The 133,493-nt window shown below is 38.0% G+C and overlaps 8 protein-coding genes, 1 long non-coding RNA gene and 2 pseudogenes across 10 annotated transcripts; 10 read left to right on the top strand and 1 right to left on the bottom strand.

The window, feature by feature from the left end:
- Window positions 1-1,894: 1,894 nt before the first annotated feature.
- Window positions 1,895-21,488, top strand: LOC132130645 (olfactomedin-like protein 2A). The gene is made up of 8 exons (XM_059542419.1): window positions 1,895-2,043; window positions 5,957-6,217; window positions 7,659-7,766; window positions 8,653-8,841; window positions 14,388-14,643; window positions 18,902-19,171; window positions 19,499-19,684; window positions 20,512-21,488. Exons 1-8 carry the CDS (start codon window positions 1,975-1,977, stop codon window positions 21,123-21,125), a joined length of 1,953 nt encoding a protein of 650 aa, XP_059398402.1. The 5' UTR covers window positions 1,895-1,974; the 3' UTR covers window positions 21,126-21,488.
- A 28,316-nt stretch (window positions 21,489-49,804) lies between these two features.
- LOC132130549 (uncharacterized) lies at window positions 49,805-54,872 on the top strand. Its single transcript, XR_009428732.1, has 3 exons — window positions 49,805-49,949; window positions 51,184-51,267; window positions 54,748-54,872. It is a non-coding gene; the product is annotated as an uncharacterized LOC132130549 (long non-coding RNA).
- A 2,152-nt stretch (window positions 54,873-57,024) lies between these two features.
- Window positions 57,025-59,860, top strand: LOC132130548 (proteinase-activated receptor 1-like). The gene has a single exon (XM_059542285.1). The coding sequence runs from the start codon at window positions 57,046-57,048 to the stop codon at window positions 58,246-58,248; it is 1,203 nt and encodes a 400-aa protein (XP_059398268.1). The 5' UTR covers window positions 57,025-57,045; the 3' UTR covers window positions 58,249-59,860.
- A 2,251-nt stretch (window positions 59,861-62,111) lies between these two features.
- Window positions 62,112-66,448, top strand: LOC132130269 (proteinase-activated receptor 1-like; annotated as a pseudogene).
- Window positions 66,449-70,878: 4,430 nt separating this feature from the next.
- On the top strand, window positions 70,879-92,645 carry LOC132130770 (proteinase-activated receptor 1-like). 2 transcript variants are annotated; one of them, XM_059542572.1, is made up of 4 exons: window positions 70,879-71,087; window positions 73,341-73,436; window positions 73,562-73,637; window positions 91,572-92,645. In XM_059542572.1, exons 1-4 carry the CDS (start codon window positions 71,024-71,026, stop codon window positions 92,593-92,595), a joined length of 1,260 nt encoding a protein of 419 aa, XP_059398555.1. In that variant the 5' UTR covers window positions 70,879-71,023; the 3' UTR covers window positions 92,596-92,645. The 2 variants fall into 2 exon arrangements, with proteins under 2 accessions (XP_059398555.1, XP_059398554.1); XM_059542571.1 differs by having other exon boundaries at window positions 70,879-71,091; window positions 73,345-73,436.
- LOC132130772 (proteinase-activated receptor 1-like) lies at window positions 73,644-74,672 on the top strand. The gene has a single exon (XM_059542573.1). The coding sequence runs from the start codon at window positions 73,678-73,680 to the stop codon at window positions 74,644-74,646; it is 969 nt and encodes a 322-aa protein (XP_059398556.1). The 5' UTR covers window positions 73,644-73,677; the 3' UTR covers window positions 74,647-74,672.
- Window positions 92,646-97,417: 4,772 nt separating the features above from the next.
- Window positions 97,418-100,008, top strand: LOC132130268 (proteinase-activated receptor 1-like; annotated as a pseudogene).
- A 6,513-nt stretch (window positions 100,009-106,521) lies between these two features.
- Window positions 106,522-108,894, top strand: LOC132130639 (proteinase-activated receptor 2-like). Its single transcript, XM_059542411.1, has 2 exons — window positions 106,522-106,691; window positions 107,239-108,894. Exons 1-2 carry the CDS (start codon window positions 106,553-106,555, stop codon window positions 108,303-108,305), a joined length of 1,206 nt encoding a protein of 401 aa, XP_059398394.1. The 5' UTR covers window positions 106,522-106,552; the 3' UTR covers window positions 108,306-108,894.
- A 1,330-nt stretch (window positions 108,895-110,224) lies between these two features.
- On the top strand, window positions 110,225-112,974 carry f2rl1.2 (coagulation factor II (thrombin) receptor-like 1, tandem duplicate 2). The gene is made up of 2 exons (XM_059541825.1): window positions 110,225-110,563; window positions 110,670-112,974. The coding sequence occupies exons 1-2, from the start codon at window positions 110,494-110,496 to the stop codon at window positions 111,773-111,775; spliced, it is 1,176 nt and encodes a 391-aa protein (XP_059397808.1). The 5' UTR covers window positions 110,225-110,493; the 3' UTR covers window positions 111,776-112,974.
- Window positions 112,975-119,425: 6,451 nt separating this feature from the next.
- Window positions 119,426-120,661, bottom strand: LOC132130204 (cholesterol 25-hydroxylase-like protein 2). Its single transcript, XM_059541900.1, has one exon. The coding sequence runs from the start codon at window positions 120,443-120,445 to the stop codon at window positions 119,573-119,575; it is 873 nt and encodes a 290-aa protein (XP_059397883.1). The 5' UTR covers window positions 120,446-120,661; the 3' UTR covers window positions 119,426-119,572.
- Window positions 120,662-127,062: 6,401 nt separating this feature from the next.
- On the top strand, window positions 127,063-131,531 carry LOC132130406 (protein S100-Z). Its single transcript, XM_059542109.1, has 3 exons — window positions 127,063-127,252; window positions 127,598-127,754; window positions 131,100-131,531. Exons 2-3 carry the CDS (start codon window positions 127,614-127,616, stop codon window positions 131,274-131,276), a joined length of 318 nt encoding a protein of 105 aa, XP_059398092.1. The 5' UTR covers window positions 127,063-127,252; window positions 127,598-127,613; the 3' UTR covers window positions 131,277-131,531.
- The last annotated feature ends 1,962 nt before the right edge of the window (window positions 131,532-133,493 follow it).

Genomic DNA, 133,493 nt, shown 5'->3' with positions numbered 1-133,493 from the left:
TTATTTAATTAATATATGAAATTGTAACAGATGGTTCATGTTATAACTATGATGTTTTAGTTATGATGGCCATCGTGAACTCTGCTCTTGGACACAGACACAGAGTCCAGCGCTATTCCCTGTCATACGACAGTGTTATTGTCCTCTGCTGCCTCCCTGTGGTAATTTACTTCTACACACCTGTAATTAACTGTGCATTACATATATTTAATGCCAGTTATGAAACTAGCTTTAAATAGCCTACACGTAATGTTCAAAATAATATTTTCGATTTTTTTTTTAAATGTAATTTCAACCACTTGTTGTTTTTTTTTCTATGCACAACCAAGTTTGTTAATTATTCGTAGTGGAAAAATAAAATAAAATAATTATGAAAGCGTTTTTTTTTTATTATTATTATTATTTTTTTTTTTAATAGATCCTATACTATCCTATATCTTAGTACTGTGTTTTTTGAGTATATTGTCTTCCATGTTATTTTATTCTTATTTTATATTTTATTTTTTTACAAACCCGATTCCAAAAAAGTTGGGACACTGTACAAATTGTGAGTAAAAAAAGAATGGAATAATATACAAATCTCATAAACTTATATTTTATTCACAATAGAATATAGATAACATATCAAATGTTGAAAGTGAGACATTTGGAAATGACATGCCAAATACTGGTTCTTTTCGTATTTCATGAGAGCTACACATTCCAAAAAAGTTGGGACAGGTAGCAATAAGAGGCCAGAAAAGTTAAATGTACAATTAAGGAACAGCTGGATGACCAATTTGCAACTTATTAGGTCAATTGGCAACATGTTTGGGTATAAAAAGAGCCTCTCAGAGTGGCAGTGTCTCTCAGAAGTCAGGATGGGCAGAGGATCACCAATTCCCCCAATGCTGTGGCAAAAAATAGTGGAGCAATGTCAGAAAGGAGTTTCTCAGAGAAAAAATTGAAAAGAGTTTGAAGTTATCATCATCTACAGTGCATAATATCATCCAAAGATTCAGAGAATCTGGAACAATCTCTGTGCATAAGGGTCAAGGCCAGAAAACCATACTGGATGTGATCTTTGGGCCCTTAGACGGACCAGACCACATACTGCATCAATTACAACATCATGACTGCGTAGAAGAAGGATCCAGGTACTGAAATGGCCAGACTGTTCAGATTTTTCACCTATAGAAAACATTTGGCGCATCATAAAGAAGAAGATGTGACAAAGAAGACCTAAGACTAGGAGCCTGTATTAGACAAGAATGGGACAACATTCCTATTCCTAAACTTGGGCAACTTGTCTCCTCAGTCCCCAGACGTTTGCAGACTGTTATAAAAAGAAGAGGGGATGCCACACAGTGGTAAACATGGCCTTGTCCCAACTTTTCTGAGATGTGTTGATGCCATGAAATCTAAAATCAACTTATTTTCCCCTTAAAATTATACATTTTCTCAGTTTAAACATTTGATATGTCATCTATGTTGTATTCTGAATAAAATATTGAAATTTGAAACTTCCACATCATTGCATTCTGTTTTTATTCACAATTTGTACAGTGTCCCAACTTTTTTGGAATTGGGTTTGTATTTATTTTTTATTATTATTTTTAATACTCTGTTCAGCACTTTGGTCAGCGTTTAAATGTATAAATAAAATTTACTTATACATCCGATAATTATAAATACGATAACAATAGTAGTAATATTTATGATAGTTGACATATTTTGAAGATTCTCTTATATGTTTTTTAAATATGATTTACCACATACTTTGGCATTTATTACAATTTGAGTAGCTTACTTAAAACCATGATTTTTTTTTACGTACCGTTTTTTAGGGATTCACGCGTCCAGCAGGTGGAGGCGTTGCGTTGAGAGAGAGGGGGGGGGGGGGGGGGGGGGGGGGTTATTGGTGGTGGTGGTGGTGATGATGTTGAGTGTGTAGTCGCATCTCACACACTCACACAGAGAGGTTCAGAGACCGAGATGTGGCGGATAGTGGAGCTCGTGGCGTGTTTACTTATGATGTCAAGTCACGTATCATCTCTGAACAAGGTAAGAAAGAGTCAGAGTTAGAGAATTAGTTTTGCATTTATGTGCATTTATTGAAAAAAAAAAAGGCATTATTGCAAAACTAGATCATGCAAAAATAAATCAATTAATTAATTAATCTGTAATCATGCTAATCATACTAAAAAGTTTAATTATTTTATGCGCGAACTATTAAAATATAGAACATTATTTTTTTGTCTTTTTTGTTTGTTTGTTTAGTTTTTTTACTCCGTTGCATACAAAAACATTGGCGTTCAGTCATTTTATTTATTTTTTATGTAGGCTACTCCACGCATGATATGACGTTATCAGTTGGAAGTTTAGTCTGTGGGATGACTTGTTTTCAAAATAAAAGCGGACATGTTCAGTGTTTTTATAGTTTCAGTGATTATTCGCACGTGTGGGCGCTTTGAAAGTGTTTGGATTAAAATCTTCAGCAGAGCAGACACAATGCGCGTAACGCACCTCGGGCACGAGGTCAAAGGTCTCGCGCTCTGGAGTGAAAAAATATCATATAATAATAACACTAAAGTCTAAAATCCCTATATATGCTCAATCCTGCTCCTGAAGCTTTCTGCTGTGCTGCTCGAACTATATTTGAATAGTGTATACCTGCACAGAAGAACACCTTGCTCTTTCACAGCTCTTTAGCCTTAATGTTACAATTAAAAGTTTGAACATCTTCAAAGTTTTTCAGTTGTTTACCACTTCATTGGAAGCTTGTCTTTAAGCCTTTCCAGCTGTGGAGGACGGATGAAAGGCTGATGTGTGCACAGAGAAAGTCACTTTGCCTTAAACGGTTGATTTACCACGAATAAAACTGCACATGAGAAAACGACACTGAGGAGTCATGACGCATCAGGAGACTGGAGAGGACGACAGGGCCCCAATCCTCACTGTTGATGGATTTTTTTGTTTCATTCCTTCCACAAAATTGTTACCTGTTCTGGGCATAAGAAAATGTGAGTGTTTCACTTAAAAAAAAAACTGAGAAGAAATAACTTGTCCAATGCCATGATACTAGGGTGTTGCCAGGACATTGTTATATGGTTTTACTAGGATGTTGTGAATGTTTTGTAGGTGGTTACTGACTGGCCAAGTCTCCGATGTTCTGATCTAGATATGGCTCATAACTTCAATATAACAGGGCTCCAGACTGCAACTTAACACAGTTGCGAGCAAAAATATTGATTTGCGAGTGAGGTATTTGCTTAGGTCGCCCCTGGTCACGACTAGAGAGATTTACATGTAAAATGTTTGCATGTAATGCTTTCTTTCTGATTGATTTTTGATCACATCTTTTCTTATTTTGACGTAATAAACGGAGAAGATTCTCAGTGGAAAAAAACTTAAAAACCGTCCTCATCTCTGCTGAACAGCAGTGTTGGTGACACACCTGCTGAAAGCAGCTCCAGTCCAGTTTTTTTTTTCTTAATTCCTGGCTGTACATCAAAGATTGATACTGTATGTAGCTAAATTACTAATAATCTCAGTTGAAAAAGCCAGTCCGGTCCATAGCATGGGATTACAGAGGATTTGACCTGTAAGAAGGATTCTCATGTTCTTCTACTTTTATCTGTCCTCTCCTTGTGAAGTTTACATTTCAGGGTTCTCACAGTTGTTATGTCAGCTGCTGTGTGAATCAGAGATTGTGCATTTATCAGTGCATGTATGTGTGCCACACGGGGTTTGAAGCATAGTCCGCTTGGCTCCGCTGATCATCATGTTGATCATCATTCTGCACCTGTGTTGGGTGGTTAGGCCCTGTGGTCACTGTCAGAGCTGATATATGGGGCAACAAAGAGAGATGTGGATACTAATTCAGCTTGGACAGAATAGACAAAAGTTTGGAGTCAGTAAGATTTTTTTTTTAAACAAATGAATACTTTTATTCTGCAAGGAATCCATAAAATTAATCAAAAGTGAAAGCAAAGCTAATGTTACAAACGATATCTATTTCAAATAAATGCTGTTCTTTTGAACTTTCTATTTATCAACGAATACTGAAAAAATTTATATCACAGTTTCCACAAAACTATTAAGCAGCACAACAGTTATTAATATAAGAAATGTTTATTAAGCAGTCATAAGTGTCAATTTCAATAATGTGAAAGCTGAATAAATAAACTTTCCACTAATGTATGGTTTAATAGGATTAGACCATATTTGGCCGTAATACAGCTATTTAAATATCTGGAATCTGAGGGTGCAAAAAAATCAAAATACTGAGAAAATCGCTTTTGAAGTTGTCCAAATGAATTCTTAGCAATGCATATTACTAATCAAAAACTAAGTTTTAATATATTTACAGTAGGACATTTACAAAATATCTTCATGGAACATGATCTTTACTTAATATCCTAATAATTTTTATCATAAAAGAAAAATCAATAATTTTGATCCATACAATGTTTTTTTGGCTATTGCTAAAAATATACCCCAGCGACTTAAGACTGGTTTTGTGCTCCAGGGTCACATATGATTTAAGAGTTGCAGCGAAGACTATTTTCAGTTGATAATGACTTGTTTTTTTTCTCACACAAAGCTGTATGACTTTATAAGAATTTTAATATAGTGCTTTTAGTCTACTATGCTACATTTATTGTGTTACAGAATGTTTAAATATAGTGTAAATAACATATTACTACAATATACAGTAGTTCTATCTGTATAACTCAATATAGCTATCAATTCTAGGGGATTTGTCATGCAGCCAGCATTTCAGTGGAAGAAATGCATCCCTGCTGAGGAAATCAGAGTGGATTCGCTTATTTTAGCACAACACAGCTGACACTTGCCCTCTGTTTGTTTGGACTTTGGTTGCTATCCTAAACATGCCAGATAATAGCTGGGAAAGGGTGACGGTACATCCACGGTAATATGACATTGGCTAATTATATTCTGAATAAACCGCCATCTATGTCAATAAACTGATGCCTCAGAATAATCCAAACACACATAGAAGTGCAGGGCAATAGAATAAAAAACATGTTCGAACAGCTAGTTAGCTCATAAATCACCCACATGCCCTTTACAACCACATTATCAGACGTGCAGATCAAGCAATACGATCTCCCTTAAGCTTTAAATTACCAAAGCTAGCAAGGTGTGATGATGTGTGTCTCTATTTGTTTTTACAGAAGGTCTCAGTTTTGCTGAAGAGGATATAAGTAATCCAAGATGTTAAACCACCTCTCACACACACATATACCTGCAAGAAATTGACTAAATGCATTTATACTTCCTTTAAACAGCATCCAAATCGATCTGAATTAGGACACACTTTGTAAGATGTGGTTTTCTCTTCTCAGAGGTCAAAGGTCACTCTGTTGAAACCATCTGCTTGTTTTCCACTCAGTCCACTGACAATAATGGCCCAGAAGACAGATGAAAAGTAATTCTGTTACCTTAAAGATGGTGTATTCTACAGCTCATGTGACTGATTTACTCATGTTAACACAGACTAGTTGATTCAGACTGGTCTGTTGAAGCTCAAAGGTTGAGAAAAGATTCTGTGTTGTTGGATTTGAGTTTATATGATTAACAGCAAAAGTACATTCGCCATTATGACTAAACACTAATTACATTTTGGTAATTGAGTAATAATGGACACGTGGAGCTTGGGAAGAGGAAAGGTCGTAGGTCACTGTGGCACATGTGGCTGAATTCTGCCATGTGGCACTGGTGACCTCTTGACCTCAAACTTTCATATCTCATGTCAAGAAGTCAGCAGTTAAAAGCGCTGATCAATAAACTCAAGCCTTAGGTTGATTTGAGACTGATCTCTATATAAAAAAAGACATCTGAATGTCTTTTAGGTGAGGGTGTGTGTATTTTAATCTCTACAGAGAACTAAAGTGACACTGAAGTAGGCCATGATGTAATTTCCTTCTCTTTCAATCCATTTCCTTTTCAGATCTTCGGGGAGGAACAAGTCCGCATGACATCAGAGGGATCCGACTGCCGCTGTAAGTGCATCATGCGGCCTTTGACCCGGGATGCATGTGCTCGCTTGCGGACAGGAAGTGTGCGCGTGGAGGATTTTTACACGGTGGAGACGGTGAGTTCCGGAGCCGACTGTAAATGTACCTGCACGGCTCCACCCTCCTCTCTCAACCCCTGCGAGAACGAATGGAAGATGGAAAAACTCAAGAAACAGGCACCAGAGCTGCTCAAAGTAGGCCTCATTCACTTGTTACTTTTAAAATACAGTACATAAATTTATTTAATGCCCTACTGGCAAATAGTTCAAAAGTAACATTCCCATAATGTTTACAAAATATAAAAATGGAATTTTCCCTTAACATTCATATAACCAAGAAAAACAAACATAATAAAAGAAAAAAAAAGAAAAAGATTGAACTTTCATAAATAATATTTTCATAATTTAATGGGAACATTGGCAAAACATACTTAGAACAAATTTTTGTTACATGGATAATGGACGTTATGTATGCTACTATAAAAATACATCACTGATACAAAACTGTGACATAACTTGAAGCGAAGCAGGAAAGGAAGTGCTCTTTTTGAGGTTAACAGCACACTGATTCACTAGAGAATGTTGGGACAGCAGATTTTATAGCATCTGTCCTCTTTCCTTTTCCGTCCATATCTCCACATTACACACACACACTGAAAGCCACAAGACAATCCAGCCAGGTTTAGTCCCGTATTACTACAACTCTGCTAAAAGCCTCAAAATCAATTAGTCAGTAGTTAAACACAACGGTTTTAATATTTCCACCTCAAACATTTGCTGATCTTGTGCTGTTTAGCTCCAAACATGTGGCTCTGTTTTGACCTTGGTAAAGTTTCTTCATATCTGTTGATGCCACATGAAGCCATAAATAACCATAACAGTCAAGCTGTTACACGACTGAACTCTCTGCAATAAGCATATGAGGAATTCAGTCTCATGAAGAAAAGAATGCTCCTGTTCATCTTTTTTCTGCTGAAAAAAAAACAGATTAAATCCAAACTAGTTTTTGTTATGGTCTTCACTCTTAAATACAGAAAACAAATTTTATAAACAATAATAACAAAAAGTTATTTATAAATCATTAAGGGAATGTTGTTCTGAAATGTTTGACTAATGTTTTTAAATGTGACTTTTGTTTTAGAATCTTGAGAGAATGTTTAAAAGTAACATTCCCTTACTGTTTGCATAATGATCAAATGGAATGTTCACCTAATGTTCAAATATAAAAAAAATATATATATATATATTTTTTTTTACATTTTGAACTTTCAGAGAGCATTCAGAAATATTTTGTTAGCTAAGAAGGTTCCAGAAAGGGATGGCCATAGAAGAACCATTTTTTTCTTAGGATGAAGGGCATTTTTCCACCATTTTCCACTAAAAAGAACCTTTTTGGAATGAAAAGTTTCCTTGGATGTTAAAGGTTCTTTACGGAGCCTTCAATGCCAATAAAGAACCTTTATTTTTAAGAGTGTAGCCGATGGACCAGCATTTTTCTGGTAAACCTGGTTGGCCAAAGAAGGAATATATTAGTTATTATATAACTATTGAAGATTCGTGAAACCCTATCTGCTTTGTTAACCTCCAAACTAATTTTCTACTGATGTTTGAAAGTCACCTGTCTCTTTGCGTTCAGTTGCAGTCCATGGTGGACCTTCTGGAAGGAACTCTCTTCAGCATGGACCTTCTCAAAGTTCACTCGTACATCAATAAGGTGGTGTCTCAAATGAATAACCTGGAGGAGGTGAGTGTGACTGTACTGCCCAGTGTGTGTAAACATAGACATGTGAACATTAATGAGTCAAGGCTGGATTTAACTGGACTCAGGACATTCTGTAGCTACCCACAATGCTCTGGCTAAAGTTATTATCTGTTATATCGCTCCACTTTGGCTTAAGGGATGGGAAAATAATGAATGTGTAAAAAATAGCAGGACAGAGAGAGGAATTGTCCAAAGGAAGAAAACCACAGTCATGAAATAGTCACACTTATATACTGTTTTTATTTTCAATATAATTTTGCTCATTATCAGGTAAAACTGATACCTTCTTAAAAAGAATCCAGTAAATAGACCAAAAGTCAGTAAAAAAGACATTTAAAATGTTAAAAAAGATCTATAATACTTCAAATATAAAGATGTTCTTTGAAAACAGCTGTCAAAGAATCCTGATTTGTGTTATATTTTTTAAATATTAAGATACACTACTGTTTTCTACATTGATAATAAACAGAAATGTTTCTTGAGCAGCAAATCGGCATATTAGAATGATTTCTGAAGGATCATGTGACACTGAAGACTGGATGAATGATGTTGAAAATACAGCTTTGCATCACAGGAATAAATTAAATTTTAAAATATATTGAAATAGAAAACAGTTATTTTAAACTTTAATAATATTTCACAATATTACAATATTTTTAGTGTATTTTTGATCAAATAACTGCAGTTTTTGTGAGCATAAGATAATTAATTAAAAACATGAAACATCTTACATATTCCAAACTTTGAATGGTAGTGTGTAGCACTGTATTATAAGCATAACGGTTTGAGGGAAAGATGAGCATTTAAGTTCATGGTGCTGTATATATGCAAACATATTTAGTGATTTAAAGTTTTGCATTCCTTCTAGATGATAAAGATGAACCTCTCTCGGGAGAATGACTTTATGAGAGACAGTGTGGCGACTCTGACCAACCAGCTACGGCAGTATGAGAACCATTCTGACATTATGATGAGCATAAAGAAGGAATTGTCCAATCTGGGCCTTCAGCTGCTCCAGAAAGACTCCACCGGCTCGGGCCCTAAAAGCAAAGCACAGGTAATGGTCATGATCTTTAATCTCTGACTTTGGCCATTTGAGTTGATTATATTAAAAAAAGAAAAAAAAGGGAAGTTCTACTTAATTTGCTATTCTGGAAATGGAATTCTGTAACGACTGGTTGAAAGGAGTGGCAGGAAGCAAAGATGGAAACACAGATGATACTTGGCCAGGGAAACACAGTCCAGGAAGATGCAGGTGAGTGAAGGATACGAAGGGCGGTGATGAGTTGGCAGCAGGAGAGGGTGACACAGGAACTGCGGGGAAGCGAACCGAGAGGTAAGTGATGATCCAATGGTGATATGCGATGAGTGGACGGGGTTCCGGGGAGACACGGACATCCAAACGCAGAAACACACAAGAGAGCAAAACGTGAGACGAGTAACATGAAACAACGCTCTGACAAACACAAGACGCTAGACAGGCCAATATATAGGGATGAGTAATGAGTGACAGCTGTTGCTGATGACAATTAACAGAGACGCCCACAAGAAACAATCAGTGCTGACGCGTAACACACAGACTTCAGATCTTGGTTTACCAACCGTGACAGTACCCCCCCCCCCCCCCCCCCTCTAGGAACGTCTCCTGGAGTTCCCAGAAGGGCCTACCTGCTGATTGTAATCATCAATAAGGGAGTGATCCAGTATATCCCTAGCAGGTACCCAACTCCTCTCCTCCGGACCGTAACCTTCCGAGTCCACCAAGTACTGGAATCCTTGTCCCCTCCGTCTCGAGTCCAGAATCCTATTTACCGAATAAGTTGGCTCCTCATCTACGATACGCGGCGGTGGGGGAACCGGGGTAGGCGGATTAATACGTGAATAAAACAGGGGTTTAATTTTGGACACATGGAAGGCGGGATGAATCCTCCTGTACGGCGGCGGTAGTTTGAGGCGGACTGTCACCGGACTAATAATCTTGGTGACCAGAAAACGGGCCAATAAATTTGGGAGCTAATTTATTAGAAACAGATCGGAGCGGAATGTTGTTAGTAGAAAGCCACACTTTTTGACCCACGACCTATACGGGAGGCTTCGACCGGTGGCGACCTTGGCCTTAGTGCGCTTCCTCATATGGAGCAGAGTCTCGCGGGCTCTGGTCCAGGTGCGGTGGCACCTCTGGACAAACGCGTGAGCGGAGGGGACCGCGACTTCAGACTCCAGACTAGGAAAAACAGGTGGCTGGTAACCTAAGCCACACTGAAACGGAGAGAGGCCCGTGGCTGACACTGGTAACAGTTGTGAGCGTACTCCACCATAGAGAGTTGTTGGCTCCAGGAAGAAGGATTCTTGGAGAGTAAACATCACAACGTTCTCTCTAAATCCTGGTTGGCTCGCTCAGATTGCCTGTTACTCTGAGGGTGATAACCCGAAGACAGACTAACCATCGCTCCTAACAATTTGCAAAATTCTTTCCAAAATTTGGATATATATTGGGATCCCCTGTCAGAAACCACATCTACCGGGAGGCCATGTAACCGAAAGACATGATCAATGACAGTGACCGCTGTCTCCTTGGCTGTAGGTAATTTGGGCAAGGGAATGAAATGTGCTGCCTTCGGAGTACCGGTCCACTACGGTCAAAACAACCATCATGCCATTAGAGGGCGGGAGGGCGGTAACAAAATCTAGAGCGATATGTGACCAGGGTCTCGAAGGGACAGACAGCGGTTGAAGAAGCCCATCTGGAGGTCGGTTAGATGACTTACCACTGGCGCAAACTGAGCAAGCCAAAACAAAATCGTGAACGTCGCGAGCCATAAGTGGCCACCAGAATCGTTGCTTAACTAACCACTTGGTTCGGCTTATCCCTGGATGACAAGCAACATTAGAGCAGTGACCCCACTGAATAACCTCGGACCGTAACTCTTCCGGCACAAATAAACGATTCGGTGGGCATCCGCGCTGAGGCGTTAGCCCTTCTAAGGCCGTCTTGACCTTGGATTCGACCTCCCATACGAGTGCTGAGACGACTATTTTCTCAGGTAAAATACACTCGGGAGTCACTGGGCGTTCGGAGGAACAAAAAGACGTGACAAAGAATCGGGTTTAACATTTTTGGAACCCGGGCGGTACGATAGAGCAAAATCAAAGCGGCCGAAAAAAAGTGCCCACCGAGCCTGCCTGGAAGTTTTGATGTATTCTAAATTCTTATGATCGGTCCAAACAATGAAAGGTACCCCTGACCCTTCCAACCAGTGACGCCACTCCTCTAAAGCTAACTTGACAGCCAACAATTCTCTGTTACCAATGTCATAATTGCGTTCAGCAGTAGATAAACAATGGGAGAAAAATGCGCAGGGATGCATCTTATCGTCCGAGGCAGCACGTTGGGAAAGAACTGCACCTACTCCCACCTCTGATGCGTCGACCTCCACCACGAAATGCCGTGTGGGATCAGGGGCTACTAAGATGGGAGCCGAAACGAAGCGGCTCTTGAGGTTGGTAAATGCAGTTTCGGCTGCATTAGACCACCTGAACGGAGTACTGGGGGAGGTCAAGGCGGTCAGAGGTGAGACTAGTTGGCTGAAATTATGAATAAAACGTAGATAAAAATTGGCGAACCCCAGAAACCGCTGTAGTGCCTTACGGGAATCTGGAGTTGGCCAATCTATCACAGCCTTAACCTTGTCAGGATCCATACGTATTCCCTCGGACGAGACGATATACCCTAGGAAGGGAACAGACTGTGCATGGAATATGCATTTCTCCGCCTTGACAAAAAGACCATTCTCAAGTAATCTCTGGAGCACTCGTCTGACGTGTTGCACATGTTCCTGGAGAGATGAAGAAAAAATCAGTATGTCATCCATGTAAACATATATGAACTGATCTACCATGTCTCTCAACACGTCATTAACGAGTGCTTGGAAAACCCCTGGCGAGTTGGAGAGCCCGAACGGCATCACCAAATATTCAAAGTGCTCTTTAGAGGCGTTAAAGGCGGTTTTCCACTCATTCCCTTTCCTGATGCGGACCAAATGATAAGCATTACGTAAATCCAGTTTTGTGAATATTGATGCTCCCTGTAATCCTTTGCCGTTGATGAAGACATCAACGGCAAAGGATAAGTATTCTTTATCGTGATGTTGTTCAGCTCTCGGTAGTCAATACAAGGTCGCAGAGAACCATCCATCTTTCCCACAAAAAAGAATCCCGCCCCTGCTGGAGAAGAGGAAGGGCGGATGAACCTCGATGCCAAGGAATCAGAAATGTATTTCTCCATGTCCTCCCTCTCCGGAATAGAAAGAGAGTAAAGCTTGCCCTTAGGCGGAGACTTACCTGGAACTAAGTCTATAGCACAGTCATAGGGACGATGCGGAGGAAGAGAAGCAGCGCAGGACTTACTGAACATCTCCGTCAGGTCCAAGTACTCTGCGGGCACGTTTGATAACACCTGATCTCCTCCTGAAAGACAGAAACAAACAGAACAGGACAAGCAGAAACCAGAGAAGATTCATGACAGCTTTCAATCCACAAAGAGACTGTGTTGGAACCCCAATCCACTCGTGGATTGTGTTTGACCAACCAGGGGTGACCTAAAACAATGGGAGCGACAGGGGAGTCCATGAGGTTAAAGAAGATGGTAAAAGAATATTTTGGTGTGGTTTCCTGAGGTGAGCAGAGTTATGGGTTCAGTGTTGTGAGTGACGTGTGGCAGTTCCTGGCCATTGAGTGCGGTGACATGGATAGGACGAGACACGGGAAGGACAGGAAGTTTCAGGTGACGTGCAAGGACAGTGTCAATGAAATTACCTTCGGCTCCAGAGTCCAGAGGGGCGTGACAGTTGTGAGTATGGTTCTCCCACCACAGTTTCACCGGAAGGAGAGTCGAAGATGTAGTTGAGGACTTCCCGGCGGAGACCCCACCCAATTGTAGCCTCAAACTTACTACCGAGCTGGCTCTTTTACCGGGCATGAATGAAAGGAATGACCCGAGCCACCGCAATACAGACACAGTCCTTGGGACCTCCGCCTCTCTCTCTCTCCTTCCAGGATAGTCGAGCTCTACCCACCTGCATGGGTTCGTGATCGTAGACGGGACCGACCATGTTCTCTCGACTCGGGTGGCCCCGTTCCGGAGAGATGTGCAGGCGTGATGGACTGGTTTGTTTACCAAGGCGATTAATCCGGGCATCCACCCGGAGCGCCAGATCGATGAGGCCGTTGAGTGTTGGGGGCAACTCGAGGAGGTAGATCTCCTTATGAACACGGTCGGCCAGCCCATACAGGAATCGATCCCACTGCGTCTTCTCGTTCCACTGGCACGCGGCCGCCAGGGTGCGGAACTGATGGAGTAATCCGCCACCGACAGTTTCCCTTGTCGGAGGTCTGATAGTTGGTGAGCGGCCTCCCTGCCGGCCGCGGCCCGTTCGAATACCCTCTTCATCTCCTCGGAGAGGGCGTGGAACAAGGTGCAACACAGATGATGGTTCTCCCACACCACCGTCCCCCATAAGGCGGCCCTGCCAGAAAGTAAAGTGAGAGCAAACGCAACCTTGGACTCTTCCGTCATGAAGGTGCGGGGTTGTGATGCAAAGTGCATGGAACACTTGTTAAGGTAAGTCTTGTAAAAGTCAGGCTCACCGGAGTAACTCTCTGGTGCCAGAAGTCACGGCTCTGGCCGGAAGTGGTCATGGGAGACCTCCCGGGGGGCGGCAAGCGCAGGCGGTGCGGGTGGCGCAGCGGGAGATGTGAGCTGATGGATCTGCTGGGTGAGCTCGGACACCTGTGTCACTAGCGCTTGGATCACGCGTCCAGTGTTATCAATGCTCTCCTGCTGCAGATCCATGCAGTTGACGCTGTGGCGGATGAAGTCAGAAAGTGAAGTGGTGCTCGCTGCTTCCATAGTAGGTCAGAGCGTTCTGTAACGACTGGGTGAAAGGAGTGGCAGGAAGCAAGTACGAGTAATGAATATTTAATAAATGAATGACACAGTACATAAAGATGGAAACACAGATGATACTTGGCCGGGGAAACACAGTCCAGGAAGATGCAGGTGAGTGAAGGATCGGAAGGGCGGTGATGAGTTGGCAGCAGGAGAGGGTGACACACGAACTGCGGGGAAGCGAGCCGAGAGGTAAGTGATGATCCAATGGTGATATGCGATGAGTGGACGGGGTTCCGGGGAGACACGGACATCCAAACGCAGAAACACACAAGAGAGCAAAATGTGAGACGAGTAACATGAAACAGCGCTCTAACAAACACAAGACGCTAGACAGGCCAATATATAGGGATGAGTAATGAGTGACAGCTGTTGCTGATGACAATTAGCAGAGACGCCCACAAGAAACAATCAGTGCTGACGCGTAACACACAGACTTCACCCACATAGTGAAAAACCCCGAGATCACGGTTTACCAACCATGACAAATTCAAACTTGAGATTGTTGCAGAGTGTGCAGAAAAAATATGCATACTCCGTGCAGTTGTAATAGGAGACATGCTTATATAATTACATAGAGAATATGTAAGGGTTTATGGAGTTTTTGGGATGAGATCTCTAACATCTGTTGAGTTAGACATGCATTATGTTTGTAGGACACACTGGGGACAAATATCAAAGATGCTTCAAAATTTCCAGCAAAGAAACCAGAAAAAGGAAAACCTCCACCAAAGCCAGTAAAGGAAAAGCCAGTCAAGCTGAAGAAAGAGACCACAAAACCTAACAAACCCGTTAAACCAGAGCAAACAGAACTGCCCAGTAAAACCAAACCATTACAGAACCAGCCAGGACTCATCCGGGGAATCACATACTACAAAGCCACTAAAACTGATGAGACAGGCAACCAAAAAGGTAAGACACAGCCAATCCTTTTCTATATAGCCAGACCGAACCACAAAGGACTTGGCATTGAGTAAATACATTTTAATTACTAATCAGATTTATTCAAATTGTGAGGACAAATGTTCACCAGTTTTGCACAGAAAAGGTTTGATATGTCACACACACACATACCCAGAAACACATTTTTATAGAGACAAACTTGTTTTCTTTGTGTTCCCCATAGAAGCACAGCTGCTTGTATCCACGCCAGTTTAGACACACACTTCATTCGATATTAGCACAGACATACTCTCATAACCTAAAACACATGTGCACACATTCATATCAACACAGCCAATAAACTAATAGACAGTAAACAAACAGACAATAAACCACTTCATCTGTTGAAAATGCAAAACTGTTTTCTGTTAGTATAAAAAGGACTTATATAGATCTGGCATACAATTATTAATATGCCGACACGTGCACACACATGCACAAACCTGCCCAATTGTAATCAGATTTGAGTATACAGTTCAAGTTAAGAGCAGAATAAATTGTGAAATGAACTTACAGTATACTTTATATGAAAGCTTATTTCAACCACGGGATAAAAAACACTCACAATTTTATCTCACAATTCAGACATTTCTTCTCGCAATTCTTAGTTTCTATGTCACAATTCAGATTTTTTTATTCATATGTAAACACAGAAGTGTAAGATTTACCTGCAATTCTTAGAATAAAAGTCTGAATTATGAGATAAAAAGCCACAATTATAATAAAAAAAGTTATTCTGTGGATATATAAAAAAAATATATATATATAAAAAAAATACAATAAAACATAAGAAATGGAGCAATTCCAATAGGGTCCTCGCATCACCAGTGCTCGGGCCCTAAAATTGTGAGATGTAAAGTTAGAAATCAGAGAAAAAATTACAAATGAGATGTAAAGTCAGAAATGCAAGATGTAAATTCACAAATACGAATTTATAACGTACAATTGCGATATATAAACTTGTAATTCTCAGAAAAAAGTCAGAATTGTTACATTTTTATTCCAAGATGCAAATACGTTTCCATAGGATCAAAATACTAACAGAGAGAGATATACTTTATGTAAATCTGCCAGATGAAGTGATATTTTGATTACATTTTCCATTTGAGGATTGCCTTGAATGTCCTCAAAGGGAGTTTTGTCAGATTTCTCTCTCTTTTGGGGATATTTTTGGTCCGAAACTATAGCCAAATACAAACACACTGGAGTCTTAGTGAAACTGGATCCCAGGATCTTGGGATTTGATGATCCAGAACTCACAATAACAGGATACTAGTGTAGGACACCAGCCAGAGAGTGACTTTAGAGTCTGAAATGATAGTCAACATGTGCTAATGAACTAGCTTTAGTTTCTGATGCACACATGACATTCATATCGGCTGCAGGGTTTCTACAAAAAACAGCCAAATGTCTCCAATGCAACAGTGTTTCCATTCATATTGGGCCTCACTTTCTATTTAAGTCTTAAATGTGTTCCCCCTGCCTGGCGGTCTCCATGGTTACCACCAGTTGCTTGGCCGTGTGATTGTGATTTTTTTTCTTTGAATTATACAATAGCGTTTCTGAAAGCACCCCAGTCGATGGCATCTATAGTGAAATGTAATGTGGTCTGATTTAATCTTGTGTTATCCATTAGGCATAACCTAATCACTGCTTCTCAACTTTGTCAGTGCACGCTAAAAACAATCACAATGAATTTGATTAAAGCATAAAATACTGAAAATAGGTTAAATTGTCATGTGATGCAGAAACTTTGACTCGGGTAATGAATTGTTTATTTTTGCTTAACGCTTGAAAGATTGTTTTTCAAAGTGTTTTTGGAGAATTGCATGGAAACCAATGGTGAGTCAATCTGACCCCATCACAACTGATGGAACCAAATTTGTACATCCTTTCCAAACCTCATCTGTGTATTGAAACCTTGCATACACATTCAATACCTTAAATTAGAAGAAGTTACAAAAATTGTATTAAAAAAAAATAATAAAAATTAATATATATATATATATATTAACCAGTGTGTTGAGCAGTTTAAAATTCAAATGTGGATTAAATTTATTGCATATTTCCAAGCTGGAAATCCTGACATTCCTGTAACACAGCATTAGTCAGAGTAGATGCCATTTTTTTATTTGACTTAATTGATGAATAGCAACAAGTGTGTAAAGAATACTCTTCATTTTTAATCATTATCATTACTTTAATATTAAACTTTTTCCAAAAAAAAAGAAGAAAAAAAAAAAGAATGGTTTCGATTCCCAGGGAATGCATGAACTGATTAAATGTTTACCTTGATAGCAATGTTATTATTAGCAAAAGCAATGTTATTATTACCTTGATAGCAAAGTTATTATTGAGGATAAAATGTTTATATAGTGTCTTTAGATCCTAGGTCACTTCTAATTTTCATAATCTGTGCTTCATGTTCACTGAATGTTTATTATCAGCTATAATTGTGATGTTACTTTTTTTCTCAGTGTTTCATCAGTTAAAGAAAACTGTACCTCAGATGCCTTGTTTTTGTTCATGGCAAATCTAATATGGTGTCTCCTGTGACCAAAGGCCTATTTAACTTTGTTAGTGTGTCTTGGCTATTGGGCTGGATTTGTTTGACTGGTTTAAGATAATGGATAACAGAGTTGTGATGGAGATTCATTATGATCTATCCTGACAGGTATGCAAAGTCAATACAAAAACCAGCGGACCGAGGGCAAGTCAAGTAAATATGTTCTAATAAACATAAATTACTTTTACTAGTAAATGCAGTTTATTTTCGTCATCCCACCCTGTGATCTAATGTACAGTAATCGAATCCAGCCTCTCGTTAAATATAACTTTCCCACAATCCTGTGCCACCCCAGCAGGTGAAGATATGAAAAACCCTGGTGCGATTGAGCGTGTTACATGCTCGACATGAGAAACCAGGTGTGTTTATATTGTTGGAGAGCAGTCAGTCTATAAATACTTTGTTTTTAGATGCGAGTCATCTTGTCCTGGAAGTGCTGACTATTAGAAACTATTTTAGAACTCAAACTTTGACATGTCAACAAGATTTTTTATTTTTTTTTGGATTACAATGTTTCCAGAGACTTCATATATCCACACAGAGCAGGTGTAGGAAATAAATAGTCTGTACTTGGCTAGTATCTGTTCTTGTCTATTATTTCAGAATATGTCAATTCACATGAAATACCACTCAGAAGTTTGGAATAATGAAGATTGTTTTGAAGTGCCTACCAATGCTGCATTTATTTCTATCAAAAATGCAGTAAAACCAATAATATTCTGAAATATTTGTACAATTTAAAAGAACTGTCTTCTATTTGAGTTAGATTGTAGATTGAGTTTATTTTAGATTCAGTAAAGCTGAATTTTTAGCATCATTACTCCAGTCTTCAATGTCACATGGTCCTTCAGAACTCATTCTTATACGCTGATTTGCTGCTCAAAAAAAAACATTTCTTATTATCAACAGTTGAAAAATGTTTTTGCTGTTCAGTTTCTGTTTTCAGTGTTTTTCATTTGAAGGGATACTCCACCCCAAAATGAAAATTACAATTTCATCATTAATCACTTAACCTCATGTCATTCCAAAACCCTAAAAGTTTTGTTCGTCTTTGGAACACAATTTAAGATATTTTGGATGAAAACCGGGAGGCTTGTGACTGTCCCATAGACTGCCAAGTAAATAACACTGTCAAGGTCCAGAAAAGTATGAAAGACATTGTCAGAATAGTCCATCTGCCATCAGTGGTTTAACCGTAATGTCATGAAGCAACAAGAATAATTTTTGTATGCGAAGAAAACTAAAATAACGACTTTATTCAACAATGTGTCTCCTCTGTGTCACTATCAGAACAATTCAAATTGTTGAATAAAGTCATTATTTTTGTTTTCTTCACATACAAATGTATTTTAGTCGCTTCATAATGTTACGGTTGAACCACCGAGGGCAGATGGACTATTCTGAAGATGTCTTTCATACTTTTCTGGACCTTGACAGTGTAATTTACTTGGCAGTCAATGGGACAGTCACAAGCCTCCCGGTTTTCATTCCAAAATATCTTAAATTGCGTCCTAAATACGAACAAAGCTTTTACAGGTTTAGAACGACATGAGGGTAAGTGATTAATGACACAATTTTCATTTTGGGGTGGAGTATCCCTTTAAGCATGATATGTGAGGGGAATTTAATCTCTCTCTCTGTTTTTATGTTTCTCTTTCTCAGGTGAAGAGAGACCTGATGAAACAGACATGTTGCTTGAGGTAGAGGTAGAGGAAGAAGAAAGTACCATATTTTCTGACATCTTAGCAACAGAGACAACCCCAGCAACCGCACCCACGACAACAACTACAACAACAACCACTCCTCCCACAACAACAACAACAACAACCCAGATTCCGACAACAACTAGCAGAACATTATACAGAGAGGAGCGACCAGCTCCAACCATTGCACTAGTGCTGGACAACACCAGCAATAACTCATACATCACAGGTATGTTAGATTTCAACACAATCTCATGGCAATTTCAAATTGATGGTTAATTCAGATGAATTCATAGAGTATTTCATATGATCTGCCTATGCCACAGTGATGGTTATGTGAGAGCTTCATGCCTACTTTTTTCTAAACTTTGTCTAAAAATTCATACTGAATCAACACCTAATAACAAAGTAGTTACGTTTTCCTGTGAGATCAGATTGTATTTAGAATGAAATTCATACAGTAAAAAATTATCCTAAACTAAAACCAAGAAAAACATCTTGGTGCATGTGTGTTTTTGAAGCTGTTGAAGAGCTGATGTTCATGTGTTATTGGCAGTTAAAGAGCACAGCTGTGAAAGGACGCTGGCCTCGGTCGATCTGCCGGTCAAACAGCACAGCTACGGTAGAAATGAGGGCGCATGGATGAAGGACCCCGTCGCCAAGGACTCCAAAATCTACGTCACCAACTATTACTATGGCAACAACCTTGTGGAGTTCCGGAACTTGGACAACTTTAAACAGGGTGTGTAAGATAATTCATCCAACTTAATATTGCAATTATTTATTGAATGCAGCTGTCTAGATAGAGACAATGAAAGACATTTCGGGCAATACCTTTTGTGTGACTCAGATCAGTTCACAGAAGACACAGAAGTGTTTTGAATTAAAAGGCCTTCATATTGTTTTAAGGAAACAATGATAAGGTTTTTCCTTGGAAAAGGTTTGGATTTCTGAATAAGTGTAAATGTGAATGGTGTCGATGTCTGTGCTTGAGAACAAGCCAGTTTGCTTTTGTGTCCGGTTGTGTGCTGCTCAGTGAATATGTGTGTAAGTGCGTGTGTGTGTCAGTCTGGCCCTGGAACAAGAGAAAGAGTTTGGAAGAAGTTACAGTTTAATGTGCGTTTCTGTAAGTGTGTGTTTGTGTGACTGTGTAAACTGGTATTAATAGACTTATTAAAAATTAAAAATATTTCCTTTCAAGAAAGTGCCAGGGGAGTCATACACTACATTTCTTCAGGGGCAACAGTGGCAGTTTTAACTTGCTTGGCAATTTTTTACTGCTTTAAGTTTGGTCGCAATTTACATTATTTATTTATTTAAAAATAGTAGATATAAAATCTAAAATAAAATGTACAATTTATATAATGATTTGTAATTATATATATATATATATTAACCAATAGAAATCTGATTGGTTTGAAAGTGACTTTAGCATGAGCTGTGCTTTATAAACTGCTACACTATTGACAAAAGCAAATTCACTTTTTTGCCAGCAAAATCTCATATTTGGGCACCTTTACTCCAGAAATATAGCAACATTTTACCCACTTCTCTCTCTTTCCCTGGCAGGCCGTTGGAGTAACTTGTACAAGCTACCTTATAACTGGATTGGGACAGGTCATGTGGTGTACAGAGGAGGGTTTTACTATAACCGTGCCTTCACCAAGAACATCATCAAATATGACCTCAAGCAACGGTTTGTAGCCGCCTGGGCTCAGCTCCATGACGTCGTCTATGAAGACACCACACCTTGGAAGTGGAAAGGCCACTCCGATATAGACTTCGCCGTGGATGAAAACGGACTTTGGGTCATTTATCCGTCTGTTGACGATGACTACGGACAGGCCGAGGTCATTGTAGTCAGTAGACTAGATCCCAGTGACCTGTCTGTCAAAAAGGAGAGCACATGGAGGACGAGACTGCGGCGAAATTCATTCGGGAACTGCTTCATAATATGTGGCGTCCTGTATGCGGTGGACATTTACAATCAGCGGGAAGGGGAGGTTTCATACGCATATGACACGCTAACAGGGGCCGAGGCGTCTCCACGTTTACCTTTTATTAATGAATACGGGTTCACCACACAAGTCGATTACAACCCGAAAGAGAAAGTTCTGTATGCCTGGGACAGTGGACACCAGCTCACCTACAACATCAACTTTGTAGAGCAGGAAAAGAAATGAAATCAGACTTTATCAATCTTATCTACTCGAAGCAATGGCCACTTCCGGTGTATCTGATTGTAACTGTCTCATTGATTTCACTGACAACCGCTCTCTTGAAACGGTTCATCGGGTCCTCATGAACTTTAATCGCCATTTGTTAGAGATTATATACAGTAGAACAAAGGGATTGCATAACCGCTGCTTTAGAACTCACTGCAAGATCTAGAATCCAAAACTAATGAAATCTAAAGGCCCTTTCAGATGATTCACATTGAGCTCCAGGGAACGAAGCTATTCCACTGACATTCTGAAGCATGATTACTGCAAAATTTGTATGACGTTCCTTCTTTTTTGCGACTTAACCTCAGAACAGGACAGGGTTTCTTATTAGCTCATAACATTTGTCCTGAAGTCCAATGAAGTTCTAATACAATTCATGCGAAAGGTTCTAAAGAGTTCACAATTGACCCTTCGCAAAGACCCGCCCCTTTTAGTTACTGTTGCTACGTCCGACAAGCCACGGCGCTCTCACGCCACAAATCATATTCTCACGCAGTGGAAAATACACCACGGAGCAAAGAGGACACTAACAAAGTCTCAGCTTTCAAATTTTGTCTGTCCGTTTTGTGGCTCTTTAATGTCTCATGAGAGATCACTGTAGCGCCTCAGTTCAAGCGGCACATGAATTGATCATCTCTTTCTCTTTACTAGTAATAGCATGAAATAAACATGAATGAACATCAGAAGATACCTTGTTTCAACTTTGGAAAAACGTCAATACACACCATTTTTCAAGCCAACATTAATCTACTCTCCTGTCTGCTTAGTTTGTCTGACAAAAATGGCAGATTCTGCATTATGATTGGTCAGATCGCACTTCGAACAAACTCTCTGCAAGTGGTCAATTACAGCTTCTAGAATTTTGAGTTAATTTTAATATCTTTTAAAAAGCCCTTACAAATGTTTACATAATTTACACTGTCCTAACCAGGTATGTTGCAATAAAGCAACAAACATTCAAAATAAAGATGTTGTATATAATACATTTAAATTAAATGTAAATATTAAATTAATAAAGAATAATAAATAACATTTAAAAAATAAATAATACAATGCAAGTAAATAAACTGAATTTTGTAGAAAAAAAAAAATCTAATAATCTCAAAACTCTATATCTTTACTTGAGGAGCATTACTGGCTAAACCCTTTTTACGGATTTAATACAAGTGTATTTTGCCTTGTAAAAACAAGTGACAAAATAATATTTAAAATATAATGTATTTTGTATCTCAAATGAATTAATCTTGTTTACAGCATATATATTGTAACAGGTAAATTAAGCAAAAACATATTTAGAATAGGAATTGCTTTCCATGGCATCTCACTGCTCTGAAATCCTGCTGATGACCCATGTCTTACGCATCGCTCCTGGTTAGGACATGTGCAAATAATTAAGTTAAGAGTTTCGTGACCTGCTCTTTTTAACACAAATAAAAGCTTGTCATGTCAACCACACCAACAACATAACGTAACCTCATGTTTCATGTACCTGTAATGATATTTTATAAACATAACAAGCATCCAAGACACACCTTGCGGGAAAAGTGGTGTATGTTTTCATATTAAGAATGTGCCAGAAAATTGTCTTTCAGTGTTTCGGCCCATATAGCCTCAGAGCACTGGTAAAGCATGATATCATAATGGAGAAAGAATGATTTGTGTGCTAATGAGAGTTTTTAATTATGTTTGGGAGTCTCTCTAATGACTTGGCAGGGTTATGTATAGAATGTTTATAACAGGCAGGTCGTGCGAGGAAAGCCTGTGATGCATGGATATGGATACATATATCATGTATAAACAGTTTAACAGCATTTAGAATATTGTTTTAAAGCAGTTTGTCATCCTTGTGCCCTCTGTAAATAGCAGAATATTTTTTATTTTGTTTTGACTGAGTTTTAGAAACACAATCTTCTCAAGAGGAAGAGATTTCTTTAACTTTGTCAATGCAGCATATCTGAATTTAATAAACTCTAATTGGATTTTGTTAAATGTGCACTTGGTGTTGTGAAATTTATTTCTAAACAGATTAAAAAGACTGTTGGTACAGACGTGGGAGTAGTTTCTGGTTTGTGGGATTGTGTGGGTTTTGTTAAGAAAGCCTCGAAGGCCATGAAATCAAAACTGACCCTATTTTATGACACTTGTCTTACTGTGAATGATTAATCCGTGCAATTTTTATATTTGTTTTTGACTTTGCAATCTTTAATCAAAATGTAACTTGCTCTTCTTGTTAACCAACTGTTTTTTTATTTATTTATTTGATAGTTCATATTAAAATATACCACAATACAGCAGTAAAGTCAGTTGCAACCTCCATTTCATGGATCATAAATATTAGGTGAAAAACATCTGCTTAAAAAACTTTACCAATTGGCCGCATTGTGCAAAAAAAAAAAAAAGTCGCATAGTGGCAGCAAAGGCAGTTGCAACGTTATTTCATGTCAACTTTATGATATTTAACAATAACTTGTTACAAAATATTTAACTGGCTTTCAGAATTTTACTTAGGAAGGCAATGATGGGTGTCACATTTCTGACCTCTGTGTGTGTGTGTGTGTGTGTGTGTGTGTGTATACAGTATATATACATTGCAGTGAGGATGTACAGTATATGACTGAATTCAAAGGGTGTTTTTTCTGCCTTTGTTGCAGTGGTTAGAGTTCTTGTCAGTGGATAATTGGTCAGTTAATGTGTTTTGTTGTTTTTGAGTGGTTTTCTCTCTCTGATGGGCGGTTCTGTGTGGTAGTCCAGTGGTTCTGGCAGTAGTCACGTCTGTAAATCATTTGAATTAACTCTGCGAAACACAAGAGGAGTTTAATAACTGTGGAGTGATGTTATGGAGAACTAAACTGTGAAAACTGTAATCTGCAATTAATCAAACTTCCAATGGAGAGAATCAGGGAGCGGATGAGAGACGTGCCTGAAAGCACTTTATGGTTTTGGCTGGAGCTACAGATAGTTTGATGAGGAGAGAGAAGACACTAGTTTCTCAGAAAAACAGATCATGTGAGAATGAACAAATGATTTTAATAATTTACACATGGTAACATTACAGATGTTTTTACGCTACATTATAATCGTTAACTAAAATTACATTTTCACTACTTAAACACAATAATCATTAACGGGAATAAAATTAAATATAAAATGCAAAGGTGTGTGTGTGTGTGTGTGTGTGTGTGTGTGTGAGTGTGTGTATATATATACAGTACAGACCAAAAGTTTGGACACACCTTCTCATTCAAAGAGTTTTCTTTATTTTCATGACTATGAAAATTGTAGATTCACACTGAAAGCATCAAAACTATGAATTAACACATGTGGAATTATATACGTAACAAAAAAGTGTGAAACAACTGAAAATATGTCATATTCTAGGTTCTTCAAAGTAGCCACCTTTTGCTTTGATTACTGCTTTGCACACTCTTGGCATTCTCTTGATGAGCTTCAAGAGGTAGTCACTTGAAATGGTCTTCCAACAGTCTTGAAGGAGTTCCCCGAGAGATGCTTAGCACTTGTTGGCCCTTTTGCCTTCTGTCTGCGGTCCAGCTCACCCCTAAACCATCTCGATTGGGTTCATGTCCGGTGACTGTGGAGGCCAGGTCATCTGGCGCAGCACCCCATCACTCTCCTTCTTGGTCAAATAGCCCTTGATGCCTTCAGTGTGACTCTACAATTTTCATAGTCATTAAAATAAAGAAAACTCTTTGAATGAGAAGGTGTGTCCAAACTTTTGGTCTGTACTGTACTGTACTGTATATATATATATATATATATATATATATATATATATATATATATATATATATATATATATATATATATAAAATGTAGTTTAAGTTTAAATACTAAAATAACTAAAACATATAAATAAAAACTTAAACTTAATAAAAACTTTATAAAAATAAAATGTAATTATTAAATAAAGAAAACTCTTTGAATGAGAAGGTGTGTCCAAACTTTTGGTCTGTACTGTACTGTACTGTATATATATATATATATATATATATATATATATATATAAAATGTAGTTTAAGTTTAAATACTAAAATAACTAAAACATATAAATAAAAACTTAAACTTAATAAAAACTTTATAAAAATAAAATGTAATTATTAAATAAAAATTAAAATAATAAGAAAAACACAATTATACTTGCAATTTAACTTAAAAATAAAATGAAAAGAGAATAAATTAAATCTAAAAATAAAAACAAGCATATAATGAAATTGAATTTAAAATAACACCAAAAACTATATTAGTTCATAATTTTATATTAGTATACTAACATACAGTATCTATCACTGTTTTCAGCTAATACGTTGCCCACAGTGCTGGAAAAACCAGGTCCAGCCAGATTAAGGAACATGGAGACTGGTTTTTCGTTGGACTACAGAGGTCTACTAGACCTAATGTTCTGCTGACACATACATTCAGGCCACATGTGTGTTTGTGCACTTGTTAAAGCCTCAAAGGGTTTAGGGATTAAAACTGAGCCCCAGATTAGAGGGAACAGAGGGAACTCACTCTCATTATCTAGCATCTCATTCTGTGGTATTTGGGTTGGGGTAGCAGCTGTCAGTTAGCTATGGTCCTCCAACTGTGCTTCTACATACAGACACCAGAGTGTCATATGTTACAATTTATAATCCCTCTAAGCTTTCTTGGGGTAAAGTGCTGCGGTCAAGGTCACGTTTGAAAAATGGCATTTGTGATTCTTGTTCCTGGTTCATCCTCAACCAAGATTGAAGATGTGCAACAATATTGATTTTAATAATGATGTTGTCATCGATAACTAAAATTATTACAATTATTTCTATTCTAATATCAGAATTTTTCTAAATGATTTCCTATGCTGATTTAAGAAAATTTCACCCATTTGCAGGTCCGAAAAATAAAAGCTAATTTAAAATGTTTTGATTGTTTGATATGTGTAGGCTTTAAATTTATTTTCTTAAAGTGAATCAAACTGAGACCATTTAAGAAAGTGCTCACATTGTAAAAAAATTAGTGTGAATTTACCGGTAAAAGACCAAAAAACCCTACTACAGTATATACTGTGAAAATCTGTATTGGACATTACATGTATTGAACATATATTTTATGGTAGAATACTGTTTTTAGAAGTGAAAAGGACTGTACAATTTACAGTCAATGACCGTAAATTGACATTCCCACAATTCCCTGCGTTACATTTAAAATCTGATGTTTTTTTTTTTGTTTTTTTTTTCTTATTATTTTTTTCTTATCAGTTTTTAATCTTAGGGCTGTGTGTTACACTAATCTTGTTAAATGAATGTTTATTGAATTATTTCAGTTTCATGTGTGTTACCATGATGGTGTTTAGTGTTTGTGTAAATAACACTGGGCACCTTCTATAAATGTTAATAACTAAAAGCTGCTTCAGATGGGCTTTGGTTAATAATGTTACTTTCTCATCACCACCTGCATTTGATGGTTATCAGTGTATTACAAAGGTACAAAACAGATTTCAGTGCTTCAATAGGTTGGTACAGTATATTAGCATTATAGAGGTAATGAAATTACAGTATTTAACTGTAAATTTAGGTTAAAACTTAAAACCTTAAATGTTGCTACCGTATTTTTTATGGTAAAATTCTGGCAACCACATTTGTCATTTTTTTACCGTCAATTTTACAGATTTATTTTTTTATAGTGCAGAGTTCAGTTAAAACAATAAAAAGTAATAAACAAATGAACACAAATGATTAAATTAAATAAACATTAAATCTTCATTATTTACTTGCCCTGATGCTTTCTGAAACCTGTGTCAGGAAAAAAAAGATACAATTTGAGTAATTATCAGGTCATTCATGTTAGTATAAACATGGCTTCCTGATAAGGCTTATAATAAAATTACAAAACTCAGGACTATTTCCCTGCTGCAGTTAATTTTGAGTATAGCAAGCTATAAAGAAAATGTTATTAAAAAGAGACGTTTTTGTAAATTTTTATTGATCATGACAGCAGTAATTCATCAAATAACAGTGAAGAGCATTAAGAACAGGCATAAACCCAAACCAACAGCAGAGTAATGCTCTCTTTTGACATTTTATAGAGCTGAATCAGGTGTCTGGCCTGCCGGATCGGGAACTGCGGCATGCAAATGTTTGCAGCATCACCCGATTTGCTTTATTCCTCAGTGAAAATACAATGATATTTAGTATATTTAGTGTGGATGATGCTGTCAGATTTATTTCATAGAGAATTCCTCAATCGGAGTGAAAACATCCTCAGTGTTTTAATGTGCACAATCCAAGCCAAACACTAGGAAATGAGGAGCTTTAGTTTGGAGCTAATCTTGATGTCAGGATAGCAGCAATTCTTCATGGATGCCCTTAAATGGGAGAATCATCAAAATAAGTAAACAATTCAGATTTCCAGGACGTTTCTTTGCCTTCATGGGAATACAAATACGTTCTCTTTGTCTCTGGAGCAAATTATGAATATCAGCTCTAAATTAGGAAACTTAAGGAGGCCATGCTCTTTGAATTGTGCTTTTAAGCATGGCAGAGGAAAGTTTTATTTGGACTTGCCCCCGGAGAGAAATCTGAATAGCAGGATATCCATGCAACAACAATGAATGGGTTTAAAAAAAAAAAAAAAATATATATATATATATATATATATATATACATAAAATTAAAAGCATTAGTAGTTGCTCTGTCAGTACTTCAAGTCTCCAGTGGGAGAGAATGTGTGTATATTTTTAAGAGGCATCTGAAGGTTTTTTGCTCTCAGCTGACCTTGAATATTCAGTCAACAGCAAATACTTTTCTGCAAAAATCATGTGTCTGTCTATATCGCCGCTCAAACACTCACACAGTCCTTCAGAAGCAGATAAGAGAGTCTCAGAAACAACACAATGGACTCTTTCTTTATCCGGCCAGAGCTGAAGGCGAGGAAAGGTCTGCACATGGACAAACCTCTCCCTCACACACAACACACACACATGAATGCAATACACACACATGCCACAGACAGTGAGTGGAGATGATATCTCTCCCTGTTATGTCATTGTTATATGCCACTACTGTTCTCAAGAAAACATCAGCATTTGGATATGTTTGGTGAGCAACTAAAGTCAGGAAGAACACTTTAAAGACCACCACTGCAATGCTAAATCACCTCTTTTGCTAGTTATATACTGTATATATATCTAATCTCCCATCCATCTTCATTCTCAATGGCTAGGTGTCTTGAAATATAAGGTTTTAATGGTTTATTCATAAGAAATCAATTGAATAATTTTTTGCATATGGATGGATGGCTCAGATCAGTGGTAGGAAGCAGATAACAGACTGAGAGTGAGAATAGCGTGTGCATGTGTGTTAGATTTTCAGTCTGTGTTCATCATTCATGATAATGTACAGCAGATCTTTCTTTGTTTTAATAATGAGATTGGCTAGCAGATAAATGGCCTCTGAGAACTGAGATGCTATTCTTCTCTACATATGAGTGCACCAGTGATTAACTGTGTTTGCTTGCAAAATCACAGTACTTTGGTCTGACCTTTTTAACTATGTAAGTATTAATAATTTAAGAAGATGGCCCCAAAATGCATTTGGACTTGGAAAAAAAAAATTCTAATACAAATACAAATACATATACACATACACATACAAAAAATTAAAATAAAATTAAAATAAAAAATAAAATATAAATAAAACTACATTTTTATTTCATTTTTTAGGATAGCATTGGCACACTTTAAGCAATAAATAAATGAATAAATTACACATTTTTTATTTTAAATATATTTTATTAATAAAATAAGTATGTAAAATAAGTGTATTTTTTATTTTAAAAAATGAATAAACCAATAAATGTAATGTGCAAAATCATGATCAAAGTATTGTCACACATGTACAGTACCATGTAGTCTTGGCCCCACCTTCTCACTCAAACTGAGTAATAGCCCCTCCCCTCTTTCAATGACACACCACCTTTTCAGACCTCTAGGGAGTCTGGCATCCATTTGATATATTAATCTCTCACTCAGTACAGAGTCATAAAATGAGACTCAATTAACCTGTTACATTTCCACACTAACTTTCATCATCACTCACTGTGATGCTGGCCAGCACCTCCACCCTGGCCATCCATTAGCTCATGAAGAAATGACAGCAGTGTATGATGGCACAAAGGCGTCCAAAATCTCCATCAGATGTCTGGCTGCTCCATTTGAGATCATCCATGAAATCCCCAGATCCAGAGCAGTGAGTGACGTGATGGGATGTGAGCGACTGTTTGTTTAGATTTTTCTGCTTCAGGTTTGTTGCTGGTTGCTGGACCTCACTGTAAAATGACAGCAAAGAATTATGATTAAAACCAAATTCCATAACCACAGGTTAGATCAGAAACAGATAGATTTTAAAATTGGTGGTTTGGCACTAGTTAAAATCCGACCTAACCTCACATTACTCAGAAAGAGCCAAACGGTTAATCTGCTATGGAGGAAATATAGATTATATAGGCATATAAGCAGTTAACTACAGTATATAAAGTGCAGTTTAATGTTAAATGGCCTGCTTTCCCCTATCCATAAGTATTAAACTTCAGAGTATATTTCATCCCACAAAATGTGTGGCATGGACATGAATGATGCCAAAAATCATGCAGCTTGAAGATTGGTGTGTTATTAATTTTGAGTCAAATGTCAAATTTCCGAAATAAAAATGAAAATAAAAAAAAATATTGCAATCTTAAACAGTTGCAATTTTTGCAAGCCTATTTTCTATAGTTATGTCCTTTTACTAAAATTATTTAATTATATTTCACAGAACTAAAAGGAATGGAAAACCACAACAATCTCATTTATTGTCTTTATTATTTTTATTTATTATATTTTAAATAACATAATAAAAACTTGTATGACTATGACTAAGACATGCACAGTTTATTTCAAAGCATGCACAATTCTTTTGCAATACAAAATCATGATTGTTACAGACATGTCAGCATGTTTCTAAATAATGAACAACTGAAACATCCACTTGTGCCAGCCAGCTTGAAACTGCACACACATATAAACACAAAAACAGCCATTTCAAATTTAAAGAATATAAAGGCTTTATCTTCACCAATTCATGAGCTGTTCATTAACTGTTTAACGTCTGTTTAATGGGTTTTATTAACCGTTTATTAATGTTAACTGGGTGCCCTGAGCGTCATGAATCTGGTACTTTCACTTTCTTCACTGCTATGTCTCTGTGTACTCTGTGTACCTCACTGACTTCCTTTTATCTCTCCATCCCTTTCCCATGTCTCACTTGATATCTCACTCATTCAATCTTGCTCAGGCCGTGGCTTGTTAAAGGCTATGTGATTAATTAGCTTGTGTCATGTTCTGCTCTTTGTTGCAGGAACAAAGAGCTCTTTACTCCGTAGATCAATGCATACCTTCTTTCAAACGCCACAAATTTATACTCTTTCTCTATCTTTCCTTCACAATGAACACAGGCTTGTGGAGAGATTGCCAAATGCACAAACATGTAAAATGTCACTGACTTTTAATACACACTAGCATATATGCACTTTGGCTTAACTTTATGTAGCTGACACCAAAAAAATGAGTAATAAAATTACACTTTATATCATCAATCAAAATCTAAATGTTCGATTATAACAAGATAAATTGTGAATGTTTCTGGACGCCGGCCATTTTCCCTCCTGTGTGCCAGCTGTTGTCTCCAGAGATAGAGGTTGTGCCCTGTAAACACAAAAGAAACACTCCTCAGCTGGCAGCCATGCATGCATAGCAACCTTTTTATACAGTCTATGATAGCAACAAAAGGCTCAAGGCCTTGCTGGTTAGCACAAGCCTGTTATTCGCCCCTGCTGGTTGATTGCATAACTACATCTAGTTTTTAAAAACCATGTGACCTTATAATATTTTGTGTGTGCGTATATATATATTAAAAGTAGCCACCTTTTGCTTTGATTACTGCTTTGCACACTCTTGGCATTCTCTTGATGAGCTTCAAGAGGTAGTCACCTGAAATGGTCTTCCAACAGTTTTGAAGGAGTTCCCCGAGAGATGTTTAACACTTGTTGGCCCTTTTGCCTTCTGTCTGCGGTCCAGCTCACCCCTAAACCATCTCGATTGGGTTCAGTTTCCGGTGACTGTGGAGGCCAGGTCATCTGGCGCAGCACCCCATCACTCTCCTTCTTGGTCAAATAGCCCTTGATGCCTTCAGTGTGACTCTACAATGTTCATAGTCATGAAAATAAAGAAAACTCTTTGAATGAGAAGGTCCAAACTTTTGGTCTGTACTGTACATATATGTACATATATATATATATATATATATATATATATATATATATATATATATATATATATATATATATATATAGTGGGATATTTTATTAAACTCTATTAAAATGTGCAAATTATATTGCTATTTTTTACATAACCTTTTCCTAGTAAACCAAGAGAGTAAGAGAATTAAATGAATGAAACATTGATAAAGGCTACAACTGTCACGGTCATTCGGGGAAGGAGTGAGGATACAAAAGACGATGCTTCAAATGAGACTTTAAGCCAACAAGCAAAGGTATACAACAACAAGAACAAGAACAAGAAGAAGACGAATAAGAAGAAGAACAACAACAACTCAATGATGACATTTAACAGCCAACGCTAAACACAGGGAAACACAGGGCTTAAGTAGACAAGGAAACTAAGAAGGGAACACCTGGAAATAATGAATATGATGACAGGAGGGAAAACACAGCTGGAACCAAATAAACATAATGAGGACATGAACAGGAAACATGACCAAAAAAGGGAAACAGGAACTAAGACAGGGCTAAAACAAGGAAACACAAGTCCAAAGCACTGACAACAACAGAATGGCACCCAGGTTATATTGCAATTTTGTTGATAATTATTATCAATATGAATTTTGTAGCATCAACACTTCAGTTGACAGTAAATTAATAATCACAGAATCAAGCCTGATAAAAGAGTGGCAGAAAGACTGCAGGAGAAGCTGCAGAAGTGGAGTGAGCAGATGAGAGTGAGTTATTTCCGCTGCAGATGATTCTTGTTACTGTTTTTCTGCATTGCCTGGAGGACATCTGCTGCTTTTAACATATACATAACCCAAAAATAAACCTCTTACTATTTTATTACATCCTGCTTCATGGGAAATGAATACATTTGATTGATACCATACTTGATTTCTTTAATTAATATGAAGGAATCATTTAAGATCCTGGACACACACACACACACGCACAAATACCATCATAAAGCTGCTGAACACGTGTAGAGCTAGGAAGGCACACAGCTAAAAACTGAAATACAAATACAGAAAGTGTTTAGCAAGTGCTATTGACATACATTCCTAATCCTTAACTATTAGTTTTTCTGAGCAAAGTTGGATGATGTGAAACTCATTTTAGGAGTAAAGTTGAGCTTAAATAGGACACTATGGCAGAAACTTGTAACATTAATTTCAATGTAGCAAAGATCATTTTATTCTCTTGGAAGCACATCTTCTCTTTAATGTGTGGTGATTGGTTGCGCTTTCAAATGGGCGGGGCTTCGTAACCAACAGCCAATAACTGCAACAATGATGTGCTCAGAAATACAGATGCAGTTGCAAGTCTGTTGCAACATTCACTTTAGTGTTCATAATATTGTTTTTGTCTACTGATATTACAAATATGGAAAAAAATTAAATTATGACATTATTTAAAAGAAATAATAATTAGTAATTTGATGGAGTTTATTGCATTATTATATCTACCAAAATATAAAATGAATACATATATAAAATATAAATGTATTATTATATTACAAAAAAAAAAAAAAGGTTTCCTCCTTCAAACATCAGCCAGAATTGTTGAGCATGTTTCAAATTCTATGACACTAAACTAAGTCTAAATTTCCTTGATATATTTGTCATAAAACATAACCACAAAAAACCTTTGCTCTGTTTACAGTCATGCATTCATGCGACACATGCCAGATTCTGGGCTCCGTGCTGGCTTTTGATTTTGACATGGGTGTGTTTGGTAAGCGTTTGAGGTATGTGTTTGTGGGTGAAGGTTTGTAAAGCAATTGGCTAGTAAAAACAGTTTTAGATCAATCTATCAATTAGCTAATCCCCAGAAGAAAACCTTTGTCAACAAAACTAATCAATTAGCAGCGAGCTGCATGATTTGGAAAGGGTGGTAATCATATATCATGTCACACTAAAAGGATTTGTCATTTTTCAAATCAATTGTACATGCATGTTTAGGCCAAAACAAAGAGGCTTTATTTAAGAAATGTGAGATACTCCATTGTTCAAAGGCAACATTGGGGGATTCCCAGTGAATTGGGCGTAGTGAGGGGAATTTCCTTCTCTGGAAGCTAGAGTGTGTATTTATTGGCTGATGCATCTCACAGTCATTTTAATAGCAATATGTTGGATATGTGAATGAAAAAATAAATGAGAAATTCATTTTTTGTTTTGTTTTTGTAAGCTGCACACTGTGTAAAGCTTTGTAAGCTGCTCTAAATACAAGGTATGCAAATCAACAGGAAGTCATTACCCCATAATGAGAATTAGCATTTTGAGGCACCATAACATCCGAAAACAAGCCTGATTATATGGGGACTTTAGTTGACTTTTTATTTTAGACAGTTTCATATGTTCTTCTTACTGATTTATTATCATTTATGTGCATTAGTTTTATAATCTTATGTTGTTAAATGAATATTTATTTCATTATTTGTGTCATGTGTTACTATGATGGGGTTTTGTATTTGTGGGCACCTTTTGTATCTTATTATTTTCCTCGGCTGCTGAAAAGCTACTTGTGTTGAACTTTGATTCATGTTCAGTTTGTAAAATCTATGCTACCGTATTTTTACAGTAAAGTTCTGCCAAACACAGCCTGTTTTTTACTGTAACTTTCACAGATTTTTACAGGCACATGACCAGCTGCTTTCTGTGTGTGTGAAAGAGAAGTAAGGATCAGGTGATGATGGTCATTAACTCATAAACTGATTCTGAAGTCACAGGTCATTCACCTGATGCCCTCCAGGCAGACAGCATGCTGGGAAAGCATGAGCATCTACATCACCCAAGCTAACCAAGCACAAACATCAGTCTGACTTACGCTTCACCCACACACACGCATACTGTACGGTTTGCTCAGTACATTTTAACTGCTACTTGAATGTTGAACATATTTTCTGGTTTTCCACAAGGTCATCAACCTTAGCGTAAGATCAAAGTGTGTATTTATGAGCGAGAGAGAGAGAGAGGGTACTACTGTACAAACCACACTCTCATCTGAAGTGACTTGCAATGCATTTATGCAGGGCACAGGTTAAGTGCTTTTGCTCAAGTCACACAAACCAGATGCTTCTCAGGGTCTGCTTTAGAAAACTGCTTTACACAGTGCATATAACATAAAATTATGAATTATATGTATCAGTTCCATTAAAGGGTTAGTTCACCCAGATAGCAAATTTATGTAATTAATAACTTACCCTCATGTTGTTTCAAACCCATAAGACCACCGTTTATCTTTGGAACACAGTTTAAGATATTTTAGATTTAGTCCGAGAGCTCTCAGTCCCTCCATTGAAGCTGTGTGAACGGTATACTGTCCATGTCCAGAAAGGTAAGAAAAACATCATCAAAGTAGTCCATGTGACATCAGAGGGTCAGTTAGAATTTTTTGAAGCATCGAAAATACATTTTGGTCCAAAAATAGCAAAAACGACGACTTTATTCAGCATTGTCTTCTCTTCCGTGTCTGTTGTGAGAGAGAGTTCAAATCAAAGCAGTCTGGATATCCGGTTCGCGAACGAATCATTCAGTTCACCAAATCGAACTGAATCAACCAGGACCTTTTTAGAGTAGACAAAAAGGTAAAAATGTAAACGATACACTTTCCTTATATATATATATATATATATATATATATATATATATATATATATATATATATACACATATACATGGAAAGTGTACATATATTTGAAATATATAGTTGTACTTTTTTTTTTTTACATTTTATGCATTTTTCCTGTTTTCTTTTATCTAATTAATTTTCTTCAGTAACTTTACTTACTTTACTTATTTCAGTTTTTTTTGCTATTTTTTAAAGTTTATCTTTAAGTTTTAATTTAAATAAATTCTTTATATACTGTTATATATATATTTTATAAATTCTATATATACAGATTTTTTAATTATTTTTGATTTCATGTGTGTCTCCATGCAAAAACAAAAATAATTAGGATAATTCCCTTAGCAACACATTAATGCTGTCAATATTTTTTCTTTTTTTTTTTGATCACCGTCTGCTTCTGAGAGCATCACTGACCTTTGCATGGTTTATTAGAATAATGCAGAAATAGCTGTCCAAGAAACTGTGTATAACCGGGTTCATGGGACGCGACTGACATTCCACCCCCACTATGTTTCTCTCCCACTCATTCTTCCAGCGAATTCTCCTCAAATTTTCCAGTCTTCAAAGGGATAGAAAGGTCAGAGATATTCTCCAAGAGAAACACAAAGAGAGGGAGATGGAGCGCGTGTCAATCCCATTAACCTATAGACTTGACTTTTGACCCCTGGATTACTGAGGAACATACAGACAACTCAACAGAGTTAGAATGATAGAAAATCTAAACAGACGAAGTATATTAAACCATGTTTCAGGATGAGCTTCATTATTGAACCTCTTAACTGTGATTCCCTGTCAAGGGAACTTCGAACTGCGTCCTCTAGGGGTCGCTTTGGGGAACACCTCGTCGTGACCCGTGTCTGAAGCATACTTTGAAAAACGCCAACGTGTTGGCTGGCGACAGCCTCTGACGTCACTACCAGCGCGATTATATATATGCGCCCGTAGGACCCGTCACTTATCTTCTTCGTCTTCATTGACTGTTTTGTTTGAAGCGTGCATCTGAGAAACGACCAAAACGGTAAGAGCAATCTATCATTGTTATCATGGCATCCACTAGCAAGGCGTTTAAACAGTGTGTGCATCCATGTCAGCGTTATTTGACACTTGATGACACACACAGCCTTTGTGTCTCTTGTTTGGGCGAAGAGCAGGCGCGCAATGTCCTTGGGGGGGAATGAATCTGCGTGCACTGCGAGCGTTTTTCTGTGAAAAAGCTCTGCTCTCATTTGTCTCTCTTTTCGAGGACAGAGGGACAGCCATCTGGTTCCCGCGGCTCAGGACCCGCCGTTGCCGAGGCACAGAGGAGAATGAGCTCGTGGGGATCACAGGTGGATCTCGCTGAGGAGTGTAGAGGGGGACTTTTCCTTTCACACTCTTCGGCGGCAAACGAGATTGAACTTCAGGAGGAAGATGCGTTGTCATTAACCCATTCTGATACTGAAGTTAGTGCTCTGCTGGGTTCTACCCAGAAAGAGCAGGGGATATCTGAGAGTGGCGAAGAAGCTGAGGCTGAGCCTTCTCAATCCTCCTGCCCTGCGTTTGGGGAGCTGTTAGAGGTTGTGGATCGCGCCACGGCAAAATTAGACTTGCCATGGAAGCGTGCCAGAAAAGTGACACCGCGAGGTCGCCTCGATGAGCGTTATTTGTCTGACCATAGCCCTCCAGCCCAGGTGAGCCTTCCATTCTTGCCTGACTTACATGCAGAAGTTGAAAAGGAATGGAAGAGGCCGTTTTCCTCTCGCATCCATCGGTTTCAGCATACGAGTTATGCTAATATCGAGGGCATGCACGAAAACGGCTATGAGAGGATGCCCCCTGTAGAAGAGACACTGGCTAGCTATCTCTCTGTGGGGGAAACATCCTCTCTTAAATCTCCCCCTCGCCATCTAAGCCCCTCCAGGATACATCCCGCTTAAATCGTAAAGCATACGCAGCAGCAGGTCAGGCTGTGGCTTCGTTGCACACGATGGCAGTGCTTCAGGCTTACCAGGCTGACCTGCTGAAGGACCTCGATACAGGCGAGGGCCTTTCAGCTGACCATGTAGCCGAGCTGCGCCGCACCACAGACATCTCTCTCCGTGCTACCAAGCAGGCCGCCTCCGCCATGGGTAGGTCTATGGTGGCCATGGTGGTAATGGAGAGACATCTGTGGGTGAACCTGGCAGACTTCGGGAGGGAAGAAAGGGGGTTTCTTCTCGATGCTCCGGTCTCGCCTTCTGAGCTTTTCGGTACCTCTGTTGAGATGGTGGTCGAAAAGTCCAGGGAGGCAAGGGCGCGCTCAGCTGCCTTTAAATCCTTCATTCCACGAAGGTCCAGGTCTGAGCCCGAACAACAAAGGGGTCCTGGCCCATCTCGATCTGAGGATCAAAGACGGGCACAGAAAGCTAGTGTCACGGCTCGTGCTCCTCCCCCGCCTAAGGGCAGGGGCAAGAGGAATTGTGGGTCACGAAGAGGTAAGCAGGAGCTGAGGGATGTGATTCAGACGAGGCAGCGTTCTCGTTCGGATCGGAGCGATACCTAAGTAGTTACTCACTTCCTTTGGATGTTGTTAACTTCTGCTTTTATCCTCCCCTGCCTAATTCCCCTGTAACCACGAGCTCTCCACCTGATTGAGGTTAGGTTGAAAATTTCTCACATAACAGTCTCCTATGCTGGACCTATGATGTTTTTGGTTGGTCCTATATTCATAGTAACCACCTTACTGATGGTCCGGACAAAAAGGGGGCGCCCCGTTAGCGGGACTCCGGTACAGGAGGGTGGGTTAGTATGTAACCCTTTCTTTATCTGCTTATGGGTGTTATATGCTGGTGGTTATATGTCTACTAACAACTAACGCTTTGCGCATCCGGCAGGTCTTTCTGTATGTACTGCCTCAGGTGATTCTCCCCTCGCTTGAGGTTTGGAAAATTGGAGCTGGCCTCTCCCGTGCGATCCAGCGTCTCTGCGATGCTTAGGAACCTTTCAGTACACATGCTAAGCCTGTGTACTTTCTCAAAACCACATGGTGGTCAGTGTGCACATGAACACTTTGCGCACTGTCTGAAATCCACGTAAGTGGTACGTGTGCACGCAAGACTCTGCGCACTTTCCGAAATCCACGTAAGTGGTAAGTGTGCACGCAAGACTCTGCACACTTTCTGAAATCCTGTACGGTAGGGGTTACGCGTTACGCTTATTTCCCTTTCTTAAGATGATTAGCCCTGGGTTCCTTGGGCTTCATTCAGCCAGTGTGTATTTGTTATTCACCTCAAGCATCGCTTCCCTCAACATGAGGGGCTGTTTGGGCAATTCTCGTGGTAGTTTAGCAGCGCTCCCCTTTTCCAAAAGAAAAAGGGTCGCCTATGAGCGTGCTACTCTGAGCTCGGAGTCCTCCTCTCATATGAGACTGAATTCTCGTTTTTTTCACCAGAGCGCTCCAGTACTAAATACTGTTTTTGAGATGCACTGTGAGAGCAGACATCCTGTTGAGGCAGGGGCTGAGGCTCGGGGAATGGCGCCTTCGCACCAAGGTGATGAAGCAGAGTTGGAGAGGTTTGCCAGACTTGGGTGGATCGGTTTGCGACTCGATTGAGCATCGCAATATCCCCTCTGTCTTCCTCTGACTCATCCAGCTCCACTGGGGCTGGACGCCATGGTACAGGCGTGGCCGAGGCTTCATCTGTACATGGCGCACTATGGCTGCCGTCGCATCATCCAGGTGGATGCTGCACACTGGTGGTGGATGAGGAGATACCCCCTGACTATGTAAGCTCTTTGAGTGCCTAGAAAAGCGCTATACAAATGTAATGAATTATTATTATTATTATTATTATTATTTCTTCCTCCAATTGCTCTGCTCCCAGGCCATTCCATCTATGAGCTGCTCTATCAGAGTGCCATGAGAGCCCCTCCTTAGAACAGTATTTGTAAATCCATGCTATGGTAAGTGTGCACGTGAAGTCTTTGCACACTTTCTGAAATCCACACTGTGGTAAGTTTGCACGCTAGTACTCTGCGTTCTTTCTAAAATCCTATATGGTGAGGGCTTCGCGCGGTTGCTTCATGCCCTTTCTTGAGTCGGTTAAAGCCCCATTCATCTTGGGTGGCACTCCACCCAGGTATCCTCTGATACCTATCTAGAAAAGGGTGTTGCTACAAGAGAACTGTTGAGACAGCTCTTTCGGCAGGTTTTTGCGAAAGCTAGCGGTAGCCCCTGTGTGACAGGCAAGACTTGGTAAAGAACATGCTAGGTTCTTAGCCGTATCCATTTAAAGGAATCTTTCGTGATTCCAAGCCTTCAGCTCTACCCCGGGCCGAGGCCCTACAGGTAATTTGGGTATGTAGCTTAGGCATTTGGCCGTAAGGGATAATGTCATGGACAGCCGTCTAACTGTCCCAGGGGCGACTCGCAGTGAAATGGTAGAATTGGTACTTAGTGTTTGCCATGATTCTGGCCTGCACTCCCCTCAGCATGGCGGCGTGGGTATACTGTTCCTTAAAGCGACTACTAGAGGACGCAGTTCGAAGTTCCCTTGACAGGGAACGTCTCAGGTTACGAATGTAACCATGGTTCCCTGAGAGGGAATCAGACACTGCGTCCTCTAGCTCCCTGCCATGCTTCGGATGCAAGCTTCACGAAGAAGATAAGTGACGGGTCCTACGGTCGCGCCGGTAGTGACGTCAGAGGCTGTTGCCGGCCAACACGTTGGCGTTTTTCAGAGTATGCTTCAGACACGTGTCACGACGAGGTGTTCCCCAAAGCGACCCCTAGAGGACGCAGTGTCTCATTCTCTCTCAGGGAACCATGGTTACATTCGTAACCTTTTGTTTAGGTACTGTACCAAAAATAGCCACCAGGTGACACCCCAAACTCCATTGAACTGATGAATTTGTAAAATTTTTAATTTCTTTCGCAATATTACTTTTATCACAAAATAGTTACCAGATATGGAAACTTAAGGCTTCAGACATTATGGTATGTGTTTTGTCAAGAATTATGAAGACAAAATATTGTAGTAAATATGAAATCACAAATTGGACACCCTATGGTTTTATGGACTTAGTGGACACACGTATGTGGCAACCAATGTACTGTAAGTCCACAAGTGCAGGTGAAGTGTGCCATTTGGGTCAGGGCCACAGTTAAGGAGTTAAGGAAAAACAGACTCACATCTGTGGTCAGTGCTGTGGAAAATGTTTTATAAGGAAACAATTGCACCCAAGGGTAATGGAATATAAACAAAATCAAAGAATGGGTTGTCATGGCATTAACTGTAACTGTAAATGCTGGCCGTTTCAGGCTCTGCTGGAAAACTGTCATTGCAGTTACGCCCACAAGGATGTACAGTGGTTGAGACACACTTTTGGAAGACAGGCCATGTTTATTTTCATGCAGCAACAGATGAAAATCATTACAGGGTTTTGGAAAGTGACTTAAGACTGTTAAGAAAAGAAAAGGAAACATTTGGATCAACCCGATTATGAATGTGTAAACAGAACAAAGCTGTTCAGCAATGCTTTTCCTGCACTACAAAACGTGACGTGTAATTTTGGCATAGTTTTAAAGAGGTAGTTCACAAAAATGTTTAATTCTGTCATCATTTACTCATCCTCATGTCATTCCAAACACGTAAGACTTTCGTTCATTTTTGGAACACGAATGAAGATATTTATTAATGAAATCTGAAAGGTTTCTTTCCCTCCACTGAGTCTGTGCAACTACTTTGACGATTCAAAAAGTTCATAAAGAGATTGTAAAACTAATCCATAGGAACTGAGTGGTTTAGTCCAAATTTTAAGAAGAGACTCAAATGCTTTATCCATCCATCCATCCATCTTCTTCCGCTTATCCGGGGCCGGGTCGCGGGGGCAGCAGTCTAAGCAGAGAACCCCAGACTTCCCTCTCCCTAGACACTTCCTCCAGCTCTTCTGGGGGGACACCGAGGCGTTCCCAGGCCAGCCGGGAGACATAGTCTCTCCAGCGTGTCCTAGGTCTTCCCCGGGGTCTCCTCCCAGTGGGACGAGCCCGGAACACCTTCCCGGGAAGGCGTCCAGGAGGCATCCGGAACAGATGCCCGAGCCACCTCAGCTGACCCCTCTCGATGTGGAGGAGCAGCGGCTCTACTCTGAGCTCCTCCCGGGTGACTGAGCTTCTCACCCTATCTCTAAGGGATCGCCCAGCCACCCTGCGGAGAAAGCTCATTTCGGCCGCCTGTATCCGGGATCTTGTCCTTTCGGTCATGACCCAAAGCTCATGACCATAGGTGAGAGTAGGAACGTAGATTGACCGGTAAATCGAGAGCTTTGCCTTGCGGCTCAGCTCTTTCTTCACCACGACAGACCGGTACATCGACCGCATTACTGCAGAAGCTGCCCCGATCCGTCTGTCAATCTCCCGTTCCATCCTTCCCTCACTCGTGAACAAGACCCCAAGATACTTAAACTCCTCCACTTGAGGCAGGAACTCTCCACCAACCTGAAGTGGGCAAGCCACCCTTTTCCGACTGAGGACCATGGCCTCGGATTTGGAGGTGCTGATTCTCATCCCAGCCGCTTCACACTCGGCTGCAAACCGTCCCAGTGCATGCTGAAGGTCCTGGCTTGATGAAGCCAACACGACAACATCATCCGCAAAGAGCAGAGACGAAATCGTGTTGTCACCAAACCTGACCCCCTCCGGCCCCTGGCTGCGCCTAGAAATTCTGTCCATAAAAATCATGAACAGAACCGACGACAAAGGGCAGCCCTGCCGGAGTCCAACACGCACCGGGAACAAGTCTGACTTACTGCTGGCAATACGAACCAAGCTCCTGCTCCGGTCGTACAGGGACCGGATAGCCCTTAGCAAAGGGCCCCGGACCCCATACTCCCGGAGCACCCTCCACAGGCCGCCGCGAGGGACACAGTCGAATGCCTTCTCCAAATCCACAAAGCACATGTGGACTGGTTTGGCAAACTCCCATGAACCCTCCAGCACCCTGTAGAGGGTATAGAGCTGGTCCAGTGTTCCACGGCCTGGACGAAAACCACACTGTTCCTCCTGAATCCGAGGTTCTACTATCGGCCAGATTCTCCTCTCCAGTACCCTGGCATAGACTTTCCTAGGGAGGCTGAGAAGTGTGATCCCCCTGTAGTTGGAACACACCCTCCGGTCCCCCTTCTTAAAAAGAGGGACCACCACCCCGGTCTGCCATCCCAGAGGCACCGTCCCCGACTGCCACGCGCTGCTGCAGAGGCGTGTCAGCCAAGACAGCCCCACAACATCCAGAGACTTGAGGTACTCAGGGCGGATCTCATCCACCCCCGGTGCCTTGCCACCGAGGAGTTTCTTGACTACCTCGGTGACTTCAGCTTGGGTGATGGACGAGTCCACATCTGAGCCCTCAGCCTCTGCTTCCTCAATGGAAGACGTGACAGCGGGATTGAGGAGATCCTCGAAGTATTCCTTCCACCGTCCAACGACATCCCCAGTTGAGGTCAACAGCTCCCCACCTCTACTGTAAACAGCATTGGTAGGGCACTGCTTCCCTCTCCTGAGGCGCCGGACGGTTTGCCAGACTCTCTTCGAGGCCGACCGATAGTCCTTCTCCATGGCCTCACCGAACTCCTCCCAGGCCCGAGTTTTTGCCTCCACAACCACCCGGGCTGCAGTCCGCTTGGCTTGCTGGTACCTGTCAGCTGCCTCAGGAGTCCCACAAGCCAACCAGGCCCAATAGGACTCCTTCTTCAGCTTGACGGCATCCCTTACTTCCGGTGTCCACCACCGGGTTCGGGGATTGCCGCCTCGACAGGCACCGGAGACCTTACGGCCACAGCTCCGAGCGGCCGCTTCGACAATGGAGGTGGAGAACATGGTCCACTCGGACTCAATATCAGGGATATTGATATTGATCCCCCCTTGGGACCCGGTCGAAGCTCTGCCGGAGGTGGGAGTTGAAGATCTCTCTGACAGGAGGCTCGGCCAAACGTTCCCAGCAGACCCTCACAGTACGTTTGGGTCTGCCGAGTCTGTCCAGCTTCCTCCCCCGCCATCGGATCCAACTCACCACCAGGTGGTGATCAGTTGACAGCTCCGCCCCTCTCTTCACCCGAGTGTCCAAGACATACGGCCGGAGGTCGGAAAAAAACGACCACAAAGTCGATCATCGACCTACGGCCTAGGGTGTCCTGGTGCCACGTGTACTGATGGACACCCTTATGCTTGAACATGGTGTTCGTTATGGACAAGCTGTAACTAGCACAGAAGTCCAATAACTGAACACCACGCAGGTTCAGATCAGGGGGGCCGTTCCTCCCAATCACGCCCCTCCAGGTGTCACTGTCGTTGCCCACGTGGGCGTTGAAGTCCCCTAGTAAAACGACGGAGTCCCCTGTCGGAGCACTTTCCAGCACCCCTCCCAGAGACTCCAAGAAGGCTGGGTACTCTGCACTGCCGTTCGGCCCGTAGGCACAAACGACAGTGAGAGACCTATCCCCGACCCGAAGGCGCAGGGAAGCGACCCTCTCGTTCACCGGGGTAAACTCCAACACATGGCAGCTGAGCTGGGGGGCTATAAGCAGACCCACACCAGCCCGCCGCCTCTCACCATGGGCAACTCCAGAGTGGTGAAGAGTCCATCCTCTCTCGAGGAGTGTGGTTCCAGAGCCCAAGCTGTGCGTAGAGGTGAGCCCGACTATCGCTAGTCGGAACCTCTCAACCTCACGCACAATCTCGGGCTCCTTTCCCGCCAGTGAGATGACATTCCACGTCCCTAGAGCTAGTTTCCGTGTCCAGGGATCGGGCTTGTCCGTCAAATGCTTTATATGACGGACAAATTTAATTTAGGCTTTTATACATTAATCAACACACACATGAGTTATGGCAAACGTAAGCTCAAGCATGCTGGCTGAGGTTCATTCTTATGTACAGAGCCCTGCCCATAACATGCAAGAAAAAATAAATCAATTGTGCACATAATTTACTAATTTGTTCCCTCTACGTACTAAAATGTTTACACGATTACTATTTTGTACCCTCAATTTGCTAATTCGTTCCCTTGATTTGCTAAATCGTGCACACAATTTACTAATTATTTCTCTTGATTTATAAATCATGTGCATGATTTAGCAAATCAAGGGAATTAATTAGTAAATTGTGTGCACAATTTATAAATCGAGAGAACGAATTAAATCATGCGCACGATTTAACCTACTATTTTTTTCATGCATGCAGGGCTTCATACTCATATGTTACAAAGCTTCTGTTTACGTTCGCTGGTCAATGTAAATATGTGAATAAAAGGGTATATTAAGTCTGTAGATATATATATATTTTCCTCAGAGATCAGCTGCACGACACACACACAAACACCCCTCCACACAGCATTGACAACATCTGGCAGTCAAATCACATGTCTGCTGAACTGCTGTGTCTAAGTGTCTCTGATAAGCTAAAAGAAGAAATCAATTAAGTGCTTTTCCAACATTTGGCGACTGCTCAAACATGCTATTTTATATGAACCAGGATCACTGACATTAATACGTATTTGTTTCTTCTTCCATTGTGGTGCTTGGAATGTTGCATATTCTATATACAAATATAACTTAAATTTATGCTGAGCATCACACTTTCTTTACCAATCCTCCACTCCACACTCCACTAGATAGTTTTAAAATAAAGAAAAAACATGTGTTGTGTGCATGTGCTTTGGCTTATTGGGAGATGTTTATTGAATGAGATCATTATAATTAATATAAGTAGCAAGAACAGATCATCTCCCTTCCTCTTCCTTACTCATCCACATGCTCTTATTGGAGATCTAGCTCTACTTAGAGCTGAAGTGTGTTTTTTATGAAAACGAAATATATTACCTGTTTCTAATGCAGAAAAGCTAGTTCATATTATTGGTCATCCCATCTTTTAAATTTTTAACATACTCTGTAAGCTTAGATAATTTAGAAGTTTCTTCTGGTCTCATTGAGATATATAGTTGAGCATCATCAGCATAACAGTGGAAATTAATCCCGTATTTTCTAAAAATATTACTAAGGGGCAACATGTATATTGAAAATAGCAGAGGACCTAGGACAGATCCCTGTGGCACTCCACATTTTAAAACCAGTAATACTGTGAAAAAATATTCTGAAATATTATTAATTTAAAATAACTGTTTTCTATTTTAATACATTTTATTTAAAACATTTCTAATAATTAAAGTAGAAAATAGTTTAATACTGTTATTATTATTTGTTAATATTAATATTTGTATGTAAACTATGATAATTTTTTCAAGCTTTGGTGAATAAAAAGTTCAAAAGAACAGCATTAATTTGAAACAGACAAAAAAAATACTTTTTATCAATTTAATGCATCCTTGCTTAATAAAAGTTATACTAGCTAGAGAGTATTTTTTTTTATTGTGGTTACAGTGTAAGTTAGGATTTCTTGAACATTCTGCAGTAACCATTTCAAATAAAATGATTTTACTTTCGGATACAAATGGCACTCCCGAATTTCCTCAGTATGACCTGAGTGTATTCAGAACTAAAGAGTTTAGGAAATTGAAGATTACAGAATTTTCTTAAGAATTAAGAATTATCTTAATTTTTATCAAACAAAATATTTAATCACAACTGATTACATATTTTGTTTGATAAAAATTAAGATAATTCAGAGGCATTATTTAGGCAGATAATAGCACGGGATATGATTAAGACACGAAATATGAATCTTATATATTTTATTTTTTATTACAAAACTAAATGAACGAGTTAAATTGACAGCCTAGTTCACAACGCAGAATATCCTATCTGCAAGCAGGAAAATAATTTATGATCTTAAAAATGGTCCCCGTTTCATTTTTATTGCTCAGTGTATCAGTGAATATGGCTTGCTATATATTTCATTATGACTAATGGAATGTGCGTTATTAATTTTGAATAGCTCGAGAGTCGAGTCTGAGAATGCCGTTATTAAAGAAGCCTAACATGACATCTCAGCTAAAATCAAGTGTGAGGAATCACATGTGCTGCGCTCGGAATGAGATCTACAAATAAATCTCTCTGTAACTTTTATTCTGCTTCCAGCTAAATTAATATTACATGATGTACGATAAAAACAAAAGCGCAAGTGAAAAGCGCACTCAGTACGGTTTGTGTTGCTTTAGTCGATGTGACAGTCAAGTGGACTTATACTGACGCCTTGTGGCGAGGAGACAGCATTACATTAGAATTATTGTAAACGTTTTAAAAGTACTACTTATTTCATGATTTGAAGAAAAAATAGGGAAAACTGCATTCAAACACCTATTCTTCAAGCTCTAAATTCAAACATACTTTATAAAAAACCTTCCTCTTGCTTACTTTATACTAACACATCTAGGGGAAAACAGTCATTTGGGATTAATCAGAGAAACAAACATACTCAATTACAATAAACAAATCTTTTTTTATAGAATTCATAATTTTTTTCATCCTACTGTCGCTGTAGAGTCACAATGTTCTTTTGTGTATGACAGTTAAAACACCTCTGATCTGAGTGTATACATTATTAAGCATGAAGTACAATAATGCAAAATCTTACTATTGGCATACAATTAGAATGAAAATTATATTTTCTCTGTTTAAATTACTGAATGAGCTTAGTTGTTCAGCATATTTAGCCTAGTGTGATGAGGGGAACTATTTAGACTGTATATATAAGCAGTAAAGTAGGATAAACAACAGATGGCCATCTCAAACAAGCTCTCCAGAGGACAGAGATCAGGGTTATTTTGTTCCTACTGAATCTGTTCCAATAAAATGCAACAAAATAAAAAAAAAATCCATGTTTTAGAAGACTTGGGAAACTCCTCTATGGTCTTTATAGTTAGTTATATGTCTCAGTAACCACGTGTGAGTGTGTGTGTGTGTGTGCGTGCGTGCGTGCGTGCATGCGCGCGCGCGCGTGTGTGCATTATATCATCAGCATTCCTCATTCTGAGTGCTGTGAATGGAATGTGACTATTCATTCAAATAAAACCAGCATTACTCTGGACAGATGGTGATTAATGTGTGTATATTTTTCCAGATCAAGGTTTTGTGAAAACAAGCACGTGAGTCAAGACAAAGCTCAATATTTGTTGTATGTACATTTCTGATTTCTCTATTCAGTAAAATCATTAGACTTGAATTTAGTGTTGCCATTATAAACATGTTGAATTGAAATATCTTCTTTTCCATATCCATATGCCTGTATGTAAGTCAATAGAATGAGTTTACCTTTAGGCTTGTTTGAGATGCATCGGCGCTGCACAGACTCATCGGCATATGACATAAAAGTACTGAGAGAGCGATTCAAAAACTTAACAAAAACATTAATCTGAATATCCGCTGAGGAAAGCGATACATTTGTCATACTATCCTTTCATCTGTGTGTTGCCTGTGTCTTACAAGCTGTTGTAGAAAGTTAAAATGACTTTCTTGTTTACAACCCTGTTTTAGTCTCTTTCAATATAAAAGTATTGACTCTTTACTGTTGATTCATTCAGAAGAACAATCTCTTGTCACCATCTAATGGTGGAATAATGCAACTAAAATCACCATCATGAACACACACTGCTTCCCAATACTAAATACTATTATTAAATACTACAATTATTTCTATAAAATATTGTTTGTTTAATAATAATATAAAAAAAAACTGCCATCATAAAAGTTGCTAGGTAATTCAGTCAAAAGAACACAGGCACCACTCCGATAGACAGCACTTTAAAAGTTTTAAAATATAATGTTATGAGACTTTGCCATTAGCCAAAAATTGCTCTAGAACAAACAATATATTGAGACCTGTTAGATTTACCCAGAATATACTGTTATATTTATACGGTTACATTTATGTTTATTATTCATACTTACTGATATATATTCCTATAGAATACATCAATACTGTGTATACTGTATTCTGTACTGTTGTTTTTGTTTAATTTGCTCTAGTTTGCAATACAATATCTTGCACTAACCATTGTATATATTACCTTCTGGAATACCTCTCTTCTTGTCTAATTTATTTTTATTTGTATCTATTTAAGTTTGTCTATGTAAAACCTTGTGAATATAAATACAGTATATATATTTCAAATACATAAAGTGAATCTCTTTAAAATGAGCCACATTTGACTGTAATCTGTGTCAATTACTAGTTAAATGAGCATGATGAATGTCTCATTCAGTCGGTAAACGTGTTCACAGTCAGAAACGAAACACTGTTTTAAAAAAGCTAGTTGACTGGAATAACACAGCAATTAGATACTGATCTCCTCCGTTTTCCCGTGGACATGTCTTTGCCTGCCCAGCAAAGGTTTTCCCGTATATAAACTGGAAATGTCCACTGAGAAAGAAAGAGAGTCTGTTATCTTAATCAGCCGGAAGTCTAGGGTCTCACATGAATAAGCAAACAGGGCCGTATCTGGGGTTTGTGGGGCCCTGGTGCATGTTATACCAGTAGGCCCTGTTTGAAATTATGTAATTTGTTTGTTCCTTCTATTTATTTCCTTCTATGGTTTACACAATGTTTATGTTTTTTCAAGTTTGTAGGTGTCCAGTTACAGAACCCGAATAATCAAATGTAAAATAGCACTGTATAGTCTTTACTGTAAAAATTGAATATACAGTCAAACCAGAATTTATTCAGACACCTTCAACATTTCTCTCATTATAACAGTTTATTTGCTATAGTTTAGAAAATGGTGATAAAACAAGAAACTGTCAGAGCAAAATCATCTTGATAATATCAGATAACTTTGATAGAAAGGTATGAATTACAATCAACCCAAAAATTCAGACAACTGTTAGTATGACAATATTAACACAACTGTCAATACTACTATAAATGCTTTCACCAATTTCCAGGAAATGCTGGATTTTGTTCTGTCTGTGGTGTAAAAATGTTGCATTAGCAAAAAACACTTAAGCAAAACATGGTCAGGTCAAAGTATCTGAATATTTTTGGTTTGACTGGATTAATTCTTGTTAAAACTACAAAGTAATTCAGTGAAGAGCAGTGAGTGGTTTACTTTCTTTCATTTGAATTAACATTAAGGACACCGACAGCAGATAGTAAATTAACCGCGCGGTCACTTTAAGAGACAATGTATCATTATAATGATAGACATACGATTTCTTTCTCCACTCTTTACTTTCACTTTAGACATAACAGGCAGTTTTTTCGAGAATACTCTCCAAGACTTGTATTTTGACATAATTTTTTAATGTATTTGTCGTTACAAGAGCAAGAAGAGGCAAATTTCGTTGCTGAAGCACTTTGAGACGTGTAGCTGAAGTGGCCTTTTCGCGTCTTTTCTTTTTGCTTGTTTAAACTGCGAATTGAATTTGTTCGTTCAGGTGAAGGAGAGCTCGGTTCGGTGTTGCTGTCTGTGCTGTCTATAGCCCCCTCAGAATTTTTAATAGCCCCGGTTTAGCACCATTTCTTTATGGAGTAGGCTAACTCTGACGCCATCAATATCATTTATTTTCTTAGCACTCCCACATATTCATAACATATTCGCTTAGCATATCAACCACACAGACCTGTCTGTGGGACACTCAGACGCAATGTCTGGGTTTAATAATAGCAGCTAAGGGACTCAGGGTTCGTGATGTCATCATCACACTGGAACGCACATCCTCCTCGCGCGCTCGAGGCACACCTCAGAGCGAGCTGTTACTGTTCAGATCGCCACTCAAGACTTCTCAAAAAACTACTTTCTTCAGTTTGAAGAGTTTGTTTTAGTTTCGAACTATACTTTTTGTTTTAGAAACGGGCAGCAGAAACGGACGTTATGGAACTCAGAACTATCTTGTTTGTAATTCTAAATGCGCACACATGCACTGCCATCTTTAACGGTAAGTTGATTTTCTGGTGTTTTCTCTGGTGCGCTTTAACTTACGCGAATAATTGATGGGAGGAGTTGAAGAAACTATCTTTTATCATTTTATTATTAATTGTTGCTCGCTCTCTCTGTTTCTCTCCATCGCGATATTCAAGATTAAAGATTAAAGATTTTTATTCGTCACGTACACAATTATATAGAGCATATATAACCGGCAGTGAAATGTGAGTCAGGTCCGCTCCATGGACAGTGCAATTGTTAAAGAATACAACACAGATGAAAATATACATACATATAGCTATGAAAGAACGAAATAAAAGTAAACAATAAAAATATAAGAGTAAAACATAAAATATACACACTGTAGAATAGAAAATAATGTGCATGAAAGTACATTGTACTCTTAAATAGTAAGATACGATGTAGGCTACAAGAGTTAATGTGCATATGTGCATTATACTGTAGTTTTAATATTAAGATACACAGAAATGTACAAGAGGCAAATGTGCAAACAGGTTGACACTGTCAGTATGTCAATGTGAGAGAATGATGAATATCTTACTGATAAAGTGAATATTAAGTGGAGACTTAGATGTTAATAGGCTGGTTTATATAGGCTAAATCAAATAAAGACATAGACTATAATTAATTTTTTTATCCATCGGTTATTCATCCTGTGTTTACTAGATATGGAAAATATCCAGACTGATCCAGCCAATCTATCACAAGCCTAATTTTAGATATTTTATTTATTAAAAAATATATAATAAAAAAATAAAAATAAAAAAATAAATTGGTACATGAATTAATCAATCAATCAGTGAAAACAGAGTGCCTACTATAGTTTAGGCTATTAATGAAACAAAACAAAAATAAACAAAAAAATAAAATAAAATAAAAAAAGTGGTCAAGCTGTATATTTATTTGAAAAATGACCAGCTAAATCACCATCTTAGATCAGCTAGAAAGCATCTAACATGTTACAAGACACAGCTACTAGCACCAGCCAACAAGTCTTTGAAATATAAGATGTCAAAAAAGTTTATACTCAAACTTAATCCTTCCAGGCACATCAAAAGCAACAGGCTCTGATAAAGAGGCTGTTCACAGCATTCCTAAATGTCCCTGTGTTTTGGTTGAAAGTATTATTTGCATTATGGAGTTCTCAGATATGGTTGTTTTCCTGTATTTATCGAGTAATGTTACATAGGAATTTACTTGTATTTCTTTTGTATGTTTGATTACAGTTAGTGCTGAAGACAGTGTAGCTGAAAATACAACAATTGTTCAGCCGGCTTATCCACCGGATCTACATGAGAAACCCAGAAATGGTATAGTTACTGTCTTACATTTATAATTTATAAACTAGACATGAAGTAATGACATGATATATATATCAAATATATCAAAAATGTTTATTTTTTGCACATAAAAACTATAAAGTACTTTATAATTTATAATTATATCTTATATATTAAAAAAATATTAAACATTGTTTTATGTTACATTTTCTGTATTTTATGTTCTCTATGTTTCTTGCATTATTCTTGTGCCATGTGTGTTGTTACCCTGATGGTATTTTGTCTTTGTGTTTTAACAAATATGGTGTTTATCAGTGTTGGGAGTAACGCATTACAAAAGTAATGCATCACAGTAACATATTACTTTTTGCTGTAACGCAGTAGTGTAAGGCATTAGTAATACATTTTCAGTAATATTTTACTCGCTACATGTTCAGTAACGCTTGCGTTACAACACACTTTTAGCCCAAAATGTAATTGTTCAAAGAAAAGAGAAGAAAACGCAAGACCGCAAGACATTAACGAAACAAAAATGAAGCAAATAAGGTCTATTTCCTGTTCGTGGTCAGTCAATAGCTGCTTGTGGTGTTTGTTTTGCATTTAAATAATTTAACGTTTTATTTCTCTCCTAGTAGCCTAGTTTATAGTTTCAGTTCAAAGCTCTGACAGAAAGGCTGCATGTGAGGCTGACAGAGACATTCTGTTTAATGTGTTTGAGATGTGCTGTTTTCCTTAATGTATAACTTGCATTTCAAAGGTATATTCTCCATCTGTAAATGTTAAAAAACCAATGGAAATATTTCCATTTTGCTGTCAGAAGTGCATGAGCTTTTGCTTTAGCTATTCAATTACAATGCCAATTGCTATTCAAGCACCGCCGCGCACATGCGCGCCAAACAGACAGGGGTCAGTGAAATAGGAACACAATGATTCTAATGTAAACATTTTGCTGAAATATTTACAGTTGGACATTTAATGTGACATATGTAGAATTATGTAGATATGTAGACATATAAGTTAGTGTATTTGTATGGTAGCACTAACTGTAAAGTGTGGGTAATCAAAAAAGCCTTTTTACTCAGTGTGTGCTTTTTAATAATTTTCATTATTAATTTTAACTCCTGCTTTAATATATATATCAGATTGCAATGTTACAATGTAATGTGATTTTAACCCTTTTTTGTTTAATTCACTTTATTTGTTTAATCCAAATACAAAATACCAAGATATAGGCTACCATACCACAAATCAGACAAAAAACAGAGAGATATAAATTTTTCTTCATATCGGCCAGCCTTATACAGAAGTGTGCTGGAGTTTTCTTTTCTTTTTAAAAATAGCATAAAAACAACTAAACAGCAAAATAAATAAATAAACATGTATGGTAAACAGTAAACCGTACTCCAAACCCCCACCCCTCAACAATGATGGTACTCAAAAAGTCTTTTCCAAGGTTGGCAGGTCTGCTTCTGTAGTTATTTTGGTGAAAGTAACTCAAAAGTAATACAGGAGTCATGTAACACTACAATTCTGAGACAGTAATATTGTAATGTAATGAATTACTTTTAAATGACAGTAACAAGTAATCTATAATGTATTAAAATTTGAAAGTAACTTCTGATTTTGGTATACGTTAACAGTAGGACTTAAAGTGCCCCTATTACGGGTAATGAAAGGTTCATATTTTGGTTTTGGGAGTCCCCAACAACAGGTTGAAATGCATGCAAGGTCAAAAAACACTTTCAATGTCTTAAAATATGCATTTATTTTTTTCCTTTTTCGCTGAATGACTCCCACATGATTCGTTTAACGAGTCATTTTTCCAAACACCTCCTTTGCGTGATGCTAAACTGTGGTGATTGGTCTGATGACCCAGTCTGTCATGATTGGTCTACTACGTGCAGTAGTACAAAACGCCCATCACTGTTACTTAGCCCACAGCTCGGTGGTAACACTCAAACAGCCATGTTATATGTATTAGCCCAAAGCAGAAATGTATTGATAAAGCACTGCAGTTTGTACACTAACTTACTGCTCTATTCTTTATCAGAACTACAAGTGATAACAATGACAAACATTCACTATTCATCCATAGATCCAAGATGTTCAAGTCTCCCTTTCTTCAGTCTCAAATCATTTATCAGTCGCAACTTATATAATGAAACGATCAGTCATTTTCTTAAAAAAAAAAGATAAAAATCATACACTTTTTGCTCGTCTTGTCTAGCTCTGCCATGCGCATGAATACTCTGTGTACAACGGTTCAAGACAGGGTATGTCTTAAACAGGGTTCCCTTAGGTCCTTGAAATCCTTGAAAGTTTGTGAATCTGAAAAAAAAAAAAACAAGGCCCTGGAAAGTTTTTGAAAATAAACATACATTGATGCAGGTCATTAAAAGTGCTTGAATTTATTTTGTGCAAGATGTTTTCTGGAAAAAATTCAGTATTATTCCCTCTGGTCCACTAATGTGTTATTACGCCAACAATTTGTGGTTCATGCATAGAATCTTGCTTGATTTACATTAGTTACGTGCATTTACGCGGTTACGTAGTAAGTGTTTCGCACGTGAGATACTTTATGTTGTATGTTGCCATGACGTTAGAGTAACTATATTTCCTCTTTTTCCGGAACATGCGTCTGTAATATTATTGCATAATTAGAATATACATAACAGTGACTGTAAACTGTGTATTTTAGGTATGGAAATGACATTTTCAGTTTTGATATTTGGAATATGGTCATTGCACTACTTTGGACACAAACCACCAACCAATCACACCCCAACCCCCCGCCCTGCCCACACCCACTGTCCTCTTTTTGGAAAACTAAAATATGGTCACCCTACATGATGTTCATGCGTGCACAAAACTACTATAACGGTACCTCTATGTTTCACAGACACACCTGGAAATTAATGTTGAATTGCTTTGCTTGTTTAGACTATTGTAAACCCATGAGGCAAAAAAAAACTTAAAAGTATATTCATACTTCTTAAAACTTCTGGTGGCATGAGCCTAAGCTTTTTTTCTATAAAATCCATGCAAAAGTTAATATCAGATCATTTTAGAATACAGTATAGGATGTACCGAATATTCTTCAGTTTTATGCAAAACAAAAATCAAATAGAATATCAGATCTCTGTCATATGGCCAAAAATGTATGCATAAAAAGCTTAATACGTTTAATAACTTTATACATGGAGCACTTTTAGATTTAAAACTTTGCAGGATGCTTTTGTTCACTTAGAGCTGCGTTACACACTGCATGAAAGGTCATTTTCTAATATCCATAATAGGAGCACTTTAATGAAATATCCAGTTTTAAGTTGTAAAATACACTGGCGCCAATATGCGAAATATGTTGCTCCTAAAGTTCTTACAGTAAAGAAAATTGCCCAGAGTTTTTTCTTTGGCTAGGAGTAACTTATAAAGACAAATGTGTCCCAGTTTCCTTTACTTATCAGGATGGGTTATGAGAGCCATCAGTGATGGTTGTGTGTTTGGTTGCAGGCCCCTCTGCACGCGGTTTTTCTGTTCAGCGTTACTATGAAACCCAGACTGATGAGCCGATTGACTTCAATATGGATGAGACATCGCCTGACTCTTATTTATTGCAAAATAAAACTCGTAAAGGTACGTACAATATCCAGCAGGCAGACTTTGTCTTTGTTTTTGGATGTCTTGTGAAATGCCATCAAAATATGTTATTTGTTCATACTTTTTAACTTTTATTTAACTGACTAAAGTACAAAGAAACAAATCCGGTGTTTTCACTTGCCAGCTTAATTTGGTTTTGCAAATATAAACACATTTTGATGGCTGCAGCAACACACTCCAAAATAGTTGGGACAGAGGTATGTTTAACACCGTTTGTACTGCAACACCACTGCAATTGGGGTTGTGGTATAAATGCCTGTTCACAACAAGAACAATAACGATAAGTGTTAAAACTCATTCTAATTCTATGAATATAAAATTCACACTATAGCAATAACAACACAGAGGAAGGATATCAACACTGCATAATGGTTTCTTCCAACTGATGAATTATATAAATATTGACAGTCAATCAGAATCCTGCTTTTAATGAGCTTGAGCATTTAAAGTGGCAGGCAACAAAAATTATGTGTGAATTTACAGGTGGATCTCAATAAATTAAAATGTCATGGAAAAGTTAATTTAATTCAGTAATTCAACTCAAATTGTGAATCTTGTGTATTTAATAAATTCAATGCACGCAGACCGAAGTAGTTGTTTAAGTCTTTGTTTTTTTTCAATTGTGATGATTTTGGCTCACATTTAACAAAAACCCTCCAAATCTCAACAAATTAGAATATGGAGACATGTCAATTAGCTAATCAACTAAAAACACCTGCAAAGGTTTCCTGAGCCTTCAAAATAGTCTCTCAGTTTGGTTCACTAGGCTACACAATCATGGGGAAGACTGCTGACAGTTGTCCAGAAGACACCCTTCACAAAGAAGGTAAGCCACAAACATTCATTGCCAAAGAAGCTGGCTGTTCACAGAGTGCTGTATCCAAGCATGTTAACAGAAAGTTGAGTGGAAGGAAAACGTGTGGAAGAAAAAGATGCACAACCAACCGCAGCCTTGTGAGGATTGTTAAGCAAAATCGATTTAAGAATTCGAGTGAACTTCAAAAAGAATGGACTGAGACTGGGGTCAAGACATCAAGAGCCACCACACACAGACATGTCAAGGAATTTGGCTACAGTTGTCGTATTCCTCTTGTTAAGCCACTCCTGAACCATAGACAACGTCAGAGGCATCTTACCTGGGCTAAGAAGAAGAAGAACTCCACTGTTGTCCAGTGGTCCTAAGTCCTCTTTTCAAATGAGAGCAAGTTTTGTATTTCATGTAGAAACCAAGGTCCTAGAGTCTGGAGGAAGGGTGGAGAAACTCATAGCTCAAGTTGCTTGAAGTCCAGTGTTAATTTTCCACAGTCTGTGATGATTTGGGGTGCAATGACATCTGCTGGTGTTGGTACAGTACATTGTGTTTTTTGAAAACCAAAATCACTGCACCCATTTACCAAGAAATTTTGGAGCACTGCTTCCTTCTCATACTTCCTTCTGCTGACCAGCTTTATGAAGGTGCTGATTTAATTGGATTTGCCACCTGCCCATACTGCCAAAAGCAGCAAAAATTGGTTAAATTACCATGGTGTTGGTGTGCTTGACTGGTCAGCAAACTCTAGAGAATTTATGGGGTATTGTCAAGAGGAAAATGAGAAACAAGAGACCAAAAAATGCAGATGAGCTGAAGGCCACTGTCAAAGAAACCTAGGCTTCCATACCACCTCAGCAGTGCCACAAACTGATCACCTCCATGCCACGCCGAATTGAGGCAGTAATTAAAGCAAATGGAGCCCCTACCTAGTATTGAGTACATGTACAGTAAATGAACATAATTCCCAGAAGGCCAACAATTGACTAAAAATGTACTTATAATAACTTATGAAGTATTCTAATTAGTTTAGATTGTGTGAATTGGTGGGTTTATGTTAAATGTGAGCTGAAATCATCACAATTAAAAGAGCCAAAGACTTAAACTACTTCAGTCTGTGTGCATTGAATTTATTTAATAAACGAGTTTCACAATTTGAGTTGAATTACTGAAATAAATAAAATTTCCACAACATTCTAATTTACTGAGATACACCTTTATAATAAACATAACGTTATTGCCTGTTGTTGTGAATGCTAGTCATCATTATTGGTGTGAATGCCTTAAACATCTTCATCGAGGCCTCTCAGTCATATTCATTTGTTTAGTGAGAGCTATTACTGATGCTGTTGTGTTTTTGTATGTCCGGTTCAGAGATACGCCAACAAGCATCCCTATCTAATAAAGGAGGACATCCATGTAATGTCACTGATCTGAATGAAGCAAAATGCAACCAGACTCCAGTCCTGATACTCAAGATCTCAAAAGAAGCTGTTGACATCCTCAAAGGCCCAATGGTCACACGCATCATGCCCTCATTCTACATCTTCATCATCCTCATTAGTTTGCCCCTGAATGCTTTGGCCTTGGTGACATTCACCTGTAAGATTCGAGACAAGAAACCAGCTGTGATCTACATGTCTCACCTGGCGTGTGTGGACCTGCTCTTCACTCTGCTGCTGCCTCTGAAGATCCACTACCAGCTGAACGCTTCAGATTGGGTGTTCGGTGAGGCGGCGTGTCGTGTGATCAGTGCAGCTTACTACTGCTACATGTACTGCTCCATACTGCTGATGATGTGCATAAGTGTGGACAGGCTGCTGGCTGTTGTGCTTCCCATCCCCTCTCTGACCTGGAGGAAAGCAAGGAATGCCTCATTCATATGCACATTAGTCTGGCTGCTGGCACTCGCGGGTACTGTGCCACTTCTCTCAGTGAAACAAACATTCAAGATTAAGGATGTGGGCATCACATGCCATGATGCTCTGATACATGATGACCCTACGGATCAGCTGTACATGTACCTGTTCTTCATCCTCTCCTGCCTCTACTACTTTGTGCCACTTATTGTCACCTTAGTGAGTTATTCCATCATCATATATGTGCTCCGTACCAAGTCTAATCAATTTGCTAAATCCTCATCACTCTCAGAAAAAAAAAGAAGAGCTGTGATTATGGCTATTGTCGTACTTATGGTGTTTGTGATGTGCTTTGCTCCAACCAATGGCATCCTGTTGTACCACTGTGTTCAATTAGCTAAAATGAACAGCAGGAAGGAAGATTCATCATATGCGGCAACTATTACTGAAATCAACACCAAGATGGGAGATTCTTCATATGCGGCTTACCTGTTGGCTGTGTGTTTGGGGAGTTTAAGTGTTTTTCTGGACCCTCTTCTGTACTATTACGGCTCTTCTCAGAGCAGACAGAAGATCAAGTCTGTGTTTTGGTGGAGATTGGGGAAAACCACCTTATCAAATTCAAACACTCAGACAAAATCCTCTTTTGTGAGTTGTGAGTACAGCCAGGCGCACGTTAAGATGTGAATTGTTTCGACATAGAGCTAATGAAATTTCAGCAGTTGTATATTCATATATTGTGCCATTGAAAGAATATTGAATTCAAAGTTATCTCTTTTTTGGCCAGAAATCCTTATTCATGTTAAAGTGGGATGAATATCCCTTCCATGCTGTTGCTGTAAAATCCAGCATCTCTGTAACTAGGTCAAATTGATTGAACCTATTCAATGCTTAAGAGACTCCATTTCCTGTTTGTGACTTGGAGATGTGAGAAACACAGTGTTACTGAAAGCATTTTACATCGCCCTGTTTAGATCACTTTTTTAGATACCATTTTTTCAGGCTAAAGAAATTTGAGTTAAGTGGCAGTAAATCTGTCTTAAACATAACAGAATATTGTATAGCAGACATTTAAAGATATGCTATTTTAACATTTATTTGATACAGTTACATCTATTTAATTTTGATTGCTAGACAATTACAAAAGTATACAAATAAGGGATTTAGACTAAAATTTGTACAATTGAATAGTTAATAAAACAGATCATTTTAATATTTTCTGTAATATTAATCAGCATTTTCTAAAAGTTAAGCACCTATTTTCACTAAATATTTGTTTAGAAAGATATAATGAAAACATTTCATGGTCTATTTAGTGCCTTATTTGTGGAACATGCCAGCAGTCAAAATACAACAAATATATAAAGCAGTCAATCCCAGAGAGTGTGTAGGTGGAAAAAACATGATTTTGACTGTTTTGTAATTCTGGAGGCAAAAAGTTAAGCTGCAGCTACTGTAATTAATTTTTTGCATGAAGACATGTTATCTTTGTATATTTTAAGACTTTTTTCCATCTCTGTATTCAGTTAAGCTATAGCCTATTTTGCTTTACAGGTTCACTCCACTATATTAAAATGCAAATTTTAACCAACAGCTCGAATGTGTAAATAATTCTGCATATTCAATTATATGCTCATATGAATAATATATGTATAATCTGTGCACATTTTCTCAGATAATTATATTTTATAACTGATCTTAGCTTTTATATTTGTAATATGGGGGTTAATTGTCAAAAAAGTTTATTTTATTATATTATTTTCTCAAACATTTACATTCTGGTCTCATAAATATAATGAAAATTTGATTGGAGTAAGAAGTGTAAAAACTTGCCCTGTTCTCCCCTATATAATATTTTATTGCTGAAGTATCTTTATATAATTCTTTTCTCAGGTCGTGGCAAAATGGAAAGGCTAAAATCTTGTCTTACAGCAGAGACAAGTCATGTTCTGTCACATTATATTTATCTGATGTACAGATAAGCATAAACTCCCCATTCCATAAATAACATTGACGTCATTTTGAAAAGGCTTGGGACTTATTTCAATGATTCAGAGTTGACTCTTGCTTTTGAGAGACAATAATTTTATACACGGTATACACTTCCAGATTTAAAACTTTGCAGGATGTTTTCATTCACTTAGACCTGTGTGTTACACATTGCATGGAAGGTCATTTTCAAAAATCCATAACAGAGGCACTTTTAGTGTTCGAATTGTCAAAGCTCTTGGGGGTATCCCAAACCAAATCCCCCACCCCCATGCCACCTTCAAAAAAATAAATAAAACTTTATATAAATATGATTCATATTTTTTTGTCTTGTCCTCTTTATAAACTTTATAAACGTTTATTTTACGATGATCATAGAATTAGGTGTACTAAATAATCACTAAGCAAAGAAGAATTAAATATCTAGCCTAGGGGTGTTACATTCATTGACTTTCAGTTTCCTTATTTGGTCATTTTCCTGTTCTTGTTTGGTTGATTTGATTAATCCCCACCTGTCTCCATTTCCCTGATTACCTCCTGTGTGCTTAAATACCCTGTCTGTTTAGTTCCTCCTGGTCCGTGATTGATGTTAAGTTGATGTATGATATTGTTATTTAAGTTTATGTATTATGTTGGATGTGCCCTTGTTCCTCCGCGATCATTAAAAGAACCCCTTTGTATATCATCTTCCTTGTGCGCCTTCCTTACCTGTGTCAGATTCTTAGGCTATGTTTAATCAAAGTCAACTACAATAATATGACATTTGGGGCTGTTACCAAACAAATAAAATCAATGAAGAGGAAACACAGAAGCTGCATCTGAAGTGGCATTTAGATGGAAATACACTGTTTAATGCAAGACATGAATGCATTTAACCTTCAGTTACAAATGCATAAATGTTTTGATACTTTAATCCTAAAACGTTAATACTGGTATTTTAAATTGTTTTAAAAAAAATGAAAAGGTACTTTAGGTGAAATTAAAACTGCCAATAGGTGGCAGCAAGTGGCAGCTGTTAATAAGTGAGTCATTGCGATTGAAGTGAACAATTTAAACAGTTGATTCATTCAGAAACGAAACAGACGCAAAACAGTGAAGAACCATTTTTGTTGGTAAAATGGAGCAAAAATAAGCGATATGGTGTCTAAAATGTAAGTCTCTTAACTTTTTTTATTTAACTGTTGTATAAAATCAATATGACACTTGTGATTTTTGTGGGGGGGGAAATGGCACTCGTTTATGGAAGGCATTTTCTGCCAAATGTAAATAAATAAATGAAATGATTTAAATTAAAATTAAAACCAGATTAACTATTTCATTACAGAAAACTGTACGCAAAATATGTGACAAAATTGAGAATGAAATTAAATGATTTCATTTTCACGGTGACATACCTGTCAAATTGAAAAATAAAATGCAATTGCTGATTTCACAAATGCCTTCCATACTCGTTGTGTGATATTGATTAACTATATGAAATTATATAATAATTTATTATACTGAATCATGCAGTTAAAGAACACACTCTTAAAGAGAACAGTCAGTCTAGCTTAAACACTCATAATTCCTCTTATGACCAATGTCCATACTCGGTATATTAAATTATTCTCTAACTTGCATCGTTCGTAGTCTACATCTGCAGTTTGTTATTATTGATAAGGAAATTGGCGAGTTTCAGTCTAAAAAAAATTAACTTAAGTATAAACAATACTTGTTTATACTTATTGTTAACAAGTACAAGACTGACATTAATAACAGCTGAGTAAAACTGTCATCTGGGCCTTTTTTCAGTTGATGAAGGAAGTACAACCTCTGTTGTTACAACCTCTGAAAATAGTGTTATGTAAGATTATGGCTAATATTTACACAATATTCGAAAAAAAAAAACGAAAAGACTTATCAAGAACTACGTGACTTAAATTTGGTTAATGAAATGTTTTATATGTATATGGCATCTTTTTTTTCCTTAGGGTAGCCTAGCCTACATATGTTTATACAGGTATTTTGAATGCCATTTTTCATATTTTTATATTTGTTGCAATATCTATATATTTGTACTAATTTTCTAGGATAATAATAATAATAAAAGAAATTGGTTCTTTTGAACAATTCGTTTCAAGGAACCTATTCAAAGCAAATCCTGCAACACATTTACGCTATGACGTAATATGCCAGCCTAGTTAAATGTAAATTATGTTCTATTTTGTAAAAAAAAAAAATATATATATATATATATATTATATATATATATATATTAATAGAATGCTGTTTTTTAAACCAATTAGGCTACCTGCATGTATAATTGTCATACAGCTCGTTATATTATATTCATAATATTTTCACCCCTGGGACTTAATGCCGCATGGCATGGGTCTCATTACACCGGTATGATCTGCTTTTGAAGCAGCAACAGTCAAACGAATCATTCGTTTTAAATGAGTCGTTTATGAGACATGCTGTTTTAGATTAGCTGAGCGCGTATTGTCTGACCTCAGCGGGCGTTTACCTTTTTTTAGATATTTTGGTTGACAATGGGAGTGATCTACTTCAGTTTTTCATCATCTTGGCAGACTGACTGAACAGCTGTGCTCGGCTCGGCTCAACCGGTTCATCTGATTCAGAGAAAAGATTCCGCTAGTACGACTGATTCTATCTGACTAGAGATTTTGGAGTAAAAATCTGGAGTTGGAAAGCAAATCATCATGGGGATCAAAACATTATTGTTTTTAGTTGTAATCGCACATACATGCATTGCCACCTTTAATGGTAAGTAGCTTACCTCACTTCAACATTCGTGAAAAAAGCTGCACCATATGTTAGATTATGTTATCAGATGCGTTGTTAAAAGAAAAAACAAGCAAACAAAAACTGTTTAAGTGTTTAGGATAAGACAAATTAAGAATGCAATAGATGATGCATCCAAGGAATTATAAGACAAACCACAAAAGGCAATGGGATTGTATGGGATCAATTTTCCACCAAAAAACACTGCGGTCATGAAATGAAAAAATAAGCGTGAAAAAAAACCGTTAAAAACACATGTGAAAGTGCACAAAAAATGAAAACGAATGTTGAGTCAGAATCACAATAACGAAAAACATGGTCAGAGATTGAAAAATAATAAGCATAAATCAAAACTTTAAAGGCATACATTTATATTGCACAAACATTAAAGGGGTCATATGATGCGATTTAAAAAAAAATTCTTTCTCTTTGGAGTTATACAAGCTCTTGGTAAATAAAAAAAGTTGCAAAGTTGCAAAGACTAAAGTCTCAAATCCAAAGAGATATTATTTATCAAAGTTAAGAGTCAACCACTAGGCCCTACCTAAAACAGCTCGTTGTGGTGGAGATGCTGTGTGTTTCATTGTTAAACGTACAGTATGGGATTTTTGGCCACCAGGGGTCACTCAATCAAAATAATAACATAAGACGTACTTTGATGTGTAAGTATGTTTTCATATTTAAAGAATTTGTCACTGATAGAGTAGTGTAGAGTAGCGCTTGTTGCTTGTCATTTCTCCAGACATGGTTTTAAGTTTACGCAGCGCGATACGCAACGCAACGCATAAAAACACCGTATAAGTTATTATAATCAGTAATTATGTCCACACTGGATGCAACAAATGCCTCGTTTATAATGTGCTTTACTGTTTTTGTCTTGTCGCGCTGGGACACACAGTGTGTTAATGGCACAATATGTAAGATTTTTTTATTAAAATATCCAAAAACAACTAGAACAGTGTTATATGTTTTGCAGACTTGTGTACTTTATCCCAAATGTTTCAAAGAATGTTTAAATCCACAGAAATAAGCAATTTTAACTAGTGACCGTGTCCATAGTGTCATTGTGTCGCCTGCCAATGACGTCTTAACCCCTCGATTTTCACATCGGCTGTTGGGATGAAGACCACAACTCCCATGATTCCACACTCAGTCACAGCCATCAAACTATGCTATCTGGTCTTTATTTATTTTGAATACGCGCCCTCCATTGGCAAAAATACATATTGTATTATTGGTACGCCATTAGGGGTGTAACATTTCCATCACACACTTGAGGAATTCAGCCAATCACAATGTACTGGATAGCTGGACAATCAGCGTACACCTTGCATTTCAGAACAATGAGCTTTGTAAAAATTTACGCATTTCAGAAAGGGGAGGCATAGAGGAGCAACAATAATGTACATTATGTGGAAAAAATCTGTTGTTTTTTTTACTTTAAACTGCCTAAACACATTGCATTACACCAAATACGCAAAATATTGTTCTTTTTAGCAAAATCATATGACCCCTTTAATGCAAAATTATCTGATTGCGCACAAAATTATGTTTTCCATGTGTCACATGTCTGTTTTTGTACCTGTGTTTAGATTGACCTATAGAGCAAATTCCAAACGGATGTGAGCATCCCTATGCATTATTCCCTTCGAAGGGCAGAGCCCTTGAAGTGTGTTCTTTGAAGGGTGCAGAACATTACTGTCTCGTATAAGCATTTGGAACTCCCTTGACGAAGGAAATGACTGACCTAATGTTATCTTGACAACACTGCACGTGCTTGCATCATTCAGCACTCCATCAGTTGTTGCAGATAACTTTAAATATTTCTTCTTATTATTATTATTTAAAAATTGTCTAATTGTGTATTTACTATTAAACTTTTTCAAACTAAACTTGCTTACAGGTCTTAAATCATATTTCCATTACTGACATTTTTTTTTTTTCATTAAAATAAAGACAAATTTAATTAGCATTACATTTGTATAATGCTTTAAAATGCATCGCAGTAGCTCCTAACTGAAAATCACTTGATCACAAACGGAAATCACTTTCATGAAGTGACCATCACATGTTCCCTTTGCTAACAGACTTCTGGAAGAGCCCTTCATGAAGGGATTCACTATGTATTAAGTTTATTAATTTATTTTATATGTGGGCCCTATTTATATTATGTAATGTTAAATATCTTAATTAATTTGTAATTACTTAATTAATTACTTTGGTTTCGCAGATTTTACACATCTCTGCACATTTTCAATGTAGCCTACATTCATTTTGCTGCATTGAATTGTTTGTGAATATTTGACATGAAGTTATTATTCATGTTTGCAATTGTCATGTTTTAGTGGTTAATTTTAATATTATGGTTAGTATTATTGGGGCCCATTTTCATTATCTTGCCGAGGGCCCCATGGGCTGGCACTGGCTCTTCTACTTTTCGCTCTTGTTTCCTTGTTCAGTGCTTGCTTTTCCAAATGTTGTGGTTGTTTCATGTAAATCAGGGTCTTGTGTCATCACTGGCCCAGTGGTTTTAGATTGACAGCTCCTGAACTAGTGGGACTAGTGGGCCAATGATGACACTTAAGCCTGCCCTGATTTGCATGAAACACTTTTGGAAACATTAAACAACATTTGGAAAAGCAAGCACAGAACATGAAAGCAAGAAAAACTGCAAATGTCCGAGAGCACAAAAAATGTAATATATCCAAAGAAATTAATATAACCAATGAAAATGAGTTAAGTCAGATCATTTTCCATTAATATGTCGGATTCTTGTTTCACCCGAGAATCATTTAAGAACCTGCATATTAGAGATCCAATTTAGAGATGAGCTGCTAATAGTGCTAATAGGAAATTACCTAGCTTAACGTCATAATCAAGGCCACTTAGCAAATGAGACCCAGTTCTCTTTAGTAGCTTGTGTGTTTTCACTGATGGTGTTTTGGCCTGTTTGGTTGCAGAAAGCTCTGTGAGTAACTTTGAACAGACGGATGAGCCAACTGATGACAAGAAGTCTTCAAAACAGAAGTTTCATGAATTTGGTTCAGGAGCACCAAGTACTTTTCCTGAAGCACCTTCTTTCACTGAATAGTTGAAAATTGCCTGTATAACATCCTGGCATAACCACATAGCCCTGGTAACTTTCAATAATAGTGATGTGCTTTTGTATGTTCATCAGCAGAGATATTGGTAGGCAGTTTTGCTGCTATACCAGGCATTATTTCTACTCTGGACCAAGCAAAGCTCAACTCCTCCTCATTGTCCATCTCAGACAAAGCTGTTGATTTCCTCAAAGGCTTGCATGGTCACACGCATCATGCCCTTGTTCTACATCTTCATTATCCTCATTAGTTTGCCCCTAAATGCTTTGGCCTTGGTAACATTCACCTGTAAGATTCGAGAGAAGAAACCAGCTGTGATCTACATGTCTCACCTGGCGTGTGTGGACCTGCTCTTCACTCTGCTGCTGCCTCTGAAGATCCACTACCACCTGAATGCTTCAGATTGGGTGTTCGGTGAGGCGGCGTGTCGTGTGATCAGTGCAGCTTACTACTGCTACATGTACTGCTCCATACTGCTGATGATGTGCATGAGTGTAGACAGGCTGCTGGCTGTAGTGCTTCCCATCACCTCTCTGACCTGGAGGAGCGCAAGGAAAGCCACATACATATGTGTGCTGGTCTGGCTGCTGGCGATCGTTGGTACAGTGCCACTTCTCTCAATAAGACAAACATTCAAGATCAAGGATGTGGGCACCACCTGTCATGATGTGCTGATACATGTCAATTCTGCAGATCGGCTGTACATGTTCTTCATTCTCTCCTGCCTCTACTTCTTTGTGCCACTAATCATCACCTTAGTGAGCTACTCCATCATCATATATGTGCTCAGTGTAAAGTCTGATCTCTTAGCTACATCACCCTCATCTTCAGGCAGCCGAAGGAGAGCTGTGATTATGGCTATCGCCGTGCTGACTGAGTTTGTGTTGTGCTTTGCTCCATCCAATGGTTTCCTGTGGTACCACTGTTATCTTTTAGCTAATGGAAACAACAGGGGCCAGGGAGATTCATCATATGCGGCTTATTCTGAATGTACATCTTGCATTAGTTGTTAAAATACTACTAATTGTTGTTTGTTTAATCAAAAGCAGAAGGGACATGTAACAGTTGCCTAGTCATAAATGTATTTTGCAATACTTAGATATGGTTTTACTTCCCTAATTTTTAATGTTACGTGTAATTTTTTTTCACTCTGTCTTTGACTCATAGACTTCAGCAGGTTGTTTTAGCTATAATGCTGTTAAGACCTCTAAATGTAAATACAGTATCTGTACTCTGATTGTTCTTCAGTAATGTTGCAGTGGTAGATGAAAAGTGGTACTATTGCCTGTGGTATCTGAAGCCTGTGATTATTTATTCTTTAGGCATATTTCTTAACATCATGCTCAGAAACTATAATAAATGAATCCTGTTGTTATGTTTTGTTCTCATTTGGATAAAATCTGATTGTTCTAAGCTGCTGATAAACACAAAGCACAACCATTCTTAAGCATTTTAGTAAATATGGCATTGCATGCAATCCATTCACACTTGTAAAACATAAGTTTACTTTCTCCAATTGCATTGGGACTATATTTATCTTTTTGGTTTTTAAGCTTTAACATAAATTTGGGCAGGGGATTCTGGGATAGTTGAGCATGGATGGCTGAGCATATAAAGTACAAACACTCAATCACATGCATCATTTTCTACTCTTGTTTAATGGATGTACAATGTCCACTAATGGTAATTGTGCAAAATCAATTATAAAGTAATTTCATTCAGTCATTCCGAGTAAGAGGAGATACACCCAAATGAAACAACGTCTTATATCATTCTTTTGTGATATGTGAAAGATCTTGTTTTCTTGCTATAAGAACTAATATTTAATAAAGGTTAACTGTTATTGAACATAAAGTAACCCTAGCTAGTTTTAAATGTATTATCTATTTAATTTAAATGTTGATTTAATGGTTATAGTTTGTGTTCATCAAAATCACACAACTTCATATTTGAAACAGCATTTCAACAGGAATGGCAAACATCACAGAACTCCTGAGGGTGATGCTCAACATTTTCTGAAACACCTCTTTTAACTGGATAGTTATCATATATCCTGGCATAAAAGAAGATACTGGGCACTCGGTGACAGACACAGAGCAGGTGTTGGTACATATAGAGATTCTGATGTTTGATGACAAAGTCTAGATTTAGATATGATCAGTGTAATAGAATCTTAATAATAGAATCTTGCTTTCTATTATTTTAGTGCATACTGTACATGTGGTAAGTACATCATTAACTAAAAGAACGCCTAATATGACATTCATGGCTTGCTAATCTTCTTGAATTAATTTATGAATTTTTACTAATTTTTAACTCTATACAGCACCATTCAAATTGGGGTGAAATAGACAAATTAAGTTTTTTAATTCATCCAGCCAGATAAAAAATTAAAAAAAGGATTGCAATTGTTTAATTACAATAGCAGTTCAATAGAATATTTTGTGACTTCTTGAGACAGTGGGAACAATACTGGTCTTCCAGGAAGTGAAGGGGATGACCCATAATCTTTTGGGCCGTTTTGATGATCCTCTGGAGTGCCTTCCTCTCTGCAACTGTGCATCTGGAAAACCATGCACAGATGCAGTATATGAGGATGCTCTCTATGGAGCAGCAGTAGAAGGACATCAACAGTTTCTATGTAAGTTATTTTTTCATAAGAGTTCACAGAAAGTACAGTCTGTGGTGTGCCTTCTTGATGGTAGCAGTGGTGTTGGTGCTTCAGGTCAGGTCATCATCAAGGTGAACACCCAAGAATTAAAAGTTGGAAGTCCTCTCCACACAGTCCCCATTGATAAACAGGGGCTGAATGTCCGTTTTCTTTCTCATACAGTCAAAAAATCAGTTCCTTGGTCTTGGTAATGTTCAGGGCCAGTTTGTTTTCTATACACCACACTAACAACTACTCCACCTCATCCTGGTATGCAGACTCAACTCCCCAAGAGATGAGTCCCACCACGGTGGCATCATCAGCAAACTTGTTGATGGTGTTGCTGGAGCGGGTGGGGGTGTAGTCATGGGTGTATAGGGTGTAAAGAAGAGGACTTAGCACATAGCCCTGGGGAGAGCCGGTGCTGAGGCTAAGGCATGAGGAGGGGTGTCGGTCTACCTCGTCTTCTCCGGGCGATCAGACAGAGCCCTTATCCACAGGCAGATGAAGTAAGATATTCCCAGGTCTAGCAGCTTGGTCACCAGTCTGTCAGGGAGGATGGTGTTAAATGCCGAGCTTAAGTCCACAAAGCGTAGCCGCGCGTAGCTCCCCCGTTGCTCCAGGTGGCATAGAGTCAAGTGTAGAGCCATGGCGATGGCCTCCTCCGTGGACCTGTTGGCTCTATAGGCGAACTGGTAAGAATCGAAGCTGGGTGGGAAGGTTGAGACTATGTGGTTCCAGACCAGTAGTCATTCAGACAGCTGATGGTGTTCTTCTTTGGGATTGGGATTGGGATGAATGTGGAGGTCTTCAGGCAGGAAGGAACAACAGCCTGAGAGAGGGACTGGTTAAAGATCTTGGTAAAGACCCCTGCCAGCTGGCCCGCACAGTCCCTCAGCACCTGTCTCAAGACACCATCAGGCCCCTTAGCTTTCCTTGGGTTCACAGCCCTCAATTTGCGCCTCATCTCATGCTCCTCCACCATGAGCATGTGGCTGCTGTGGGCTGGTGGATGTGTTTTGGTGATCCCTGTTGGCTCCACTTCGAAGCGGATGAATAAGTGGTTCAGCTCCTCCACCAGTGAGGTGTCAATGGTGGTGGCCGAGAGGTTGCTTGGTCTATAGTTGGTCATATGCTGGACCCTGCCACACCTGCCTGGGGGTTGTTACTCTGGAAGCAGTTCTCGATCCTCCTCCTCTGGGCAGACTTGGCCGCTCTGATCCTCCTCTTCAGATCAGCTCTGGCAACACTATATAGCACCTGATCGTCTGACCTGAAGGCTGTGTACCTCTCCCTGAGCAGGTGGAGCACCTTTTGTGTAATCCAGGGCTTTGTGTTGGGATAGATCGGATGTATTTGTCCACAGTGACAGTATCGGTTCAGGGCTTGATGTATTCCAGCTCAAAAACAGCCCATCCACTAAAAATAAGTCTAAATATCTAAATGCATATGTTCATGAGTAATGTCAATATTTAATCTAACAGAATCAAACAGAATATTTAATCGAAATGTTTGTATTGAAAGGAAAAGAGAGTCTGAAATCATAAGGCTTCGCTAATACGCCAGTAAAAGAGTGAATATGCAGGGTCTAGAGTACCCGTACCCTGCACACATATTTACGTCGTTTATTTATTTATTTCTAAATTGAAATACCTACGGGGAAAACAGCGTGCGCACATTTCAGTGCCTTTTTTGTGCGAATGCGAAGTTTATACATCAGGGGCCTGAATCTAGCTTTTGTGCATAGGCTAAAGTTTTAGGATGAAATCTAAGGAAAGTTTTATACATGAGGCCCCAGGCCCCTGTAGCATCTGCCTGAGGGGGGAAATGCAAACAGGTTGTGTCCGGGGTGAGAGGAGAAACACTTTTGTGGCCTTTTAGTAGTGCTGTGTAAGATTATTTTGTTATTATTATTATTTATATGTCTCTAACTTCATTTCTAGGATCTTCGAAACATTCAAATTGAAATGTATGATGTAACCTTTTTTATTAAGATACCATTGATTCTAAAATTATAATCTCTTTTCTTACACAACTAATCATTTTACTTGTATTTCATCATTCTTGTAAAGAAATGGGCTAAAGCTAAGACAAATTTCAATAATTTTATAAAATAAATGTAACTGTAAGGTAGCCTTATATTTATACAATATTAGAAACAAAAATGCTGAAAAGAATTATCAAGAACTACGTCACTTAAATTTGGTTAATTAAATGTTTTACATTTGCACCCCTGGCATATATATTTTTCTTTACATATTTGTGTACACGTTTTTTTTCAATGCCATTTTGCATATTTTTATATTTGTTGCGATATGAATATGTTTGTACTAATTTTGTAGGATAACAATAAAAATAAAAAATGGTTCTTTTTAAAAGTTCGTTTCAAGGAACCTATTCAACACATTTACGTCATTACGTAATGCAAGCCTAGTTAAATGTTAACTGTGTTCTATTTTGTTTAAAAAATACAAATAAATAATGATAATAATAATAATAATAGAATGCTGTTTATTGAAACAAATTGGACTACCTGCATCCAAAACTGTATTAGTAATATTTTCACCACTGGGACTTAATGCCGCATGGGTCTCATTACACCGGTATGATCTGCTTTTGAAGCAGCAACAGTCAAACGAATCATTCGTTTTAAATGAGTCGTTTATGAGACATGCTGTTATTAGCTGAGCGCGTTCCGTCTGACCTCAGCAGGCGTGTACCTTTTTTTTTTTTTTGTTTTTTTTTTTTTTAGATATTTTGGTTTACAATGGTAGTGATCTACTTCAGTTTTTCATCATCTTGGCAGACTGACTGAACAGCTGTGCTCGGCTCGGTTCAACCGGTTCATCTGATTCAGAGAAAAGATTCCGCTAGTACGACTGACTCTATCTGACTAGAGATTTTGGAGTAAAAATCTGGAGTTGGAAAGCAAATCATCATGGGGATCAAAACATTATTGTTTTTAGTTGTAATCGCACATACATGCATTGCCACCTTTAATGGTAAGTATAGCCTACGTCACTTCAACATTCATGAAAAAAGCTGGACCATATGTTATGTTAGATTATGTTATCAGATGCGATGTTAAAAGAAGAAAAGAAAGAAACGAAGAAAAAAAAAGTTAAGGTAAAATCAAAGCCAATTAAAAAATCCAATAGATGTTGCATCCAAGGCATTGTTAGACAAACCAGGCAATGGGTTTATCCCAGATTAATCTTTAATTTAAAATTGATATGCAGATAAAACGTTTACTTTCATTTTAATTATATAGATATAAACATCTCATTATGATGAATGCATTTTTAAAGTAAAGAACACACTTGATTAAATTGGCGTGAGAAATAAAAATTACACAACACTTTACAATACTATGCAATTACAGCAAAAATAAAATGTATATTTAGAAGTTATATAGAAAGTATACATAACATTTAACGAAATTACCTTTGCATCTATTTATTCTTGGATACTAAAATTGAACAAGTATAAACATTAAACACTAAGGTGACACTTTACAATTTATAATAAGGTTACAAACGTTGTGCCTGTTGACATTAATTGATCTGAGCTAACATGAACTAACAAAGAACAGTTGTTGATTTTTTAACAGTATCAAAGATGAATGCTTGTAACAAAGTATTGCTCATTGCTATTTCATGTTAATTTCAAAATTTACTAATGTTTAATGATACCTTATTTTAAAGAGACACCAAAACTTAAAATTAAACACATTGTGTACTTTATCTAATAATTTACAACTATTACCATGGATAATTTTTGAGTGAAACAATGAGTACTTTTTTCTTGGTTGTTGCCTATTTCCAAATCGCTCAGGATTTATGGTTGCGGTGGTGTAACATGTCTTTCCACATCTTAATCCAGTTACATCTTTATTTGGAAGCTTTCATTTCTGCACATGTAAAGAGCAAATATTTTACAAGTATCTATTAGTAAAGTTCTAACGTAAAGGCATCAACGTGAACTACATTAAATGTATGTTGTAGCAATGAACCTGTTGTTTGGCAGACTATTTACAGCACTAACTGTAATGACACAAAATGTGGCTATCCCCAGCATAATTCATATTTAGTATAGCATGCTAATTAAAGAGAGTTCACCCAAAAAATGAAAATCATTTACTCCCCTTCATATTGCTCATACCTGACAAATTTCTTGGGTTTGATTACCAGCATTCTTCAAAGTATCTTCTTTTGAGTTCTGCAGAAGTCAGAGATTTGGTAAAACATAATGGACAGAATTCTGGTTAACTATACATTAAAGTAAATTAATAAACACTTTTCACCAGTCATCACTATACAGAAAAATAACAGTGCACACGCAATAAAATGTTTGAAAAATAAACATTCAGTAGATCCAAAGCTTGCTGTTGATCATGTCTCTTCAGTTAATATTCCATGCATTTACTGCAGAAAATAACTTGGTGAAACGGTCAATGCAGACATTTTACTTGAACTTACTTTCTCATTGGCTCTAATGCTTCTTGCTAGTCCAGTCAGATAAATATAACAAAGATGATGTCCACTGTCTTGAACTCCAACCACTGCTCTGTGTTCACAGGTGTCTGAGTAACTGCCATTCCTTCAGAGATCATACTTCTCTTGATTACTACAAAACATAGAAATATTCAAATTAATTTGTAGAATGTTAAGAGAAATAATCAGTTAATTCTGTGTGTCTCTACATCCTGAGTGAAGAAACAATTAAGGTAGCAACAAAAGTGATTCTGTGTTTGTGTTGTAGTCACATGTATTTGGCAGGACAGAGCTATTGCAGATGGTCTCAGAAATACTGATGCATATGACTGCAGTACATTCTCATCATAAAAATAACTGAAACTAGCTTATTAGCTTATGTATTTAGTTGAGGTTATTTGAAAACAACGACCTTACATTTAATGACTGTAAAGTATACAGTTAGATCTGATCAATGCTAATGGAGCTCAAAACTCTTTTCCTTTCTATTATATTTGTGCAAAAAAAGTAAGGTAACTACATGCACTCTTAGCAATGCTTTCTATATACTGTACCTGCATGTCTTAAGAGTCTGTTTCCCCTCAGAATCATTACATAATCTGCATGAAGTGAATAGAGATCCAATTTAGAGATGGGCTGCTAATAGTGCTAATAGAAAATTAACTAGCTTAACGTCATAATCAAGGCCACTTAGCAAATGAGACCCAGTTCTCTTTAGTAGGTTGTGTGTTTTCACTGGTGTTTTGGCCTGTTTGGTTGCAGAAAGCTCTGTGAGTAACTTTGAACAGACGGATGAACCAAATGATGACAAGAAGTCTTCAAAACAGAAGTTTCATGAATTTGGTTCAGGAGCACCAGGTACTTTTTCTGAAGCATCTCTTTACACTGAATAGTTGAAAATTGCCTGCATAACATCCTGTCATAACCACATAGCCCTGGTAACTTTCAATAATAGTGATGTGCTTTTGTATGTTCATCTGCAGTCAACTGTGTTGGCAGTTTTGCTGCTATAACAGACAATATTTCTACTCTGGACCAAGCAAAGCTTAACTCCTCATTGTCCATCTCAGACGAGGCTGTTGATTTTCTCAAAGGCCCAATGGTCACACGCATCATGCCGTTGTTCTATATCGTCATCATCTTCATTGGTTTGCCCCTGAATGCTTTGGCCTTTTTAACATTCACCTGTAAGATTCGAGAGAAGAAACCAGCTGTGATCTACATGTCTCACCTGGCGTGTGTGGACCTGCTCTTCACTCTGCTGCTGCCTCTGAAGATCCACTACCAGCTGAACGCTTCAGATTGGGTGTTCGGTGAGGCGGCGTGTCGTGTGATCAGTGCAGCTTACTACTGCTACATGTACTGCTCCATACTGCTGATGATGTGCATGAGTGTGGACAGGCTGCTGGCCGTGGTGTTTCCCATCACCTCTCTGACCTGGAGGAGCACAAGGAAAGCCACATACATATGTGTGCTGGTCTGGCTGCTGGCGATCGTTGGTACGGTGCCACTTCTCTCAATAAGACAAACATTCATTGTCAATGATGTGGGCACCACCTGTCATGATGTGCTGATCCATTACAAGCTGTACATGTACCTGTCCTTCATCCTCACCTGCCTCTACTTCTTTGTGCCACTAATTATCACCTTAGTGAGCTACTCCATTATCATATATGTGCTCAGTGTAAAGTCTGATCTCTTAGCTACATCACCCTCATCTTCAGGCAGCCGAAGGAGAGCTGTGATTATGGCTATCGCCGTGCTGACTGAGTTTGTGTTGTGCTTTGCTCCATCCAATTGCATCCTGTGGTACCACTGTTATCTTTTAGCTACTGGAAACGACGAGGGGGAGGGAGATTCATCATATTCAGCTTACCTGTTGGCTGTGTGTTTGGGGAGCACAAGTGTTTTTCTGGACCCTCTGCTGTACTACTACGGCTCGTCTCAGAGCAGACAGAAGATCAGCTCTGTGTTTAGGAGGGAAAAAACAACCTCATCGTGTAACACACAGACAAAATCCACAGATGTCACTAAAACCAGGCTTCTGGTAATGTGTGAAAAAAACTGATCATGTATTTGGTTTCCATAAATTGCATTTTTGATATATTATAATGAAATTCTTGCATCAATTGTTAAAATGCTACCACTTGTTGAGTTTGTCTGATCAAAAACAGAAGGGACATGTAACAGTTGCCTAGTCATAAATGTATTTTGTAAAACTTAGATATGGTTTTACTTCCCTATTTTTTAATGTCACGTAATTTTTATTTCACACGATCTTTGACTCAGACCTCAGCAGGTTGTTTTTGCTATTATATTGTTAAGACTTCTATATGTAAATATCTGTACTCTGTGATTGTAGTTTACAATGATTGTAGTCATTCTTCAGTAATGTTGCTGAGAACTGGAAAAGCATTGATATGTAAATTGAGGGAAGGTCAAATGATTTTCAAAGAAATGAGGTCTTGATTTTTTAAATAAACTAGTGAAATAGTAGTCCATGTAAAGATTTCTTCGTGGAGGGAAAAAAAAAAAAAAATTTGCGAAGAGTGTAATATATATAATAATTTATGTTAATCAAGCAACAAAAGAAAGACAGAAAATCACACACTGCTCTTGACTGAAGAAATTTAGTAGCCCTAAAGATGAATCTAAATGTATTTATAGAAATAAATATGTCTGCTTGAAAGAATGAAGAATATGATAAACAAGTTGCTATAAAGTATGCATAATTAGTCTGTATAACCATTGGTATTTCATTAATCTGGAAGAACATCTTCTTGATCTTTGTGAGAAGTGGTTTTATTTAATTTTAACATAAAGGCATGTTGTGTGTCACTACAGTTAAATCTGTCTATTATGATAAATCATTAAACCTATATAATGAATTTAGAAATTGTAGAGAAATGCTTAATAATTGCATTGTAACCCATTAGATTTTAGCCGACTAAATTTACTGTAGATTTATGACTAATATATGACTAAAACTAAATGGCATTTTAGTCAAACGTACGGTGGCCGAGACAGCTCAACACACTGCAACTTAAGAAAACACATGCAAATTGAAAAAACATCAGCAAGTGAAGAAAACATCTTCATCAGTTTGACAACACAAGTGTTGCAAAGCATCACAACATGCATATAACGAAACGCTCTGCAAATCATCACAACACATGCATACAACCAAATGCGCTGCAAATCCTTCACAACACATGCATACAACGAAACGCGCTGCAAATACTTCACAACACATATAAATTAAGAAACACTGCAAATCCTCACAGCACATACACATTAAGAAACAATTAATGAAGCATTGCAAATTTATTTTTATTAACCTTGAAATTATATTTAGTTGAGAATATTAAAGTTTGCCATCTTAACATTTTACATTTAATCATGTAATTATTCAGCTTATTTAGGCTAATAATATGCATGTGTGGTGATGATTTGCAGCGCGTTTCGTTATATGCATGTGTGGTTATGATTTGCAGCGCGTTTCGTTATATGCATGTGTTGTGAAGGATTTGCAGCGCGTTTCGTTATATGCATGTGTTGTGAAGGATTTGCAGCGCGTTTCGTTATATGCATGTGTTGTGAAGGATTTGCAGCTCGTTTCGTTATATGCATGTGTTGTGAAGGATTTGCAGCGCGTTTCGTTATATGCATGTGTTGTGATGATTTGCAGCTCGTTTCGTTTTATGCATGTGTTGTGAAGGATTTGCAGCGCATTTCGTTATATGCATGTGTTGTGAAGGATTTGCAGCGCGTTTCGTTATATGCATGTGTTGTGATGATTTGCAGCTCGTTTCGTTATATGCATGTGTTGTGATGATTTGCAGCTCGTTTCGTTATATGCATGTGTTGTGAAGGATTTGCAGCGCGTTTCGTTATATGCATGTGTTGTGAAGGATTTGCAGCGCGTTTCGTTATATGCATGTGTTGTGAAGGATTTGCAGCGCGTTTCGTTATATGCATGTGTTGTGAAGGATTTGCAGCGCGTTTCGTTATATGCATGTGTTGTGAAGGATTTGCAGCGCGTTTCGTTATATGCATGTGTTGTGAAGGATTTGCAGCGCGTTTCGTTATATGCATGTGTTGTGATGATTTGCAGCTCGTTTCGTTTTATGCATGTGTTGTGAAGGATTTGCAGCGCATTTCGTTATATGCATGTGTTGTGAAGGATTTGCAGCGCGTTTCGTTATATGCATGTGTTGTGATGATTTGCAGCTCGTTTCGTTATATGCATGTGTTGTGATGATTTGCAGCTCGTTTCGTTATATGCATGTGTTGTGAAGGATTTGCAGCGCGTTTCGTTATATGCATGTGTTGTGAAGGATTTGCAGCGCGTTTCGTTATATGCATGTGTTGTGAAGGATTTGCAGCGCGTTTCGTTATATGCATGTGTTGTGATGATTTGCAGCTCGTTTCGTTATATGCATGTGTTGTGATGATTTGCAGCTCGTTTCGTTATATGCATGTGTTGTGAAGGATTTGCAGCGCGTTTCGTTATATGCATGTGTTGTGATGATTTGCAGCTCGTTTCGTTATATGCATGTGTTGTGATGATTTGCAGCTCGTTTCGTTATATGCATGTGTTGTGAAGGATTTGCAGCGCGTTTCGTTATATGCATGTGTTGTGAAGGATTTGCAGCGCGTTTCGTTATATGCATGTGTTGTGATGATTTTGCAGCGCGTTTCGTTATATGCATGTGTTGTGATGATTTGCAACACTTGTGTTGTCAAACTGATGAAGATGTTTTCTTCACTTGCTGATGTTTTTTCAATTTGCATGTGTTTTCTTAAGTTGCAGCGTGTTGAGCTGTCTCGGCCACCGTACAAAAGACTATGACTAAAACGAAATAATTTTTTTTTTAAATGAACACTGTATCACACACAGCTGTGTGTGTACTTGTTCTCATCCTCTCTTGCCTGCACTTCTTCTTGCCACTGGGCTTCACCTTAGTTAGCTACTCCACCATTACATATGTGCTCTGTGTAAAGTCTGATTGTTTGGCAACATCACCCACAAACAAGCGAATGAGAGCTGTGATTATGACTAGCTGTGCTGATGGGTTTGTTATGTGCTTTGCACCAACCAATGGCATCCAGCTGTACCAATGTGTTTGTTTAGCCACCAGAGGCAGCGGTGAGGAGGGGAAATAATACCTGATGGCTACATGTTTGTGTTTTTCTGGACCCTCTGTTATACTACTATGGCTCAACTCAGTGCAAAGAGCAGATCAGCTCTCTGATTTGCTGGAAGAAGACAAAAGGCACAACTACACCAACAAACACAAACAGTCAAACTAAAACCTCTTAAAGCTGAACACTTTAAGCTGGGATATGATGGTTATTGTTTTGTTCTAAAGATTAATTTAAAAATGTATAGTCAGATAATTGCTGGTTTACTGGTTCAGTGTTTTCAATTGCCAGTTTTAAATGACTGCATTGATATGTATATTTTTAATATTTGTCTGTGCACAATAATATAACCTATAGCATATATACAATCATACTGTGTCTTTAAAATTTGAAAACATTGTATTTTTATTAAAATCCCTTTAGTTTGTATCTCAAAAATGAAGGTGTTTGTAAAGTTTGTATAGTCATGTTTTCTTTTGCAATAGTAAACATGCATTATGTTGCAATGCTGATGAGTGTAACTTCCCCTTTTTATAATCTACTGTACTTAAAAAATTTGTATAAATGTAAAAAAATAAAATAAAACAAAACAAAACATGAGAGTTCTCATTTCATCAACGTCTTATTTTAGAAAACAGTCAAAATACAGCAAAAGTGCACTGAATAGTGTAATATTTAGTTAAAAACCAATGCATCATAAACAATGAAGAAGGTTTATCAAGATGCGTGTGGGTAGCCTGTGAACAACAACAAAAATGGATTACAAATGAATGTACATATATTGCTGATATAAACTACAAAAATGACAGAAGTTGTTTTTCAGCCAAATAAACTGAAAATATTTAATACTGTATGAAGGCAGGCTTTTAGGCACATCAAGGCATTATATAATGAAATAATATTGGAGCTTTAGGGAAAATACCAAAATAAACCATGATTTGTTTATCTCTCATTTGGAGCTGTGATGTCTGTCAATTAAAGCTGGATTTCTCATTCGCTCTGTAGGTTGTAGCAATGAATAGCAATAAATATAGGCTCAGTGAAGGGTGGAGGGTCCAGTGATGTCATCATATCTAAATCCAAGACTCTCCTCACAGAAGAGACTGAGCACTCGGAGAGTGAAGAAGCACTGTCTGCACTGAGATTCATCTACAGTTTGAAAGTGAACCCTGGTCGGTATTCATGGGGGTCAAAACTATCTTGTTTTCCTTTGCACTTCTGCATGCAAATACTGCCAACTTTAACGGTAAGTACGAGTGCAGCTGTGCATGACAGAAGTTTGCCTTTTAATTACAGTCTTTTGACGGTGTTTAACTGTGCAGATGAAACCTTGACCTTATCATATTATATGTTTAAGCTTGTTTTGTGTTTGATTTTGGCTTCATTTTTCATATACTATGGTATCATTTTCATTTACTATGCTATTTTTTTTTTTAAATTGGCTTCATTTTCATATGGTTTTTTTATGGTACACCAATTACCATATTAAATTCAAGTACCATATTGCCACCATACAAAAAAAAAAAACATATACATTTTTTTCTATGTATACAGGTTAATATACTGTAGGTGTGCTTCTACAAAAACAAGTGTAAACAACTAATTTAAACTGACATTTAAATTCAGCAAGGTTAAACTGCACTTAAAGGATAGTTTACAAAAAAATAAAATGTATTTCAAACTTTACTCAGCCTCATGTTGTTCCAAACATGCTTTCTTGCTTCTAGGAAAAATAAAAGAAGATATTATGAGAAATGTCATAATTTTTGTCCATACAAGGCAAGTCAACAGTAACTGTCAGATTACCAACAATCTTAAAAATATCTTCAGAATTTTTTTTTTTTTTTTTGGGGGTAAACTATCCCTTTGAATGTCCCGCAAGTACTGCATGCTATTTGAATGTTTTATACATGCTAGAGTTTCATATGAATTATTTACAATGCACTGATATCCACAAATTAAAGTGTTGCTGTTATGCCACTTTATTCATATTATATTTTACATAAAGAGCTTTCATTGCATTTAGGTCACATCTAGTCAATTCCTGTGAACACTGGAGTCTTTGTAATGCTTTCTGTGAGTCTGCATGTCTTATGAGTTTTTGTTTCTGTCTTCAGAATCATTAAAGAATCTGCCTGAAATTAAAAGTGATCCAACAGCTAAGAGATGGGCTGCTAACAGAGATGTTTAAGCTTGTGCAAAAGGCCACTTATGATAATGTCAGAGCACTATTGCGCTACTCTAGTGAGACTCTTATTATGAAAGTCTGTGGCGCGAGCAACCGGAAGAGACACTGTTCATTCAGTACGGCGCGAACAGCAGATTACCTCAGCAGCTGTCCGAAATCAGTTTGCCGCATTCAGGAATGGCTGAAGACGTGCATCACTCTGATTAGATGTTTCTTGTGTTTGTGTGCGTCCTATAACGAGTGAGTACTTTACTCCTTCAATGTTGATTGATGCTCGTTATTTGTAATGAGGCAGTGATCGGCTGTATAGTGTTACATGGCAATGTTAACTAATCCGTGCCAGCTATTATAACTTATGTGTGGATCTTCAAAGTTCAGAATTATAATGTTAATAATGTTTTAGTAAATAATGTAGATAAATAGTGAAAGTAAATGTGATGGAAATGTTATATCAGGTGTTTATGGATCATTGTCATTGTCTGAAGGGAGCAACCTATAGTCAGTATGTGAATGATGATTATTTGTACTAATGTTGCTGTTATTTGAGTATTGCTCTTTGTGTGTTGCAGAGAAACCACACACTCATAATAATGTACATCTACATCTCAACTACGAGCATGCCAAACACGTCTACGTCTGTTAATGAGTATTTAGCCCACTTATGAGCCAGTTCTACGTCAATTAAAGCAGGACTCACTGACTGTGCACCTACTAAATCTAAGTCTCCACTAAATGTGCTCAACCTGCTCACGCATTGGGTCATTGTCCCTTTCAATCCTTACATGTTTATCGGCCATCAGCTTCAGGGTCAAGCAAAGCTAGGATCCATTCTCTCTGCAGGCCGTCAAGGGAGCCCTCCACAGTCCACTGCACTGTTTAGCTCAAACTCTAATGCTCATGTAAAGGCTGACTCCCTCTCCTGTTAATATTTCATACCAGTGAAAATAAAATCAGTTCAAATTGATGCTTCTCTCTGTGGTGTTCTGACCGACACACCTGGTTCACTGCAATCAAAATCAGCCCTTATCATCTTTAAGCGTAGCCTTCGTTACATTTGTGGTCCTTCGAGCCGGATTGCAGCTGTGCTGGGAGTATGCAGCAGAGTGATGAAGCACCATGGGTTACTCGGCCCAAACGTCAAATAAGACCGCCATCATATTTGAAGGATTATGAGGTCAGTGCAGTGCGACCGAAGATATGCGGCCCACCACATGTCAGCCCTGTACCACACACGCCTAGAGAGGATGAGTGGAGTTCACAGCCTCATGTGAAGTGGAGTATGCAACCCGATGTACAGGATGATTTCACCTCCAGCTCTGAGGAGAGCTTTCATGACAGCAGCTTAGGATGGCAACATACCCATCCACCCTACAGTGAAGAGGGAGCAGGGCAGAGCATGCTACATCGAGAGAACAGGCAGTACAGTTTAGCCTCACCTCATGAAGATAGAAGGGATACGTGTGAGTTAACAGCCTCAGCCAGAGTGGTAGTAGCAGCGCAGCCAGATCCGTCCTCAGAGCAATGGCCAGTGCCACCTCATCCATTACCAGGTGACTCATTAGCGTTAGTGGAGGATGAGTTTGATGATGGACTGCCACCTCCACCATGGCCTTCGTTTGAATACCCTCCACCGTTTGCGGTTGCCGAGGAGCAACATATGGTCACCGCCATAGACCGAATGATGAGCGAGTTACAGCTAATGAGGGACAGTGTGACTTCCAGCGTCACAGCCCATACTCGGCCACATTCTACTCCTCGTAGCTTAAACCCCCCTCAGCCTAGACGAGGTCCTGATCAGCACAATGTCCGTTCCTACACCCCAGGGCCAGAACCTTACATGCCCATCTCACGTCCGCAGCCCAGTATGTATCGCCCGGATGCGGGATCCTCAAGGCAGTACCCAGCCAGGCCTTATACAAGCCAACCTCATCCCACTCGAGGCAGGCAGTTCTCGCCAGTATCGGCAACTTTGGGAGGAGGAGAGTACAGGGGGCCAGCACCAAGAATTCCTTTCTTCGTCCATAAGGACCCGATGGAGTTCTCTCGGCTTAAACTAGCCCTAACAAACCTGTTACCTACCGACGCTACCGAGCTTTTCAAGTACCAGATTCTGGTGGATCACGTAAAACTTGAAGAGGCCTGTCTCATTGCCGACTCCTTTATTAACTCGCCTAGGCCATACACTGACACCATGGTAGCCTTGACAGAGAAGTTCGGTCAGCCGCACCATGTGGCCTTGCAGAGGATCGCTGCAGTGATGGATTCACCTGAGATCAGAAGAGGAGATGTATCTGCTTTTGAGAAGTTCTCCCTGCATGTGCAATCACTTGTGGGTATGCTACAGACACTGGGCCCAGATGGAGAAGTCGAGCTTAGATGTGGCTCACATGTGGCCCGACTCCTCACCAAGCTTCCAATGGAGATGAGAGCAAACTTCAGGCGTCAGATGTTCTATCGTCCCGGACACACTCACACACTGCTCGACCTGGCGGAATGGCTTCGGTACGAGTCGTGGTGCCAAGGTTACGATAACCCTTCAGACATCCGTTCCCAGGGGCCGCCAGGCTACCGAGTCGAAAAGCGACGCAGCAAGCCAGCAGCTACAGTGCTTCACGGAGCAGAGAGCTGTCCGTCGAACCGAGGTTTGAGACAAGAGAGTCAGAGCTTATCTGTGCCAAAATGGAAGAGCAAATCAAAACCCTATTGTCCATACTGTGAGGGCGCAGAACACTTCTTGAATAAGTGTCCAGCTATTCAGAGACTCACCAAAGAGGAGGTCATAGAGTGGATCAGGGTTAATAAGAGATGTTGGAGATGCGGGAGAGCACATCAGGCAGCGCAATGTGACCTCAAGAAACTCTGCGAGGTATGTCAAGGAAAGCATCTGAGAGTATTGCATGACGCCAATGCACGCCCCAAAGCTGAGCCGCCAAAGGCTGAAAGTTGTCTGGTTAGCACTAGTACAGAGGTTCTCTACTTAGACAGACCATCGGCCCACTCACGTGTTCTGCTGAAAGTCGTCAGAGTTATCCTGCGCAACAGGGACAGGACACTAGACACTTACGCAGTTCTAGACGATGGTTCTGAGCGCACAATGCTCCTCCCCGAGGCAGTTGATAAATTGGGCTTACAGAAGAAGCCTGAGGACCTTGCTCTCCGCACGATTAGGCAGGAAGTCCAAACTCTGAAGGGAGCTGCTGTCTCGTTCAAGATCTCCTCCTCCGCCAATCCAAAGAGAACATTTCGGATAGTGGAGGCCTTCACTTCTCAACGCTTGGGTTTAGCGGACCACTCCTACCCCATCGCCAGCTTGAAGAGGAAGTACAAGCACCTGGCAGATCTTCCCCTCGAGACATTCGATCAAGTCAAGCCGCTCGTGTTAATTGGTGCGGATTACCCCCATCTACTTACCCCTGTTGAGCCGGTGAGAATGGGCCCTCCTGGAGGTCCAGCAGCCATTCGCACAAGACTGGGATGGACCCTTCAAGGACCTGCACACCTTACACAATGGGCCCCGAGCACCCAGCAGTGTCTCTTCACTAGTGTCTCACCCCAGATGACAGAGCTGATGCAGAATGTGGAAAAGCTTTGGAAGATGGATACCTTGCCATACCAGAGTGGTAAACTGGCAATGAGGTCAAAGCAGGATAAGGAAGCAGTGGAGCTCCTAGAGGCTAAGACGAGGCGAGTACAGGTCGCAGGCATCCACAGATATGCCACACCTCTACTACGGAAGCGAGACATTCCCCCTCTCCAAGCTCCCAAGGAAGCCGTCCTACCCAGCCTCAGAAGTCTGGAGAGACGCTTGGCCCGGGACCCCCTACGAGCCGATGAGTACTGTGCTGCGATCCACAAGTTGGTGGAGACGGGAGCAGTCAAGAAGATTGACCTCAGTGAAGTCTCAACCACAGATGAGTCATGGTATATACCCCACCATTTAGTGTGCCATAACGGAAAGAGTCGTTTGGTCTTCAACTGCTCCTTCCCGTTCCGAGGTCTAAGCCTCAATGATACCCTCCTTCCTGGACCAATATTGGGAGCCTCTCTTCTGGGCGTTCTACTACGCTTCAGAGAACATGCAGTAGCAGTCAGTGGTGACATCAGAGGCATGTTCCACCAGGTTCAGCTCTTACCAGAAGATCGGTCGCTCCTAAGGTTTATCTGGAGGGACATGAAGCGTGAAAACCCCCCTGATGTTTTCGAGTGGCAGGTCTTACCCTTTGGCACTGCGTGTTCACCGTGTTGCGCCACTTTCGCTCTCCAGAAGCATGCAAGAGATCATGGGGGTCCAGGAGAAGGAGTCAGGCATTCAGTGGAGCACTGTTTCTATGTGGACAACTGTCTTCAGAGTGTGCAAACAGCAGAGGAAGCTAAGGAGCTGGTGGACCGGCTCAGGGAAGTGCTAGCATCTGGAGGGTTTGAGATTAGGCAGTGGGCCTGCAACATACCTGATGTCCTCAGGCACCTACCTGCAGAGGCGAGGTCCGACAGCATGGAGCGATGGCTTTCACACGATGAACCTGGACTTTCGGAACCAGCCCTCGGACTTAGCTGGCACTGGGAGACAGATACCTTGGGTTACAAGAGCCGACCTCTAGAGTATGGAGCACTCACAATGAGGAATGTTTACAAGGTGCTCGCCCGACAATATGATCCCTTGGGCTTCATTGCACCTTACACGACTCGCGCCAAGATGATCGTCCAGAGCATGTGGGACAAGCCACGCAACTGGGATGACCCACTTATCCCTCAAGATCTGCAGAGGGCATGGAAGGAGTGGGAATCAGAGTTACACCTGCTGTCACACATCTCATTACCCCGACACTATACTCCCGCTCTAACCGGTCAGATGGTTGCTTCCAGACAAATCCACGTGTTCAGTGACGCCTCGGAAAGGGCCTACGGATCCGTCTCTTATCTGAGAACAGAGGATACCCAGGGACGGGTTCACCTGGCATTCCTGGCAGCTAGGTCCAGGGTAGCACCCCGGCGACAGCATTCCATTCCCCGCCTCGAGCTCTGTGGTGCCTTGACAGCGGCCCAGTTGGCAAAGACGTTAGAGAGAGAACTGACGTTGAAAACGGATCAGACAGTCCTCTGGAGTGATTCAACAACAGTGTTGACGTGGTTGCAGTCGGAGTCATGTCGCTTTAAGGTCTTTGTGGGCACTCGTATCTCCGAGATCCAGGAGCTTACAGGAGAGAGTACCTGGTGCTATGTAGACTCCGCGCAGAACCCAGCAGATGATGTGACCCGTGGGAAGACCCTGGCAGAATTAGCTGTGCCTACCCGCTGGAGCCAAGGGCCGTCTTTCCTCCTCAAGAGTCCCGCTGAATGGCCATCCTCACCTGGAGATACACCAGAAGAGGATATCACAGAGTACAAGAAGTCTGCTTTGTGTGGTGTGATATCTAGGGCAGATAGACAGGAGACCAACCTGGGCCAGTCATTCAAGTCCTGGAAGGATATGGTTGAGTCCGTAGCGCAGGAGGCACACGGGGCGGGCGACCGAGATGAGTCCTTGAAAGCAGCGGACTACAGGCAAGCAGAGACGACTATCTTCAGGAGAGTTCAGACTGAGTGCTTTCCGGAGGAGTTGCGTCACCTAAAGGCAGGGAAAGCCGTACTTCGTAGTAGTCATCTCCTTACCCTGTCCCCGGAGCTGGATCCTGAAGAGGGAATCATAAGAGTTGGAGGAAGACTCCGACGTGCCGAATGGTTAGACCCTGGATCCAAACATCCTATTGTCCTGGACCCCTCGCATCCAGCAACAAAACTCCTTATCCAGGACTACGATGCTCGTCTCTGTCATCCGGGTCCTGAGCGGGTATTCGCAGAGTTGCGCAGGGTCTTCTGCATTCTCCGTGGCAGGGAGGCAGTTCGGAGGGTGCAACACCAGTGCGAGGAGTGCCGAAGATGGAAATCTAAGCCGCTAGTCCCTAAAATGGCCGACCTACCTGTGGCCCGCCTACGCTTATACAAACCGCCGTTTTACTCCACGGGCGTCGACTGCTTTGGACCATTTCAAGTCAAATTAGGACGACGCTCCGAAAAGAGATGGGGTATCATCTATAAGTGTCTGACCACTCGGGCAGTGCATCTGGACATCTTGCACAGTATGGACGCAGACTCTTTCCTGATGAGCCTCAGGCGGTTCATTGCACGCAGAGGGACTCCAGCTGAACTCTTCTCCGACCAGGGAACCAATTTTAAGGCAGGAGAGAAGGAGCTCCGTGAGTCTTTTGACAGCATGTCCGCCGACCTCCAACGACTCCTAGCCAAGCAGAAGATTGATTTCCGCTTCAATCCTCCTGCAGCTCCTCACTTCGGGGGAACGTGGGAGAGGGAGATCAAGTCTGTCAAGACTGCGTTATATACAGTCCTAGGAGTTCAACCTATTTCTGAGGAGGTACTACATACTACCTTACTGGAGGTAGAGGCAATACTGAATACCAAACCTTTGGGCTATACCTCATCCAGTGTTGCTGACTTGGATGCCGTGACTCCTAATGTCCTCTTGATGGGGCGGCTGGATGGAGCGTTACCTCCAGTTGTCTACCCTAAGAGCGAGGGTCTAAGCCGGCGGAGATGGCGACACTGCCATGTTATAGCAGATCACTTCTGGGCAAGGTTCATCAGGTACTACCTGCCAACCCTCCAATCCAGGCAGAAGTGGCATGGTGCCCCAGCTGATCTGACAGTGGATTCAGTAGTCCTGTTGGTTGACCCCCAGTTTCCCAGGGCACTTTGGCCAGTTGGTAGGGTGGTTAAAGTACATCAGAGTGCAGATGGTCATGTACGTTCCGCGGATGTGCAAGTCAAAGATAAAGTGTACACCCGGCCAGTTGCCCGGCTTATTACTCTTCCAGTCATCCCAGCTGCTGAGGAGGATGAGGAATGCCCTCTAACGACTTCAAATTAAGGATGAGCCTTTTACGTGAGCAAATTGCACGCAATTTGGGGGCGGCTGTGCAAAAGGCCACTTATGATAATGTCAGAGCACTATTGCGCTACTCTAGTGAGACTCTTATTATGAAAGTCTGTGGCGCGAGCAACCGGAAGAGACACTGTTCATTCAGTACGGCGCGAACAGCAGATTACCTCAGCAGCTGTCCGAAATCAGTTTGCCGCATTCAGGAATGGCTGAAGACGTGCATCACTCTGATTAGATGTTTATTGTGTTTGTGTGCGTCCTATAACGAGTGAGTACTTTACTCCTTCAATGTTGATTGATGCTCGTTATTTGTAATGAGGCAGTGATCGGCTGTATAGTGTTACATGGCAATGTTAACTAATCCGTGCCAGCTATTATAACTTATGTGTGGATCTTCAAAGTTCAGAATTATAATGTTAATAATGTTTTAGTAAATAATGTAGATAAATAGTGAAAGTAAATGTGATGGAAATGTTATATCAGGTGTTTATGGATCATTGTCATTGTCTGAAGGGAGCAGCCTATAGTCAGTATGTGAATGATGATTATTTGTACTAATGTTGCTGTTATTTGAGTATTGCTCTTTGTGTGTTGCAGAGAAACCACACACTCATAATAATGTACATCTACATCTCAACTACGAGCATGCCAAACACGTCTACGTCTGTTAATGAGTATTTAGCCCACTTATGAGCCAGTTCTACGTCAATTAAAGCAGGACTCACTGACTGTGCACCTACTAAATCTAAGTCTCCACTAAATGTGCTCAACCTGCTCACGCATTGGGTCATTGTCCCTTTCAATCCTTACATGTTTATCGGCCATCAGCTTCAGGGTCAAGCAAAGCTAGGATCCATTCTCTCTGCAGGCCGTCAAGGGAGCCCTCCACAGTCCACTGCACTGTTTAGCTCAAACTCTAATGCTCATGTAAAGGCTGACTCCCTCTCCTGTTAATATTTCATACCAGTGAAAATAAAATCAGTTCAAATTGATGCTTCTCTCTGTGGTGTTCTGACCGACACACCTGGTTCACTGCAATCAAAATCAGCCCTTATCATCTTTAAGCGTAGCCTTCGTTACAAAGCTTGACATTGTAAAGGCTTCTTTGCAAATGTAGAAAATTGTCTAGTAGCTTGTGTGTTTTCACCGATGGTGTTTTGACATGTTTGGTTGCAGAGAGCTCTGAAATAGGGAAGTTCTAAGCGGCCATGCTTTATAATTTTTTTCCTTTTTGTTTTCTCGTTATAACGACTTTATTTTCTCATTATCTTGACATAACGAAAGTCGTTTTCTCGTTATAACGACTTAATTTTCTCGTTATCTCGACATAACGAAAGTCGTTTTCTCGTTATAACGACTTTATTTTCTCTAATAAGTTACAAAACTGCGCCAGCAGGTGGCACTATAGAACTGAGTAGCTATAACTGATGGGGTGTTGTACAATGTCCACTTTACTGTACGCGGACCTTCCTCGTGATCGCTATAATTTGTGCAGTCTTGTTCATTACTGACATTTAATTAATTCATAAATGTTAAATGCTTTAATCAACATGATTAATGTATTAAGTTCTTGCTAGATGCATGAGTTTCACCAACACGTTCTGGGTCATAAAATAACTGCTTATCAAAACCAAGGTTGATGTCACTGTATTCTGTTTGCACCCATATCTTTATTTGTGCTTCTTGGCACATGATTAGGTAGTTAATAAGCGGAAATGTTCTGTGTATCTACAGTAGGACAGGATTTAACGATGTAGGCTATTTGTGATGTGCTTTTTTCCTTATTATTAATCTTTATTGTTAACCATATTGATGAGAAATGTGATTTATATGTAAAATGCATAGGCTAATTTAATTCAGTTTTGTTCTATAATGTTGTAATCGTTTTTTTCTGCACCCACACACATACACTGCACATGAACGATCTTTTCAAACAGAAGCTTGTAACGCACATGATATCTGCCACAGCATATAATGACTAATAAAAATTACAAATTATATATAATTTTATTTCAAATAAATGGAAAATTAAAAGTGAGTTTAATCCAAGCAGCTCAAGATCTTAGAATAGTTCTGCTTCCTTCTAAAGGCACTCCGTCTGTGTTCGCGGTGTTAAACATGTTAATTACAAAAACAAAACGTTTGGTGTACTGTCTCTGGAACAATCAACAGTGATTGATCGGCCTTTATTTATGTACAGTATTGTAGACGTTATTACCTTGCTGAAATATATGCTACAGTAATAGCGCCTAAATGGTTGTCCATCAGATGCCTGTCAAAGTTGAGTTCGTTACTATAGCAACAGTAAAACTGTCTTGTCGTTATAACGAGAAAACAAACTTTCGTTATGTCGAGATAACGAGAAAAATAAGTCGTTATAACGAGAAAACGACTTTTGTTATGTCGAGACAAAGAGAAAATTAAGTCGTCATAACGAGAAAACAAAAAGGGAAAAAATTATAATGCATGGCCGCTTAGAACTTCCGTAACGTTACTGAAAGCAGCTTTGAACAGACTGATGAGCCAACTGATGACAACAAGTCTTCAACGCAGATATCTGATGATCTCTATTTACACACCAGGTAGATAATCACAAAATAAAAAATGTATACTGTAACAAGGGATGGGCAGTATTTCAAAATATACTATTTTGTATAGAAATTAATTTAATCTTAGTATTTTTGTAGTTTCAAAATAAATCAAATAGTTTTTGCCAATCTTTATTAGACTTCTGATTACCTTTATCAAGTAAAAACGTACTAAGATTAATGTATTTAAATATAAAATACATTTGACTTTTTACAAAGGTATTTAAATACAAAATAGTATTTGAAATATAGTCAATTCCTTTAGGAAATCAGCAGTCTATTAGTCTATTCTATTTTTTTTTTTTTGAAAATTTAAAAATACTCAGATTAAATGTTTAAATGCAAACTACATGTGATGTTTTTTTTTCAAAGAATTTAAAATACAAAAACGTGTATTTGAAATACTGCCCCTCTGCCCCTGAGAAGTTTCTGTCCCTCCAATTATTGTCCACAACTGAATCTCAACATACAGAAAACAAATTCATATTGATTGGTTTAACAATGCTTTATGAGCTTAAATTGATGTTGTTTGTATGTTGTTGTTGTTTACCATGTGAGGGTGAGTAAATACAGACAAAATTTCCATTTTACCCTTTAACACTGAAACTGTGTTAAGAAATCCTCTACATGGCAGAGTTTATACATATGTCTAGCCTTTGATTGTCCTTGTTGTTCTGATCACATGCTGGGGTCCCCTGGTTGTCCACTAGAGGGCACTCAATCCCAGCCTTCTGCCACATTTATCCAGGACTTCATTCTCCATAATCCTCTGATGGTCTCATCAGCAATCATTGGTTACACCTGTTACATCTTCAACAAACTACTCTATTTGTATTCTCTGTCTTCTTGCCACTGTGCCGTTCAATGACCATTGTTTATTTCACTTAAAGTCTTTATAAAAGTTTTTATCTGATGTGCCTCACAAGAACTTTCACTTTTGGAGTTATTGTTACAGGTTTAGTTACTGTACATGTAGCTCTCCTACTTCCATAGATTTGTATGGAAAAATACAAGTTTTTTTCAAGCCTGTCTGCGATATCATCTAAATGTAGAAATAGACAATGAAACCACATGTCTTGAACACATTTGGTATCTCAGACGAGGCTATTGATTTCCTTGAATGCTTGATGGTCAGACGCATCATGCCCTCGTTCTACACCTTCATCTCATTAGTTTGCCCCTGAATGCATTGTACTTGAAGTTCACCTGAAGGATTGTAGAGAAGAAACCAACTGTGATCTGTGTTTTTTTTATTATATCTATATTTATCTTTAGGTTTTTTTTCCAGTTTATTCATTTATTTTCACAGTTCAACTTAAATTTCAGTCAAATTTCTAAGTTTATATCTTATATTTAGATTTTAATTTATTCCAGTTTCATTTCAGTAACAAAAAATATTTTTAATAGTTTAATGTTAGTTTCAGTTGACAAACACTGTGCTGTATATAATAAAGATGTGGGGGATAGAAATTAGATTATTCATGGTTTCTTTCAGTGGTGAATATTTCATTTAACTGCAAATTGCTGTGTCATATTTTATTTCTCATCCCTCATAAGCATCATAAAATGTATTTATGCACTATAAATATCCTGAAGCTTGAATTTCAATTACTTTAATAATACATAAACTCCATCAAAGCCTTTTTGCAAATGTGTCCTCATAATTACTGTCTGATGGTATTATGTGAGCTTTCATGGTCTTTTGTGTTGATTAAAGATTCTGGCTGTGTTTTGCCGTCTTGCAACAAAAACATCATTAATCTGAACTCTTCATCAACAGAATATGCAACACAATCTCATAGCAATTACTAACTATAACCATTGACAGTTATGTTTAGGGGTGCACACTTAACCTTTTTTTGTAATAATGCTATGTTTTTATATGATTCACATTGTACAAATGCATACAAAATCACCTTCTCATAAAATTCTGGGCGCAGTGACTTAATTATCAAACCACACCATTCCTTGAATCATTCAATGTAGCTGTTCATGTGTTAAAGTTGATTTTGTTATTGTCTGGTATTAGTATGATAACTTTCCTTGTGGTGTTTTGTGTTGGTTACAGGTAATGACAACAGTTTCACTGGTCCAGGTGGGTTTTTAGGCACTCTTATGAATGAGAGCAGTGATGACAGATTGTCCATCTCAAAAGAGGCTGTTGACTTCCTCAAAGGCCCAATGGTCACACGCATCATGCCCTCATTCTACATCTTCATCATCTTCATTAGTTTGCCCCTGAATGCTTTGGCCTTGGTGACGTTCACCTGTAAGATTCGAGAGAAGAAACCAGCTGTGATCTACATGTCTCACCTGGCGTGTGTGGACCTGCTCTTCACTCTGCTGCTGCCTCTGAAGATCCACTACCAGCTGAATGCTTCAGATTGGGTGTTCGGTGAGGCGGCGTGTCGTGTGATCAGTGCAGCTTACTACTGCTACATGTACTGCTCCATACTGCTGATGATGTGCATGAGTGTGGACAGGCTGCTGGCCGTGGTGTTTCCCATCACCTCTCTGACCTGGAGGAGCACAAGGAAAGCCACATACATATGTGTGCTGGTCTGGCTGCTGGCGATCGTTGGTACGGTGCCACTTCTCTTAGTGAGACAAACAGTTAAGATTGAAAATGTGGGGATCACGTGCCATGATGTGCTAAGCCAAAATTACCCTACAGTAATGTATTATGTGTACCTGTTCTTCATTCTGTCCTGCCTCTACTTCTTTGTGCCACTAATCATCACCTTAGTGAGCTACTCCACCATCATATATGCGCTCCGTGTAAAGTCTGATCTTTTAGCTACATCACCCTCATCTTCAGGCAGCCGAAGGAGAGCTGTGATTATGGCTATCGCCGTGCTGACTGAGTTTGTGTTGTGCTTTGCTCCAACCAATGGTTTCCTGTGGTACCACTGTTATCTTTTAGCTACTAGCAACAACAGGGGCCAGGGAGATTCATCATATTCAGCTTACCTGTTGGCTGTGTGTTTGGGGAGCACAAGTGTTTTTCTGGACCCTCTGCTGTACTACTACGGCTCGTCTCAGAGCAGACAGAAGATCAGCTCTGTGTTTAGGAGAGAAAAAACAACATCACCATGTAATACACAGACAAAATCCACAGATGTCACTAAAGACAGGCTTTTGGTAAAGTGTGAAAAAAACTGATCAAGTATGTGGTTTCCATAAATTGCATTTTCAATATATTATATGATATATATCTTGCATCAATTGTTAAAATGCTTCTACAGTACTTGTTGCATTTGTCTGTTCAAAAGCAGAAGGGATGTGTAACTGTTGCCTAATCATAGATGTCTTTTGCAAAACTTAAGGTTGTACTTCCCCTACTTTTTAATGCCACATGTAATTTTTTTCACACTGTCTTTGATATAAACTTCAGGGGGTTGCTTTTGCTATAATACTGTTAAGACTTCTGTTTGTAAATATCTGTACTCCGTGATTGTAAGTTTACACTGTCATTATTCAGCAATGTTGCTGCACACTCGAAAATGTAATTGATATGTAAAATAAGGTCTTTTTTCCACAATCTAGTAGTGAAATCGTAGTCCATAGAAAGATTTCTTTGTGGAGGGAAAAAAATATCTGGCATAGAGAAAAAAAAAGTATAAATACATATTAAATGCATGTCAACCTGGTGTTTTTTTCATTAAAGTGGTACAATTGTCTGTGGTATCTGAAGCCTGTGATTATTTATTTTTTAGGCCTATTTCTTGACATGATGCTCAGAAGCTATAATAAATGAATCCTGTTGTTATGTTTTGTTCATATTTGGATAAAATCTGAGTTCTAAGCTGCTGATAAACACAAAGTACAAACAATCTTAAGCATTTTAGCAAATATGGCATTGCATGCAACCCAACCGCATTAACATAAATTGGGCAGGGATTTGGGATAGATGAGCATGGATGGCTGAGCATATACAGTACAAACACTCACGCAATCACATGCATCATTTTCTACTGCTCTCGCACCTGGTCAGACGGGTCCCGTTCAAGCTCCGAGGCAATCCTTAGATCTGTTGCTCTCTTCGACAATGGTTCATTGGTCCTGGTGGGCTCTGGCTTAGGCTCGGCACAGTGGGGTGATGGTTTGCTGGGCTCTGGTTCTGGAGTGGGACTGGTGAGATGATCCTTGGCGGTGATGATGGTCAAAGGCGATTTGTTGCTCACCAGCACCCACTCCACAAAAGCAGCGAATGTTTCCTGAGGTCCACCTCCAGATAGCCATGCTCTCCTCACTTCATTGAAGCTTGCCAGGAAGAATCCGCAGAGGCTGCTGTCCAGGTTGCTGTCCAGCAGGAGGAGGACATCTGGATGGTGTCCTAGTTAAAGAAGGGGAAGGAGATTTTAAATAATCCATAACTGAAAATAAAACACTGTGGAAAAGTGGAAATTAAACTCAGAGGAGGGGTATCACAACTTTTTGGTAGGTTATTCTGTCATGGTTTGGCGCACGAGGGAGGACGAAGACGAAAATAATAATAGCCCCACCACAAGGATCCGCTGTTTTCTTTCAAATCAAAGCAAAAATACACATAGAAACAGTGCATCCTTGTGCCGCAGCTGAGCATAGGTAGTTTGAGTGATGTGGAGAGACAGAGACTGTTAAAAAAAAGGAATTGTTGACAGCTGGTAACTTATTTGGCATTCTATGGGACAGTCACAAGCCTCCCGGTTTTCATCCAAAATATCTTAAATTGTGTTCTGAAGAGAAACTAAGCTTTACGGGTTTGGAACGACATGGGGGTAAGTGATTAATTACTAAATTTTCATTTTGGGGTGGAGTATCCTTTTAATAACCGACAAACTAGAACACAAGAGACAGGAACTAATATAGGGCAAATAATGAGGGCCAGACAGGTAAGCATAATGAGGTGATTAACTAATTATGAGAACAGCAACAACCAAATATGGACACAGAGGGAGAAACCACAATAAACAGTCCAGAGGGGGTCCAACTAGAGATTCTGACATTTGATGACATTAAAGTCTAGTAGATCTGATCAGTGCTCATGGGGGTCAAAACTCTCTTGCTTTCTATTATTTTAGTGCATACATGTGGTAAGAACATCAGTATAATTAAAATTAGGTATACTATGACTTTCATGGCTTGCTAATCTCCTGAGTTCTTATATGAATTTTTACTAATTTTTAACTCAAATCAGCACCATTTAAATTGGGGTGAACCAGACAAATTAAATTTTTTAATTCATCCAGGCAGATATTTTACAGTAGATGGCCCTGTGTTTTGACTTATTAAAATGTAAATAAATATGTTCAAGACCTCTCTTAGTAAATCTTTTAAAGTCACCTTCACCTTTCTGGTAATGTCATCAAAACTTGATGTTTTTTTAGTTTGGTTACAGATGGTTCTGAACGCAACTTCACTGTTACAACCGAGACCTAAAATAATTCCTTTTCAGATGGGGTGTTTTATGGACATTATTCTGGAGACTATTCCAGAAATCAGAAATTTTTCCACAGTGAGAGCTGTGATTATGACTAGCTGTGCTGATGTTATGTGCTTTACACCAACCAAAGGCATCTTGCTGTACCAATGTGTTTGTTTAGCCACCAGAGGCAGCGGTGAGGAGGGGAAATAATACCTGATGGCTACATGTTTGTGTTTTTCTGGACCCTCTTTTAAACTACTGTGGCTCATCCAGCGGTGATTCTAGGATTTTCATTTAAGGGGTCCTCAGCCCACAGTGAGGGTTTAATAATAAGAAATAATAGTACATAAACAAATAAATAAATAAATAATGATTGACTATTAGGCTATTATTTGAGTACTGAATAAGACTCAATTAAGATACAATTTAACTGTTTTCTACAAACCTCTTTCTATGCTCAAGTACAAACAGAAACAAATTACCAGAAAACAGCACATAACTTTCATTATCCATATTAGCAATATAAACAACAGCTATGAGGGTGGACAATGGATTCAACTATGTGGATGCTGATTCACTTCCAAAACATTAAAAAACAAGCAAAAATGATCATTCAGTCACTGTCTTTAATCATTTCTGTGCATGACTGTTTGGTAGTTAATGCCACATGCACTGTAATATGTTTTAAAGTTACATTTTCAAATGAAAATACATGATCGTTTTATGAAGTATGTGTTCATATGTGTTGAGGGCTAGATTTTTGCTGGCGGTAACAGCTGTGCAGTGAAACAGAGCGAAAACGTTACAGTAAATGGAAAACCGGCTAAAAATGGCCAAGAGACACCCATCATATCGATGAAGAAGGTTTATCAAGATGAGTGCGGGCAGCCTGTGAACGACTGGGTGCTGGAGCAACAATAAGGAATGATAATGAAAAAATAAGAAACAGAATTGGATTAAAAATGCATTTGCATATACTGATGATGATATAAATTACAAAAATGACCAAGCTGGCAGCCAAATGAGCTGAAAATACTGAAGGCCTTCAAGCACATCAAGGCATTATATAATGAAATAATATTGGAGCTTTAGAGAAAAGGCCCAAATAAACCATGATTTGTATATCTCTCATTTGGAGCTGTGATGTCTGTCAATTAAAGCTGGATTTCTCATTCGCTCTGTAGGTTGTAGCAATGAATAGCAATAAATATAGGCTCAGTGAAGGGTGGAGGGTCCAGTGATGTCATCATATCTAAATCCAAGACTCTCCTCACAGAAGAGACTGAGCACTCGGAGAGTGAAGAAGCACTGTCTGCACTGAGATTCATCTACAGTTTGAAAGTGAACCCTGGTCGGTATTCATGGGGGTCAAAACTATCTTGTTTTCCTTTGTACTTCTGCATGCATATACTGCCAACTTTAACGGTAAGTACGAGTGCAGCTGTGCATGACAGAAGTTTGCCTTTTAATTACAGTCTTTTGACGGTGTTTAACTGTGCAGATTAAACCTTGACCTTTCATATTATCATATTATCTGTGTAAGCTTGTTTTGTGTTGATTTTATACTTTAAATTGGCTTCATTTTTCATATACTAAGGTATCATTTTCATTTACTATGTTATTTTTTACTTTCATCTAAATTGGCTTAATTTTCATATGGTGTGTTTATAGTATGCCAATTACCATATTAATTTCAAATACCATATTGCCACCTACAAAAAAAACAAAGTAACAAGGTTAAGGTATAACATGTATACACATTATATTTTACAGAAAGAGGCTTCATTGCATTTGGGTCACATCTATTAATTTCCTGTGAACACATGCTTTCTATGAGTCTGCATGTCTTATGAGTTTGTTTTCTTTTGTCTTCAGAATCATAAAAAAATCTGCCTGAAATTAAAAGGGATCCAACAGCTAAGAGATGGGCTGCTAATGGAAATGTTTAAGCTTGACATTGTAAAGGCTTCTTTGCAAATTGGACCCAATTCCCGCTTGTGTGTTTTCACTGATGGTGTTTTGGCATGTTTGTTTGCAGAGAGCTCTGTAAGCAGCTACGAACAGACTGATGAGCCAACTTATGATGACAGTGAGTCTTCAACGCAGATGTCTGATGATCTCGGTTCAGGGTCACCAGGTAGATTTTGCTGTCATGTTGCTCCTAACCCAAAAGACTGGTTAATCTGTGAAACACAAAATAAAAAATACTTGAACCTGAGAGGTTTCTGTACCTCCAATAAAAGTCCACACCTAACCTACAACATAAAAAGAAAAAACAAATTCATATGGATTAGTTTTACAATGCTTTTATTAGCTTTTTGGATCTTCCAAGTTTTGGTTGCTTGGAGTTCTAATTGAGGAATAGAAAACTCTCAGGTATCATTAAAAGATGAAGATGAATACATGTATGTATGTTGTTGTTTTTTTTACCACGTGAGGGTGAGTAAGTTCTAGTTCTAGTTCTTTTATTTATAAAGCACATTTAAAACAATCACGTGACTGACCAAAGTGCTGTACAACATAGTTATCATAGATAAAAATAAAATATGCTACATTTACACAATAATTAATTTGCAAATGCTTCAGTTAACAAGTGAGTTTTCAGAAGGGATTTAAAAACCGATAAAGAGCAGCTCTAAGGGGTGCTGGCAAAGTGTTCCATAATCTAGGGCCCATCAGCGAGAAAGCTCTATCTCTGCTACGTTTCAGCCTTGTAGAGGGAACCAATAGTAGGTTTTGATTACTAGATCTTAAATCTCTGGAAGGGTTGTAAGGGTGCAACAATTGAGATAGGTAATGTGGAGCGAGATTGTGCAAACATTTATAAACAAATAAGAGTATTTTAAAATGTATCCTAGAGTTAACAGGAAGCCAATGAAGTGCTCGCAGAAGGGGGGTGGCAGAATCATATTTGCGGTCTTTTTTTAGAAATTTGGCTGCTGCGTTTTGGACCAATTGTAAACGAGCTACTTGGGACTTTGAGATGCCATAATACAAAGAGTTGCAATAGTCCAATCGAGAAGTGATAAACGCATGAATAGCTATCTCAAGAGGTTTTTCAGGCAGATAGTGTTTAATTTTAATTTTTTAATTTTTGTTGGTGTTATTGTTACAGGTTTTGTTAAATGCAGCTCTTCTACTTACATATTTTGCCAAGCCTACCTGTGATATCATCTGAATGTAGAAATATACTATGAAACTACATGTCTTGAACACATTTTAAGTTTCTAAGTTTATATTGTTCATCTAATTTTTAGATTTTATTTTATTCCAGTTTCATTTCAGTAACAAAAATGTTATAGTTAGCATTAACAACACTGTGCTGTATATAATACAGATGGGTGATAGAAATCTAGTTATTCATTTTAATGTATACATATTATGAGAGTAACACCTATTTATAGGTTGATAGTGTATATATGTTTTACATTGGAATTGTTTTTTTTTTTTTTTTTTTTGCAATGAAGAAAGTATATTTCACTATAAAGCACTATTGTAAGTTTCTATCAGTGGTGAAGGTTTCATTTAACATTGCCAATTGCTGTGTCATATTTTATTTCTCATCCCTCATAAGCATCATAAAGTGTATTTATGCACTATAAATATCCTGAAGCTTGAATTTCAATTCTTTTAATATTACATAATCTCCATCAAAGCCTTTTTGCAAATGTGTCCTCATAAATATTGTCTGATGGTATTATGTGAGCTTTCAATAATGGTCATTTGTGTTGATTACAGATTCTGGCTGTGTTTCGCCGTCTTGCAACAAAAACATCATTCATCTGAATTCTTCATTAACACAGAGTAAAATGCAACACAATCTCATAGCAATTCATAACTATAGTACAGTTATGTTTAAGTGTGCACACCTTTTTTTGTAATAATGCTATGTTTTGTATGATTCACATTGTACAAATCCATTATCTTATATTATGCAATTACTTAACTATCAAACCACACCATTCCTTGAGTCATTCAACATATGTAGCCGTTCATGTGTTAAAGTTGATTTTGTTATTGTCTGGTAGTAGTATGAGAACTTGTGGTGTTTTGTGTTGGTTACAGGTAATGACAACAATTCAGATAGTATAGGTGCGATTTTAAGCACTCATAAGAGCAATGACACATTTAACATCTCAGACAAAGCTGTTGACTTCCTTAAAGGCCCAATGGTCACACGCATCATGCCCTCATTCTACATCTTCATCATCTTCATTAGTTTGCCCCTGAATGCTTTGGCCTTGGTGACGTTCACCTGTAAGATTCGAGAGAAGAAACCAGCTGTGATCTACATGTCTCACCTGGCGTGTGTGGACCTGCTCTTCACTCTGCTGCTGCCTCTGAAGATCCACTACCAGCTGAATGCTTCAGATTGGGTGTTCGGTGAGGCGGCGTGTCGTGTGATCAGTGCAGCTTACTACTGCTACATGTACTGCTCCATACTGCTGATGATGTGCATGAGTGTGGACAGGCTGCTGGCCGTGGTGTTTCCCATCACCTCTCTGACCTGGAGGAGCACAAGGAAAGCCAAATACATATGTGTGCTGGTCTGGCTGCTGGCGATCGTTGGTAAGGTGCCACTTCTCTTAGTGAGACAAACAGTTAAGATTGAAAATGTGGGGATCACGTGCCATGATGTGCTAAGCAAAAATTACCCTACAGTAATGTATTATGTGTACCTGTTCTCCATCCTCTCCTGCCTCTACTTCTTCTTGCCTCTGGTAATCACCTTAGTGAGCTACATCGCCATCATATATGCACTAAGTGTAAAGTCTGATCACTTAGCTACATCATCCTCATCTTCAGGCAGCCGAAGGAGAGCTGTGATTATGGCTGTCACCGTGCTGACTGAGTTTGTGTTATGCTTTGCTCCAAACAATGGCATCATGTTGTACCACTGTTATCTTTTAGCTAATGGAGTCCACCATGAGGGAGATTCATCATATGCGGCTTACCTGTTGGCTGTGTGTTTGGGGAGTGCAAGTGTTTTTCTGGATCCTCTGGTGTACTACTATGGCTCGCCTCAATGCAGAAAGCAGATCCGCTCTGTGTTTTGGTGAAGAAAAAAAAAACGCTGTCAGACACATAAAAACCTCTCAGTGCACTACAGCTTCACAGGAAAAATATTAATGAGAAGCAGATCTCAACAGCATATAGCTATATTCTGAGCTGTATCCTTTGTTTGCTTGACAAGTTCACTGTGTGCATTTATTTGCCAGTATTAACCAACATGGAATAAAGTGCAGCTGTTCATTGTCTCTGTATGCACACATATATTAACAATATGTAGCTATTGTGTTGTGTCAGTGAAAGTCTTGGAAAATATTCATATATAAATAAAAAACAAATAAGACCTGTAATAACATTTGACTGAAGCCTTTTAATCACTGATTGTACTCGCGTCTTTGCACAGAGGGTGTGATAAAGCAATCCTCTTGGTGGTTATATCTACTCAATGTAAATACACATGCCGCTGTGTTTAATGCATTTTAAATTTCCAAGAATAGCTATATCCTAAAATGCATTACACCAAAACCATGAGTAATTCATCAGCTTGAGTCCTGGGACTGTAATAAGTTATATCATCACCAAACAGTTAGTTCTTAGTGTCACAGTTAAATATTGTTTTCTCTTTTTTTTTTTTTTTTACTTTGAAAACAATCAGATGACAATGAATACCGAATACTACATTACTTATTGATTTGGCTCATCTTTTTTCTTCTTCTTCTTCTTTTTTAAATTATTGTGAGCTATTTTCCAACAATTAATAAAAAACATCTAGGTGAACAGTTATGTTGCAATTCATTTGACATGTTTGGGATAGCAGAGACATCAGTTATTTACAGTATGTGTAAAAATAATAATAGTATTGAATTATCATCAAAGTGAATCTGTTATTTTACCTTCAAATTTTTACATATTTTTGACTCACATTAACAAAGTAGCTACTTTACATTCTTGTCAGTCACTATGAATTGCAGATACAGTACTATGAATCTGTAATATTATTTGTAAACTTTTGATTGAAATTGTCTAATTTCTTGGTGTTGGTGCAGTTACTGTGAACGTGCAGATCACTTCAGGATGTCCCGAAAAGAAAATTTCCCATCACACATCAATGGTTCCTCAAAGAAACTGTCATTAGCCTCAAGTTTCCAGATCTGCTCATTACAGGCAACATCACTTGGGCTCTTACACATTCTGTGGACATTTGTGTTCTAACCACATGCATCAATGTATGGTCATCAGAGTGCATATGTTCAGACCGCAAGACCCTGAAATGCATTGTGTAATTTCCCCTTCATTGTGATTTTTTTTTTTTTTTCAGTGTGCAATGTTAACCGAAGTGCTATTGTTAACAGTATGTACATGAAATATTCCTTGTGCTGTGTGTAATATGTTATGCAGATCTACTTGAAGTAATGCAGTGTGTTCCACTTCATACTGAAAAGACAATACTCTCACAAACACATGGACTGAGCAAATTTGCACCACTATTTATTTATTTGGAAATGTATCAAAGTGATAAATGAAAACAAGAAAAACAAAATATATTGTTGATCATAAATACAAAGACATAGAAACAAATTGACTATATGCATTAATATGTGAGGGTATGTTATGCCGAGCAGAAAATGAATTGATTCTGGTAACACTTTTGGGAAAGTCACACCCAAACCAATCAACATCTGTCTTCACATCTCACACACTGAAGACTTCAGTGATGCCACCTCATTTTAAAGCACATCCTTCCATCTTCACACATTAGAAATCACTTTCTTCAGCACAACACTGCATGGCCGTGTCTGTCCATCTCAAGATTCTAAAGTTTGATGATTTTAAATTGTACAGTTCTTAAAAAAATCTATCGCTGAATCCAAGTGATTATTGACTTTACTGATATCTTGGTTCTACATTCGCAGAGCTGTGATTTAAAACAGTCCTCTAGGTGGCGGTGTTTATCCACATGTCTACTCAACGTAAATAAACCGTACAATTTATGGTACACAAATATGTTGTTTAACTTAGTCTGTTATTTTAATGTGCATATTTTTTATTTAATAATATTAACTTTATTATGTTAACACTGTAATTTGCTTCACAGACCACAGAACAATACATAGCCTACCGTTTATTTCTTAAAATAAACAGAAGTGTTAGAAGTGTGAAGTTAGAAATTGTTTCAGCATTTCAACTTTTCTGCAAGGATGCGTTAAATTAGACAAAGCGGTTTAATAAAGGATATATTGATCTTGTGAATGAGATAATTTTACTATACCGATATTTTTAATTGCCCGGTAAAATGTTAGGCTATATGCAGAGCCGGATTATCCATAAGGGCACTTGGGCCAGTGCCCAGGGGCACCAACCATTCACAACAACTAGGGGGGCACCACATGACACAAGCTTTAAAAATATTTTTCGTAAATTGTTTTATTATTAACTTGAAATTCTTAAAAGACCATACATAACTCGTTTATGAACACTAACTTAACAACAACAATAATAATAATAAATTATAAATAAATAAAGATTACATGACCATGCGCAAATGTGTCATTTTTTTAACGGCAACAGAAAATGAATCAAAATGGACAGACGTCAATTGAGTGGTTTTGCAAAAAGAAAGTTAAAGAAAGACAAGGACGCTAGACGTTTAGCTACAATTCAAAATGTTCCAGGGATTGATTTTTTTTTTTTAAACGAGTGAAGAATGATCTCAGGACGACAATGACACAGAAGCAATTGACTGCACTCTTGCTTGCTCTCCCTGTTTACCATTGAAGTTAAAATTAAAACATTACCGTCGACAGCCGCGAGAGGGCGCTCTATGCTGCTGAGTGCTCCTGTAGTTTACTGTACACTGAGCAGCATAGAGCGCCCTCTCGCGGCTGTAGACGGTAATGTTTTCTCTTGGTTCTTGGTTATAAATAAATGCGATTTATAGTCCAGTGTGACTTATATATGTTTTTTTCCTTGTCAGGACGTATTTTTGGACTATTGCGACTTAAACTTAGGTGCGACTTATAGTACGAAAAAAGTTGGACAAGTTAATAAATTACATTTGATTTGAGAAATCACCTTAATTATGTCTGGGGGGGGCATTTGAGGTATAGTGCCCAGGGGCACCACACTATGGAAGCACATGGGTAGCGATATTCAATTTGCAATGTAATATGCAAAATGACAATGCAATATGTAAAATGGCAATGCATTTCTGTATTTACATTTACATTTTCCAATACATTTGTTTAACGTTTGGTGCAAAATGAAAATTAAAATTAAATTACATAATTTTCATTTGCCATTTCATACACCAGTTTTAATATGTAAAATGAATACTAATTTTAACGCTTTATAAGTTGCAAAATGAAAATGAAAATGTATTACAGAAATGATTAGATATGTATAACATGTTCAAGCAAAAACTGTGGCAAAATTATCATTTAAATGCTATTTTTCTTAAATGCATTAACACTCACAGTCAAGACACTTACGATTGCATTTTCATTCAATGTCCCGCAATGAATGTAGCAAAATTCAATGTGCACATTGAAAATGCATTCCGAGCCGATCACGTGTCCGCCCCCTCGCGCCATGTCAATCACTGCGTGAACAAGGCGGGGCTTGCAGAAGGTCAGAGACTCAAATCTCAAGAAGAGGATTCAAGTGAGAGAACATGGACAAGACCGTTGGTCCGTGTACGTTTTGATCATTTCGGTTTATGGCTTCAATATTTCATTCGCACTTGTAGGCGGGGCTGAAACGCTGCTTTCATCTGATTGGTCGAATCGCTCAACCTTCAGCTCAGTCTTTCCATTCTTTCAGGCAGAATAAGAGTCAGTGCGAGTGAAGCACTGTAATGTCTGAAACCACCGCTCACTGTTAATTAGAATAATATTTGAATCAGATGATGCTGGCCACATAATTCGTGCTGCTGCGACTTGCAAGAGACCCCGTTAAATGATTTCTAGGTTATAGTATTGTATAAATATTGTCCCACTGATAAAAACAGTGCAAATAGTTCTGTCTCCTTGGATAACAGTGAAGTGGAAATAAATATAGTTAAATTTATTAAATAAAATTAAATAGGATTTTTGGGAAGGTAAGTCTGGCCAGTTATACAGCAACACGAGTCAGACGAGTCTGAAGATCTGAGCTGAATTTGGTGAAACATTAAAGTTCTAGTCTGTGTCAGTTACTCTCATAATAAATAATAATAATAATGTTACCCGTATTTTTCGGTATAAGTTGCATCAGTCCAAAAATACGTCATGACGAGGAAAAAAACATATATAAGTCGCATTTATTCAGAACCAAGAGAAAACATTACCGTCTACAGCCGCGAGAGGGCGCTCTGGGGTAGGCTACAGGAGCACTGAGCAGCATAGAGCTAATTTTACTATTTTTATTTCAGAAATCTAACAATATTAATTTTTACAATTATTTATTAATGTCACACACACATACCTAGTGCCTTATGACTTAAAAGATGAGAGTGGTAAATGTTACAGACATGGAACTGTTCAGTCTATTATTGATTTTTATTTCCACTTCACTTTTTTCCAAAGAGACAGAACTATTTGCACTGTATTTATCAGTGGGACAATATTCATACAATACTACAACCTAGAAATAATTTGCAGGTCTCAGCAGCACGAATTATGTGCCCAGCTACATCTGATTCAAATATTATGCTAATTAACAGTGAGCGGTGCTTCTTATTCTGCCTGAAAGAATGAAAAGACCGAGTTGAAGGTTGAGCGATTCGACCAATCAGATGAAAGCAGCGTTTCAGCGCGAATGAAATATTGAAGCCATAAACCGAAATGATCAAAACGTACACGGGCCAACGGTCTTGTCCATGTTCTCTCACTTGAATCCTCTTCTTGAGATTTGAGTCTCTGACCTTCTGCAAGCCCCGCCTTGTTCACGCAGTGATTGACATGGCGCGAGGGGGCGGACACGTGATCGGCTCGGAATGCATTTTCAATGTGCACATTGAATTTTGCTACATTCATTGCGGGACACTGAATGAAAATGCAATCGTAAGTGTCTTGAAATGTATTACGGAAATGGTTAGATATGTATAACATGTTCAAGCAAAAACTGTGGCAAAATTATCATGTAAATGCTATTTTTCTTAAATGCATTAACACTCACAGTGAGAGTTAATGCATTTAAGAAAAATAGCATTTAAATGATAATTTTGCCACAGTTTTTGCTTGAACATGTTATACATATCTAATCATTTCCGTAATACATTTTCATTTTAATTTTGCAACTTATAAAGCGTTAAAATTAGTTTTCATTTTACATATTAAAACTGGTGTATGAAATGGCAAATGAAAATTATGTAATTTAATATTTATTTTCATTTTGCACCAAACGTTGCACAAATGTATTGGAAAATGAAAATGTAAATACAGAATGCATTGTCATTTTACATATTGCATTGTCATTTTCATAGGTTACATATATGTGAACACACGACACACTGATCCTTTAAGAATCCATCGGCGCAAAAACGCACACCTTTTGGACCAATTTCGCAGCGTGATTTCTCCACTGCCATTCATAGGCTACTACCCTAACAAAGAAACTGATTAATTTAACAAATAAAAAATCTATAGACTTTATTCACAAAAATGACCAGGAGGTTTTTTTTTTTCTTTCATGACATTTTTAATTAATAAAAGAACAATAAATTGAAAGGGGGGGGGGGGGGGGGTACTGATTTTGTGTCCTTTTTACTTGTCTCAATTATTTAAAAAGCTTTAATGCATGGTGAAAAAAGCGTTACCCTGCCAAAGCTTTAACAGAACCTATTAATCGAATGATGCTGAGCGCTACAAATGCGAATTTTACACGCGACGATCAAGCAGCAATTGTCAGCGTTCTGATCCAATGGCATACAGGCATCGTCGGATTGCAGTACTGTAGACCTATATAGCCCAATAATCTTGGGGTATCCAGTGGAGGCGGTGACCCTTGTTATCATATTTCAGGATGGCCGTGCCACTTATTATCATTACTCTACTAAAATGTAGTCCTATTACGTGAACTTGAGTGTGAGGGGCGATGTCAGCAAATCCATTTATTAGCCTATTTAGCTGTGCAAAAAACAGTTAATTGTGCTGCTGGATGTTAGAAACTGGTGTTTGTTTTCAAATTATTTTAAATGAAACACTAATTTGTAGACTTCATACAAAATGTTATAAAACTTCATAAAGTGGGTTGCTTGCACTTACACAAGTCATTCTTTAAAAAAAAAAAAGTGTGTGTGTGTGTGGGTGTGTGTAAAATATTTAATCAAATTAGGTTAACATTACAAAGTTACCAACGGGTATGCTGGTAACTAATAAAATAATAATAAAAAAAATAAATCTGAGCATCTGACATCGCGGATTATTTTTTTATTTTTATTTATTTATTATTTTTTGTTCTTCATAAAAAAGAAGAGATAACACTTCCTATCAATGGTATAGCTTGTTCCGTTCCTAGACTAAAGAGAGCCCATTTATTCTTACAAGTGAACGGTATCCTGTGTTTATTGACGTTTTATGCTTGCAATAATTGAAGAAATATAACACACAAGAAAATGTGTCACTTGGCCACAGCTCTTTTGAATCTGAAGGGCGTGACCCAGTGAAGGTCACATGTCTTTGACTGACGGTTAGCGCCACACCTGACTATAAAAAAGGGCTGAATATGTTTACATTCATGACGGAAGCATCCCACGCTTCGACAAATACAATCGTTCCGGTTAGTTTCACGGGAATAATGGGGCACCGTCTGATCTGGAGCTCCGCTTTTATTCTCTTAATCAGAGTGAACCTGTCTAGTCAAAGTAAGAATTTGTTTTCCTGTTTATAGTTAAAGAGAAGTGTCTCAGCTGACTTCGTTTTTTCCCTTTTCTTTTAATGTTTCTCTGACCTAAATCTATATGACAGATATTAATGACACTCTAGACCTCTGTTGAATGTGTATGATACTTCTGTTACACATAACTGTGGTGAATATACAAAATAGTATATCATAGTATGTAAAAATGTATCGTTTTGGGTAGCCAGTGTGTATATATGGAGGATATGAGTTTGATTTCACATTGTTTATAGCTGCTTCACCTATCAAGTATATACCAGTATCAAATAACAGAATGCGTGAGATTTGTTATGCGTGTTTTTTTGCTGCTGTATATAGCACTTGTTGAGTAATAATAGTGTGGATTACATCACTTTACAATAGACAGATTTCATAGCTTACATGCTGATGCAGGCCCATGCTGATTATTCATTTCTATCTATATATCTGTATATCTGTATATTTGTCTGTCTACTGTATCTGTCATTGATCAATCTATTGTTCTTTCATTCTGTCATTCTATTTATCTATAGGTTCTGACACGGACAGGGGCTTTACTGGTGATGAAACTGAGGATGGAGTGAAAGTGACGTCCACTGCTGTTGCTGTACTGGACAGCAGGCTCACCCAGATCTTCTTCCCAGTGGTGTATATCATCGTCTTCAGTGTGGGCTTGCCGGCCAATGCTATGGCCCTCTGGGTGTTTCTCTTCAGGACGAAGAAGAAACATCCCTCATCCATTTTCATGGCCAACCTTGCCCTGGCGGACCTGCTGTTTGTAATCTGGATTCCTTTAAAGATCGCGTACCATTTTAACGGGAATCACTGGATCTTCGGAGAAGCCCTGTGCAAAGTCCTAGTGGGCTTCTTCTATGGGAACATGTATTGTTCAACTGCTTTCATTGCATGTATTAGTGTCCAGAGGTATTGGGCCATAGTACATCCTCTTTACCAGCAGAAAAGGAACAACAAATTGGCAACTGGTGTGTCTGTGTGTGTGTGGCTGGTTGTGTGGGCCATTACCGTGCCTCTATTTCTTTATGACCAAACTGTGAAAGTCACAAACATGGATATTGTTACCTGTCATGATGTCACTCGCCCAAGCCAATTGCACTACCCTTCGATATACTTCCTGATTATGGGAGTTGTTGGATTCATAGTTCCCTGCATAACATGTATAGTGGCATACGTGCAAATGCTACGTGCCCTAAAGAGCTCGATGACAGACACTAACATTGTTCAGAAGCGACGGAAGGCTGTCATCCTCATCGTCACTGTGTTGGTGATGTTCCTAGTGTGTTTCACCCCGAGTAACATCATGGTCATGGTGCATTACTCACTGCTCTTGATGGGAGTGCAGGACAGCGGTTACGGCTTCTATATTACAACGCTATGCTTGGCCAGCCTTAACAGCTGCGTCGATCCTTTTGTATATTATTTCATCTCGGATGAGTTCAGAGAGCATGTAAGAAACACGTTTCTGTGCCGCAGCGAACGCACCGTGCAAAGGATGCGGGTTTCCTTCAGTGCACTGAAGTTTTCAAAGAAAAACAGTACCTACACGTCAGACTCTGGAAACACGCAGAGTACGTCCTACTAAGAATGACAGAGAACTGTTTTAAATCTGGGCTATGCTCTACAATGTATCTTGAAAACTATGTTAGCTCTTGTTATTTTATTATTAAATGTTGTAAGGGCCGAAGGAACACGTCTCTGAAACATGCACTGAGTTAGTCAACGCTTAACATGTAAGTCAGTACAAATCTTTTTTTTATAATCTCATATAAAGCGAAGACCTCAGAAGCAAATCCAAGGGTTCTCACTTCTTGGAACTTCACATTGGCCTCCTGTTTGATGATATAGTCACTATGGAAATGTTGAAGTGTTGTTTTTATTGTGTTGCCATTACGTCACTGAGTACAGGTTGGTTTAGTAGTATTTCTCAGAATTCCCTCTCAAATGACCTTTAATCCAGTTCGGTGGTAGTTGACTGAATAACTGGAGCTGTTATATATTATGAGCACCTGTTACAGAAACCATTTTGCATTTATCCCTGTTTACATTAATGCATGTACAAGTATCTCTAAAAGAATGTGAAATGTTATGTGAATCACTCCAGTGGTGACCAGTTTTAGATGCGTGAATATATAACCAGCAAACATAACCTCATTCACTTGTGTCCTAACGCACTAAATGCTGGAATGGAAGCACTATTCATTGTCTAATTTTTATGCATAATCTTAAATGCTGATTTCTTTTTGCACACCTGTGCCCCACTTGGTTTCAAAGCACATGTATAGGGTTTTTATGTTGTTTTATCTGTGGTGTGTTCTGTATTTGTCTTTTTTTTTATAAGAATGCCTACATTTATTGATCAATAAATTTGTCTTTCCATGTCTTCCTATGATTTGCTTTGTGTATATGTGGCCTTGTTTTCTCAACGAGACAAACAGCGGGTAGAATATGACCAAAGTCCACAGAGCATCTTTTTATTTAACTAGTCGAATCATAAAATCTATTTGTAGTTGTTTGAGACACACACACGCACACAACTCATTTACAGACAAATCATTCTAATCACAAGTTACATGGGTCGGGGAAAAAAAGTGTAGTAATGCATTACTTCGATTAATGGTGTTGACAAAATACAGACCGTTTTGCAACCTTGTCAAAAAGGTTGTGCATTCTTTTTAAATTCTTTTACATTTTTAGATTTCAATCTACATGTTCTGAGTTGTAGTTAGTGTTGATTTCGTATTATCTATATAGCTTACTTTTATGGTGTTCATTCATATTTTGATTAGATTTAATTTTAGTTTGTTTTAATATTTCCAAATATCTTTATTTTATTACAGTTTCAGTCTCATTCTAGGATACTTAACCCTTATTTAGACAGGAAAATTGTACAATTTTAATCGGATTCTACATAGCAGTCGCTATGTGACCAAAATAAAAAGAAAAAACAAAATTATCGTTGTTAAAAGTTTTTATTTTTTACTCCCAACAGATGGCACTGATCTTCCTTCAAAAACTGGATTTTAAAAGCATCATCTGTGTTTTAACATGAAATACTGCCATAAATAAAAGTATTATGATTGCTTTTTCAATGGGGGAAAAAAATAAAATTATTTCATAAATATTAATTAATATCAAGAAATTCTCTCATAACACAAAATAAAGAAGAAAAACATTACTGAACGAATATATTGTCCTATTACATTGATTTTACTGAGAGAAAAAAAGTTACATTTCAGGTGTTCTGTCACTTTTGACAGAGTTTAACATATTTTAGTTGCCAAGGCAACAAGTCTAATTGTGCCTCAAGTTTACGTTTTTATTGTAAGAACATGAAGAGTTAAGTCTTAACATTATACATTTTTTTAAAAATGGCACGTAAACACTCTTTAAATATCATTGTTGTTAAAACTGTAATGTTAAGGGTTTCAGTATGACAGCACAGTCTCGGTCTCAGTCCTCCCACTCGACTCATCACGCGCTTGATTTCGGTCGGAACTCGAAACTCGCACGCAGCAGGATTGAACTGGAGTGCGCGAGTGTGACGTCACGCAGGTAAGAGGACACTGCGTGCTTATAGCAGCTCTCAGTAAGGTGTGTCCTTCCTTCTTTAAGGTCGACCAAAACCATTTCGGGGAGAGAAGTTACTTGCGACCCGCCAGTAAACCGAGACAGAGAATTCAGGGAGAGGACCAGCAGAGCTCATTCGACGCTGCAAGAGCCGGACTCTCATAAAACTTTAAGACATCAGAGAAGTTTGAGAAACACGCATTATGGCTGACTCTGCGAGATATTTGGTCTTGTTCTTTTACTTGTGTGTGCTTTTTGCATCGGTGGAGCCAGGTGAGTTTTCTAACATACTTTTAGCTTAGGCCTACTTGTTTTTCTAATGTACCTTTGTTCGTAATTCACTCATTTTAAATGTGAATCTATGTGTTTTTTTTTTCAGTTAGAGAGAAAGGACGAGGTTTAATAGTCGTAGTGGATGAAGATTCAGGCAAAGTCTTCATTGATCAGATCGTTACAGATACACTAAAGAGCGGTCTCACAACGATCTTCCTGCCAATTATTTACATTATTGTTTTTGTGGTGGGGTTGCCAACCAACGCGATGGCTATATGGGTCCTGCTGTTCCGGTCAAAGACAGTTCACCCTGCAGCCATTTACATGGGCAACCTTGCGCTGGCTGACCTTATGTTTGTTATCTGGACGCCTCTCAAGATCGCTTACCATTTGAAAGGAAATAACTGGACTTTCGGGGAAGGAATGTGCAAAGTTTTGGTGGGTTTCTTTTACGGCAACATGTACTGCTCCATCCTCTTCATCGCTTGTCTGAGCATCCAGCGGTACTGGGTCTGCGCTCACCCGCTCTCCCAGCAAAGGAAAAACAACAAGCTTGCGATCATCGTATCTGTGTGTATTTGGATCTTCATTGGGGTCAGTACTACACCTTTGTACCTGTACCAGCAAACAGTTGAACTCTCAGACCTCAACATTACCACCTGCCACGACGTCAATACTATAACCAAGGATAACTTTGTTGCTGGCAATGCGTTCCTGGATGTTCAGCTGCCTTATTATTATTTTATGGTGATGGCAGGTCTTGTGTTCTTTATCCCAATGTTGCTCATCATCGCCGCTTATGTTCTTCTGCTTCGCAAGCTTGGGAACTCCACAGTCGATGGCAGCGCTGGAAAAAGCCGCCAAAGAGCCATTATTCTTATCATCACGGTGCTCATAACGTTCTTGGTCTGCTTCATCCCAAGTAACGTGATGTTGGTCGTGCATTACGCCCTCCTGCGAAACGGCAGGCTCAATAACGGCTACAGTTTCTACATCCTCACACTGTGTCTGGCCAGTCTCAACAGCTGCTTGGACCCTTTCGTCTATTATTACGTCTCAGATGAGTTCAGGGAGCAAGTCAAGAACACGCTACTGTGCCGTAGCAGCCGTACGGTGGAGAGGATGAGGGTCTCGTTCAGCTCATTGAAGTACTCTAAAAGGACCAACACGTATACTTCCAGCACAGGCAACACTGAGAGCAGCACCTGCTGAGAGCAGATGGACATGGACTATTATGGACACGAGTTTATGTATTTATCAGTAGCACTGCGGATTATACAGAAGGTTTCACTTCATATCTATGCACTCGGTTCGCTATTAGATGATATTTCAATGGATTTTTATGAAGATATTTTGATTCTGCTGAGAGACCTTCGTGAACCCAAAACTTAAGGAGCCACAAAGAGTTTGAACATTCAGTCTGTTTCTGTAGCGTTCGGCTTAAAGCTCAGGGTCATGAAGATAATGAAGTCACGTAAAACTTGAAGAGAAGCAACCCGGCCAGTTCGTGCTGTTGTTACATGTGCTATTGTTCAGATGGCCCTTGTGAAAAGATGTGAATTCAAAAATGTAGAAGTTCTATGTAATTTAAGTATGTTTAAACTTTGTCTTTTAGCCAGAATTGGTTCTGTTTTTAATATTTTAATTTTTTTCTATATTTGTATCAAACCAGATTGGCAAGGATTTTTTGCCAGTTAGTCACAATGCCATTGTTTTCATACCTCACTGTATTATATCCATAATTAGGTCACTATTCCTGACTGTGATGCATGTTTCAATGATATTTTTCTACATTCATGCAGATTCATTTTGTAAATTCAACTGTATCTCTGGAAACAAAACTTCATTATCTCATCATCATTATGGCATTCTAGAATTCCCAGTCAGTGTGCTTCTGAATCTTCATTCACACCTTGTTTATTATAACACAGTCTGTCGGTTTATCAAATGTCACTTGTATTTCTTACAAGGAAATGCACCTGTTAACACACGTAGCCCACTTTACCCCTAAAGGCACAGTGCCATGTAAATAAATGTTTTATTTGCTTTGAAATGTTGTTTTACTGCTGAATTGTTAGTCTGCTATGAATAATTGAGTTCCTTGGATCACTTCTGGAGTACAGTACAATATGTATAGGTGAGTCATATGTTGTATCATCATCACAAACTCTGAAACTTAACTTTGTGATGTAAGACTTGAAGTCATTATGTTATCTTTGTGGCTACACAATTTTAACATTCTTTTGGTTGAACACTTTTAGTAACTTTAGTGGGGACAAAATGGAACATGAGCTGAGTGAATTTGTGTATGATTAATTTATTTCGGATTTAAAAAAATCTGCTAAATGTAAATTAACTGTAAATGCAAAACTGTTTAAACATGTTTTATTAAAGAGTGCATTTTTAATGTCTTTCCTATTTTAATCACTTGTTTGTTTCATATTGAAATATACTCGCTGATTTTATCAGTGAAACTGCAGCTCTAGTGAATTCACACTGAACTCCACTGATCTGTGATAGTGCAACGTTATCCACTCCCTAGTTAAGCAAATATTTAGCATACCACTTACATCATCATCGGTCTACAGAAACCCTCTAACCAGTTTAACTAGCTTTAGACCTTTGATTCTTTGTCTCTTCAGGTTTTGACTATCAGATTTTTTTTAGAAGTTTAGAATTTAGAAGTTTATAGGACATCAAATAGAATTTATTTAAAAGTAAAAAAAATCTTCCACCAGGTGAAATCTATAGGTCGGATTTCTTAGAAAAGTATGGCATACTTCTGCTCAACAATCCACGAGTTGAATTATTAGTTTCTGCAGCACTTATTATGTACAGAATATTATGAGCAAGATGTCAGCTACTAAAAATAACTTGAATTTGCTGCTTCTTATTAACTTTTTCCGCCTTAGAAAAAAAAGTTTCTTAATGCTCATCCAGGATGCATTTATTTGATCAAAAATACAATAAAAACACTAATATTGGGAAATATTTGTACAATTTCAAACTGATTTCTATCGGAGTATATTTTAAAATGTAATTTATTCCTGTGATGCAGTTAAGAATTTTCAGCATCATTAATCCAGTTTTCAGTGTCACATGATCTTTCAGAAATGCTGATTTGCTGCTCAAGAAACATTTTCTTATTATCAATCCTAAAAACGTAATATTTGGTGGGAAAGTGATATCGTTTTTTCAGGATTCTTTGATGAATAGAAAGCTCAAAGGATCAGAATTAATTTGAAATAGAAATATATTATTAATGCCTTTATTCTCACTTTTGATCAGTTTTATGTGTCCTTGCTGAGTACAAATATTAATGTCTTTATTATAAATTCTGACTGACTTCAAACTATTAGTTAATATCTTGCAGTGACTTTTTTTCCTAGATGTGATTTGCAATATCTTGCAATGTTATTGTATTTCTTTGTTCAACCTTCACCCTTTTATTTTTACCCAGAGGTGGAAACAGGCTCCCAGCCACTCAAATAGCATCAATATCTGAAAGTGGCCATTTATCTTGCTCATTAACATTTCAATGTCTCAGATGACGATTTTGTGTTGTGTTAAATCAGGGTTGCCAGCCAATTGCTACTCAAAACTAGCTAAATTGTGTTTCAGTGGGGTAAAATACATGTTTTTGGTGGGGTTCCCCTCTAAAATTTGCATTCCAGGGGCTAAATATCATGGGTTTTCGAGTTGCTTTTAACCTGTGGACATGAAAAACAACTGCAGCGACAGTTTTAAGATAGCCCAGTTCCATGGGAAAACGTGGATTTGGCAACACAGGATCAGATATATGTAGCCTCCAGGCTGGGCAAGGCAGAAACAGAAACTAACTCCTAACCCTAAGCAATTAGAAAGACCTTTATCCACACCTGCTGCTCTAGCCTGTAATTATCCCCACTTGGGCTGGGCTACAACCAACCACAGTCTCAAATAAGGTCCACAAGCTCTCTGTCTCTCCCTCCCTCTTTTTCTCACACTGTCTCACTCTCCGATGATCCAATTTCACACACACAGATACTCAATCCTTGACTTCACAGCTTCCTGACCATTTCTAGATGTGTTTGTCTTTTGATGTTGCTATGGATACCGCACTGGTCTTGTTCATGGCATTTAGGTTGCAGTTTCTTATCATTGGAATAATTATTAGACGTGTGATAAGAGGATGCATTTTGAAAAGTGGGTTTTTGTAGCATGATATGGTGTAGGTTGAATGTAGATATTTACAGTATGTCACTCTTTCGCTGCAAACATACAGGATTATTTTAGGCCATTTTATCATCTACATTTATTTGGATGAGTTAGGAAAATAATAGCAAATCTCTAAACTGAAGTGTGAATAATAATGGTACTTGCCTTAGCAAATACCACTTTTAACTTTTCCAGTACAGATATTTTAAAGTTAGAACCAAACAATAGCTGTTTAAAGACTGTAAAAGTTGGTGAACTTTGGCTGTTTATGACAGTGTTTAAAGCAAATGAAGTTCCTCTTGCATATCGCTGACAGCACAGATAGGAAGACGTTATTTCTCTTTCTATCATCACCCTCCCCCTGCTCTCTTTCTTTTTCTCTTTCCTCCCCCTTTCGTCTTTCCTTGTGTTTTACAACCTGTTGTTCAGCTTAAATTTTTTCTAAGCATGAACAAACATCAGGGATACGATACATAAAGTAGAGTAGTAGAAATATGACTTTGTGACAGTTATAACCTGTGAGTTAATGAATGTTAGTTAGTCAGGCAGGAAGTAATTGCTGACATTTTGAATTGTTTGCTGAGCAGATAAATGCTTGTGGTTTGGTACAATACAAAAATCATACAATACAACTCCGTTTCGTCGACTCTCATTCGATGTTCAAACTCATGCCACCTGCAGTTTAAGATTCAGGATCACTTCTCAAGACACAATCATTTATTATTCACTGCTGTGTCTGTCGGGGTCTCTAGTCTTTGACGGATGTGTGTTGGCCAATGTTTTTAAAAATAGGGTCAGTCTGCGAAACTCTTTGTGTCTGTGTTCAGCTGAAACACAATGACTGGTCAAACCTGTTCAGCAGAGCATGCTGAAGCACGTTTGTTGGTGGTGGTCATGTCCCAGTCAAAGCATTCACATTTCACACACACACACACACACACACACACACACACACACACACACACACACACACACACACACACACACACACACACACACACACACACACACACACACACACACACACACACACACACACATGTACCATGTCCAAAATGTATGCGTTTTTATTATTATTATTAGTAGTAGTTTTTTTTACAAAACAAACTCTCAGCATAAATTGTTTTAACATAGATTTTTGACTTTGTCGTTATTTATTCATTCATTCATTAACTTTAACTTTAAATAAAGAATAATCCCATGTTAATTTGCTCTTTTTGTGTAAAATAAAATGTAGATGGCCTTATAACATTTATATAATGTGGAATAATTTTCATTTATTGAAGTTAAAAATAGAATGACAAGGCTTTGTACTCTATTTCTTAATTGTATATTTTACTATGAAGACATTTGTCTGTCGGTGAATTAGTCGCGTTGATGCAAGTGTATTGAACACAGCGACATCTACTGTACAGATCTGGTAAGTGCAGCACTTTTTGAATGTATTGGCTGTTTTGAATACATTTTTTAAATAATGTGTAAAATAGTATGCAATATTGAACTACAAAGGTTTCAAAATGTAGCTCTTTTGCACAATTAATTTTGTACACAAGTTTTGCAGTTATCATATTGGAAATAAATACAGATATTTTGCATTTATAATAATATTTATTTGGGGTAAAAATTATGTCTTGGTAAATTTTGACATGAGATGAGGACTAATATTCCACTACACAATGTAACTGGAAGGTCAAGTCTAATGCACTGCATTGTGGGATACGGTATAATGTGCACTGCTGTATATTGCAAATATAATAGGTCATCAGAGTGTTGCATACATAAAACATGCATACTGTGCACATTACACATGTCATATAATCCAGGAATAATACAAGTAGCATGGTAGTAGGCTATTAGGTGAATTGTGCTGATTATTCTATGATATGTGTGTAAGTAAGTTTAGTTCTCGTCAATTTGGGTGACTGATTTATCTTAGTGTTCAAAGTAAATGTGTAATAATTTCTATCATGAGCACTCAGATGTTCACAGATAACTCGATGATTTGTCTCAGCATCTTATCTCTCCTGCATAACTACTTGCTTAAAACACAGTCCACATTTTCTCCCAGTTTCCACATTCCTCAAGGACCCCTCTGTTGCAGTGCCAGAGGGGGAGGCGTCCACAACAGTGCCTGATGGGAAATGTTCCAGTGTTTCCTGTGCTGAGCTGCAGATAACAACTCACTGTTTAGAGAGCTCAGCCTGAGGTCTTCAGAGATACTGAGCTGCTGGATGAGAGCCAGGTAGCGCTCAGCCTCGCACGCACAAATGCCGCGAACCCCTTATTTTCAAGTTTGTTTGTTCGGCCTCCTCCGAGCGAGCCAAAGGTTGCAGATAGCAGCACCGCCCCCTATGCTAAAGGTCTTCCACCTTCTGTGGCATTGCATGCTGGTATCTTACTGTGAACACTCCAGAAACATATCTGAAATTGTTCAGTTCCTAGTGTCATAAGCCAACTTTATCTGAATTTCTCTTTCTCTCTCCTCTCTCTAGCTCTCTTTTAAAGCATGGAGAGCTATTCTCCATGTGCCAGAGGGATCAGTAGGAGGCTGAAAGAGAAGATGATTAATTAGCATTGCCTCTCTGCTTTGGCTGTAGACTGATCTCAGCCCAGATTCTCTGCGGGCTTCTCTTATGTAAAACTGTCGAATAACAAAGTGTGGCATAGAACCGAGCGATGGCTGAAAACAAACAGTGCATGCTGAGGTGTATGTTCAGGCCGGTTGGACATCCATATCCTAAAGTGTGAACATATATTGTTCTTTCAGTAGTTCTAAAATGTAATAATTTATGGTCCCCCATTGTCATTTCAATCCATAAGAGTAGTCTATACAACTCAAGCTCTATACTCCAAGTCTTCTGAAGCTGTTTGAGAGCTTAGTGTGAGAAACCGAGCAATATTTGAAGAGATAGCTAACACAAAAATAGTAATTATTTTATTTGCCATTGTCATTCCAAACATGCAAACAAAAAGAAAATATTTTTAACAGTGTTTTGTCTGTGCATTTAAAGTCAGTGAGATAAAATGATGTTTTAGACCCCGTATTCTTTAAAATATATATATATATTTTTTAAAATAAAATATATATATACCTTAAAGCCTTATGCAATTCTCAAATGTCAATTAGTTTGAAGTTACTGGCCATATCATGATTAGTTATGTGACCTTGCATGATATGTCAAAAACAGCCTTTTAATAATTACCATAATTGCAAAAAGCTTTCAAAGCTCTGTTTTGGACACAAATCTACATTATGGCTTTTCTAGGTCTTCTAGGTTTTCTAGGTCTAGGCAGTTGACCAATTTATGGTGTTTTTTTTTTTTGTCTTTTTTTAAAGTTTGGCAATATAAATCACCATGTACTTTCAGTATAAGAGCAGCTCTGATGAACATCTCATATTGTATTTTGAGAGAAGAGTAAAGAAAGAAAATAATGACAAAAATAATGACAAATTGTGGGATGTGCTGTCTCTTTAAGCCTAATGAAGTCCTGAAATGTCATTTACAGTTGCAACTTGCCACCTTGTGATCGGTCATGTGACATGAGAACCGACATGCTATTATTTGTTTTTTAATCTATAAAATGTCAGTTTCTCAAACAAATCTATCCCGTGGCTTCAGAAGACTTTGATGTATTGTACAACTCACTTTTTATGGAGCTTTTGTATTTTTTGTACACCTTTGCACATATAATTTTGTGATTCACTGAACGAAGAGTTGTAATAACATTGGGTAAATTATGACATGATTTAAATTTTTGCATTAACTATTGCTTTAAGCATTATACAGTTCTACAATGTCATTTACAGTCACTTTTTTACTGCCATGTGATGCTCAAGAACCAATAGCATTAAGACTCAGTGATGTACAGCCAGGCATGATGCATAATTTTTTCAAAAGTCATTTCACACTTGTGAATATGATTTCAGAGCTCTGGTGGCTTAAATTGTGGTCAGTTTTTCACACAAATATATCTTATGGCTTGAGAAAGCTTAGGATGTAGTGCTTTTTGTCTGGTTTTATAGCTAAATCTCCATCCGCTTTTGCTGGAAGAGCAGCTAAGACGTTCTGGTGAACATCTCATTTTTGTGTGTCATGAACTAAAGACAGTAATATGAATTTGAAATGACAAAACTCATTTTTGGGTGATATGTGCCTTTTAAACTTTACCTTAACTATTTCAACTCAATTATCATGATCAAAATAACTCTTGTAGTCTGCATTTTGAATTTATAATAGCAAACACAAACAGCAGCAGTGATGGTGTAAGAAGTCTTTCTAGCAATCACAGTGAGCCAATTTTGTTAGCCAACATGCCACACAGTTACTTCATATAACGATTCTCTAACGATTATAACAGTCAGTACTTTTATTTCCCAAAGCATCCTCAAATGCATATCAACACAGCTGAAAGTAAACTTAACAAACAACACAGTATTTTATTGACCCAAGTTTAGTGAAAAGGGTCAAAATACAATAACAAGCACTGGAATACAAGCCATTTTGAATATACATAATCTTTTTGAAAGACATTAGGCCAAAGCTACAAACCTGAGATATGCCACAAAACTCACAAGTTGGCCATTAAATGCAAAATAGTTGTTTTTTATTTATTTAGAAAAATAGATAGATTTGAAAGAAAAGACATTTTATACATTCAAGCTGCTTGCTTCTGTACTGGTTTGTTAGTAAGATACTTGATCTGCAGTTCGGGGGGAAGATGAATAGCAATGGAGAATGTGCGAGACAGGGTGGGACAGATGGAGCGAAAAGAGAGAGATGAGTGTGAGAGTGTGAAAGGGAAAGCAGAGCCTCAGGCTTCCTTTTCGTCCCTTTCTTTCGGTGTTTTTGTCTTCACATGAGCCGGCATAGTTGCGGTTCCCCCCAGCCAGTCCCAGTGGGCGAAGAAAGGTGCAAAGTTGGTGCCCGGCTGCTGATGGTGAGCGTCATGCCGCAGCGCTCCACCCCAAAGTCCAAAGGGAACCAGACGATGCATTGCCCAAGGGAAGTCGTACCCGCAGTGGTCCTCAGTAGAAACCCAGATGTTGAACAGCATGAACGCCCAGGTGGTGAGACAGTGACACTGGAGGAGCAAAGGATCCACGGTGGTCCAGAAGCCCACACTGAAGAGCTCCCAGGCAGACAGGTATTGCGTAACCAGACTGAAGGTTTGGCGATACTGGTGGTGGAGCGCGTGGAAGGTGCGGTAGAGCCAGCCGACGCGGTGATGCAGCAGGTGCCACAAGTAGTACTGGAAGTCGAACACCACTGTGCAGCCCACGATTCCCAGCAGGAAGGCAGTGAGCGTGGGTGCCTCACGGGGCAGCGGCACAGGCGGACGCCAGAGCCACTGGGCTATGGCTGCAGGGAAGATGTAGAGCAGATGGTTGTATGTGGTGAGCGCCAAAGTGGAGCCGATGTTGGACCAGGTGACGGTGCGGTCCTGGTGGATCTGGTAGCGTCGGATGGATGGCCAGGTGGGTGCGAGCAGGTCCAACACAGTGTAGAAGAACACCAGCACCAGGTACATGGACACCGAGATGATGACGGGAAACAGCGGCGAGCGCAAGGTGCTCTCGTGGTTCTGCTGCAAGTAATCCCACATGGGCTGCAGCACAGAGCGCTCCGACAGAGCCCAGGTTGTGTTGCTGATGTCCAGCAAGCCACGCAGACTGCCGGGATTCATGTCCAGCTATGTTTTGTTGATGCAACAGCCAGACTTCTGTTACGCCTGTGGCGGGGTGAGGATGCTGGCAGCGGCCAGTGGCGACTCTTTCTTGCTTTGAGTGCTGGATGTGGCTTTTTGTAAATGATCTGATCTGCACCAAATGAGGCAGGCCTTTACGCCTCTAAAATGTGTCCAAGCACCACCTCCTGCATCTGTAGTGTTTCTCTCTCTCTCTCTCTCTCTCTGTCTCTCTCTCTCTCCCTTTCTCTCTCCCCCCCCCCCCTCCCCCCATGCTCTTCTTCTTTTGGTATGGTGTGTGTGTGTGTGTGTGTGTGTTTGTATGTGAATGCTCTTTTCATTGGTAGTTCGAGGGTAATCCAACATTTGACCAGCTTTGACCAGTTCAAACATTCCTGTGCCACTCATTTCTGACCTAGAAATGCATGGAGAAAAAGAAGCAGAGATGTCTAATTGATCCGTGGAGTATCTATTTGATTTGAAATATCTGCACTGCATTTATTAACCAGCGACGGAGATTGATTCATTGATGCATTGCAGTTCTGTTTCAAACAATGTGCAAAAATTTGTCATTCGGATTTAAATGTCATTATTAGTTTAAAGTTTTTAATTTTTATTTTTTTAGGTTTTATGCATTTAGCACTTTGCTCAACATTTTTTGCACAGCATTTGGGTCCTTAGAATGTTTTTAAAAGAATGTTATAACGAACTTAAATGATAAAATAAAGCTGAATAAAATATAAAATATAAAAATATTAGATAAAAACTTAAAATATAAAATAATAGGTTTAAGTTTAAATACTATGATTATTAAGAAAGAAAAATGCATTAAAGCTATATATATTTATATAAAAGAAATTACTAAAAACATACACAAAAATTACTCAAATGAAAATCTGAAAATAAAGCCAATTCAAAATATGAATAAATACAATAATATTACATAAAAAATACTGTACAAAATGCCATTATCATGTTGTTCCAAACCTATATGATTTCCTACCTCCATGAAAAGCAAAAAGTTAATTCCTTAATAGGCGATGTCCCTATTAATGTAGTTTTTTTTTTCTTTTTATGCACTTGCAATGAATCGAGACTGGGGTTTTTAAGCATCATGTTTCATGTCTTCTGAAGACATATGATAGCTTTGTGTTCGAAACATAAAAAAAAAATTGTTGTTATTTACCCTAGATCTTATTGGTGCATTCATGACAGAAGTAACAGTTTGTGAACAAATAACTTAAAACAGTACTGTGAACTGGATCAAATTAGCCACTGAGAAAAAATCTGACTCAAAGAGTAATGTTCACAAATAAGACATTGTTATATTCACTTTTTTATATTGCCATTTTTTCTCAAAGCTATGACTTTAGAAGACTTCTATTCTTAAAATAAACCTGTATGATAAATTAGGCATTTTTATGCTGCTTTTGCATCCTTTTCAAAGCTTCAGCTTCCATTTCTTGGAACTGCATAGAAAAGAACAACTACAATTCTTCAGTATTTTCCATTTGTGTTCCATAGATAAAGTGCATAAAGGTTTGTAACGACATGAGGGTGAGGAAATTGAGAGTTTTAGGTGAACTGTTCCTTTTTAAGTTGAATTTGTGCAACAGGTGGATGCTGAAACATATAGAGCAACTGACCTCAACATTACAGCATTTTAGGATTTTCTCCACAATATCTCAGTTCCTGTTGCACATTATAAAACCTTCTGTTAATATAAATTTATTAGCATAACATTTATATAAACTGATATTACGCAACATTTTCCATTAATATTTAAATGTTTGTCTGGCTAGACTTGAGTAGAAAATGCATCATAAACAACCCATCTCAAGGATGAGTAGGGTTGTGCAGCCTAGTTTCTCTCGCTTTTTCTCTTTCTGTCTCTCATTAATCATAGCTTTTCTGTCAGGCCTTCACAAAGATGAAAAGCCCTTGTTCATATTTTGACATTTTTCAAACCAGGAAGTTGTAGCTGTCACTGTGGTCATGCATAAATCTCTCTACAGAATAAAGTTGGTTTGTTTGAACAGAAAGAAGCTGAGAGCAGGACAGGGCAGACGGCCACTGAGCTGCTCTCTATGGAGTCATGAATGATCCACTTCTCATGCAAAAAAAATTTTTTTTTCATAAAAACATCCTCCATGATAGGGACAACAGCATTTTTTTATTTATATGATTTGTTTTCATATCTATATATTATATATCTGTAAACTAGCTGTTAGTACAGGATGCATGAATAAATCACAGAAATCTGTGTGAAAGGCTTGATACAAATACTGAATAAAAATATGAATCATTTATGAGTCACATACAGGCTGATCGACTTGAGATGCAGTGCTTTAATGCTTAAGGTGAAGCGTGTCAGCTATTCATATCAGTGCATATAAATTATGGTAATTAATTTGCATTGACACTGTATTCCAGCAAGAACATATAAAGTATAAAAATATATTCTTTATAGTGTAATAAAATCAAATGCATGCCGGTTTGAAGAGAGTACATTTAAATTTATGTTAAAATCAGCTGTTCATTTATGTATATTGCATAACAATGTATACATGTTTTTGCATTAAAGGAATAGTTCACATAAAAATTACTATTTGTTCACTCTCAGGCCATCCAAGATGTTGATGAGTTTGTTTCTTTATTGGAACCGGTTCAGAGAAATTGAGCATTACATCACTTGCTCACTTGCTTTACCATTGGACGCTCTGCAGTGAATGGGTGCCGTCAGAGTGAAAGTCCAAACAGCTGATAAAGACATCACAATAATCCACAGGGAATCTACAACACTCCAGTCCATCAATTAACATCTTGTGAAGCAAAAAAAAAAAAGCCGCATTTGTGGGAAATCCATCATTAAGGTGTTTTAACTTTAAACGTAATCCATAATAATGTTTCCCCTAGTGAAAAAGTCCAGCCACTGTTGTCCTCTCAAAATCCATTTAGATTTATTCATTTAGAACTGTTGGACTGTTTCCACTTGTAAACGCTGCTTGATCGGTGTATATTTCACATCTGATTCAGACCACTTTTTCATTGGAGAAATCAATTTTATGGATAGAGCACTCGTATTTCAGTTGGAAGCAACAGTTTACAGTTAAATTTTAGGTGTGAATTACATGTGGATTATATGTGATGTTTTTATAAGCTGTTTGGACTCTTTTTCTGATGGCACCCATTCACTGCAGAGGATCACTGGTGAGCAAACGAGCAAATCTTTTCAGATGAAGAAACAAACTCTACATCTTGGTTAGCCTGAGGGTGAATACATTTTTCGGCAAACTTCATTTTAGGGTGAACATTTTCTTAAAAAGTGAAGTTTTCAGAGTGTACAGCGTTTTTGTGTTCTGTTTAGACTTGAACTGGCATTGATTCTCATCACATGCTCATTCAAAGCTTCTACAGCTCGACGTTGGTTTCAGAATTGCTGGAAAGAGCCTTCAGGAGCATTAGGATTAGCTGTCCGGTAGCTGTTAAAGTTGCTCATCATCATCATCATCATCATCACCGGTGAGTCATCAATAGATTATAGCCTCCAGCTATTACATAACATGCAGTATGATGCAGACATTTAACATTTGCTGTTCAGGAATTTACACTACTACAGACCCATCACAATATTATTATTATTATTTTTTTATTATTATTTTCTTTTGCAGGAATTACGTTATTAACATTAGCATTATGGGTTAGTTATGCATGCAAAAAACTCTTACCTGGAAAAATAGATAGAATGTGTATATGCTAGGCTAGCTACTGTAAACAACTATAAGCATTTATGCATTGATAACTGTTTTGTTTCTTGAGCAGCAAAGCAGCATATTAGAATGATTTCTGAAAAATGATGCTGAAAATTCAGCTGTACATCACAGGAATAAATTACATTTTAAAATATATTCAAACAGAAACCAGTTATTTTATATTGTGATAATATTTCACAATATTTTTGATCAAAATAACGCAGCCTTGGTGAGCATATGTTTAAAAAAAAACATTTTTTTTTTTAATCTCACGGACCACAAACTTTTAATGGTAGTGTCAACTGTTTTCAGTTTAAAATAATGATAAAAACATTCATAGTCTCAATGATATTAAAATAACACAGGCACTACTCATGTTGAACCGCTAGAGGTCAGAAACACATCGCCATTAATACAGCAGATAACCTCAAGATTTGCTGAAACAACCATGCTGTGCTGTTTACTTTTATGATGTTTAGACAAATGCAGTAGTATGAATACTGAGACATTATGTGAAAAAAGAAAAAATGGCTATATGGGTCATTGCCCTCCAGCACAGTAAATTCAATAGTTTCCTCACTCTAATTAACACAGTACTTCGCAGGGAAACGTTTCATCATCTTAATGAACGGAAAACACATTTAGCTTGGAGGGGTGAGGGGTGGAACACACCTGAGCCTCGTCCTGACCCCACCTCTGCTCTCCCTCAGGTGATATTTCACGAGTAAAAAATAGACTCGTCTTGATCCTCAGAGAGAAAAGCCTCGAAACAGGACGACACATCCAGTTGAACTTTCTGTCTTTTAGGAAGAACATTTTATTCAGGAATTTAAGATGACATAAATAATACATAACTATCGATCTAAACAAATCAATAGTCTTAGGTCTGAAGTTCTCTTAGACCTAAGAGTAACCCCATGGGATTAATAGCTTAGTTTTAGCAAAACAAGAACGCCGCGTACGTCATCAAGTCCCGTTCCTGCGGGCAATCATAGTCTGTACGTAAACGCTCGTGCTTGGAGGATGTTGCAGGAGTTTCCAACCAAAGCACTGAACCTTTCTCAACAAGCTGAACCAGACAATCACGCAGAAAGAACACAGCTAAAACAAACTAACGTTCCGTTCACACTGACTATGAATAACTATCCACTATCCTTCACACTACCCAGTTAGCACACCTACGTCTGTTAATGATGTTTAATTAAAATTTGAAATGAAAATTAGATGTTTATCTGCTTAGCCCCGGGGCATCCAAGATGTTGGTGACTATGTTTCTTCAGTAGAACATGCATGGTTTTTTTACTCTTATAGATTCTGTTACCATTTGCCATGCATTGTACGACTGCGAGACTGCAACGACTGAAGCTAAGAATCATAATTTGTGTTCTGCTGAAAAAACAAAGTCACCTACATCTTGGATGCTCCGGGGGTAAGCAGATAAACATCAAATTTTAATTTTTTGGTGAACTATCCCTTTAAGCAACAGAATATGCTCCAACCATATGATAACCAAGTGATAAGCCAAGTACAGAATCTTCTCTGTCACTCACTCTATCATTCCCCATGCAGAAGTATGTAATAGGCCTTGTTATTTGATCAGCTGCAATGACTTAATGAGCAGAATTAGAGCTCTTTTGTATGCGTCCATGACAAAGATGCTGATGAAATGCTTTTAGACGGACTTGATAAGGAAAGCTTCCCCAGTCATATTTAATGAAACCTGTACCATTCGTGCTGCAGACATGAATGAACTCAAATCATGTGAGATATCAGATTCCATGACTCCAGCCGTATTGACACACAGTGGTGGGCCCTTTTGACATGGGGCAAGCAGTGTACAGAGGGGTCCCAGAGATGCCTGAGGGCCTCTGACATTTGTCGGGACCCAAAATGTCATGTCATCTCCATCAAAATAATCACGTTTCTCATAAATAAATAATGTTTAAAATCACATCATCTTGTTCCTTTCTCTTTTAATGCTTTGCATTTTTCTAGCTTCTTTTCTAATTTAGTTCCCTCTTGAAAGCATGAATTTCCTGGTTTATGCTTGCTGTGGCTGGTTTGGTGCTGGTTAACAAGCATGATCATTCTGGTGATGCAGGTTGACCAAGAACCTCTTGCTGGTTAAGCTAGATAATAAGCCTAGTAAAAGTTTGTGGTCAGTAACATCTTTTAATGATCAGTTGCAGGAAAGTTCAGGAAAACTTCAGTGTCACATGATCCTTCAGACATCATTCTATTTCTAAGATGCTGATTTGTGATTCAAGAAACTTTTCTGATTACAAGCAATGTTGAAAACAGTTGTGCTGATTATTTTATTTTTTAATTTTTTTTATGGAAATGGTGATAGTTTTTTTCTCAGGACTCTTTGATGAATAGAAATACAATACATTTATTTGAAATACAAATCTTTTGAAACATTATAAGTGTCATCACTGTCATTTTTTATCACTTTAATGCATTCTTGATTAAAGAAGTATACATTTCTTTAAAAAAGACCCCCCCCCCAGACTTCTGAATGATTGTGTATAAATGTCATTGCATTACGTAACAAATTATTATAGTAATGTTAGATTTTATATGATGAACGAAGAAAAAAAATATTTGGAAACTGTGTTTGCAGTGCTTTAATGGATCATGTTTATGTTTATTTATGTTAATATGATGACCTGTTGTAGGATACCTTTGTGAACTGACTTCATACATCCACCTAAAATCACAAAAACACCATGGATTAGAAGTCACAGAACAAAAATGGCTCATAAAAGTGATGTTAGTTTGTGTGTGTGTGTGTGTGTGTGTGTGTGTGCAGTGTGTGTGTGTGTGTGTGTGTGTGTGTGTGAGGGCTCTCAGGAGGCCTTGCTCTTTTATTTGGAGTGTGTTTTCAGTGCAGGTGTGTGGAAGGGTTACTATGGTACAACACCTGAGCTATCATACATCGTCACAACAACAGAGGAGGGTCTTCCCTGCACAGGTTACCTCAAAAACAACTTCAGCCACTCCTGAAAACAGTTTGTTCATGAACACAGAACTTCACTTCTCGGCTCTCAACAAGGTAAGACACTTTTCTCTCTTTGCCAACAAACTTCAGAACTCTGTTCATATTTAAAGGAAAGCTGATAACATATTGAAACTGACTTATTTATTTGTAAAATAATTTTAACCTCTTTTACTTGAAAAAAAATGGTCATTTGGCTGTGTGAGTACCATTGTGGGATTTTGACATTATGGTACTGAATGTTTTTTATATTAATGTGCCCTAGTATTGACATTCTGCTATGTTCAGAAAAATACTATGATACTTTTGAAGTGTTTTGTTAATAAATATAGCAATAAAATAGTTATGTCTGACCAGCAGCGGGTCAGTCTGAACTGGATGTGTGTCATACCTGCTCCACAGGTGCTCTGCAGCAGAAATGCCCAGTAAACTGGAGGGAGCCATGGATGCACTCATCACAGTCTTTCACAACTACTCAGGGAGCGAGGGAGACAAATACAAACTCAGTAAAGGAGAGCTGAAGGAACTTCTTGACAGTGAACTCACAGACTTCCTCACGGTTAGCGATCAGGAATTTCACAACAAATTTCAAAGCTCGAGAACTTGAATAGCTCTTTCTAGCTTTTACCAGAGCTCGCGTGTTATTTATGAGTCTGCATTGTCAGATGAATACAGCTAATCTTAATCCAGACTGGAAAAATATAAGCAAAAGTGACATACATGACATACATACATTTTTTATGTATGCAAATTTATAAGAATGTACAGTAAAATGGAATAAAATATATGCATTTTTTTAAATTAATTTATTGATAAATAGAATTTCTACAATGTAATAATCATCATTATTATTAATAATGTTATTATTAATAATAATTTTATACAATATATAAATATTTGTATGTTTCTTAATAAATATAATTTTTACTATATATATATATATATATATATATATATATATATATATATATATATATATATATAATTAGCATTGCTCAAATAAAAAAATTCAAAAGCATGCTTTTAAGAGTGAAAATGTGTAGGTTTTTACCATAAGGAAATATAATATCTGACTTGACTTTTAAATATAACTTTATTTAATTAAAAAGAATAATACCGCATGACGTTACCAGATAAAAAAAGTCATAGTAAATTTCTCACAATTAGGGTTTCTAAGGAGTGGAAAATTTCCAGTAAATTTCTGGAAACTTTTCAAAAATCCATGGAAATATTAAAAAAAAAAACCTGGAAAGTTTCCAAAATTTCTGGAATATTTCCGAAATTTACTGGACATTTTCCACCTTTTTGCAATCCTAGTCACAACCAAGATTTATTTAGATTTTTAATAGTTTATATAGAGAGTATATTATGCTATGGATATTTTTGAATGCATTTGCAACCCTTTGTTGCAAGCATTTATGGTAAGAGCTCTATTTTGGTTTCCTCATCAGGAAGTAAATTTAAATCATGTGTATTAAATAATCTTCTGACCTCATATCACATGAGAGCTGTTATATGAACACACACTGAGAGCGAGAGAGAAATCTCTTGGCGTGGAGTTCAAAGTGCTCACTTTCCTTCAAGAAAACAGCCCATAACATCACCTCACTGACTGCTTAGTCAACCGTACATAATGCTTTAATGCCATCTATTAAAATTGAAGATCTCATCTTGACTTCCAGCACATACCCTGTTCTTACTGCATGCATTAATATGTGAGTGAGTTTTTGGCTCCGGCATGTTGATTAGTGATAATTATTTTGTTAAATTCGCAACAAACTTTTCATCTTGTTTACTGTGTTTGCGTTGAATTCATTTCCTGTGTTCACAGGCGTGTAATTCCAGCTCTCACACTGGGACAGGCCACTTGCTGAGTTGGCTGAAAATCTGAGGAAATGCATTAAATGAATTATTTCTTTCCCATCAGACACAATTTCGTTCTATAAAAATGACCCCATTCATGATCAGGAAACTTTATCTGAACCTCAATGAGACAAAAGTTCAGGAAAACAGTGCTTGGGTCAAACAGCGTCCTGGTGCGTCTCTGATGAATCCATACAGATCTTTGGGGATCTATGTGTGTGTGTGTGTGTGTGTGTGTATGAGAGAGAGAGAGACTACAGGATCAAGAGGAAAATAACTTGCCTCTCCTCCCTCTTTGACTGAATTTCATAAACCTGTAAGGAACACACCAGATCATATTTCACACCAAAATTAATTATTTTGCTTTATTTTAATTATTATTATTATTTAAAATGTATACTATTTTTATTATAAAAATAATCCTGTGGAAAAAAGCCTATTTTTAGGACCATTGTACGGTGTATAATATCATTATTTTAATGTAAAAATTCACATTCTCATTATTTTAATGCAATACATAAATAAATACAGATAAATAAACATATTATTAATATACAATTTACAATATTTTACAATATTTTACAACACATATTTCGTTTTAGTAAACATTAAAAAAAATCATTTATATATACATATATATATATATATATATATATATATATATATATACACACACACACACATATACATATGTATGTGTGTGTATTTTGTTTGAATAGAACATTTTGACGTTAGTTTTTGCTGTAATGTGTTCATTCTGTTTGAAATAAAATATTATGCTAATTTATACTAATGATACAGTTAAATGTGAAAAAAGTAAAAAAAATTATGTCTCAATGTAACAAAATTGTAATGTTTTTCCCCCTGTTACGTAACATAATTTCTCATTTTCTTCATTTAATTTTTGGGATGAAATATTAGCTGGATGTGTTTTTCTTGAGATGGGGGTCTCAGCTGTGTACGCATCATCAGAAGGAGGCATCATCAGTTACTGGCTGGAACACAGCCTGATATAGACTCTCACCTCTCCCTCGCCACAACACACTCGTCCACGCTCTCCTGAGAGTGTGTACTGTAACATTGCGAGGCAGAAAGAGTAATGCGTGAGATGTTAAACCATGTCTGGTGGCTTCGTGTGTTAACCAATCATTCAGTGAAGCCACAGGCCGATGGATTCTGATGGTTTTAAAGTCTCGGTTCATCAGTTACCTGCATCACGGCTGGGACCCACGGCCACTGGGTTTTGCCCAATCGTGCTCACGTGGAATGAATGTCAGGGTAGATGGATGGATATCCATGAGATGGATCTGATGATTTTTTTTGGATGTTGTGGAAACAGGCTATTACAACAGGATCAGGGACATAGAGTTAGTGCTCAATATAAAAACAAACATATACCCAACATTAAGCATTTTCTATAAGAAAGCAGTATATGTTCCATAGAGGTTTTATCAGAATGTGATTGTTATTGGCCACAAAGGACCTGTATTTTAAGGCTGAATACAATAAATCAGACTGGACAGACTTTAATGAAAGAGTCCTACAAAGCAAAATATTGTATAAAAAAATATATTTTTAAAATTATAAATATTTGATTAAATCAAAATCTATTCCTTTTTAATAAAATATTATATAAATTAACATTAAGATAAATAAAAATATTTTTAGCATAACTGCAGCAAATAGAATACTAAAGTGTGAAAAAAAGATCTGGTCTGAATACTTTCTGATGTGCACCATATATATATATATATAAACTAAATATTTCTACAACAAATATAGATTCATAAAAAATATTTTTAGAATCCATAAAAGGAATATATTGTGTGTGTGTGTATATATATATTAATATGATTCTAAAATAAAAAAGTACATAATACAATTCTTAAATCTTAACTATAGTTTTTATATGAAAATACAGTATATATCCTATTTCTCGACATTTTGACTGATCAGCATTCAGTGGCAGAACCATGCACAATATAGCATACATACGTTTCATGCTGTGCTGAGTTGTTGTGTTTGTTTTGTCTTTGTTTAGTCTCAAAAAGACCCCATGCTGGTGGAAAAGATCATGAACGATCTGGACTCCAACAAAGATAACGAGGTCGACTTTAATGAGTTTGTGGTGCTGGTGGCGGCGCTGACAGTTGCATGCAATGACTTCTTCCAGGAACAACAGAGGAAGAGAAGCAAAGATGAAAAGAAAGGCAAATGAAATGGATGCATGAACGTACCTGCTTGTGTAATGCTCTGTGATGCATTAAACCATTTGTCATGAACCAGACCACGTCCTTATGTTAGCCATTTACTGTCAATCCTTGGTTTGTATCAAAGGCATTCATTAAATAATAATACATTTTAATTTCAATTATTTAAAATGACTTGATTTCTGAAATGAAAAGATGTACTTATCAAAAGCTGGACTTTATTATCCTATACCTGTAGAATACAATGGATCTGACCTCTGCTTCTATGTCTATTAAATATATTATAGATACAATCTATTAAATCAATAACATTATCAGAGCTGAATCATGTTGTTTTTCTCATTTCACTAGTGCACATACAGCTTCCGATTAAAAAAAGAAATGGCTTGGGAAACACTCTGCTGTATGTTATGATGTTTTAAACTGTAGTGTGTCCACCAGTGTTGCTATTGTTAACTTAAACTAACATTTTGTTAATTGAAATAAAAATTGTATATATTTATTTATAAGCATTAGATTAAAAAAATACTGCCTTGGCAACTAACGTAAATCATTTTGTGTTGAAGCACTAAAATACTGAATGAAAATAAATAACAACTAATACTGAACTAAAACTAAACTGAAGTAAAATTCTAAATAGTAATATTTAAATTACTATTTATATAATAAAAAGAAAAAGCAAAAACTACTAGAAATAATAAAAGCCCATAACAAATATAAAAAAGTTAATGAATAATAATATAAATAAAAGTTAAATAATGCTGGTGTCCAGTTATTATTTCAAATATAAAAATGATAATTTTTTGGGGATTTTTTTTTTTTTTTTTTTTTTTGTGAGAATTGAACATTTTTAACAAGCCCAAACAAATAATGAGTACATAAAAAGTAAAAAAAAAAAAAACACAGCTGAAAGAACATCCATTTTATTCATTGCGCTGTAAATAGAAGGTTAATTCAAGTGCATTGACTTATTGCTGTGCTGTTGTTCTTTTAATACTGGCATAATTTTCAGTTTTGGGTAAACTATTGGTTTTTACGGTTATGGGGTTTGTGATTTCTGTTTATTGGAATTTTGTCCATTTAGATGATATTGATCCAGGAACACATAATAGTTTATCACTCTGGTATCAGCACTATAAAGTTAAACCATGCACTAGATGACCATGTGTTCTTGTGCTTTATAGTCCATCTTAAAGGTTTGAAGTGTCTGTGTTGAGAAATACATCAGACAAAAGGCACAATATTTAACAGATGTCTTGTTTTCGCTCCAAACATTGCTGTGCTTCAGTAATGACTTCAGAAACATTTCATTTCCGTTGTCTGTCCCTCAGCAGTGCGCTTCATCTTCTCTCTATAGAGCTATTCTCTCCAGAGCTCGACTCTGTATGACGCAGTTTCTCCTAAACGTTTACCGTCTCTGTCCCATGCACTATCAGTGATAAGAGCAGTGTGCAATAAGGAAGTTCACATGCAGTAATTGCATTATGCCATTACTAGATAAGAGTTAGATTTTTATGAGATGATTAAAAGACGTCTCAGTGCACATTTTCTAACTGAGGTTCATACAGTTTTTCAGCCCAATGACAAGTTTAGACTGGATTCAATATTATTAAAATAAAACATTTATGGCTTTTAGTCCATGTGTGGTCATTTTGAAGCATAATCTGTAAGCTAGTGTAGTCCTAAAAAAATGACAGTATTATAGTTTAGATAGTATTATAGTTAAGAAATATATGTCCACTCTAAAGCCTTTGAATAATAAAATAATAAATATTTTTATTCATTATTTATAAATGAACTCATGAATTTATTTAATAATGAATAATTAAATTTGCTTTATTCAAAAAATAATATTACAGTTTAGTTTACCAAAATATTTCCATGTTAAATATCGAAAAACATGCCCAGTTTATAGCCTTAAAAATTATAAAATAGAATACTAAAGTAAATAGAAAAATAAAATCATAATTATAGATATTAAATGATAAATATTTCATTTATTTTCATATATTTTGTTTATTTTAATGATAAAAACATGTTGATTGTTTTTATTTATAGTATATAAATAATAAATATGTCGTATTAATTATTTATAAATGTATTTATTATTATATATTCAAATATGTATTATTTATGAAAATGTTTAAAATATTATTCAAAATTATTATTAATAATAATAATATTATGAAAAATAATAAAAACATTTTTTTTTTACATATTTTTAT

This window comes from Carassius carassius, chromosome 47 (genome assembly GCF_963082965.1).
Source record: "Carassius carassius chromosome 47, fCarCar2.1, whole genome shotgun sequence".
Lineage (NCBI taxonomy): Eukaryota > Metazoa > Chordata > Actinopteri > Cypriniformes > Cyprinidae > Carassius > Carassius carassius.
The sequence above is the reverse complement of the archived record's forward strand: the minus strand, read 5'-3'. Positions and strand labels throughout refer to the sequence as shown.

Coding starts and splice junctions, on each gene's coding strand:
- LOC132130645 (XM_059542419.1), top strand. CDS start 1,975: ATGTGGCGGATAGTGGAGCTCGTGGCGTGTTTACTTATGATGTCAAGT. Junction 6,218..7,658: donor AGGCACCAGAGCTGCTCAAA/GTAGGCCTCATT, acceptor CTTTGCGTTCAG/TTGCAGTCCATGGTGGACCT. Junction 8,842..14,387: donor GCCCTAAAAGCAAAGCACAG/GTAATGGTCATG, acceptor TTATGTTTGTAG/GACACACTGGGGACAAATAT.
- LOC132130548 (XM_059542285.1), top strand. CDS start 57,046: ATGCTGTTGTGTTTTTGTATGTCCGGTTCAGAGATACGCCAACAAGCA.
- LOC132130770 (XM_059542572.1), top strand. CDS start 71,024: ATGGGGATCAAAACATTATTGTTTTTAGTTGTAATCGCACATACATGC. Junction 73,437..73,561: donor ATTTGGTTCAGGAGCACCAG/GTACTTTTTCTG, acceptor GTTCATCTGCAG/TCAACTGTGTTGGCAGTTTT. Junction 73,638..91,571: donor GCAAAGCTTAACTCCTCATT/GTCCATCTCAGA, acceptor CAGTGATGACAG/ATTGTCCATCTCAAAAGAGG.
- LOC132130772 (XM_059542573.1), top strand. CDS start 73,678: ATGGTCACACGCATCATGCCGTTGTTCTATATCGTCATCATCTTCATT.
- LOC132130639 (XM_059542411.1), top strand. CDS start 106,553: ATGTTTACATTCATGACGGAAGCATCCCACGCTTCGACAAATACAATC. Junction 106,692..107,238: donor AGTGAACCTGTCTAGTCAAA/GTAAGAATTTGT, acceptor ATTTATCTATAG/GTTCTGACACGGACAGGGGC.
- f2rl1.2 (XM_059541825.1), top strand. CDS start 110,494: ATGGCTGACTCTGCGAGATATTTGGTCTTGTTCTTTTACTTGTGTGTG. Junction 110,564..110,669: donor TTTTGCATCGGTGGAGCCAG/GTGAGTTTTCTA, acceptor TTTTTTTTTCAG/TTAGAGAGAAAGGACGAGGT.
- LOC132130204 (XM_059541900.1), bottom strand. CDS start 120,445: ATGAATCCCGGCAGTCTGCGTGGCTTGCTGGACATCAGCAACACAACC.
- LOC132130406 (XM_059542109.1), top strand. CDS start 127,614: ATGCCCAGTAAACTGGAGGGAGCCATGGATGCACTCATCACAGTCTTT. Junction 127,755..131,099: donor AACTCACAGACTTCCTCACG/GTTAGCGATCAG, acceptor GTCTTTGTTTAG/TCTCAAAAAGACCCCATGCT.